This window comes from Myotis myotis, unplaced genomic scaffold, assembly GCF_014108235.1.
Source record: "Myotis myotis isolate mMyoMyo1 unplaced genomic scaffold, mMyoMyo1.p scaffold_m19_p_12, whole genome shotgun sequence".
NCBI lineage: Eukaryota > Metazoa > Chordata > Mammalia > Chiroptera > Vespertilionidae > Myotis > Myotis myotis.
In genome coordinates this window covers 31,778,246-31,884,384 of record NW_023416316.1, presented here as the reverse complement: position 1 = coordinate 31,884,384, position 106,139 = coordinate 31,778,246, and the positions used below count along the sequence as shown (strand labels likewise).

The following is a 106,139-nucleotide window of genomic DNA, read 5'->3' as shown; positions in this document are numbered from 1 at the left end:
TAGTGTAGATGGCCTAATAGAGTATTGTTTACAACTGTTGTAAACGTAGCTCCTTCTTAGATTACAGAACAATTGGAACAATTAGTCTACATCATAAAGAAGCAGCTTAGAAAAAAATAACCAACTTCACCAACATAAAACCAGTTATACTTGTCAAAACACTTGGACTTTCTATATATCCAGATAACTTTAAAGTTTTCATTTCTTCTGTATTTGATTTTGTGTGATAGATTCAAAAGTGTCAGATTTCTTTTTTCTGGTTTTACAATCAGTCTAAACAAAACATCCCTTTGCCCTAGCCCGTTTGGCTCTGGATAGAGTGCTGGCCTGCAGACTAAAGGGTCCCGGGCTCGATTCCGGTCAAAGGCACTGTGTTGGTTGCAGGCTCCTCCCCAGCCCAGGCCTGGTCAGGGCACGTGCAGGAGGCAACCAGTCGATGTGTTTCTCTCACATCGGTGTTTCTGTCTTTCCCTCTCTCTTCCACTCTGTAAAATCAATGGAAAAATATCCTTGGGTGAGGATTCAAAACAAAACAAAAAAAACAGCCCCTTTGGTTTGCATTCTGTTTTCTGAGAAACACTGGGAAGCAGGCTATCAGGCTGGTACTTTCTGTGATTTATGAAAATATTCCAAATTAAAGGAATTTGCATTTCCTTTAACATTGTTTTCTCTATAGCCACACCCTTTTTTAAAATTTTTTTTAATTAGATCTTTATTGTTCAGATTATTACATTTGTTCCTCTTTTTTCCCCCCCATAACTCCCCTGCTCCCAGTTCCCGCCTCACCCTCCACCCTCACTTCCCATCCACTGTCCTCATCCATAGGTGCACGATTTTTGTCCAGTCTCTTCCCGCATCTCCCACACCCCTTTCCCCACCAAGAATAGTCAGTCCATTCCCTTTCTATGTCCCTGATTCTATTATGATCACCAGATTATTTATTCACTTGATTCTTAGATTCTCTTGTTGATAGATGCATGTTTGTTGTTCATAATTTGTATCTTTACCTTTTTCTTCTTCTTCCTCTTCTTAAAGGATACCTTTCAGCATTTCATATAATACTGGTTTGGTGGTGATGAACTCCTTTAGCTTTTCCTTATCTGTGAGGCTCTTTATCTGACCTTCAGTTCTGAATGATAGCTTTGCTGGATAAAGTAATCTTGGTTGTAGGTTCTTGGTATTCATCACTTTGAATATTTCTTGCCACTCCCTTCTGGCCTGCAAAGTTTCTGTTGAGAAATCAGCTGACAGTCGTATGGGTATTCCCTTGTAGGTAACTGAGTTTCTTTCTCTTGCTGCTTTTAAGATTCTCTCTTTGTCTTTTGCTCTTGGCATTTTAATTATGATGTGTCTTGGTGTGGTCCTCTTTGGATTCCTTTTGTTTGGGGTTCTCTGTGCTTCCTGGACCTGTAAGTCTATTTCTTTCACCAGGTGGGGGAAGTTTTCTGTCATTATTTCTTCAAATAGGTTTTCAATATCTTGCTCTCTCTCATCTTCTGGCACCCCTATAATTCTGATGTTGGTACGCTTGAAGCTGTCCCAGAGGCTCCTTACACTATCTTCATATTTTCGGATTCTTTTTTCATTTTGCTTTTCCAGTTGGATGTTTTTTGCTTCTTGCATTTCAAATCTTTGCCTTGATTCTTGCGCTCCTCTGGTCTGCTGTTGGGAGTCTGTATAGTATTTGTTATTTCAGTCCGTGTATGCTTAATTTCTAGTTGGTTCTTTATCATAACATTGAGGGTCTCATTAGATTTCTTGAGGATCTCACTACATTTATCGGCGGCTTCTAGACAGTTCTTAAGAGACCTTAAAAGTGTGGTTCTGCCGAAACCGGTTTGGCTCAGTGGATGGAGCATCGGCTTGTGGACTGAAGGGTCCCGGGTTCGATTCCGGTCAAGGGCGTGTACCTGGGTTGCGGGCATATCCCCAGTGGGAGATGTGCGGGAGGCAGCTGATCGATGTTTCTCTCTCGTCAATGTTTCTGACTATCTCTCTCTCCCTTCCTCTCTGTAAAAAAATCAATAAAATATATTTAAAAAAAAAAATGTGGTTCTGAACTCAATATCCTCCATTGACAGTTTTGTCCTGTTTCTTTGTCTCCGCATTTTTTATGCTTTCTTGGTGCACCCCCTAGTGGTCTTTCTGCGCAGTCTTGTTGTAGTTAAGCCTTGATTGTTGTCAGCAATACCGGGGGTGATTTGACCTCCAGGCTAACTGCCTATGAGAGTCCGCTGTGTCTGCAGTGGGAGAGCTTCTGTGCTGGATCTCTAGGGCGGTGCTAATCTAGCGTTTGCCTGAGGCTATCCGGCAAATGGCTCTGCGCAGGGCTTGGGCGGGGCGGGTCTCCTGGGATCTACAGGGCGGGCCGGAGCGAGCAGTTATGGCTGCTCTCAGTTCCGTCCCTAGGGGCTCTGCCTCACAGAGTCCCAGCAACCGCTGCAAACCTCGGAGAGAAAGCTGCCTTCGAGTTCCGATCGAAGCCAGACAGTCCCGCTTCTCCCGTTTGAGTCTGGGTCCCTAGAGACTCGCCCAGATCTGGAGCTCAGAGTCTGAAACTCCCTCCAGATTGAAAACAACAACCGCGCCCTTTGCCGTCAGCCCGCTAGGCGTGCACTCCGCACCTGAGTATTTCACTTCAGCACTGCGCCTCCTCTGAGTCTGGGTATATTCTCTTTCCTCCTAGTTGTAGAATTTCCACTCAGCCAGCCTTCCTGTGGTTCTGGATGATGTCCGTTCCATCTTTTAGTTGTTTTTTGAAGTGGTTGTTCGAGGCAGCAATCTCCGGCGTTAACCTATGCCGCCATCTTGGCTTTTTTTTTTTTGTCTTTAACTTTCTACACAATGCCTACCTCTTTCTTCCCTTTCCTTCCCTTCCCTTCCTCTCAGTTTATTTGCTCAAATTGAGATCCAAACATGGTCCATATGTAATATTTGTTGGATATGCCCCTTAATTCTTCTTTTAAGCAATAACAGTTACCCTCCACCTTTATGAAAATTGTGGTAAAATACACATTACATAAAATTTACCATCTTAACCATTTTTAAAAATTCTTTATTATTTAAAGTATTACATGTCTCCTTTTTCCCCCATTGACCTCTCCCCAGCCCCTCCCCCCCACCCCCATTTTAACCATTTTTAATCATGCAGTTCAGTACTGTTAAGTGCATTCTCATTGTTATGCAACCGATCTCCAGAACTCTTTATCTTGAAAACCTGAAACTCTATACCCTTAAGTTAAACAATTCCCCATCCCCCCATCCCCCACCCCACCCCCCCGTCCCTGACAACCACCATTGTAGTTTTATCTCTAGGGATTTGATTACTCTAGGTATTTCATATAGGGAATGATACAGTATTTGTCCTTTTGTGACTGGCTTATTTCATTTAGCACAATGTCCTAAAGGTTCATCCATGTGGTGACTACAGCTTTCTGTTGTCTTTTAACTTGTTTCTCTATTCCCTACATCTTCTGTAAATTAGTTAGGTCAACTCTTGATTAGATTCGGATTCAATTTCTCTGCCAAGAATAATTCATAAATGGGGTTGTGTACTTCCTATTGCAACACACCAGCAGGCACAAAATGTCTGCATATCCCACTTTTGGTGATGTTTAGATTATTGGTGAGTTCAGGTACATTCAGCCTAATCCATCCATTAAAAAAGTTCCCATCAACATTTTACTTAATAGTTTTAACAGCCATTGGTCAATAAATCCGGTCATTTTCCAGATCTATTAATTCATTAGGCATTCCAAAATGGTTATTTTCTAATTCCAATATTCCTTTTTACATTTATTAGCTGAAATTATTCTATAGAAAAGAGCTTTCCCTCCATCAGATTATCCTGAAATACAGTTAGTATAGAAATAGCAGGATACATACTTGATTTTTCCCCCTTTTAGTTATTGATTTTGAGAATAATGAATTGATCAACCAATAGAGTTTCTTTTCTTGGAGATGAACTCATAGATTTTTGCTTTCCAAATACTACTATTTTCATTCCTCAAAGTAAGTATATCTAGACTTATTAAATACCATTTGACCTATTGTTTTTTTTCATTTTAACTCGGGCATCATCAAAGTTATTGAGCCTTAATAATTGAATTCCATTCCTGCAACCAACCCTGAGAATGTCAAAATAGGAATGGTAAAAGAAGAGAGAGAGTTACTACGTTTCCCCCCCCACAGAAAATTGATTAGTTCTTTCCTTAAATTGAATTAGTTCTTTCATTGGACAAACTCAGACTGTAGCCTTACGTTTTTCCTAGCTCTTCTTCAGCAGTTCCCACCTTGAAATGATCCCCACCTGCCAAAATATTCTGAACATACAAAGGTATAGAAGACAAGGTTGTTTGGGCTGCCGGTCATCCCTTCTTTTCTATGAGCAAATCTCCTCTATTTCTTCAAAAACTGCCCCTGCTCCACTTCATAGGCCAGCCAAGTATGTGGCCTTTGCCCCAGGCCATAGCAAAGGCCAGAGTGGCAGGTGCGGAGGTGCATGGGGCACCTGAGACTCAAGCCAGGCTCATCAGCAAAATCCGATTCTTGCTTGAGCTATTGGCAAAAAAAATTGCATTCTGTTGTCTGGATTCATTACCTATTAGTTACCTCTTCAAACAGAGCAAAAGAAATATAAGGTATGGTGTCTGGGCATGGCTAAGGCCAGCTCTTTCCCTGGAGTTACCCTTTTTTTTTTTTTTTTTATCATTACATGTCCTTTTTCAATAAGCTAATTTCATTCCAGTTTTTTTTTCCCACTAAAAACTAAAATATTCTCCCTGTTCCTACAACCAGAGTCTATAAAGAGAACCAACTACGTGCAAAAACAAAAACAAAAATATCCTAACCCAAAGAAATAAAAACAGAAAAGAAGGAATGTAGTGCATGAGAAGAGAAACTTAGATGAACGCCACAATAATATATTTCTTCAAATTTCCAATTGCTTTAGTCAGTAAATTTTATATCTGAAAGGAATCTTGCAAGTGATTTAGTTGCACCATACATTTATTATTTGTGTGTGTGTGTGTTTTTAAAATGTATTTTTTCATTGATTGCAGAGAGGGAGAGATAGAAATACCAATGACGAGAGAGAATCATTGATTGGCTGTCTCCTGCATGTCCCCTACTAGGGGGGCAGGGGCAAATCGAGCCTGCAACCCAGCATGTGCCCTTGACCGGAATGGAACCTGGGACCCTTTAGTCCGCAGGCCAGTGCTCTATCCACTGAGCCAAACCGGCTAGGGCCATTTATTAGTTTTTTATTTTATAGTCAATATCCCTGAGTTATTTTGCCATATTATTTATCTATACCTGTATTAGGGTTCTCCAGAGAAACAGAACCAATGGAATATGGAGAGAGATAATGATAGACATAGGTCTGTCTATCTATCTATCTATCTATCTATCTATCTATCTATCTATCCATTTAAAGAGAGTCAGAGAAACTTATTTTAAGGAATTAACTCACATGATTATGGGAGCTGGCAAGTCCAAAATCTGAAGGGCAGGCCAGCAAACTGGAAATTCAGATAAGAGTAGATGTTACAGTCTTCAGTCTAAACTCTGCAGGTCAGGCCGGCAAGTGGGAAACTCAAGCATGATTTCCATATTTGTAGTTATTATGACAAGTTTCCAGCAGATGGTAGGAAAGTGCTTGGGGAAAGAACACCTTTTTGAGTCACACAGTCACAGGGAGCTGGGAGGGTAGTTAATAACAAAAATCAAGATTAGAAAGAAGGTGGGGGTGAAAGTGGGGAGTAAGTGAGTGGCAGATAATGAGAGTTCTGAAATATAAAGCAAATAATCAAATTCATTGTAAACCTTTTAAAATTTATCTGGTCAATTCTATTTGAATGAAAGAATACATTTTGGGTTTAAGAAAAGTTTTTAAAATCTTTATTCAATTTCAATGTAGTTACATACTCTGAAAGAAAAATAAAACTGGACAGACAGATATCTTGAATTGAAATCATTATGTAAAAAATCCCACTGTCATTACCAATAAAAAGTTTAAAACAAGCTGTCAAGATTTTATAAGAGTAGCAGCAATTATATAGCAAAGACCTCACCCACCCCTGTCTCATATCTCATGATTAAGGTATACAGAAAATTATACATTGTGAAAAGATACCAACTAAATAGATGAAATACTGTCACTGAAGATTAATTATAAGACATGATTAATTTTAAGAAATCTGAGATTTAAAGCATTAAAGTTCCTTCACTATTTCTGTCATGTGTCCACAAAAAGGAAAAATAGTGTCAAACTAAATAAGCAGAAAAAGGATAACTTTGGGAATACAGAGTGATATGTCAGGAGAAAATTTTTAAAGTGAGACTGGGTAATCAGTGTTCTTGTTGCTGTAATCCTACCACTTTCTCTTAACATCAAAGTGAAATTGTATAAACAATTATGTGATATAAAAATGCAAGCAGTTTTCTTTGGGTCAATTTACGCTTTGGGTCAGTAATATATGCAACGTGTTCGATGAAATGGAATTCCTTTCATATCATCCCTGTGATCACGGGCATAGTCCCATAAGTAATAATCCAGAAGAATGGAATTGATCTCTTCACTCGTTTTTTCACCCTTTTTTTCAATAAGGTCCAGAAGACAATCCCGGATCAGCTCAACACACCAAAGTGAGCACCCTCTGATTTCTACTTCTTGCTTACTCCCATACGAGAGCATTTCTCCTGCAAGGGGAAAAACAGCAAGAAGCACCAACAGTCAATGATATGAAATCTACTCAGAACAGTACTATAGAACAAAACACAGTTTTAAAACTGTAAACCTCTGACTTTATTTATTTTTGGTAATTTAAACTATTTCTAAACTCAGGCATTAATTCAAAATTGCAAGTTAAGTTCCACAAGGATATGGATGATGTCTGGCTTGTTTGTCTCAATATTCCTAGGACCTAGCATGGCAACTTGCACATACTAGCCCCCAATAAACATATATATTTTTTAAATATATTTTATTGATTTTTACAGAGAGGAAGGGAGAGAGATAGAGAGTCAGAAACATCAATGAGAGAGAAACATCGATCAGCCGCCTCCTGCACATCCCCCACCGGGGATGTGCCCGCAACCTAGGTACATGCCCTTGACCGGAATCGAACCTGGGACCTTTCAGTCCGCAGGCTGACGCTCTATCCACTGAGCCAAACCGGTTTCGGCGCCCAATAAATATTTACTAAAAGAAATATTATAAGAGTCAGAGGTTTGATTTTCATATGAAATCTCCTGTCAAGTGTTGATAACTAATAAAAATTGCTTAAAACACTCTTCAGCCGAAACCGGTTTGGCTCAGTGGATAGAGCGTCGGCCTGCGGACTGAAGGGTCCCAGGTTCGATTCCGGTCAAGGGCATGTACCTGAGTTGCAGGCACATCCCCAGTAGGAGATGTGCAGCAGGCAGCTGATCGATGTTTCTCTCTCATCGATGTTTCTAACTATCTCTCTCCCTTCCTCTCTGTAAAAAATCAATAAAATATATTTTAAAAAAAACACACTCTTCAGGCTGAACACATCTATAGGCCTCTTACACAGATCTTCACAGTACCTGATGAGCACAATGATCCAATGAGACTTAGGAAAAATGCCCCAGCCCCACTAGGTTCCACTCTGTCACCTGGGATCTTAAGGAATGTTACTTATGTCCCATCTACCCATCTCTCCCAAGGGCTTAGGCACTGGTGACTGGGGAAGAACCAGTGGAAGAACAGACACTAGCTGAGCCCCTCCATTTCCTTATTTTGCTCCAGGTGCCAGCATACAAATCCACCCCTTCCTCTTCATTCTCTTGTTTATCAATTCTCCCAAACTTGACTATCAACTTGCCAGAATTCTCAAATCAACCACAACAGTGATTTTGGAGGCAGCTACCACCACCCAAGAAGAGTCATTCGATGAGTCCACTACCACAGCTGACAGCTTGACTGCCACCTTGACCCACAGACATCCAGTTAAGCAGCACCCAGACTCCTGACCCACAGAAACCGTAAGATGATAAGTGTCTTGTTTTAAGTCACTAAATTTTAGCATATTTTGTTATCCCCCAATAAGTAACTGTAGGTTGTACTGTGTTCTCCAAAAAGAGACCAGTCAAGTCAAACTCTTGGTACCTGTGAATGTGGTCTTATCTATAAATAGGCTCTTTGCAGATGTAATCATATTAAGATGAGGTTACACAGGATTAGGGTGGGTCTCATATGCCATGACTGGTGTCCTTGTAAGAAAAGGAGCAGATACAAAGAGAGGAGACACCCAGGGAAGGCCATACTTGAAGTGATGTAGCTACAAGCCAAAAAGTGCAAAGACTTATTGGGAGCCACCAAAAGCTAGAAAGAGGTAAGGAAGGATTCTTCCTGAGACCCTTCAGAGGGATTCAGACTTAACTTCCACAGCTGTGAGAGAATAAATTTCTGTGGTTTTAAGGCATCCAGTTTGTGGTAATTTTGCATGTCAGCCTTATGAGACTAATACAGTGGGAAAGGACATGGATTTTTGAAAGAGAAAAAAGTGAAACCATTTGAGAGGAATGACAAACATATAGAGTCAGGGAAGGCAACGTAGCCAACATATTAGGCCTAAAACTCAACCCTAGAATCACAGTGAAGAATCTAAATCTAGCCAAATTGCATTGTCAGTCTTTATAATTAGCTAAACATATATATATATATATATATATATATATATATATATATATATATATATATGCCTTTGGTGAAGAGATGGGTTAAAGATAAAATAAACAAAAATCTGGGTAGGCTTTCCAAGGACTGTCCTGGAGATATCCTGAAAAGAGGAGAGTAAAAGAAATTTAAAGTGCAGCACATCCTCAAGTTTGGAGGCAGACTCATTAGAGGTCAGTTAAGGAAATTTCTACCTCATCTAATCAAGCAACCTGATTTTAGATTTCACTTAAGATATTTTTTTTTCAGTACATATACCTTTACATTTATAGTTTCTGTTTCTCCTCTAGTTTGCTAATAAAGTACTTTTCAGGGGAAAAAATCCAACTTTGTTTAAACAAACTAGGGGCAAAGATATTTGTTCACCCTATACCAAACTGGTAAGGATAGCAGTCTTCTTTTAGGAGCTGGACAAAATGAAGGCAGTAACAGCTGCAGATGCACATCTGGAAAAGAGCATCTGGAGACGATGAGGATGACAGGGGAAAGTTCAGACAACTCTGTCCAACTATATTGGATGGATCCCTTCTAACCGGCGTTTTTTTCACAGTAGCAGAGACAATTGGATGCTATAAAAATTCAAGAGAAGGAGATGGACAAATCATGAAGAGTCAGGAAAAGCTATGTGGAAGAGGTAGCACTGGAGCTAAGCCTTTGTGGATGTGTAGGATTTTAACTGAAAAAAGAAAATTTGAATTTGGGTGAGGAAAACCAGGCAAGAAAATGTTTAGAGATAGGAATGAACGGCATATACATTGGCCAAAAAAAAGATCAGCTGACTATGTCTGTATGCAAAGGAAGCCCTGACTGCTAACAGTTGTCCCTTTTAAAGGTATCCAATAATGACCCGGGACATGAGCATTATGACATAAAATGGCTTGTTATTTTTCAAATGAGGAAACAGAGAGACAAAGTGGATTGCCCAAGGCAGCATTGAAGCCTGGAAGAAGCAACCACAGGAATAATGGTGCCTTTATATTCGGTATTATTCTTGAGTGATTAAAATCTACTTCACAAGAGAAAATTATGCAACATAAAAATGACTTTCTTTTAAAAATAAAGAAAAAAAGTAGCTGAAAATACAGCACCCAAAAGAGAAATTAACATTAAAATTTTACAATATAATTATTTTCCTTACACAAAGGAATGTTTAAGAAACAAAAAGCTAATTTTCTCACAAACACAATTATTTGTACTCTTATATTATAATAAGGCTTCCACTCTTGAGAATCAATAATCAAATCCAATAATGGTAAATAAACAAACCTAGAAAAGTGAGTGACTGGAGCATTTGAAATCTTGCTTCCTGGCATGTCACCAGTTTGGCTCAAGTGAACAAATAAATTCATACAAATAAAAATTTAAAAAGAAAGAAAACTGAGTGACTTGTGCAAGATAACCCAGTGGCAGACCCTGACGCCTCCAAACTAAAAATCCACTTCATATTACCTCTCATCCCCTATTTTATTTCACGTTGTAGTGTGCTCTCTGGCTTAATACTCTTCAAATACTACACTTGATGAACTGTCTTAGTGTTGCACACCTTCATGTAATAGAAATTTAGATTTCACTCTATTATGATGCTCTAAAATGGTATCTTGAATAGCGCAATTTCCCACAATATCCATATTCCATAGTATAACAACAAAAAGCAATTTTCTCCATATTTTAATTGCCCTTGCATTTTTTCTTTACGTATATTTTTAACAATAAGTATTTCTTTTTTCTAAGGAAAGGAGACCTTTTGTGAAAGAAACTAGAGACTCAATAATAATTCACAGTATAACAAAGAGTGTCTTAATTAAGCTGACAAACCTTTGAGAAGCTTCTCCAGTAGTCCTTCAGAGTATTTCAGGGCTCCCAGGTGAGCAAGTACCTGAGGTAGTCTATAGTCAGCAAACATGGTAATGCTGGAGATGTCCTTAAAGCAGCCGTCTCCTTCTCCTTCTAACACACTCCACGTATCTGCCACAAGGATTTGGGCCCGTTTGTAAAAAGAAATTCTTTTCCCCTGAGGAGTGAAGAGAATATAAATGTTACCTGAGTATCTCAAAGCTTTATGAAATGCTATTAAAAAAAAAAAAAAAAAAGACATGTTGAAAATATTTTTCAAGGGAAGAATAATCTTACTCTGTTGGTAATAGATCTTTTATATAAAAAAAAAAGGGTGGGGGGTAATAAATATTAAATTACCTCTATCACTCCAAATTAACTTCCTATATTTTTCAAGGCACATAAAATACAACTTATATAATCATGATACTATTTAGTGTTCTTTTTCAATAGCATTACTTCATGTACATATTTCTGTGTCACTATAATCGACCTACTTATTATTTTTAATAGCTAGATAGTAACTCTTTAGAGAGTTTATATATGTTTTTCTAATTGTAACATAATTCACATTAATTGTATAAATATAGAAAGGTATAAAGAAGAAAATAATCATCCCTAAACTCACCTTGGAAGAGAATCACAACGTTCATTTTTGCCTGTTTCCTTTCAGATACTATGATTAACTTATTCACAGATAAAGACATAATTGACCAACAGCTAGAATTTGTCTGTCACTTTTGGAAATGGTCAAAGTTAATATGTAACAAAAGTAAACTACCAATTATATTTATACATGGAAGAAAAAAATTAACTCAGCATTATAAGATAGTGGGTTATAATTTAACTCAAAAAAATTCTCTACAAATATAGGATGAGGCAAAAGTAGGTTTATAGTTGTTTGTTTGGAAAATAATACATTAATTAATAAGCAATAATACAAGAATAAACTCTGTGTTTCGTGTACTCACAACTATAAACCTACTTTTGCCCCCCTTTATATTCAAATGGACCCAGGAACTGGATCCATTTCTTGAAAAACAAGGCTGAAATGATGTACTTTGAAGACAAATCTCAAAGTAACCTCTGCATTAGCAAAATGGTTAGTTAAAACAGAATGAAGTTCAACAGTAAGCTAACCTATGGACTCTTTTCTAAGAACTGTCTCTGCCCATCCACACACCCTGAAAGCCACATCCAAACGGTCACAATCCCTGCCAGTTCAATCAGTCCTTGCACATAAGTTTTAGAACTGGAACTGATAAAGTCCCCCCCGTGCTGAAGCAATAAGATGCAAAGTTCATGGACCTCCATGGAAAAAGCTGGTCAACAGGAAGAGAAAAATGGAGTCAACAGAAGCTAAAAGGAGAAACTGAATCCTGTCGGCACTAAGCCCTTGATTGATCCCGGATGTGCCTTTCCGAAATACCTTCCAAAAATTCTTCTTTTTGATACATTTTTCAAGTTTTGTTTCTGTCATTTGCAAATAAAAGAATTTTTACATACACAATCAGGCCTCCTCTCACTTTATAGCTAACTATTATCTAAATAACCTAAGATAAACTAGTTAAACTTTCTTTTTCAACTGGTTCCTGCTGCAAAGGGGACAATATGCCCCATGTCCTTAGGCTCTAAAGAGCAATTTAATAAGCAATATTATTGGTAATTTTAGTTGCTGAAATGTGACTACAAAAGGGTAGCTTGAACATTTGACTTAAGTATTCATTAACTTAGGCAATAAATCAACAGATTTATATTATGTGAATCTGCTGAAGTTGCTTTCAATTCTTGTCAGTTAAAATATACAGTGATAAGATTCTAAATTTTTACATACCTGGAACGGTATACAAAATGCTCACCATTTTAAAAGTAAATCTCTTTAAATTATTTTGTACCATAAAGCAATAATACTGTCAAAGTATTCTGTCCATGTAAAGGAAAACACATTATATATATCAGAACTCTGCAAAAAATGCTTTTTAATAGAGAATTATTTAAAAAATATTAAATAACACAATTATTTAAATGTATTTAATTAAATAAGTAGAGAATTTAATAAAATAACTATTTAAATATACTTAAATAGAGAAAATTTAGTATACATTCTGATTTCCATCTAATGAAAGTAGATTTTTTGAAGTATTAAAAGGCCTCTTTACCCCTAACTGACAACATCATGTTCAAGGTTCAGTGTTGTATTTAGGTTTGAAACATTTTAAAAGGACAACCAAAAAATAAAAAGGACAACAAAAAAAAGGACAAAAGAATTATGGGAATATACTGATTAGAAATCACTAGAGAAGTAATGTCTTTGAAACACTACTTAATTTGTTATATTCCTTGTCTACAAGAACAAACTTCAAAATTTAAGTTTTTATTCTCAAAAAGGAGTTCCAGAAACTAACAGACTTGACAATGAAAAGATAATCAAGATTTCTAAAATCCCCAACGAAAGCAACTCACCTCAAACTCAGTCACATCTCTGTAAGAGGGAAAGTTTTCAACTACCAGATGCATTAACTTCTGTGCACTTTTTTCACTTTTTCGGACACAGTTAAGGAAGGAGCCTTCAAATTTCTCAAGCAAGATTTTCCCGGTTTCATTGAGAATCCGATGCCTCTCTTCGATCAAAGGCATGGGCACATCCGTGTCAGAACGGAGGATATGCCGAACCTGATCCAGGGACACTGTGGCATAGTACGAAGCACTAGTTATTGGTATCCCTTGGGGAGAAAAGGAAACGCATAGGAACCATGTCATATTTTTATATTTATCAGACCCCTTTCTTTTACAACATAGTTAATATGAAACTAAATGAGTGTTGCAGGAATGAACTAAAAGTGGATGAGTAATAGAAAACCAGACCAGGTGCCTCATTTTCTATGGATTCATCTGTACTGTTTCATCCACTTCTAACAACTGTAAAATTACATCAGGTGTATTTTGGCTGCGTAAAACGTGTTCTCTATCTGTCCCCTTTGTTCTTAAGATTGCATCAGACTGGCTTTTGTGCTTAGCTGCGACACTGATACCAGGATCAGCTCCCACTGAGTAAGGATGTATAACGCCGGCCTCTTAGCATACTTTTACTGTAAGCTGCGGGGCTGGCGATGAGGAACTGCAGGTTCGCCTTATTAGCACATGACTCCATCTCCCACCCCGCTCCTCGGGACCTCCCGGGAAGCTGACGCCTCAAAGGCTGCGGGTCTGACGGCCCGAAGGGCACCCACCTTCGTCCAGGGCTCTGTTGATGGCGGCGCACAGGGACCAGTACCCACTGTACGTCCTGCCCCGGTAGCCCACCAGACATTTGTGCTCCTCATGCTCCGACCAGAAGGAGAAGTTGAGTGTGTCTGCCACGAACACCCAGTTGACCGCGGCCTCGTCGGCCGCCTTGGGGTTCAGCTCATGAAGGGCCTTCCAGCCGCCCAGGCGCAGCTCGGGGCCCGCGGCCTTGGCGAGCAGCAGCTCCGCCACCCTCCGCACGCCTCCGCCGTCGATGGACACGTCTCGGCTGTTCTCAGCAATGAACTTGGCGGACTCCCGGGGAGGTAGGGGCTCGTCCATCCCGCCCCTCCCTTTGGGACTCGGGAACGACAGCCAAACTCTCTTTCCTCTGCGAGTCTCCCTCCCCACCCGCGGCGGGACCGCAGCCCTGCCTGAGGTCCCGCCCCTGCACACTCACACTCACACTCACACACTCAGCGGGACCCCTGCCCTGCCTGGGTCCCGCCCCTGCACACTCACACTCACACACTCAGCGGGACCCCTGCCCTGCCTGGGTGCCGCCCCCTGCACACTCACCCACACACTCACACTCACGCACACACACAGCGGGACCCCCTGCCCTGCCTGGGTCCCGCCCCTGCACACTCACACTCACACACTCAGCGGGACCCCTGCCCTGCCTGGGTGCCGCCCCCTGCACACTCACCCACACACTCACACTCACGCACACACACAGCGGGACCCCTGCCCTGCCTGGGTCCCGCCCCTGCACACTCACACTCACACACTCAGCGGGACCCCTGCCCTGCCTGGGTGCCGCCCCCTGCACACTCACCCACACACTCACACTCACGCACACACACAGCGGCACCGAGGACCGAGATCTCCGCAGGAGCCGGTTCTCCGCTCTACGCGCTCCCTCCGCGGCGCACCTACGGAGATGCAGGGCCGGGCTCCCTGCCACGCAGCCGCACTTCCGGGAAAGCGGCCCCGCCTACTCTCTCCGGGGCGCGCGCCCGGAGTCCGTTTCCGACTCTGCTGGTCCGGAAACACGCCCGGACGGCCCCTAGCGCGCGCCGGCCCGAGTCGCCCACCCTGCGCCGTGCGGCTGCGCCATTTTGTCCGAGGTCCCCCCTCCCGGCCTCCCTGCGGCCGGCGGGTCTGAGGTTGGCTTCCAGGGCCACAGCCGCGACTCCAGTGGATGGACTGCATTTCCGCCCCTTGGCTTCCGCCTCTCCTCCCCCCGAGGACGAGGTCTGGGCTGGACGCCCCGCATCCGGAGCCTGGGGCCGCACCGAGTACACGGCCTTCGCTCTTGGAGCGCAGGGCCGAGCCACGCCCAGGCTGCGACCCGGGTCGAGGGTTCCCCATCCCTATCCATGCCTCTTCTTTCTTTTCCTAAATTCCCGGCCCATTTGGAAGCCGAATAATCAGTTGGAACGTTTGGAGAAGTGAATGAAGAAGCAAGTGTATTAAATCATGAAGTTACCTGGAATTGTGCTTAAATACTGAATCTCATTTAGTGTTGGTCGTGGCAAAATGATCCATAATCCGCGTTTTGCAAGAAGCTGCGAGTTGAATCCTTGGTCACTGATCCCCAAGCCAAGGGCACTTTCTGCAAACCAAACTTATCAATCCATGTGAACTGGTACTGTCAAGTAATGACTTTATCAATGGGCCTACAGAGACAGAGGAAATCAGTATTACCTTACGGCCCCAAACTTTTTAAACAATACCTTTTAGGATGAGGAGAGAGGTATAAAAGTCAATTTCGTGATGATCCACATTTGTCTGGTGATGAAAAGTTAGTATAGAGGCATACTCTTTTTTCTCCTGAGATAAGCCACCATGGACAATATTCTGGTCAAGGGCATGTACCTTGGTTGCAGGCACATCCCCAGTGGGAGATGTGCAGGAGGCGGCTGATCAATGTTTCTCTCTCATCGGTGTTTCTAACTCTCTATCCCTCTCCCTTCCTCTCTGTAAAAAAATCAATAAAATATGTATATATATTAAAAAAAAAAAATCAGTAGTCATCTCTAGTTACTGACAGTAAAGAACCCCGGAATTTTTGGATGATTTGGAACTTGTAAGTTAGACAACTGCCTCTAGGGAAGCAGAACCTCATCTCCCCGGTTTCTTCATTTTGGCAAGAAAAAGGAACTTTAGTGACTTCACTGATTTACTGTTCCAGAAAAAGTCACTAGTACATCATTATAGTTGTTGAATAAATGTACATCTGTGGGCTTGGAATTTTTCCTGTGTACCCAAGCAGTTCTAAGTTTTGGGAGTCAAAGAAGTTGATTAGCAAGAAAATCTAGCAATGTGCAAAAAAATCTAGGAAGCTAAATAATTTAAGCCATTTTCTCTCACAGACTTACTGATTTTAAAAAATCAACAATTTGAATTCCTAATATGTTCAGGATTGAGTTAAAACTCTAGTATAAATAAGAGTAAAGCATACTTCACTCAAGAAACTTATTGTTGAGATAAAGCATAAACTGTGTGGGTGTTCTGTTTTGGCTTTTAAGCTTGTCTACAAGATGTTGGGAATACAAAAAGTGAGCTGTTTACATACTCAGCATCCTTTCCCTTCTCCCTTTCTAACAGAACCCTGCTGTTATTCGGGAATCCTTCCCTCCTACCCACAGTTGGTGTAGCTCAGCCTCCTGGTTTCCAGGGGTGGTCTGGACTGTTCTAAGGATAGTAGCACCCTCTTGCCAGGGACTGGATTAGGATCATGCATGTACCCCACTGCACCTCAATGAGTTTTAAGGATAGGTTTTCAGGATACTTTCAGGAAAACTTTTCCAGGGGAACTTCCAGAAGTGATCCACGCTCCCACTAGGCATGTTGAGCTGTGACATATGTCATGAAATTCCTACAGTGCTTATGATGGCAACCTGAATATATGAAGTCAATACACAGGGGAGGTAAAAAATATAGCAGAGAGCCCTAGCTGGTTTGGCTCAGTGGATAGAGTGTTGGCCTGTGGACTCAAGGGTCCCGGGTTCGATTCCGGTCAAGGGCACTTGCCCAGGTTACAGGCTCAATCCCAGTGGGGGTGTGTGCAGGAGGCAGCCAATCGAAGATTCTCTCTTTTCATTGATGTTTCTTTCTTTCCTTCTCCCTTCCTCTCTTAAATCAATAAAGATATATTAAAAAAAAAGAATAGCAGAGAAATGGAACTGGGATAATGGGATCACGTCAACTCTTAGTTCTGTCCTACTTTTGGATCTCCAGTTATGTGAGTTCATAAACTTCCATATAGCTTAAAGCAGTTTTGAGTTGAATTTTCTACCTTACACAGGTAGCGAATATAGACATGGTATTTGACATGATGTAGTGAGAAAGGCAGACAATCAAATATCTGGGTAGGATTGTACTTCACACAACAGAAGACCAGACTATCATGACTAAACAAAAGGGATTGTTTTTCTCATTTAGTAAATCTAGAGGTAGGCACTCCAGGGCTAGTGCAGTTATTTGAGAACTAGGTTCCTTGCTTTCAATAAGAAATATAAATAGGTATGGCCACTTTTTTAAAAAGAGAGATTTTATTTGTTTTTTTTATATATCTTTATTGATTTCAGAGTGGAAGGGAGAGGACGAGGGAAATAGAAACATCAATGATGAGAGAATCATTGACTGGCTGCCTCCTGCACGAACCCTACTAAGGATCCAGCCCCCTTCACTGGAATCGAACCTGGGACCCTTTAGTCCACAGGCACATGCTCTGTTCACTGAGCCAAACTGGCTAGGGCACCGCTTTTATCTCTTTATGAGAATAACAGTATAAAGAAAGCTCTCCGGTTGGCCCTTTAGTCTAGAACTCCTAAACACTCACCACCTGGTCAAGGTTAACCTGAATTAACCCCTGTGGAATCCAGGAGCCCCCACTACTGTCATTTTGGAAAGGATCAGCTATCTGGAGTTGCTGCTCTCACTAATCATCCCCCACTTGCCCTGCATCAGGCTGAACCCTAGGGTTTATGAGGGATCAAGCTGACACCTTTTACTCTATTGTTCCTGCCAATCTCTCTCCTTACTATCAAAATGACTTCTCCCTCTTTTGATCTGATAAGCAGCTGTCATATGCTTTCCCATCCCTACCCTAGAGACTTTTTTGTTCTAGATGGACTGGCTCTTCCCTTCCATGAAGCTTGTCCCTTAATGGTAGACTTCAGGAAGAAAAGGGGAAAGAGGGATAGAATGACCAAAAGGGGATAATATTTGATAGGATTTTGAAAGGTGTGATGTTTTGGTGACAATGCCTTTTGTTTCTCTCAAAAGAAATATAGGTCTGGGAGTTACAGGTCTGAGTGTGGGGAATCAGGGAGAAATGGGGTGGGACTGTTGAGAGGATAGGAAATCCTTATGAGTTCTGGACAAAGAATGAGGTGGAGGCTAGAAAGATTTCAGGTCATAGGATAAGAGAGCTGGTATTTCAATTTACCCCAACTCGGTTGCTAATGCCAGTTGGCAAACAGGGGAACCCAACCCCACACAACATTTGCATTTTGTACATTCAACCACCCAGTTCAGCAAATTAGCTTCCCGTTTTAAATATGGACAAATGTGTAGTATAACTACCTTGACTTTAATTTTCCAGGCAGTCCCTTCTCTCCTTTTCCTCAGGTCAGAAAAGAAAGTGCTAAAGCCTGCCTTGGGCAAATGATGTCCATCTGTGCATACAAACTCTGATGTCTTTTTCATCTGCTAAGAACAGAGGGCAGAATTTTGTATCAACACACTGGGACTTTACCAGTTTTAACACTGTACAAAGTTGTTTGAAGCAACATAACATGATTGTGAATGTACACATGTACACACATCTTACAGTCCTAAGCAGTTTCTTTTTCCTCATTATCAATTTGCTATAATTATTGGATTGTCTTTTCAAATAGACTATTTTTGCTAACCACTGCACTCTTAGGGCCTACTGTCCCTGTACACACTTCAGGAACTAAATACATTCGTATGAATTAATGAAAAGATATGGAAATATACTTATGGTTCTTACTACATATTACATAGTTGCAGACAAAGGCCCTTTCATCCCATTATCAAAATACTTAAGCCCTTTGCACCCAGACTTTGGAAGGTCTTGGAAAGGTGGAGGTGATAAAAAGACCTTTTTACAATTTAAACTTTAACCCCAGGCATTGTTAAATGTGCAGGTTCTTTTTATTTTTATTGTTGGCTCTATTACAGATGTCCCTCATTCCTGCTCCACTTTACCGTCCTACACCCTGTCCCCGGAGGCCTTCACCATATTATTGTCAGTGACCACAGATTATGCATATATGCATGTTTTTTGTTTTTTCATCTCATCCCATCTTTCTCACCCCCACGTCCCCTTTGAGATGTCAGTCTTTCATTTATCCATGCTTCTGGTCCTATTTTGTTCTTTATATTCCATATATAAGTGAGATCATGTGATATTTGTCGTTCTCTAACTGGCTTATTTCGCTTAGCATAATACTCTCCAGGCCCCTCCATACTTTCTTAAAGGATATGAGATCCTTCTTTTTTTTTTTTTCATCCTCACCCAAGGATAGTTTTTCATTGGTTTCTAAAGAAAATGGAAGAGGGAGAGAAACATCGACGTGACAGACACACAATTGGTTGCCTCCTGCACACGCCCTGACCAGGGCCCGGGCCTGGGAGGAGTCTGCAACTAAGGTGCATTCTCTTGACTGTAATTGAACCCAGGACCCTTTGGTCTGCAGACCAATGCCCTCTATTCACTGAGCCAAACCCGCCAGGGCAAGGAAACCCTTCTTTACTGCTGCATAGTATTCCATGGTGTAAATGTGTCAGTTTTTATCCATTCATCTATTGATGGGCACTTGCACTGTTTCCAGACCTTGGCTACTGTAAATAACACTGCTATGAATATTGGGGTGCATATGTTCTGATTAGTGTTTTGGGATTCTTAGGCTATATTCCTAGAAGTGGGATCAGTTCCATTTTTAACTCAAAAGGATATCTTTTATATTGATTTGAGAGAGGATGGGTCAAACATCAAATGATGGGAGAGAATCACTGATCAGCTGCCCAGTTGTGGGACTGAGCCCACAACTCAGGCATATGCCTTGACTGGGAATCAAACTGTGACCTCCTGGTCCATAGATCGGAGCTCAACTGGCCGGGTCATTTTCAATTTTTTGAGGAAACTCCATACTGTTTTCCAGTGGCTGCACCAATCTGCATTCTCATCAACGGTGTACTAGGATTCCCCTTTCTCCATATCCTCTCCAGAACTTGATTTGATAGTTGCCATTTTGACAAGTGTGGGGTGATATATTGTTTTTATTTGCATCTGATCATAGGTGACTTTGAGTATTTTTTCATGCCTATTGACCATCTGTATGTCAAATGCGCAGATTCTTGATGTCTCTTTATAGTGACTGATTTGCTAGAACTGAAGTGTGGGCCATTTTCATGTTTAACCAGCATTGTTGAAGATGGTCCTATTAACAGTTTGAGAAACACTGTGATATTGTTTTGTACAAGTTCAGTGTCACCATCAAGAAATTGGGTCAATTTCACTTCAAACTTGCCAGCAAGGGGCAAACATTGACAATAAACAGATGTAAACATAGTATTTAAGATTAGTTTACGCCGAAACCGGTTTGGCTCAGTGGATAGAGCGTCGGCCTGCGGACTGAAAGGTCCCAGGTTCGATTCCGGTCAAGGGCATGTACCTTGGTTGCGGGCACATTCCCAGTGGGAGATGTGCAGGAGGCAGCTGATCGATGTTTCTCTCTCATCGATGTTTCTGACTCTCTATCTCTCTCCCTTCCTCTCTGTAAAAAATCAATAAAATATATTAAAAAAAAAAAAAAAAAGATTAGTTTAATTTAGCCATCAAGATTAAATCCCTTTCCAAAATTTCAATGGCACTAAACATTTAAAAAACCAAACCAACCTTATGAACTTTTCATTGATCTGAAACTAAAATTTCAAGTATAGGCCTGGTTGAATTTCATCCATGCAACAAAAGGTTGTGGGTTCGATTTGGGAAGGGCACATACCTGGGTTATGGGTTTGATCCACCGATAGTTCTCTCCCTTCCTCTAAGCCTGTTCTCCAGTGAGGATTAAAAAAATAAAATATAGGCCGCTTCAGCAGTAGCAGCAGCAATCTTAAAGCAAATCAAAACCTGTCATGTTTGTGGAACCGTAATTCATTTTGAGTATTAACCTAAGACACTGGAAAACAAACCACTGAAATGATTGAGAAAAACTGTTATAGTTCACTTTTTCCTAAAAGATTCAGTCTCTGTGTATACCAGAGGTATCAGTGATTAAAGATTTAGGAATAACTGGATCATTCAACACAATGAAAATATTTTCCATTATGGTCTCATTGTAAAGGCAAACTATAATGTGAATAGGTAAAGGTTTCAAATTGTTTATTCCTATAAAATGAGTGGGAAATGTCCAGCCATGGCCTTATATGGCCTGTGAAATCATTTGGTCTGGCCCTGCCAAGGCATTAGGGGTGAATTAAGTAACTGTTTGACCAAATATAGCAAGCTAATTTTTAAGTTGATAATTTTGTATGGCCTCTGAATGATATTATATCCAAATGACCCTTGGCAGAAAAAAGGTTTTCCACCCCTGCTGTAAAACCTTGGTGCAACCCGATTTCTGTTGTTATTTTGGTAATTGTCAAAGCTAAGCTAAAAATGTTTTGAAACCTTCCATGTTTATATTTCATTATTTATAGTGAGGAAAAATACCAATTTGTTGTTCCTCTTATTTATGCATTTATTGGTTATGTGAACTGGGATTGAACCCACAATCTTGGGGTTATCAGTACAACACTATCTGATTGAGCTACCCCAACAAGGGCTGTTTACATTTTTAAAGTAGCAAATCAGTGTATGTACTTCTTATAAAATTTGTTTGATATTGTGTTCAATAATTCTAAACTTCAGAATTTTTTTCAATTTAACTCAAACCCCAGCCTAAGTTCAAACACCCTTTAACCAGTGCAAAAGGCCTCTCCCTCTCAGTTGTAAACTTATCAATGCCAGATAGTCTCTAATTCTTTTAGGTTCAAGTGTTCCAAGTCTGAATTGTTTGTGGAAGGCAAAAGTTACTCATATATTTACATAACTAATTTTTGAATGGCTAATGAAAGCTTTGAAAACCAGTGTTCACTCCAGGAATGCTTTCCACAGGCTGGAATAACTTGACTACATGTCATCCCCCCCACCCCCCTTTTTTTTTCTGGGGAGGACTCATTTCAACACCAGCAGGCTGTACTAGCCTAAACAATCCCAATGTGGCAACTCAGCCTGACTTCACCTCTGGGGAAACCTTACAAGTAGTATTCACTAGTTTTAAGCAATGTGACATCATGTACACTTCACTATCAAAAGACCACTCAATTCCTCTCTCCTAAAAGGGGTGTTACTGAAATACTAATAGCCTTAAATGGCATATTTGCATGTATCATTATGTATTCAAGAAAAACTGCCCACTTTTCTATTATACACAAATTTCTTTCCTAAATATAAGAAAGTGGAACTATCCCCATGAACCCTTTTCTATATAACTGAGTTCTCATGCCTTCTGGATAGTTGGAGGCCAATAGGCAAGTATTTTAGGAATTTATGAATCAGGAACCATATACTAGTTATTTTAATATCCTCAAACATCAAACTAGAACTAATTCTATAGATAGAAACAAAAGGTTCAAAAATTTATCATGTAATGGGAGAACAGGAGCTGTAAAATTGCACGAATCAGCTCCCATTATGCGATACTCCCTCTTTAAGATTAATAGCCCAACTGCCGAAATTCTGTCTTTACCACCCCTACCAGATTCCATTTATAAATGCTAGAAAAACACTTCACACAAAAAATATGTAATTTAAGATTACTATATTTCCTTACAAGAGGAACGGTTTAACAAATTTTAACAGGTGTCAATCAACCCTTGCTCAAATCGGGCACACGTCAAATCTAGCATTATGGGAATTTTATTCGGAAGTGAACTTAACTATTATTAATACAAACGTCAAGATACTACACAAAACATCCACAGGAACTTTTTTCCCTTTTTTTTTTTGACTTGTTCACAAACATTTCCTACATAATCCAACATACAACAAAGAAATGGTACATCTTTTTCTTTCATTTTGCATACAATGGAAAAACAAGAATATATATATATTTTACAAAGTTTAACTAATAGACACTAAGCAGGCTGACAGTTTAAATTTGTTAAGAAATTATCTAATAAAAAATAACCAGAATTTATTTAGCATCAGTCACTTCCATAACCAAATATTACTCCGATTAATAAAACTTGCTATCAGGCTTCTGGTATACATTTATACCTTACTTAATTTTTAGTACTGCTCCCCATCTTGGTTCTTTACAATTACTAACATAGGAAACTGTTGCAAAGTAGGGGCATTTACAAAAACAAAATCCCCAGCTTATTATAAGCATGAGTGGGGTATGATGGAATTTCTTCCCAAGCAATGGACATTCAAACCATCCAGAAATCACCAGAACTGAATTTGCAAAGATTATTATTTTTTGCCTAAGTCCAAGTCCAACAGAGGAGCTGAAAATCAAACTTAGTGTTTAGTTGGGGGTAGGTTGGGGAATTCAGCCATTTGAAAAATGACCATCTTAAAAAAAAAAATGACCACCAAAAATAGGTTCACTAAATTTATTTTAAAAATCATAAAACGTTTCTTACAAAAGAGCATTACATTCTGCACACTGCTCTGAATAGATGCCAGGGACATATGGACTATTATTACTTTTCTTCCCTGTCCCACCCCCCCCAAATGTTACAGTGACCACAAAGCAAAGTGTTCACAATAATTACATAGGGGGAATTTTCTAACCACCAACAATGAACAAAAATTAAAATTCACTCACTCTGCTGCTGTTTCAAAATTTCAATGTTAGTTTTTGCACACCCTCCCCCCCCACCCTGTTTGTAAGGAACTAAAACATTACATCTGGTGAACAGCAAAGATTTCACTACACCTCAAATGCAGAACACCTATGAAGCAGAGGAATGTTGGCTTTTTAAACAGAAGCAGATAAAAAAAAAAAGATGCAGGACTCCTTCAGTTCTTCACTAGTCTTAGAAAAACTTTCCAGAATACTGCTTCACACTATAAAAAAGAAAAAATATCTTGCATTAGAATCCTTCAACATCTGCATACTGCTTCACACTATAAAAGAAAAGAAAAAAAAGTACGAATTAGAATTTTTGTTCGTAACATCTTCATCAACATTAAGACAATTTCAATGCTAAATTAAAGCGATAAGCATGTCCATTAATAATTAGAAATAAGAATTAAAACAGCAATTACAAATTAGAGCAATGTAAAATTCAAGAAAAAAAAAGATTAATAGTGAACCAGACATTAGTAGAGCAGAATTAAGAAAATGAAACAAAAAGTTGTTAATATTTGGTAGAAAAAGACAAGAAATGCCAGTGAAGGTGTGAAATGCTGCATTTTACAGCACCAATCATTTGTCCTGTAGAGGCATGGCCTGTGCCATATGGCAGACTGTGATTTGTTGTCGATTTAGTTATCTAAAAACAACAAAATCACTAGTCTTCCACACAGAACTAGACCAACATCCACTGAATCTTCTATATTTTCTACAGGCTTTGTATAATTTATAACAAGTGGTTTTGGCAGCAGTTTTCACCAGAGAAATGAGAAGTTTGCTTGGTTAAGGCTTCTTCCAGCAAGATTAGTACTGAATGTCTCCGTTTTTAGTAAGAAAGCAGAAGAAAATTAAAGCAAAACTATTAGAATGTTTAGAAGTTAGGTCCCCAAAAGGTTGAGACACCATGGCTTCTAAAAGAAAAATCAATTGAGAAGAAAAGCTTTTTAAAGTTTTAGTATGTGTAGGCTAACATAAAGCTAAACTTAAACTGACCTGTTCTGCAGCAAATACTGTGCATTCTGTATCTGGTCCTGTGTTCCTGTAATGGTAATGATCCGATCTTCGGACCCTTCTAAAGGCTCATCAATTTTGATCGAAGCTCCTGACTCATGACGAATTTGTTTAATCCTCTGACCACCTTTGCCAATTATAGATCCAGCCAGCTGAAAAGATTTTAAAAAACAAGCGTTTATGATATACTTTAAAAAAAAATCACATTACCTACATTTTAAAAGACCTTCAAGTTTAACTTTGTAGTTATTTATTCTGACTTTTAATCCTCCCCCCCACCCCCCGCCAGAACTAGTCAAGATTTGGGTTACAATGCAATTACTTCAACATTTTCTTAATGAATCAAGGGCTCAAAACCATCTAACAGCTTTTGATAGTAGTGGGCACCTTACAAATCCCAAATTGGAGGACATCTCACTGAAGTCCTTAAAAAACACAACTTTAATCCTAAAATGGAATATTTGTTAAAATCTCTTATAAGTTAGAGGACTTAAAATAATTCATTAAATGTTTATTGTAATACAGTAAAGATACTTACATCTTTGGGAATAGTTACTTGTGTTGTAATAATAGGTCCACCAAGATCACCATATGAGCCACGACCCCCTGCATAGGAATAATCTGATTTAAATGATGAGCATTAAGTTCTTTTAGAAAACATGAAATAATATTTGATTTCACAAAGGAGAAAACTTACCATATCCAGAGCCACCCTAAAAATGGAAAGAAAAAATAGAATATTACTTTGCTTTCAAGACTATTTTTCAGATATCTTAGTATTCCTAAAACTCCTCAGTTTAGGAAACCAAAGTCCCATATGCTCCCTAGTAAGTATATTTCAGAAGACAACCCTTAGGGCAAGAAACTACTCAGGTACACAGCATTTAAAGAAAAATATTAAGGTGAAAAAAAGACACTTATTAGTGACTGGCAAACATCTTAATTATTCCTGATATGAGTGCAAACAGCCAGGATACTCAACCTGTGGTTCATAAGCCATCTGCCATTCTGAAGGGCTCCATGTATCTATTGCAGAGTCCCATGTTTCATCGGCACTGAAACCAACCTGTGTTGAGACAAAGAACTGTTAACATGAACCTGGCAGAGTACTTTTGCCATAGTTATTGCTTTTATATGCCCAATTTATATTTCTACATTACATACTTTGGGGAATAATGATGGCTCAATAAAGTCTTACTAGTCCGGCAAAGAAAAAAATGATGTAAGTGGCTATCTAAGGAGTGAATCTGTAAGACAAGCTTTTCCAGCAAGATTTTCGGGAACAAAAATGTTCACTATACCATACTTGTAGATGCCTTACGCACTAAAATATAATTGATGATAAATGAAAATTCTTACCATGCCATCATAACGATCTCCAGGTCTTCCTCTCCTGTCATAGGCCATTAGATCCCTGCAAACACAGTACTGGTTGTAATCTCAGTTTACTGACATCACACACATCAAATAAAGAAAGTCTAACCCCGATCACCCCCTAAACTGCAGCCTCTTGTATGTTAGTAATATGTAGATGAAAAGGAACTTACCCTCCTCTAGGTGGTGGTGGTGGAGGAAGAGGAAGATTGCGAGCTCTGCTACCACCCCGGCCACCTCGTCCAGGAGGAGGGGGAGGAGGTCCTCGCCGAGGGCTCATATCATCATAATCTCTTCTAGATGGAGGCATTGGGCGCCCACCCCGACCAGGAGGCATTCTGTCAAAACCACCTCTTCCCCGCATGGGAAATCCCACAGGACGGCCACGGCGGTCATCAAACATCATTGTAAAGCCACCATAATCATAAGTTTCATCATAAAAGTTGGGATCATAAGGCTGTGCACGTCCTTTGATGGGCGACTAAAACAAAAACAGCAATATTACACACCAAAGAAAAACAGACTTGATAACCACTCTTTTTACAAACAAAATATCTAAAGTCCTCTTATTTTTCCTGCGAGGTACTTCAGACGGGACAGGAATATAGGCAAAAACAGGAATATAGGAAATAACTGGAAAGAAAGGCATTATTTTTTGTGAATCCTAAAGAAAAAGTGAGCTTTACTGCTTGGGGGAAGAAGTAGCAGCTTGCTACTTTTACCAGACTATCTTAAGGGACTACAACCCCTTTTATGTTTCACAATGGAGTCTATGAAATGACCACTCAGAGGGATAAAAGGTTCAGTATGTTGGGTGAGCCTGTAACCCATACGAACACTACTGAACACTATCAGTTGGAAGCTCTGTGCAATGTAGTACTGTAGCAATTTCCTTTGAAGGACTAAAGGCTATAAAAATCCCACCAGCAATCAAGACAGTTCTCTAGTCTCTCAAATTATTTCTAAATTAAAGTAATAGCTAGCTAAAGATAGGGGGATTGAAAATTGCTAGGGAAAGGACAAAAGACATTTGTCTAAATATTCTGAAATATTTTGACATCTATGTTTCAAGAAGTTAAACATGAACATAAACATTCTTAAGGTACCTCTGATATAAGATCAAGGATGATCTTTATGCACTCTACAACCCTATCAGGTTTTCCTCCAATAAGAACGACTCTGTCAGTGGAATGAGGACAGCATTCCTGGAAAAGCTTGATTGTTGTCTGAGTGTTCTGTATTAAAAAAGAAAAAAAAAAAGCATTAACCAAAACAAACAAACAAAAACCACCCCAACAAAACAAAAACAAGGAAGTACACTAAAGAGGTTAGTAAACCTAGGAAGGTTCAGATAAACGTATCGATCTTAAGTAAACCCACTCCTCTCCACCCCAAATTTTGTTGGTAACCCTAGGACTTTTTTTTTTTTTTTTTTGGGGGGGGGGCGCGAAGCACGCCAAAACAATGTGGTCAGGCCTTATTGTGGTATTTCAACAGCAAATGTGATGAGGAATCTCAGGGAAGAAACTCAGAAGGGTAACAGAAGCAAGGCCACTACACCAAGTCTATATGAAAAACTATTTTCCAGTAAAAGCAAATAAAAGTGCCTTTACCTCTCGAAGTTCTTTGATTTTAGCACCTTTGACCCCAATAATCCCTCCTGCCAGACTCTGATGAATCAACAGTCTCAATTCGCAGTCAAAGTCGCTTCCTTTATAGTGTTGGTACTGCAGAGGGAGAGTTATAAAATTTTAGTTCCAAATTAAGGATTTCCCCAATACACACTTACTGCTATAAGCATAACATACTGTTGCAGTGAGCAACCTGAATTTATATTTCAATAACTTTACCAGTTATGTGCTTATTATCCTCAATAGCCAGGCCCAAAAAGGACATTCTGCACCACCTTAAAAAACTATTTTATTTTCAGGTCCTGCAACACCATACCCACACTGCAGCCATTTAGCATGTCGCTGTTACTACAATATTATTATTAACATTCAAATAACATCATAATATAAATGACTGCAAAGCACTTTGCAAATGTAGTTAATTCCCACTGCAGCATGGAGCAGGGTCAACAGTGAGTTGTAAGACCATTCATTTATCATGTTTTTAAGCCTTTTTCTATAGAGACCGGAAAAGCACACTATGTTAAAAATAAAATTAATCCCATGGGCCAGGCTCCATACTTCAGTGGGGTTCAATGGCACTATGACATACATTTAAGCATTCCACAGCATCAGATTCGAGCGGGAGCTGGCTGGTTGCAGTGGGTGATGGCAACTGCAGGCCCTGAAAGTAGAAAAATAAGAGTAATAGGTTAAGTGTCTAGTGTGATCAGGCTATTGTCGCATATATTGGTAAAGCTACTACAACATATTTCACATCTACATCATTAAATAGCGAGAAACTACACTAATCTACACTAAGAACGTACAATGGTTTTCTCTATACACTACACATTATTACAGAACTTAAAAATCCTCAAATTTAACGAAACAAAAACAAAACAAAAAATCTCCTCTAAAACTAAAAGCCCATAAAATATATGCTAAACCCATGAAAATGCATGACCACAGATATTTTTAGTTCAGATTTACTCCGTTGTGGTCGGACATTTTAAAAACAACGTGAATACAGCAACCCTGTATACTATAAAGCAGGTTGTACGATGCTGCTACTACCACAAAATGTTATACCCACTGTCTTTCCACCTCCCCCATTAGGTCCCAACAAAACATACTTTAACCCTCCCCAGTCAACAAATACATAAAAGAATGAGCCTACCTCTTCCAAGGTAGGGATGATTTTCTTCAGAATTTCTCCAATTGTTTCAATATCAGCACTGATACTCAATATGCTGTCAAACATCACAAATACCAGATAGTACAAAAAAAGTTGGAAAAGAAAAATGAGTTTTGTGTTTATCACTAGTTTCATACAAACTTTTCCAGAGAAGTAACATTTAATACTCCCCATTTAAAGTAGCCTATTTATAGGTTTACACATGCATTTTTGTTTTATGCCCAATACAGACATGATAACAATATTAGGAGACTTGGAGAGAGACAGAGAGAATGGGCTCTTGGAAGGGCTCAGATTAAGTGGGCAATAAATTGACCAGAACTGAAGCAGAGTTGAATATTTATGTTCCCCGCCACCACTAAGTTAATTAAGGATACCCTCGCTGTTACATTGGTAAAACTGGCACACCTTCTCTTAGGCAAAGTGGGGAATATGCAAGTGGTGAACATTATATTTGGAGTAAGGTTATGGATACCAGTTAGAAATTAGATCACTAATGGGCTCTGCAAGAAAACAAATACAAATGCAAGACAAAACAAAGACAATACAAATGAGAAGTGAAGGAAAGTGAACCAGAGTTAGCATTTCATCAGAAAAAATTATGAACAGGCAAATGTTGGGAAGCAAGGTGGGCCACAAAGACAGAGCGAGAGACTATTTTGGTAACAATTTGATTTACAATGCAGCAAATATGCAACACTTGAAGCTGTGCTCCTTCCATCGAAATAAAATTAGTGGATCGTTTGGGTGGGCAACTCACGGTAAAAGTTCAGTGACAAAAAGACTTAATGGGGAAAATAAGACAGAAACTTGAAAAACAATACACCGTCTAAAGGGGATACTATTTAATTATATAAAAGGCAGGTAATAAAATACATTTCTCTCTTTCTAATCAGGCAGTGAGGCATAAACTGTTGGGACATACCGCTCGGGGCCACTGCTGTCTGGGACTGAAACACTGGCATTGTACTGCATTGGTCATTGGCGTTCGTGGATGTTGGCATTGGGCATGGGCATTCAATCAGAAGTTGTCAAGTATGGTACCCGTTTGGCAACGAGCACATTTTTGGGCATAGCCAACCAGGGTTTTCACATGGGCGTTCAGGGGCGGATGGGCCAACGTCATGGTGGGCAACGCAGGGGTAAGTCGATCCAGTACATGGGCAACGGAGATATATGGCCAAAAAAACAAGGAGAGGGAAAAGGGGGAAAAGCAATAAATTTTAATTTAATACAAACTATACTCATACTCTCAATTAATGAAAACAAGTTTAAGTTGTTCTGAAGACTAACACAATAATGGACTTCTCTATATCTGACTGTGGCTTAACATTTAAGGACCTTAAATGACGGTACTATTTTTTTTTTCTTTTTAAGAAAACAAACGATGTTTCAGTAGCAGGCTGGCTCATGAGGGTAGACACAAAACCTGTCATGACTCAGTTTACTCAAGTTCTTGAGGAACGGGGAAATTAATAACCCAGATAATTATACAGAACTTCTGGATTAAGAGGAGAGAGGTTTATAAAAGACAAAACAAAAATTCCCACACCACCAAAAACCCTAACTCTTAAAAGACTAGTTGGTTTCCTGGAGGTTTAAAAGGCATTCCTAGATCCTAACAGGCAAGTTTGTAAAATTTTAAGCAAATTTTCAAGTTCAGTTTACAGTACTCAAGAGGAACATACAAAGATCTGCGACCAAGAGAGAAATGAAATACTGTAAGTATTCAACACAAAGTTATTATTTGCCTCCATTTCAGCAAGAAAACATTTAAGAGCGTGTTCACTATGAGAAAAAAAATTTTTTTAAAAGGAATTTAGGTGTAGCGAAGTCCTATAAATATGCTTACTTCTGGTGATACCAACATTTAATGTGTCTAATCACAAGAGTCAACCCACTATAAAATATTAAGACTAAAATCAATGGCACTGACATAAGGTTTCCCAATCTTAAAAGTGCCTTCTCTTCTTTACCCATATTTAAATCATGCAAGCTCAACATTAATTTGTTTGTGTTCCATGTGCAAGCTGTTAAAACAGATGGACGATTAAAAAAAGGGAATAAAAATTTCTGAGTTTAATCAGCCACCTGCAATGGCTTTCAGTAACACTGTAATTGATTCACACACATGGGAAATGATGCAATTAAGGGTCTTTACACTGTCGTTATTTCTAATTAAGATGTTATCCTGCCTGAAGTGAATAATTTGGTGCAAAGTTATTAGAAAGTGAAGAGGTTTAATATAGACCTCACCACCCAACCCAATCCAAACTTTGTTAAATAAGGAATGGCAAACCTTGAAATTATCTATGAAATTGATTATTATAAATGGCATGTATCTAAACTATTAAGTGATTTCTATGATGCAACTCTTTAAATTTCTACGAACATAAACTGAAGCTGGAGTAGTAGTTTTAAACTCTTTAATACTTACGTCTGTACGCAGAGCCTTAATATTCTTGCCTCCTTTTCCAATCACTGCCCCAGCATTCTGGAAAAAGTAAAAAGACAGATTAATTTTGCCCCTTCCTTCCTGTGTTCTCAAGCTTTAAGCAAGAAAAATATAAAAATAAATAAAAAATTTAGCCCTTCTCACTTTTTCTTGTTATAGGGCTAAAAATCTATTTGGGGCATTAAAAATAATACAGTAAAAAACAAACAAAAAACCCCCAAGGCAGAAATTTTAAATATTTAGAATGTCAGTATACACTGAACTTATTAAAACTTTAGCACTGATTAATTTCACAGTACCCATCTGTAAAACAAATATAAATATTATTTATAGTAGATACCTTTTCATTGTTACCTGATAGTATCAAGTGAACTGCCAAATTGCTTTCTAATAAATTTGCAATGCAATCAAGACCCATTAATGCTTTAAGGATTACCCACACCCTTCTCCTAGTTTAACCTGTTAAGTTGCTCAATATATTAAGGGATTTCATTTTAATTATTACACAAACAAACAAACAAACAAAAAAACAAAGCCACCACATGGCCTACAAGTCCTTGTGGAGCCACACAAATCTTTCATATTCTTCAACCTTTAAGGCTTTGAAGGCTTCCAAGAAGGCCAAACCAGAACTTAAAACCCATTTTCAATTTTCCAAGAATAAAATGAATACCTTGCTCTGAAGCAGAATGCGTAATTCAACCATCTCATCAGTGTTCCTAGATCTTTTAAAAGCTTGTTCCTCTTCCATATCTTCTGCAGGGCGTTTACCTAGAAATCAACAGTTGCAAATTTCAAAGAAAGCACATCTTCAAAAGGCATCTTTAATCATAAAGTTTTAATTTAACTAACTTAAGCTTAAATTAGAGAAAGCAACTATATCTTAAGAGATTTGTTGCTAATTGTAAGTTTGTTTTAAAAAGGCTGAAGGCACTCGGATTCTTTGACTTTTAAATATGAATCAAAGCATGCTCCCTTTCAAGTTTTCTAAACACAAAACATGGGAGTAAGGATTACTTTTAGTTCATAAATAAAAGCCAAGCTGTAATTCACAGGGATCTCAGACTAAACACAGATAAAAATATAAAATTGTTAAAATTAAAATGTCTTACCAAATTCACCGTTGGTTTCGGTGTTGGGGAAGGTTTCCTCTGGCTGTTCAGTTTCCATTTTCTTGGATTATATGGACACACCAATCTGTTAAAAAAATAAAGAAGCTAGTCCATTCGGCTTATTGAAAAGTAATCTGTAGCTAAATATTTTTAAAAAGCAAAGACAGGACTGTTTCTAGAACGTACCAATTATATATCCTTGCAGAGCAGAACTGAAGTGTTCTGGGCGGGACCACCTGACACCCTAGTGCTGCAGTAGCCTACAAAAACCAACACAAATCAGTTTTGCCTTTGGTTGCCGATTACTAGATACTAACAAACCCAGATCTGAACATAACAACCTAAAGAGCCATTTCTTCATTTTAGGGTCTTAAGCCCTCCAATAATTGCCTTAAAAATCCAAAACAATATTAGTTTTTTCTTTTACAAAGGAAAGAACACTAAAGCCACTGGACCTAGTCCCACTTCAGAAACTAGTTATTTTACGTAATACACACATATAAAAACAAAGGCACATGCATCAGCCCACGAACCTCAATTCTGTCCCCGAAAATGTAATTTATACAAAGATATATAACAAAGCTAGTTCTATAGAGCAGCGCCACACCGCCCGGACTACTCGATCATCTGCGTTAACCGAGTCCTTCAACACTACCTACCAAGGTGTTTTACGCGACGTTACAAAGGGCGCAACCTAACAATTACACATCTGCAACCAGACTGGCGACGGGACTGCAGCCTTTTATCGCCCCTCGCAGGAATGGCAGAAGGCGGCGACATGTGGCCCCGCTTAAAAAAAAAAAAAAAAGAGAGAAAAAGGCGGGGGGATACCTAGGCAGCCTAACGCTTAAAAAGGGCAGCACTTATGCCGTCCATAACGTTTGCCGACAAACCACTCTTCTAAGGACTCACTGAAACCCTCTTTCGGGCCCGTCAGTCAGTTCTATACGGAGGTATGGCGGCAGACTTGGATAAAGGAATTTAAAGATCATCTATAAAAAACACCACCACCACGCCGACGCGGGGTCTGGCTACAAAAAACAAAACCACGTTGATGCGGTCCTTCAATCACCATTCCTCCGGCCGCCACAATCGCTAAGTACGCGCGTGACGAGCCGAGGCCAACATGAACTCCCCTCCCGACTCCCGAGACCGGGATCGGCGGGAGCCGAGGAACAGGAGCCGAGAAAGCCGGAGGCGAGCGCAGAGGCGCCGCACGTCAACTCCCGGATCCGACAGGAAATGGCCGCCCTTGTAATGGCGACTACGTGCTACTAGGCGGAGCCGAGCGCCGACCCCCTCCCCCACCCACCACGCGGCCCCGAGATCTCGTCCCCGCACCCTCCCCCCACAGCGGGAGAGACAAAGCAACGGAGGCAGCCCCGACCCTCCGACCTCCCCGCTCCAGCCCCAAGCCCAGGCCCGCAGAACCGAAGCGCGGCGGGACCCACCAGAGACTGCGGCGATCTGTACCGCCCTCGGGTGCCGCCCGCCGGTCCCTTCTCCTTCCCTAACAAGAGGCCTAGTCCCCAAGACAACAAAACTAGAGCTCATCCTGCAGGCACATGCCTCGTAGCGCCCCGAAGCCTCCAGTACCCCAACGCGGACTGCGGATATACACTCAGGGAAATGGCGGAGGTGGGGGGAGGGGAACCGGGCAACGTTTCCTCGCCGAGAACCGGCCAACCACCAAGCAGCCCCCCAAACGCCTCCCTCAAGCGGCAAGATTGGCCTCCTACTTTCACCCTCACGCGCCGTCCGCCTAGCCCCGCTCCTCACCGCGCGAGGTCGTCGTCCCTATGCCGCCGCGCCGCCTCAACCGGTCACAGCTAGACAGAAAACGAGCGCAGGGCCCCACTCTCCCCCGCCTCCCGCGCTCTCCTACGCCGCCGCCGCGCCCGATTGGCTGCTTGGTGGAGCCTAGGCGAAGCGATTGGTCGAAGGCCGCGTCAATCAAAGCGCCAGAGGAAGGCGACACCCCCGCCTCCCACCGGTGCCTCCCTTCGGGCTGTGAGGCCGCTAAGGGCCCGAGGAAAACCGGACTTGGAGGAAGTCAACGCAGCCGTTAGGGAGGCCAATCCCCTGCCTGAGTCTGTAATACCCAAGTCCCAATAACCCCAATTACCTATAGGCTGTAAACAAGCGGGACGTAAGCAAGACGTAGAGGTTGGTGCAGCAGAGAAACAGAGGATAATGGCGTCTGCAGCGCTTTCGCCTGGAGCGCCCTCCTCCTTTCCCGTTCGCGCACTCACTAGCTGGGGGGGAGGGGAAGGATCTCTCGCGAGAACTCAAGCCGGTCCCGTTCACTAGTACAGGGAGGGGGCGGGAAAGGGGCGTTTTCGGCCCGAAGAAATCTTTTGGGTTTGGAGGAGGGGCGTGAGCTCGCGGCAAATCGGGCGGGAAGGGGCCAACTAGGATTAGCGCGCGCGCTGTTTCGGTTCCTGTTTTCTGAGTCGCGCGGCCAGGGAGCTGCTGTTGCACGTGGGGGATGGCGAGAGTCCCAGGTCGGTAGTAGGCTCAGACGAATGCCACCGTTTCCTCGGGCCACACTCGCGTTTCCCCCCTCTCTCCACACCCCCCTCCCGCCCGGGCCCCGGCTGCGGGGCGAGCTGCGGGTCGGTAAGTGCAGTCCGCCCGCCCGCCCGCCCACCCACCGGTCCGGCCCGGCCCGGCCCTTGCCGCGGACACCCGCTGTTGGTAATGGGCCGCAGCCCCGGTTGGGCGGGCGACGCGGGCGGGTCCGCGGGGTTGTGGCGGTGAGCCTCCGAGTCTTGGAGAACTTGTCCCTCTGGTTCCGACCTTGAGCCCGCATGTCCGGGGGATCCAGGCGTCTCTACAGGGCTACCGTTATGAAGAGATCTTTCATTCTATTCCTCTCTCTTTTTTTTTTTCTTTTTGTCAATGGGGCCTGCGATGCGAGTATTCTGTAGTGCCTTCGCTGCATTTTATCTGAAAATTTTCTGGAAGCAATATCGCGTTCATCCCAAGTGAATGCGAACATCAAAATACGCGTTCTGGTGGTTCACCTATTAAAGAGCTTACGGTGTGTCCAGGTATTCGGCGGTGATCAGAACATCAGAACCTCGCCGAGCGCCAGTGTTTCCGGTTTAGCTGTCCATCCAGTTTACACTCGCTTTGCGTTAGGTCACTTCTGGGGCCCCTGCGCTAAGCTTGGATGGTCTCCTTTCTGAAGGTCTCCCCGACTCCTGCCAAACCCGGGAAATCGCCCGGCGTGGTGGTGCCCAGTTCTCACATCACCGCTCCTCAACCCTCCTGGCTTCCTCTGCAACCCCAAACTCACACTTTAAAAGTGTTGTAATTTACACATAAAGCTAGATCCACCATTAGCAGAAGACACTCATCTCTGTGTATATTTGTAACGACAAATTTGCACTGATTCTTGATATTGTAACTTGATTTCCCTCTTGAGTAATTTACAAAATAGATGTAGCCAGCATCTATTTTAAACGGCTATGATTTCGTCTGTCCTTTATCTTTCTTTTACTTGCCTAATCAGGAAGAAAACTCAGAGGGAACTGAGGACTCCGTGAAGCAGCACTTACTGGCTGGGAGGACAGTTAGCTACTGCGAGAGCATAGTTTCTGGGATTGTGGAGTTTATAAAAGGTCTCTTTAAGTCAGCGGTTCTCAACCTGTGGGTCGCGACCCCTTTGAGGGTCGAATGACCCTTTCACAGGGGTCGCCTAAGACCATCGGAAAACACATATATAATTACATACTGTTTTTGTGATTAATCACTATGCTTTAATTATGTTCAATTTGTAACAATGAAATTGGGGGTCACCACAACATGAGGAACTGTATTAAAGGGTCGCGGCATTAGGAAGGTTGAGAACCACTGCTTTAAGTGGTAGTATAGTTTTTCTAATGGTCCCCACCAGGAAGAGTGTATCATAAGTCTTGTTGAGAGGTAAAACTTAACTCACATTTTGGTTCTATGATACATAGTTTAGATTTTCATTAAGTGTACAAGAATTGATGAGTATGTGTTGGCTGGGAATACTTGGGTTGTAGACATCTGTCCATTGGGATTAGGATTTGCAACATTTAATTGAATCTATCATTTAAAATCTGGGACATTTCACTAACACGAATGGGCACTTTTAGGGGCACTGTACTAATGATGCTTTCTTTCAAACTCGTATTTCTGTCGCAGCCATCATTTTCTGCCTCCGTAAGTAGAGATGAGGAATGAACAGGAATGCAAAGTGAGCAGCCCTATCCAGGAACTTCTTCCAATTTTACTGTCTTCTCATTGGACCCTAATTGGTGAAAGCTGTTACCTTTTCTAAATGCCATTGTTGCATGTTTTTGTTTTTTCCCTTTTCCACTTGTTTTCTTTCTTGTCTCTTATAATTTATTGTAAGTTTACCCTTTAAACTACAGGAAAATCTGTCTTTTCACTATCCTTTCATCCTCTCTGGTTTTCAGCCAAACTATATCATTACCTTTGCTCAGTCAAGGACTTGCCAAATTTATTGATACATTCAATGGCTCCTGTTTTGTGTAATGAACTATATGATCACTTTGGACTCCCAATGAAATCAGAGCTACTATTACTTAGGTGGGATTTACTTTTATTTATTTATTTTTAAATATGCTACCGATTTTGAGAGAGAGAAAGAAAGAAAGATGTGAGAGAAACATTGATCTGGCTCCAACAGGGATGAAACCCACAACCTGGGTATATGCTCTGACTAGGAATCGAGCTGGAGACCTTTTGGTGCACAGACTGCTGTTCAACCAACTGAACCACACTGTCCAGGGTGGGACTTACTTTAGATAAGCTAATATAATTGAGATTGTACATTGTCTGTCTGGGTGAGTATTTAAAATATCATAGCTAACATTTCCTGAATTCCCCACCATGTGCCAGATCTTGTGCTGGCAGTTTAATCATTATTTCAGTTCTGTGGGTAAGTTGTGGTTAACTTTGTTTTATGGATGAGGAAATTAAGACTAAGAGAAATTAAAGAACATGTCTGAGGCCACATAGCAGATTTGGGATTCAAACTCCTAAACCTATTCTCTTTCTGTTTTTTTTTCCTCTTACATTAGGTTATGGAAGATCCACAAATAGCTTCACTGATTACTTCTTTCTGATTTCAGTCATTACATGTAGTTGAGCCCTCTTCCTCTCCCCTCCCCCCCTCCTAATTTTCAGAAAGTATCTTGAAGTCATCCCAAATGAATTAAAGCACAGATTACCTTTACTTTTTAGATGAAGGTAGTGGAAACATTGAATGATTTAAGTCTCAGCCATTGGTTGAATGCTATATACAGTGCCCAAAAGGATAGCACTTCTGCCTCTTTTCCTATTTTTTAAAAAATTAAAAGCCTTAGCCAGTTTGGCTCAGTGGATAGTGTTGGCCCTCAGACTTAAGGATCCCGGGTTCGATTCCGGTCTAGGCTTTATCCTGGCCCTGGTTGGGGCTCATGCAGGAGGCAACCAACCGATGTGTCTGTCACATTGATGTCTCTCTCTGTCTTTCTCTCTTTCACTCTCTAAAAATCAATGGAAACATATCCTTGGGTGAGGATTAATAAAAAAAACCTTGAAATATCTTAAAATATGTGAGGCTCATTGAAAATTAATCTAGAAATCAAATATGCTTAAGTCTTAGTGATGAATGATAGAATTTTCCTACTCTTTCTGCTCAGTTCCTACAGTCAAGATCTCAAATGTAGATTATTGTGGTCAGCCAAGTTTAACATGCACAAAATATCAAAGTGTGTTTAAAAATTTTTTCATGATTACAGAATTAGTGGGGATTAAGATATGTGTAGTTTTATAATTGGCCTTTTCCCTAACAAAATAAAATATGAACATGTCATTAAACTGGCCTTAAAAATGTTTTTTTAAAGATGCTATTATCTTACATTTCATAGATTGTTGCTGTTTTTTCCCCCCACACTATAAAAACAATGACAAACACTCTGGCACCTAAGTCTGTAATTTCATTCCTGATTGTTTTCTTTTTTAAAAAAAATTAGTTTATTTTTTATATTTTTCTTATTTATTTAAAAAAAATCTTTATTGTTGAGATGATTACAGATGTCCCTCTTTTCCCCCCCATTATCCGCCTCCACCCAGTTCCCACCCCAGGCCTTCACCACCCTATTGTCAGTGTCCATATGTAATGCATACAAGCATATAAGATCTTTGGTTAATCTCTCTCCACCCCCACTCCTCCCTTCCCCCTGAATCTTTTTTTTTTAATTAAATCTTTATTGTTCAGATTATTACAGTTCTTCTTTTTTCCCCCCATAGCTCCCCTCCACCCAGTTCCCACCCCACCCTCTGCCCTTACCCCCCCTCCCCCACTGTCCTCATCCATAGCTGTATGATTTTTGTCCAGTCTCTTCCCGCACCCCCCACCCCTCCCAATAGTCAGTCCACTCCCTTTCTATGCCCCTGATTCTATTATATTCACCAGTTTATTCTGTTCATCAGATTATTTATTCACTTGATTTTTAGATTCACTTGTTGATAGATGTGTATTTGTTGTTCATAATTTGTATCTTTACCTTTTTCTTCTTCTTCCTATTCTTACCTTTTTCTTCTTCCTATATGAAACCTTTCAGCATTTCATATAATACTGGTTTAGTGGTGATGAACTCCTTTAGCTTTTTCTTATCTGTGAAGCTCTTTATCTGACCTTCAATTCTGAATGATAGTTTTGCGGGATAAAGTAATCCTGGTTGTAGGTTCTTGGCATTCATCACTTTGAATATTTCTTGCCATTCCCTTCTGGCCTGCAAAGTTTCTGTTGAGAAATCAGCTGACAGTCGTATGGGTACTCCCTTGTAGGTAACTGACTTTTTTTCTCTTGCTGCTTTTAAGATTCTCTCTTTGTCTTTTGCTCTTGGCATTTTAATTATGATGTGTCTTGGTATGGTCCTCTTTGAATTCCTTTTGTTTGGGGTTCTCTGTGCTTCCTGACTTGTAAGTCTATTTCACCAGGTAGGGGAAGTTTTCTGTCATTATTTCTTCAAATAGGTTTTCAATATTTTGCTCGCTCCCTTCTGGCACCCCCATAATTCTGATGTTGGTACGCTTGAAGTTGTCCCAGAGGCTCCTTACACTATCTTCATATTTTTGGATTCTTTTTTCTTTTTGTTTTTCCGGTTGGGTGTTTTTTGCTTCTTCGTATTTCAAATCTTTGACTTGATTCTTGCGATCCTCTAGTCTGCTGTTGGAACTCCGTATAATATCCTTCTTTTTTTTAAAATATATATTTTATTTATTTTTTAGAGAGAGGAAGGGAGAGGGATAGAGAGTCAGAAACATCAGTGAGAGAGAAGCATCGATCAGGTGCCTCTTGCACACCTCCCACTGGGGATGTGCCCGCAACCAAGGTACATGCCCTTGACTGGAACCGAACCCGGGATCCTTCACTCCACAGGCCGACGCTCTATCCACTGAGCCAAACCAGCCAGGGCTGTATAATATTTTTTATTTCAGTCAGTGAATGCTTAATTTCTAGTTGGTCCTTTTTCATATCCTCAAGAGTCTCACTAGATTTTTTGAGGGTCTCACTAAATTTATCGGCGGTTTCTAGAAAATTCTTGAAAAACCTTATAAGTTTGGTTTTGAACTCTATATCCAATAGTTTGCTTTCCTCCATTTCTGTCATTTGTGACCTGTTTCTTTGTCTCCGCATTTTTTAAAAAATATATTTTATTGATTTTTTACAGAGAGGAAGGGAGAGGGATAGAGAGTCAGAAACATCGATGAGAGAGAAACATCGCTCAGCTGTCTCCTGCACACCCCCTACTGGGGATGTGCCTGCAACCAAGGTGCATGCCCTTGACCACAATCGAACCTGGGACCCTTTAGTCCGCAGGCCGATGCTCTATCCACTGAGCCAAACCGGTTAGAGCTGTCTCCGCATTTTTTATGTTTCCCTGTGTTGGTAGAGTGGCTTTGTGTGCTAGGTATCCTATAGGGCCCAGTGGCTCAGCCTCCCCAGTTACTTGAGGTGGACACTCTTGGTGCTCCCCTTTGTGGGCTGTGTGCACAGTCTTGTTGTAGTTAAGCCTTGATTGTTGTAGGTATCACTGGGAGAAATTGACCTCTCGGCCAATTGGCTGTGAGAATCAGCTGTGTCTGCAGTGGGAGAACTTCTGTGCTGAAGACACCCTTCTGGGGCAAGACTTGCTTCAGTGGGGCTTTGGTGCTCACTGAGTCTGCCCCCTGAGTGTGTCTCTTATGGATCTGAGGAGTTGTAATCTGAATGGGCCCACTCTGACCACTGGGTACACTGGCTCTTGGATCTCTAAGGAGGTGCTAATTTAGCCTCTGCCTGAGGCTACCCAGCAGGAGCTATGGAGAGATCTGCAGATTCCTCTTCTTTGTTTGGGGTTTGGAGGTGCCCAGATGAGGCCCAGCTGTGAAGCAATGCAAGCTGCTGTGGGGCCTTGGGCCTTCTTTTGGAAGTTCTGGGTCTCTCTGACCCAGCTGCAGTTTGGTAATTTTCAGATTGCAAAGGGCCAGGCCTTTCATATGCAAAAGCCTCTGCTCACAGCTTGGGTGGGGTGGGGTCTCAGGGGATCAACAAGGCGGAGCAAGCAGCTATGGCTGCTCCCCAGTCCTACCCTAAGAGGCCCGGAGTCTCAGTTTCCCGGTAATCGCTGCAAGCACCTCTGAGAGAAAGCCGCCTGCGAGTTCTGACTGATGCCAGACAGTCCAGTTTCTCCCCATATGAGTCTGGGTTCCCAGAGACTCGCCCAGAACTGGAGTTCAGAACAGTCGGGATCTTGAGACTCCCTCCTGATTGAAAAAGACACCTGTGTCCTCAGTTGCTAGCCCTTTCCACGTGTGCCTCCGTACCTCTGCACTTTACTTCTGTACCTCCTCTGAGTCACAGTGTGCTTTTCTCTTTCCTTCTAGTTGTAGAATTTCCACTCAGCCAGCCTTCCTGTGGTTCTGGATGATGTCCATTTTGTCTTTTAGTTGTATTTTTGAAGTGGTTGTGCGAGGCAGCAATTTCCGGTGTTTACCTATCCCACCATCTTGGTTTCTCCTCCTGATTGTTTTCTTAAGATTAATTTTGTAAAGTAAAAGAAGTGCATTATATGGTACGAGCATTTCTTAATGTACAATTTAAAAATATATATATATATATACTTTTGAGGTAAAAGCTGTTTTTTGTATGTGTGCTGATGGGAAATTGTACTGCCTTCGCTAACATCTTCCCTCTGAGTTGCTTCTACCTGCAGTAACTATGGTTACTCAATTTCCTGAGAAAGGTAGAAATGAAAACCTTAGGAATTATCTGAAGGGGAAGATGAAAATAATAGGATTTACTAAATTATTAAAGGGCTCAGTTATTGAAATCTAGTCTAAATATAATACAGATCCCACATGTTAATACTTTTTTTCATTTGATTAAAAATTTTAATAAGCTTTTCTTTGTAACCTGTAGAAAAAACAATCCTAGTATACATAGAATTATTTATTTTTTTGTTAATCCTCACCCGAGGATATTTTTCCATTGATTTTTAGAATGAGTGGAAGGGAAGGGGAAAGATAGAGAGGAAGAAATGTCAATGGGAGAGAGATACATCGATTGATATGAATAGCCTACTTCTAGACCAATGATGGCGAACCTATGACACGCGTGTCAGAGGTGACACACGAACTCATTTTTTTGGTTAATTTTTCTTTGTTAAATGGCATTTAAATATATAAAATAAATATTGAAAATATGTCTTTGTTTTACTATGGTTGCAAATGTCAAAAAATTTCTATATGTGACACGGCACCAGAGTTAAGTTAGGGTTTTCAAAATGCTGACACGCCAAGGTCAAAAGGTTCACCATCACTGTTCTAGACCATACTATATGTACTATACATATTATGTAGGCCTCATTTCCATTCTCCATAGGCCATAGGTAGGTGGTGGTTGAAACATATTTTGGCCCAGTTTTAGCAAAGAGTCTTTTTCTAGTTCTACCCTATAATTGGCATGTTGAACCCTTGGAGCTTTGGAGCTGTAGCCTACACACTGCTTTTAGTCCTTTTTTCTTTAGGTTTTTAGTACCCACTCAATGTTTCTCTGTTTTTGGCCCACAAAGATCTTATTCTTTGTTATGGAGTGTAATCTATGTATTAAAAGTTTTATTCCAGTATATCTTTCTAGAGGTGATTTAGGCATATACAAGGAAATAGAAATATGCCTGTTTTCCTTTCATTTGTACACAAAAGTTAGCACACTGTTTTGCTTTCCTTAGCAATAAGTTAGGAAATACTTCCATTTAAATCTAAGAGCCAGTAATTATAATGATCTTAACTCCTTTAAAATATTATTCATGTAATTCTCACAACAACTATAACTACTTCTTTCAATTTTAACCATGTGTTAATAATATGACCACTTGTTTAGGGTGACAGAGTTTGTAAGTGAAAAATAATTGGCACCACCCTAACTGGTTTGGCTCAGTGGATAGAGTGTTAGCCTGCGGACTGAAGGGTCCCAGGTTTGATTCTGGTCAAGGGCATGTGCCTTGCTTGCGGGCACATCCCCAATAGGGAGTGTGCAGGAGGCAGCTGATCGATGTTTCTAACTCTCTATCCCTCTCCCTTCTCTGTAAAAAGTCAGTAAAATATACTTTAAAAAAAACTGGCACCATAGTTGTACTCTGAACCACTAGATTACTTACTAGTACTGGCTCTCCTAGCTCTTTTATTTAAAAAAATTGTTTGCATAATAAAGAAACTTTACTTTTTAACCAATAATATGAAACAAGTTCTTGAGTTGTCATCTAGTAATTTTGTGTAAGGGAAACTAAAAGCAGCCCAAATAATTATACTACTATTCATTGTTCTAACACTTAGAAAGTATTATTTTAGGCTGGGTGATGTTAATAAAGGTTACAAGTAACTATTTACTCCTTTTTTAAAAAACAAACAAACAAATAAACAAACATGTATGTTTTTATTGATTTTAGAGAGGAAGGGAGAAGGAGAGATAGAAACATCAACAATGAGAGAGAATCATTGATCTGCCGCCTCCTGCATGCCCCACACTGGGGATCCAGCCTGCAATCTGGGCATGTGCCCTGACTGGGAATCGAACCTTGACCTCTTGATTCATAGGTTGACGCCCACCCGCTGAGCCACCCAGGCTGGGCTATTTACTACTTTTTCATAGATAAAATCCCTGACCTCCAAGAGAGCTGTAGGCGGAAAAAATTTAACCCCTTTTTCTTTCTTCAAAAAATTGTATTTTTTTTTAACTACATCTAAGAAAGAAAAAGTCAATACTGATATGTTACTTGAGCTAAAAGACATAAGGAACCAGACAATGTATATATTGATTAAATTTCTAAGAAATACGAGGTAAAAATTGAAATCTTTGGATAAGTTTTAAGTTTCTACAAAGAAGTAGCATTTGCCATTCGACATAAAATGAAGACCTACCATATGTAATATACAGAAATAATACCTTTCACAAGAAATAGCTCGAACTTTGCTAATGGTCCATATCCCATTAAGGCATTTAAAATGCCAATCCATGGAGCAAGTACTTCTCTCTTCTTATCTATTTATGCAGTAGTTTTCATAGCTATCTGCCTGAAGTCCCAGGCAAGGCCAAAAGTTATCCAGGACTTCATCCCTGTTCTGCCAGACGTAGGTCTAGACCAGTGGTTCTCAACCTTCCTAATGCCGCGACCCTTTAATACAGTTCCTCATATTGTGGTGACCCCCCAACCATAAAATTATTTTCGTTGCTACTTCATAACTGTAATTTTGCTACTGTTATGAATTGTAATGTAAATATCTGATATGCTGGATGTATTTTCATTGTTACAAATTGAACATAATTAAAGCATAGTGATTAATCACAAAAACAATATGTAATTACATATGTGTTTTCCGATGGTCTTAGGTGACCCCTGTGAAAGGGTCGTTCAACCTCCCAAAGGGGTCGCGACCCACAGGTTAAGAACCGCTGGTCTAGACGGTTATCTTTTCCTGGTTATCCTCCTCCACCTCAGTGCTGCCACTGCCATGGGATCCCAGAGCCCCAGCTTCCTTGGCCTTGAACTCTTTCTCCTTCTGCAGGCAGTGCTGTTTAATTTCAGCCTCAGCTGCTTTGGCCTGCTTCAGCCTCCAGTCATTTGTGGGCCTTGGACACCTTCTGGGTGGTCCACTTCTCCGCCTACAGATGCCTTGTGACTGAGTGGCCACAGAGGTGGTAATTCTGAGGCCTACGTGAGCAGACTAACTGGGCCAGATTTGCCCTGGGTCAGCTGACCTAACTGCTTAATATCTGTACCTGGGCTGGTGCTCTGCCCTCTATCCTCTCCCATCTCCTTTAATTTTTAGTAGTAACCCATGAAGTAAGTACTATATAGACAAGGAAACAAGCTTAGAGGGTATAAATTTCTCATTGTCACTTGCTTTTGTTCATCTCACTCCAAACCTCATTTTTAAAATTCTGTATTACCTATACTCTACCCTGATTGATAACAGGGACCTGAAAAATCCTGCCTTCAAACTCTTACATTTAGGAAAATAGGCCAGTGATTCTGCAGCTTCCTCATAACCTTTACTGCTTCTTGTCTTAGCTCCTGGGGCTATTTCTGAGCAGTAGAAGTTACAAGTACCCCACTGAACAACCAGTTCCAAGTCCTATCATCAAATCCTATGTTCCTGCTCCAAATGGTAAGTTTTCTTATGGATGTATTAAAACTTTTATAAATTTTAACTCTTAGATTTTCTTAATATATATTTATTTCAGAGAGGAAGGGAGAGGGAAAGAGAGAAATATCAATGAGAGAGAATCATTGATCGGCTGCCTCCTGCACACTCCCTACTGGGGACAGAGCCTGCAACCCAGGCATGTGCCCTTGACTGAAATTGAACCCAGGACCCTTCAGTCCTCAGGCCGATGCTCTATCTACAGAGCCAAACTGGCTAGGGCTAACTCTTAGATATTTTTATCTGTAGAAGGAAAAAAATAATACTTTTGTGAATATAGGGTTGGTTAGTCTTTACTGTTTTGCTTCTGTTTTATCACACTGAGAAAATCAGAAGTATATTTACCTCATAGGACTATTGAAATTATTTAGCTAAACAAATAAGATGCTTTATGTCAGCTCAGAATTTATTGTTATTTGTTTTAACTTTATCCTTAGACTACATATTTAAGTGCTGTATGGTCATGCACAATGGTATGTTTTAATAGAGTATGAATTATAGCTATGAAAATAATCTTAGTGAATATTGTTTCTTTTTTTTCTATTGCCTGAATAGTTAGGAGGTTGCTTTTATTAGAATTTAGAATATTTCTGAAACCCAAACTCAGATATTGTTTTAAATTATTAAAATCTGATAATTATATTAACATAATAATTACTATTTACTGTGTGTCTTTCATAGATCTGACATTATGCTTTAAGTGTTATGTAATCCTCACAACAACCCTGTACGATAGATGGTGTTATTGTCGGATTACAGATGAAAAATCTGAGCTAGAAATGTTAAGAAATTTATAATAGGTCAGAGAAGTAATTTGGCTAAATTAGCTTTCAAAGCTTTTGCTTTTCTCATAATATACTTGTTGTATTTGAATTTTGGATATGTAGAAAGTGAAAGAATTTGAAGATGCTGAAAGTGAGAAAAATCAAAAGGGTATGGTTATGCCTGTTTGTGCATTGTGCATAACTAGGCAACATTTAAGTTGAACTATAATTCTAAACACTGAATTATAATTCTTTTGCTTTTGTTTTTTGTTTTTAGGTAACAGATGTATAATATTTCTTTTATTTAAAAGAAATGAGTGTAACTAGTGTTGCATTAAGAGTTGAAACCTGGCTTTTAGCTACATGGCATGTTAAAGTACCTGTAACGTGGTTGGAAGCTTGTATTAACTGGATCCAAGAAGAAAATGATAATATTAATTTGAGTCAAGCACAAATGAATAAACAAGTTTTTGAGCAATGGCTCCTTACCGATCTGAAAGATTTAGAGCATCCTCTTTTACCTGATGACATTTTAGAAGTCCCAAAAGGAGAGCTGAATGGATTTTTTGCTCTGCAGATTAATTCATTGGTTGATGTAAGTCAGCCTGCATATTCCCAGATGCAAAAGTTGAGAGGAAAGAATACTATGAATGAGTTAATTACAGCTGAAACACAAGTAACCCAAAAGCCTTGGGAAGCCAAGCCTTCACGAATGTTGATGCTACAGCTAACTGATGGAATTGTACAAGTGCAGGGAATGGAATATCAGCCTATTCCAGTTCTTCATAGTCATCTTCCTCCAGGTACAAAAATTTTGATATATGGAATCATTTCTTTTCGTCTTGGTGTTCTCTTATTGAAACCAGAAAATGTGAAGGTGTTGGGAGGAGAAGTAGATGCTCTTTTAGAGGAATATGCCCAAGAAAAAGTACTTGGAAGATTAATTGGGGAACCTGATCCTATAGTTTCAGTCATACCAAATAATTCTAACCAAAGCATCCCTAGAGATACAGATGATCTAGAGCTTGTATTAGAACCTTCTGATGAAGAACTCTTGGCAAGTCTTGATGAAAATAATGTGTTTGCAGCAAATAATGACACCTCCTTGGAAAGAAGATGTTTCAGCATAGGTAGTTCCTCAAATACTATTCCCACAGGACAGTCAAGTTTTGAACCAGGACTTGTTATTTCTCCAAGACCAAAGGAGAAACCACCAAATCAATCTGTGCATTTCACAGATGGGGAATTAGATGACTTTTCCTTAGCAGAGGCCTTGCTTTTAGAAGAAGCTGTCCAGAAAGAACAAATGGAGACTAAAGAATTGCAGCCATTGACTTTGAACAGAATACCAGCTGACAGTATAGCAAGATCTTCATATAAGCCTAATACTCCGAATAATTTTTCTTTAATTGGCAAAAATGGAAATGATAATTGGAATGAAAATAATTTATCTGAACAAATGATTGATGAAGACCACAACAATGGTGTTTTTTCAATTAATCATAATGTATCCATAACCCATGGTTTTTCAAATAAAGATAAGAACTCAGAGACAGATAATAAAGTGAAACAAACCATCCTCAGTTCAAATGTACATTCCTTAAATAATACAATATTAAATGGAGAACAGGTCAGAACTCCAAAAAGAAGTTCACAAATTTATAATGGAAATGATCAGCGTTTACAGAATTATTCTTTAAAATCATCAGAGAACAGCACTAAATTTTCTAACACCATGGATTTGTATTCTCCACCCTTTATCTATTTGTCTGTTCTAATGGCCAGCAAACCAAAGGAAGTTATAACAGTAAAAGTCAAAGCCTTTATCGTAACCTTAACTGGAAATCTCTCAAGTTCTGGTGGCATTTGGAGTATAACAGCAAAGATTTCTGATGGAACTGCATATCTAGATGTAGACTTTGTAGATGAAATACTTGCTGGTCTGATAGGGTTTTCAGTAGCAGAGATGAAAAAGTTAAAAAAGGACCCTCTTCAATATCAGAAGTTCCTGGAGGGTTTGCAGAAATGTCAGCGAGATTTAATAGATTTGTGCTGTCTAATGACTATTTCATTTAATCCCTCTTTGTCTAAAGCAATGGTACTGGCATTGGAAGATGTTAATGTGGAACACCTTGAGAACTTAAAGAAGCGATTGAATAAATAATTTACTAAAATAATATTAGAAAACAATGAAATATCTAGAATTATATTTGTCCTTTTATTTTTGAAACTTTCTGTTCGTAAAAGGGAAAAGGAAGTTTCACAACTTATTTCAATTTAAAAGTGTTTAATGTTTGTTTAGGTTTTTTAAATAAAATTTTTTATTAGATGAATTTGACTCCTGTTGTTGAGAAATTTGTTTTCCACTTATTTCATATAAGATGATTGCTAGAATATTGTATTAATGTTTACTGATGTGTCATATTGTTGAAAGTTAACAATTTTAAATAGATAGTTGTATTTCTGATATATTGAGTACTCAAAACTATTTGTTCAGGGGTTGGGAATATCTGGCCCACAGGTTGTATGAGGCCCACGAAATCAAAGCCAAACCATGTAGGGTGAGTTAATTAAATGTTTGACCAAATATGGCAGGCCAATTTTTAAGTTGATAATTTTGTATGGCCTGCAAATGATGTTATAAATATCCAAATGGCCCTTGGCGGAAAAAGGGTTCCCCACCCCTGGTTTATATTATATTTAGGAAAATATAAACCAGTAAATCAGAATGTCAGGCTTTCAGATGCAAATTGTCTTACTGGTTTTTATTTTGCTGATTTTAAATATTTGTCTGGTATATCTAAGTTAAATATTAGGTTTACAAGATGCCATTTCAGAGAATATATTGAAATGTTAAAAAAAAAACCCCTTACTTATAAGAATCATTTATTTTTAAATGACATGGAAAATTTCATTAAGGTCCAGTAAATATTTCCTTTTTTTTTTGGATTAAAATAAGGTATTATCCCCTTTCTGAATTAGCTCCACATATTTAAGCCTCTCTAGTTATTTTTGGAAGTGCCTACTTTTATTAAAAAATATATTTTATTGATTTTTTACAGAGAGGAAGGGAGAGGGATAGAGAGTTAGAAACATCGATGAGAGAGAAACATCGACCAGCTGCCTCCTGCACACCTCCCACTGGGGATGTGCCTGCAACCAAGGAACATGCCCTTGACTGGAATCGAACCTGGGACCCTTGAGTCCGCAGGCCTGACGCTCTATCCACTGAGCCAAACCGGTTAGGGCTAGGATATGTTTTTTTAATTGATTTTTAGAGAGAGAGGAAGGGAAAGAAAGAACTGTTGATTGGCTACATCCTGTGTGCGCCCCAACTGGGGATTGAACCTGCAACTTAGGTATGTGCCCTGACCGGGAATCGATCCTGTAACCTTTTGGTGTACAGGATGACACTCCAATCAACTGAGCCACCTAGCCAGGGCCTCTGTTTATTATAAACTCCAAGAATTGCTGGCTCTAAAAATATGCACATTTTAAGACTTTTAAAAAAAAATACATTTTATTAATTTTTTTACAGAGAGGAAGGGAGAGGGATAGAGAGTTAGAAACATCAATGAGAGAGAAACATCAATCAGCTGCCTCCTGCACACTCCCTACTGGGGATGTGCCCTCAACCAAGGTACATGCCCTTGACTGGAATCGAACCTGGGACCCTTGAGTCCGCGGGCCGACGCTCTATCCACTGAGCCAAACCGGTCAGGGCTAAAAAGACTTTTGATACTTGTTGCCAAATTGTCTTCTAGCTCTGTTATTATTTTTTGCACTAGTTCTGTAGTCCTTGGGCATATTGCTTAACTTTTTGAGCATTAGTTTTCTTATCCATAAAGTGGAGATAATGTGAAAATATTAAAAGCACTTAGTCCAGTGCCTTACACATGGTAAGTACTCAATGGTAGCTATTATTACTTTTTAAAAGTTCTTCCCATTCATGTTTCTATCTGGAGTTTTTTTAAGAGTGTGTCACTTCTCAACCCCTCAAATACTTATACAGGGTATTATAAAAAAGGTCTTTGTCGCCAGAACCAGTTTGGCTCAGTGGATAGAGCGTTGGCCTGCGGACTCAGGGGTCCCAGGTTCGATTCTGGTCAGGGGCATGTACCTTGGTTGCGGGCACATCCCCAGTGGGGGGAGTGCAGGAGGCAGCTGATCGATGTTTCTCTCTCATCGATGTTTCTGGCTCTCTATCCCTCTCCCTTCCTCTCTGTAGAAAATCAATAAAATATATTAAAAAACAAAAAAAAAGGTCTTTGTCAATCTGATCATTTATTAGTATTCTTTTGTGAATTATCTTCCTTGATGGTGGTCTTAAATATTTTTTTAAAATTGGGATGAACAATAAGACACCAAGTTTTCAGATCAGTCTCTAATAATTAGGAGTGGAAAATAGATGATTGTCCCATAAATAAATTCAATAAGTTTGGTATTTTTCGTTACATGTGAATTCATTTGGTTAGTATTCATTGTAGCTTTAAGATTTAGGGCAGTAGACCCATAGTACATTAAAAAGACTACTCAATATAAATCAACTTTAAATATGTATGTGACATTACTTTTCCATGATGGCCTGGTTCTTTATGTCACTTTTATGGGACCTCAATGCTAATTGAAACACAGCTAGCTACATAACCCCACATTAATTTTTACCTCCAAGAAATATAAATTGACAGATTGTTCCTGGTGATTTTACATGTGAACATTGTTAAATGTTATCAAACTATTTACTCAAGAACTTTAAAAAATTTTAACATTTAACTCTGAATGGAGGTAGAGGGTGGAAGGAGAATGGGAAAGAAGTGTATTGAGTATTTCTGTTCTGGCTTTATCTTTGGGGTTTGCAAACTTTCAGAAGGGAGGACAAATTCCTGACTCTGGTCTTTCTATGATGGAGTAAATGTAGCTAAGGGCATCAAGAAGTTACCTTCTGGCCAACTTCTCCCAAGCTGTTATGCATGTGCCAAAACAACAATCCTTCCCTCTCTTCTACCATTTCAGAGATTTAAGAAGTTAATCTATTAAAATGCTTTTATATCTCAATATGAATTATAGTAATTAGGCTCAATTTTTAATCCTTAATAAGGTTGTTCACTGATGGTGATCAAGTGCTAATAAATGGTGCATACAGTCATTTGGAAGAGGCCAAGTCTGTACCAGTGTCACAGGATGAACTTCGGGTTTTGAAGTGGTAGTGTTAGAGCATACATCCTTGACAATTGCCTAATTATTTTGAGCCAAAACTGATTTCTCACTAGTAAAGTAGGGGTGATGATTCATAACCTGTAGTTTTTGTGAGACTCAAATGAAACAGTCTGTAAATGTCTTGCACAATTAATCACTGTTATCATTCTGGTACCAAATTTTGCTGTGTTCTCACATGGAAGTAATAAATCAAAATTAGGATTGTAGGCCATTTACAATTTTCCTGTATATTTGTTTGGCTAGTTCAGAAGGTAGAGGATGGATTTTAACAGATCAAAGTTTAAACTTAAAATTCATAAAAGCTTATTTACTAGTAGATTTAAATAATGTTCATGCAGAGTCAAATAGCATATTGAGTTGTTTCCTTTTCTATGAGTTCTGTGTCCCAATACTTGAGCCATTCAAAAGAGAATGTTCCTGAAGCCAGGTTAAAATGGAATCGAACTCCCTTTTTAAAGCCTCAAACTGCCACTGGGCTCCGTATAGTGGTGTGCTAGTAAATGTTTTGGCCTGGCCTGTGGGATCGGACTGAAACCTGTTCTCCGACATCCCCCGAGGGGACCTGAATTGCTAGAGGGCACAGGCCAGGCTGAGGGACCCCCACCGGTGCACAATCAGGGCTGGGGAGGGACGTGGGAGGTTGGCCAGCTGGGGAGGACTTCAGGAGGGCTCCAGGGCATGTCCGGCCCATCTCGCTCAGTCCCGATCAACCGGACCCCAGCAGCAAACTAACCTACCAGTCGGAGCATCTGCCCCCTGGTGTTTAGTGCACATCATAGCGACTGGTCTACCAGTCGACTGCCCCCTGGGTGTCAGTACACATCATAGTGAGTGGTTGAGTGGCCTTAGCATATTAGCATATTAGGCTTTGGTTGAATGGTTGACCAGACATTTAGCATATTAGGCTTTTATTATATAGGATATATACACTGAGTGGCCAGATTATTATGACCACCTGATGTTTGTAGGCAAATTACCTATAATTTCGCACTGAAGTTGCTAGAGGGCCAGACCATTATAAATAGGGAAGCAGGTTTACCATGACAGTAGAAATGATTTTCCCCTGAAGATATGGGTAAACAACATGAATTAACAGCCTTTGAACGTGGGATATATGTAATCTACACTAATAAAAGAGAAAAATGGTAATTGGCGTACGGCGCTACCCTTTTCATTGGCTAATCAGGGCTATATGCAAATTAACTGCCAACTAAGATGGCAGTTAACTGCCAACAAAGATGGCGGCTAATTTGCATATGTAGGCACAATGCAGGGAGGCGAAAGGGAAAGCAGGAAGAAGCCCCCTGCCACTGACAGTGATCGGAAACCCACGGGGGAGCTAAGAGGTGGGGGGCAGGGCAAAGGCGGCCCTGGGGCATGATCCGAGAATCAGGTGCCTTTGCGCCCTGGCCAGTGATAGCAGGAAGTAGGGGTGGAGCCAGCAATGGGAGCTGGGCACGGTCGAAGCTGGCAGTCCCGGGAGCTAGGGGTCCCTTGCCTGGGCCTAAAGCGGAGTCCACGATCCCGGGGCCGCTACAGCTGCGGGTCCCCGCTGCCCGAGCCGGACGCCTCAGCCAGAGGCATCCTGCAGGGGCAGGGGCGGAGCCAGTGCGATTGCGGCACCCCCCGCTGCCACTACGGGTCCCCGCTGCCCGGGCCGGAGTCGTTAGGCCTGGGCAGGGGCGGAGCCTGCAACCGCGGGGAGCTGGGGGTCCCCTGCCCAGGCCTGACGCCTCTGCCGGAGGCCTCAGGCCTGGTCAAGGGGCTGATCTGGTGATTGGTGATCGGAGGGTGATGAGGGTCAACTCCTCTGGCCGAGGCATCAGGCCTGGGTGGGGGGTGGAGCCAGGGATTGGAGGGATATGATGGTCCCCTTGCCCAGGCCTGAAGCCTGGGTCAGAGGCGTCAGGCTTGGGCGGGGGGTGGAGCAAGTGATCAAAGGGAGATGGGGGTCCCCTGCCCAGGCATGATTCCTGGGCCAGAGGCCTCAGCCCTGGGCGGGGGTCAGAGCCAGTGATCGGGGGGAGATGGGGGCCCCCTGTCTAAGCCTGACACCTCTGGCGGAGGCGTCAGGCCTGGGCAAGGGACCGATCAGGCGATCAGAGGGTGATGGGGGTCTACGCCTCTGGCCGAGGCATCAGGCCTGGGCAAGGGGCAGAGCCAGCAATCGGAGTGGTCTGTGGGTCCCCTGCCCAGGCCTGACGCCTGGGCCAGAGGCATCAGGCCTGGGCTGGGGGCAGAACCAGTGATGGGGGGAAATGAGGGTCCCCTGCCCAGGCCTGACGCCTCTAACAGAGGCGTCAGGCCTGGGCAAGGGGCCGATCCTGAGATTGGAGGGTGATGGGGGTCAACGCCTGAGGGCTCCCAGTATGTGAGAGGGGGCAGGCTGGGCTGAGGGACACTCCCCCCCCCACACACCCAGTGCACGAATTTCATGCACCGGGCCCCTAGTAATCTCATAATAATCTGGCCACTCAGTGTGTGTGTGTGTATATACATATATATATATATATATATATATATATATATATATATATATATATATATTAGTATATTTTTTTGACAAAGGATGTGTAGCACACAATTTATAAATTATAATAAAATATAAAATAGTCTTATAAATTACATATAGCCAATTGATTCTCCCAGGATACTCATTTTTGTCAAATTCTTTTAAAAAATATATAGTTTATTGATTCTTTACAAAGAGGAAGGGACAGGGATAGAGAGTTAGAAACATCGGTGAGAGAGAAACATCGATCAGCTGCCTCCTGCACACCCCCTACTGGGGATGTGCCTGCAACCAAGGTACATGCCCTTGACTGGAATCAAACCCGGGACCCCTCAGTCCGTAGGCCGACGCTCTATCCACTGAGCCAAACCAGTCAGGGCTCATTTTTGTCAAATTCTTGTATTTGTAGCCAACCTAGGTTTGCAACCATGATTTGACAATATTTGTGCTATTAAATGTACTCTTTTCCTTCTTGTGTTAGGGGTGTTTTCACATGCTGTTCCCTCTGTTTGGAAAGCTTTCTCCTCTCCCATTCCTTTTTAAAATTTGGATAGTTTCTACTTATGCTTTAGATTTATATTTAAAAGTCACTTTCTTAGAGATATTTTTCTGCCTCATTGCAATAGGTAGGTCTTATAAGTACATGTTTTTGTGTTTTTTTTTTTACAATTTGGTTCACTTTTCTTTCTATAGCTGTCCCTTATGTATTTATCTGAATGGACATGGTCCTGAACTGCAACAGAACAAGGTATTCACCTGAGGGTGCACTTAAGGTGTGTAAATCATATAGGTACCCAGTTCTCTTACTCTTTACCATGGGAGATTCTGACTCACCAGATCCCTGGAATGGAGCCTGGCATCTGCAGGTTTAACAAGTCCAGATGGAGATTTGGAATCTCCTTGGAACTACCGCTGCGGGAATTATAGTTATGTCTGTGCAATGCCTGAAGCATTAGTTTTTTAATATTGCAGTTACTGGGTGTGTGTATGTGGAAAGGCCCAAGTAAAGCAAAACAAAATGCCATAGAAGAAGATAGTATCTTGCCTCTTATGTCACGTATAGCCTAGTTAATAAAACCACTGGAAGACAAAAAAGATTCTGACAAAGGGAGACCATTCTGGATTTGGGTTGGTTCAGGAGGGCTTCAGAAGGAGACCAGTCCCAAATGGAAGTCCGAAAGAAGTGTTTGGTATTTGGATAGTCTTTGGACAAGTAGAGGAAAGGAGGAGAGAATGTTTTGTAGCAGGGGAATAACATAAGAAAAGACAGACACATTTTGAACCTGACTTTTTCAGGAGATGTTAAGGAGACTTGGCTGCCTCATTGGAGAGGAGGATTCATCAGGAAATTGCTTAGAAGGGGGAAGTCCTGTGATGAAGATTGCTGGATGCCAGGTGAGATGTTAGCACTTGAAGTCAGACATCCCTGGACTTGAATCCTGCCTCCAATACTTGCTGTAACTGATTGTAGACAAACTTTAGATGTTTATCTTCCCTGAGTCTGTTTTATTATATAAAATGGAGTTAATACTTGCTACCCCTGAGGGGTATCGAGAGGCTGAATGAGACAGTAGTGCTTGGCACAGTGTAGCCCCCAGCATATGGAGTTATGGCCATTATTGGTCCAGCATGCTAAAGGTCACTGCTGAGGGTCCTGGAGCAGGGCAGTTGCAGACTAGCAGTGATAGGCTGTGAAGGTGAACACAGACGTAGAGAAGGATGGACATTCACTTTGGTGAGAAGGTAATTCAAACTGGATTTTTGGCGTCTTTAAGAGTAGTGTGACAATCTAGCCTTACCACTTCTGGGTGTTGTGTGTCACTGCCTGGGACCGCATAAAGCTGCTGAGTACCTGTCATGCTTGGCAAATCAGTGCTCTTGCTACTCTTGTTTCAGTTTTCTAAAACCCTCATAGGACAAGCAAGTGGTGAGTTGGAGGCCCATAAAAATAGATCCCTTATATTGAGTACAGGCCCGTTTTACTTGCATTCCACGTGATTATGAAAATAAAAAATGAAAACTAGGATTTTCAGACTGAGTAATATACCTATTGTTATATCTTTTCTGAAATTTGTTTCATTAAATAATGAATAGTTTAACTACATTTGTAAGTTTAAAGAATGATGGTACAGCCCTGGCAGGATAGCTCCATTGGCGCATTGTCTTGTACACCAAAAAGGCTGCAGTTTCGATTCCCAGTCAGGGCACATACCTATGTTGCAGGTTCAATTCCTGGTCGGGGTGCACACAGGAGGCAACTAATAGATGTTTCTCTCTCATATCGATATTTCCCCAACCCGCCCCTCTTTACCTCTCTCTGAAATCAACGAATATATCCTTGGGTGAAGATTAAAAAACATACAAAACAACAACTATGGTACAACAAATATTGGTGTCCCACTCAGAGCTTAAGAACTAAAATGTGCCCAGTACTTTATAATCCCCCAGAGTGTTCCTTCCCAATTCCACTTCCCTCCTTCAGAAGGAACCAATATTCTGAAGTGTGTATTTAACATTTTCTTGCTTTTCTCTTTAATTTTACCACTCTGTATGTAAATGATAAGTTGTTTAGTGTTGAATGTTTTATAACTTTATAAAGATGGAATCATGTGATATATACTGTTCTATTTTGTGCTACCCCCACTGCATCCCCAACATTGCATTCCTGAATTTCATCCATGTTAATGCACGTAGCTATAGTTTACTAATTTTGCTGCATAATATTTCATTGAGGGAAAAGACTACATTCTATGTATCCATGGACATTCAGGTTGTTTCCAGTGTTTTGCTTTTACAAATGTTACTGTGAACATCCTTCTACATGTCTTGGTGCACATGAACAATCTTTTTTTGGGGGGTGGGGGTGCTATATGCTATGTGTCAGTTAGGATTAGGTTGGGCTGTACCTTCTCTTTATTATAATAAATAAGTATGTACAACAAAGATAACTGTATTTTGAGCGTACTGACTTTGGATATCAGAAGGACAGGCAGATGTCCAACTGACAATTGGAAATATGGACTGCAATACTAGTCAGGACAAAAGATTGGTAGAAAAGATTGAGTAAAATTCCCAAAGGAGAGAACGTAGAGAGAAGAGAAATGGACTGTGGACATAACCAAAGCGAATACTTACATTTGGAGTCAGAAGGATAAAGAGGAATCAGAATGAGAGGTAGATCTGAGAGTGAATAGCATTATAAAAAAATCACGAGAGAAGATAATATGAAAACTTGTTGACAGTGACTTGCTGTAGAGTCTGAGGAGGATGAGAACTGAGAAAGAGCTGTTGGATTTAATCCTTTAGTGATTATCAAAAGAGATTGTTTTGCACATGATTAGATGGTGAGGAAATGGAGACCATGAGAAAGAAACTTGGTAGTGAAGGGAAGGAGGGAGGAACAGAAATATAGTTCAAACAGTAGTTTGGTGGGTGGAGGTGGTGTCTCTGTGTGTGATTTTAAGATGGGAAGCACTTTTAAACACTTATTACATTGGCAGGAAGAAGCCACAGAAGAAAGAATGAACATGTAATGAAATGTAGCCAGGTTGGGGGAATTACTGATGGAGTAAGGCCCTAGAGAATGGATGAGAATGAGGGCCACGGAGGGGGGTTTTGCCATGAAATAGAGAAGGGTCACTTATTAAAAACATTTTTTTATATCAATCACTTCTTTTTATTTCAGGACATAATATGCTGTTTAGACCCATGGATGATACAAAATTATAACCCTGTTTAAATATATGTAGGATATTTATTTTATTTCACAAAGATAGATTCTAAAAATCATAAAACTGGAGAAATTACTGGCTCTCATTCATTCCGTCCTACTGTTAAAGATTTTCCAAAGATACATATTTAGGATACCACCCAGCTATTCTCTCATGAGGCAATATTCAAATTGACAAGAAGTACCTTAACATTTATAGGCATAGCTGTTATCAAAAGGATCTGTGATTTTAGCTAAGAGATAGAGTCCAAATTTTATTCTTTACTAGAGGCCTGATGCATGAAATTTGTGCAAGAGTAGGCCTTCCTTCTCCTGCCTGCTGGCACCAGCTTCCCTCTGGCACCGGGGACCCGGGCTTCCATCTCAGCCTCAGCTTTATCAGGAAGGTCGTCTGGAAGGATGTCTGGTCTAATTAGCATATTATGCTTTTATTATTATAGATAGCTGCTAACATGATTTAATTAGATCACTGGCACGTGGTATTACTATTTCTCCAACATCAAGTTTACCTTTTTATAAGGTTTTTGCTCAACTTTTCTGGAAATAAAGCTTATCATATATTTTAAACATTTAAATTAAAATGTTACCCTCATTTTACATGTCCATATCCTTTCTAGTTTCAAGCTAAGCAAAGATAAACATTTAGAGCTGTATTCATGTATCAAAACAAAACATAACCCAACTTAATACTATGAGAAATTGTTACATTCTATTTAGTGTTTGATAGAGAAAAAACTTATTTTGACACATATTTTATTAAGATAGCAGTCTGTTCACACATGGTCCGAGAGCACTAAACTAATAAACCAAATATAATCAGATGTTAAAGATTGATTTCTAAACTGCCTTTAAAACACAGCCAATGATGTGGTGCTTGCCTTTGATCTAGCAATATAAAACCTTTATTCCTTTATTCCAGCCTGGCCTGCATGGGCCGGGCATCGACCTATGAACCAGGAGGTTACAGTTCAGTTCCTAGTCAGGGCACATGCCTGATATTCAGGCTCAATACCCACTGGGGGGTGTCAGCTGATTGATGGTTCTCTCTCATCATTGATGTTTCTCTCTCTCCCTCTCCCTTCCTCTCTGAAATCAATAATAATAATATAATAATAATAATAATAATAAATATATATATTTATTTAAAAAAAACACCCCCCCAAAACCACATCCACACTTCCAAACCATTCAGCACCAACTTTCTTAACTGAGCTGTTAGAAGCTGCTAGTTTGAGCACTAATTACAGCTTGGATAGTTTGTGGCGATCTCAGCAGGGATCAGAGGAACCAGCTCAATTCTGACAATATAGTGCCAAAATGGGGCCAATGAGGCTTCAAGTAAGTCACAGCAGTGTTCACCAGGGCTGGAGCTTCTGCGAGGTTATGGACAAATTGGGTCAATGTTCTAGGGTGGGAAAATCTGTCACCCAGAACCTCTTTCTCAGTGACAGTAGTGAAGAAAGGGAGGGTGAGGAAGAGGCAAAGAAGTGGTGTTGATGCAGAATCATCTCCACATTTTGATTAAAGGAATAAACAAGATTATCTGCAGAGAATAAGGAGATGGGAATAGAAGGGCATTTTACACATATAGAATAGTCTTGTCAATTTTGTAATTAGAATAAAACGCAGAAGGGTTTTTCTTCATTTAGTAGCAGGTGGTTTGTAGCAGCATGACTTAATGGAAAGAACCTTATAACTTTGGAGACAGAATGGCCTGAACTTGAGTCCTGGCTTTATTCCTTTTTATCAAGTTATCGAACTGATCTTTCTCAATTTCTTCAAAATAAAATGGGAACAACAGTAGTTATGCACATTCAATGATAGGACAGTTAATTTTAGTTCCAGCAAACATGTATTAATCTCCTATTGTGTGCCAGGTATTCCACTAGGTTTGTATTCTCAAGGAGTCTGAGGTCTAGGAGGGAATTCACTTTTCTTTTATTCTCTTTTGGGAGGAAAAATAAACTTTTGCAGAATTGTGAGAGGACTTACTAGCTACTTCCCCATCTCTGCTTTTAAATAGATCAGATCTGGCCACTCATGCTAGGTGAGTCACTTCTCCAAGGCAGCATGCGGATATTCTGATCCCTTCTCCTCTTGCCAAGGGGGTTGGAGAAGGGAGCCCTTTGCAGCTGCCAATCATGAGGCATGAGTGGTCTTGGACTACTGGCCCCTTCAATGGTAATTCAGCCTGTCTCATTCTTGTATCTGTAATAAAATTGACGTGCATTATTTTTTGTCTTTTGTGTGTGTATTGTTAGCAGCTAAATGAAGTTTAGCTTTCAAACAGCCTCCCAGAGGGAGATGGTCCCAGACAACTGACCACAATCATGAGCAGTAATGAAACCCATCCATTTGTAAGCTCTATGCTTTTTAGGGAGACTAATAAAGACATGCATCCTTGATTAGGGAGATTGGAATTAATTGTAATGATTGAACTTGGAGTGTGAAACTAAAGAAGTATTAAACTAAATTCTAAGAGAAGTGCTTTGGCAACAGGATTATAAATTAAGACATTAGTATGTGTACTCTAGCTGCTTAAGGGATTATAAACATCATTTAAACACTTAATGACAGTGAAATTGTTCCAATGTCATCTGTGATTTGTGATGGAGATCAGCATGTCCAGATCAGAACGGAACTTCATAACCAGGGAAAGGACAAAACGTTCTGACCAATACCTGGATTCTCCAGGGTGAGTTGAACAGAACTATATATGTAGCAACCCCAGCTCCTCTGTGCATGCAGCATTTAAATTCTGGCTATGAGGACACCATTTAAAGGAGTGTTGGGAAGTGGGGTTCAGGGATGCTCTTCACTCCTTACTGCCAGGGAAGAGTGTTGGCTCTGCATAGCAATTCCCTAGGGTAGGCTCATTCAGAACATGACCTCAATCTTTCAGGCAGCTGCCAGTTTGCAAGGCTGTGCTGACTCAGCAAAATTCCCTGGAATTTGGAGTAAGGCTTCCAGGGCTGCTGGCTGTGTCCTATCACCTTCATCATCAGGGCAGCCAGTTCTCAGAAAAGAGGATGAATATATACCCTTCATACCACTGAGGTTCAGAGTAAAAGATGCTCATGAGGACCAAAGTGAGAGGAGGAGGAAATAGGCGACATTCCCTCCAAATAATAAAAGTAATGGTAATAAGAGCACTGGTGTTTATTGAGCACTGGCCCAGTGCTGAGTGCCTTTAATGCTTTCACACATTATCTCACTCAAGCAAGTCAATTTCTGGTCTGCCTTGAATAAAATCACAAAGTGTCTAAAGAAAATGGTTGTTAATCACTGAAGGTACCTTTGCACGGGCCAATTTTTGTTTTGTTTTTGTTGTCCATCTTTTCTCAAAGGCCTAACAAAGGTCAGCTGGGATATTCTATTGATACCCATGACACTGCCACACTTCTCATGCAAGTCTGACAACCAGGACAAAAGAGCAACCTGTGCATAACGGATTCGCCTGCCTGGGAGAACTGAGAGGTCACATATTTGAAAAAGATGCATCTATGAACCTATCACCAACTCTGAAAGGTTGATATTCATATGGTCCTAGAAATTGGAGACAATTTAATTCTTACTGATCCAACATAAGATTTATTTTTTTAATTTTTAAGTTTAAATTCTTTTTTGTTGTTGAAAGTATTACATATCCAACATAAGATTATAAATGCTCTGTTGCATTGGAAAATGTCTATTACACAGGGTACATAGACGAGGAGAATTTGGAACTTTTAGTTTTGGACCTCCTTATTTCTATTAATGCCATCACCATTACTGTTACTGAGAGGTTGGATATGTAGTGGTTAAGAATGAGGGCTTGGGAGGCTGACTGCCTGGTTTCAAATCCCTGCTTTGCTACTTACTAGGTGTGTGGCCTTGGGCAAGTTATTTGACTGCTTGTTGCCCTAATTACCTCATCTGTATAATGGGGATAATAACACTCCCTCATCAAGTTGTTAAATTGCTTAGACCAGTGCCTGGCATGTAGTCAGTGTTCATATGAGTTTGGTTGTATTAGTCTGCAAGTAACAGGACGCCAGTTAACAGTAGGGTAGGCAATAAACACATGCAATTATCTTACATGACTAAAAGTTTGGAATGGGTAGTTCCGGGAGTTCAGTGGTGCCACCAAAAACCCCATCTCTTAGTGTCTTTCCCCTCTTCCATCTTTAGCATGTTGGCTTTTCATCTTCATGGTTATCACATTATGGTCACCAGGCTATGGCAGCCCCAGGCATCACATTCACATTCAAGGCAGGAAGAAGGGAGACGGGCAGGGCCAGCATCAACTGTCCCTTTTATCCAGAGCCTCTCAAAGGAATTCTCCCCTACGTCTGATCATCAGGACTAAGTCACATGTCCAATCTTGTGTGTGAAAGAGGCTGAGAAAGTGACTATCCAGTTTTCTAATGTCTGAGAGGGGAAACGAGCAAAAAAGAAGAGGGTTGGGCATGGTTGTTGAGGCAGCCAGGCCACAGTGATTATACATGTTAGCTGTTATTATTATTATTCCAGTTCCTTAAGTTAGAAATACTGAAGTTATTTTCACTCCCCGTCTTCTTCTTCCGTGGCAAACAGTCACCAAGTTTGGTGATTCCTCTTGCTCATTGTTTTCCATGCCCACCCCTTCCTTTCCCTTCATACTATTCTTTTTTTGTTTTGTTTTGTTTTCAGTTTTGCTCTTGTCATAGATAGTAATAGTCTTAAAAATATTTCTCTTCATCAGATGTTTGGTCCCCTTGCAAAACTTTTGGTTTCTGAGCTTGAATATGGAGTTTTACTCCATCAGTAATATGACTGTCATGTTGTAGTGCATTCTGAAGTTCTTCTTCTGAAGAAAAGTGAATCCAACCCATACTTTTGTGAAAGCCAATCTCTTTGTCAAAAGGTGCAGTGCACTTTCATATATGGCCAAACTGTGCAAAGTGTTCTCTCAGCTCACTCGAGGAGGCAGTCCAGGGAATTTTTCTGACAAAGGCAACGGGCCAACCAGTATTGGCCCGGAGAGCCATAGTGGACCTCGCTGCTAAAGCCGCCATCTTTAGCTTGAGGGACCTCGGCCCCTTCATACTATTCTTAATGGAAAAATGCAGCATCTTTTGTTCTATATCCCTCAGTCTCCTGTTTCTCCATATTCTGCTCTATCTTGTACTCTACTAGGTGAATCTTCATCAAACATCTCTATCATGGCACTTTCTTTCTCCCAATCCTTCCCTATTGTCTCCAGTAGTGATTCTTAAACTTCTTTGCACATCAGAATCACCTGAGAAACTTGTTATAAATCAGATGTCTTTTGAAAAGTAGATGCCATGGTTAAAAAATAATGTATGGCGAGATAAATGGGTAATAGATTTTCATCATGTCACCATGTTCACTAGGTCAGCATCAAAAGGATTTACATAAATGCTTAGAAGGCAGAACAACAGAATATGGGAGGGATAGCCCTCTTGGCAGATTTTTATGGAATAAGGTAAAAGGCAGATTTTTATGGAATAAGGTAAAAGGCAGATTTTTATGGAATAAGGTAAAAGGAAGACCTTGGTTTTTACATCACATAGTGAGTCTTCTTTTAGCTGTGTGATTTTATTCTTAGTTTAACATGTATTAGTCCCATGTTCAGAAAAAGACAGCTTTAACTCTTATGTTGGAGGATAATATATCATTTATTCCTCTTCAAGGTGAAATATGAGCTTTCAAAAAAAAAAATCCTGCCCTGTAGTTGTTACAGCATTTTAATGTGCTTTTATATTTAATAATTTTAATGCAGTACATTAATTTTGATTATAAATGTTCCCACACACATGCCTATTGGTGATAATATTTTATGTTTACCCTCTCATTTGTACATTTTTGGGGGGTAATGCATTCTGATAACTCATTAGGATACATGGCTGGGAAATTCTCATTTTAAAGTAGAATAGTTGTTAAGTAACATTAAATTTTAATTAGAACTCTTCACTGCATTTCATTATGAGGTTATTCTGTAATTTTCAGCAACTCCTGGTGTTTACTAATGCAGAAGTGACAGCACATAATACCGCTGCATTATTGCCACATCGCTGGAGAAGACAATTGGAAAATAAGGAACAGAGGCATTGTTTATAGAGCCACAAGGGAAAACACAACCTCAGAACATAATGCTTTTTTTTTCCTTTAAATACCCTTTTTCATGTCCATTTTGGCAACATATAGCATGTAGATCTTCCCTACCGTAGGTTGAGTAGCCTACGTATACTATCTCTAGTTGCAATTTTCACATTTGCATGAAACCTTTTCTTGTAAGAGCAGGTGTGAGGTGGGGCTTGGTAGATAATAGTTCTAAGATGCTCAGATATATTATTTGTGGAAAGAAAATAAATCTCCAAATAACTGCCACAAACTAAGATTTCTAAGAAGCTTTATGCTTTTTAAATAATCAGATTTTAATCCCTCTTTAATTAGGATGCAGATATTAAACTATGACCAATGAACAGAATGGTGTTAGGAAACTCCATCTATGTACCCTCCACAATATGGCAGGGATGTATGGGCTGCAATGTTCATATATGAGCACACTGAAATTATTTTTTCCATTTAAAATTTTCTTTATGCAGATCTCATAATCTTGCTATTAATTTGATATCTGCTCCCTTCCCTCATTATGCCCAAGAATGCTTCTGTACACTCAAATTGAATTGAGGCAACTATTTTAATAATTTGGATGAGAAATAGCTTTAACAAAGACATTTAGATAATAGGCGTAATTTGTGTTTGTGTGTGTGTGTTTAGTTGGTGTTGGAGTTGTTTTGATGAGGGGTAGTTAAGCGAGGGGATGAGATAATATATATGGAATAGATTACCTTTATAAATAACTGAATTCTTCTCTTAATATGCCTTTTCAAACTAGAGTTAGAAAGCAGACATTATTGTGTTGTTCCTGTTCTTAGAGTAGGGGTGGGGGAGCACTCAGTCTTTCAACCTTAAATATGATATTAGTTGTAGTACCACGTATTATCTTGTATTACTTTGGGAATCAAGCCTGCAACCCGTGCATGTGCCCTGACTGGGAATTTAACTGTGATCTCCTGGTTCATGGATCAACAGTCAACCACTGACACCCAACCACAGTGGCTGGGCTAAACTTTAGTTAGATTTTGTTGTCTGATGGTACTGTTCATTTCTTTTCTATTCTTGCTAATTTTATGTCTACTAATCTATTGATTACTGAGAGAATAGTATTGAAGTAGACAACTATAATTTTGGATTTGTCTATTTCTCCTTTCAATTCTTTTAGTTTTTGTTTCATGAAGCTTTGTTGTACATGCATATTCATTTAGCATTGCTATGTATTCTTTTTGAATTGATATTTTTATCATTATGTAATGTCTCTATTCCTGTAATTTTCTTTTCTCTGAAGTTTACTTTGTTATTAATATAGCAATGCCAGCTTTCTTTTGATTAATGCTTGCATGGTATATCCTTTCTATTCATTACTTTAATCTACTATCCTATATAACAGTGGTTCTCAACCTTCCTAATGCAGCGACCCTTTAATACAGTTCCTCATGTTGTGGTGACCCCCAACCATAAAATTATTTTCGTTGCTACTTCATAACTGTAATTTTGCTACTGTTATGAATTGTAATGTAAATATCTGATATGCAGGATGTATTTAGGCGAACCCTGAGAAAGGGTCATTCAACCGCCAAAGGGGTCGCAACCCACAGGTTGAGAACTGCTACTATATAATAAAGAGCTAATATACTAATTAGACCTGATGGCAGAACAACCAGTGGGCGAGGCACGGGGCCGCAGGGCAGCGAGGCAGCTGGGGCTGTGCATTGGGCCTCTAGTACCGTTATATTTGAGGTGAATTTCTTGTACATAGCACATAATCTCTTGTTTTTATTCTTCCTAAATCTATTTATGTCCATCTGACAATCTCTGATTTTTGATTGGTGTATTTAGAAAATTTACATTTAATGTAATTATTGATATATTTGGATTTGGGCTTATCATTTTATTGTGCTCTATTTCTCCCCTTCTGACTTTTATTCTTTGTTTCCATTTCCTCCTTTCTTTTGGCTTATTGAACATAGTTTAGTATTCTATTTAATTTATACCTTGTATCTTTGACTATATTTTTTATATTTATTTTTAGTGACTGGCCTAGAGGGCAAAAAGCAAAAACATACTACTTAGAATCAATATTTTACCACTTCAAGCACAGGCAGTAAGGATGAATTCAGCAGGCTTGGGATATTCAAGCCCTGTACATTTCAAAGGATTGGCTCTTGACAAATTCATGAGAAATAATCTCTAAATCCTTGGAATATCCTGCCTAATAAGAATGTTTTTGTATACCAAGAGTCTTGGGTCTTGCCAGATAATTTATGCTAACAATATGATTATTGGGGGTCCTTGGACCACACTGTATCAGTTTGGCATCTTGAATGGGCTGAGGACTAAGTAACAGATCAGTCATGTGAGTGTTTTGTGATTATGTGACCAACCCTCAATAAAAATCCTAGACACAAATTCTTGGTTGGGTTTCTCTGGTTGGTTATATTACCAATGTGTTTTTATACACCACTGCGGGAGAATTAAGTGCTGTTGGTACAATTCTATTGAGAGAGGATAGCTGGAAGCTTGTGCCTGGTCTCTCCTGGACTCTCCCTATGCACCTTTTACTTTTACTGATTTTAATCTGTATTCTTTTGTTGTAATAAACTTTAACCAAGAGCATAATAACCCTTCTGAGTTCTAGGATTCTTTTTAGAAAACCATTGAACATGAGTGTGGTCTTGGGGACCCTGACACAAAGTGGAATGTAGAATCTTACCACTGTGTGGGTCTCTTTTACTCTTCTCACTTTATCTTGTGATTATTTTATGTAATACAACTACATACACTGAAAACCCCATCAGGCATTATAATTTTTGCTTGTGGCTGTCACACATATTTTAAAGAACTCAAGAGGAGAAGAATTATCTAGATTTATCCAAATATTTAGCATTTCTTTTGTTCTTTATTCATTCTTGATATTCCAAGTTTCCTTCTGGTATCATTTTCCTTCTGTTTGAAAAACTTCTTTTTTTTTTCTTTTTTCCAACTTCAAAAAGTTATTTTTATTTGTAAAATACCAAATGATCCAATGTAGGAAAAAACCCCTACATTTTCTTAAATGAAAGTAAAAATTATGAGTATACTAGTATTACAATTGTTTGCTAGTTTTATTTTTTTTACAGCTCTATTGATGTTAATTGGCAAATAATTTTGTGTATATTTAAGATGTAAAACAGGATAGTTGATACACCTGTACATTGCAAAATGATTACCACAATGAAGCTAATTAGCACATTCATCACCTTACATAGTTATCCATATATTATGTATGTGGCAAAACACTTAAGATCTACTCTCTTAGCAAAATTTAAGCATACAATGTTACTAACTGTAGTGACCCTGCTGTACATTCATTCTCATGGATACCTAAAGCTTTGTTTTTATTTGTATTAAGTAAATGAGTGAATGAATGAACTGACTGACTTACTATGCAACTCAGCTTCCTCACTTGAAAATTCATTCATTGAGTTGGTTTTTTATTTTTATTTATTTATTTATTTTAAATATATTTTATTGATTTTTCACAGAGAGGAAGGGAGAGGGACAGAGAGCTAGAATCATCGATGAGAGAGAAACATCAATCAGCTGCCTCCTGCACACCCCCTACTGGGGATATGCCCACAACCAAGGTACATGCCCTTGACCGGAATCGAACCTGGGACCCCTCAGTCCGCAGGCCGACGCTCTATCCACTGAGCCAAACCGGTGAGGGCAAGTTGGTTTTTTAATATCTATGCATCTATCTTGTGAGCACCAGAGAAATAATGAAGCATAAGAAATATTCACAGTCCCAAACAAAAGTGTTGAACTAGATGATATCAGAGGTCGAAAAACTTCTTTTAGCAATTCTTTTGAGTGAGTCTGCTGGCAATGCATTGCAGTTTTTCTTATCTGAGATGTTCTTTTTCTTTAAAATATATTTTTATTGATTTTAGAGGGGAAGGGAGAAGGAGAGAGAGGTAGAAATATCAATAATGCAAGATAATCATTGATCAGCTGTCTCCTGCACGCCCCCTATTGGGGATAGAACCCGCAACCCCAGGCATGTGCCCTGGGAATTGAACTGTGACCTTCTGGTTCACAGGTTGATACTCAACCACTGAGCCACACTGGCCAGGCTGAGATGTTCTTTTTTAATAATTATTTATTTATTTATTTTGAATCTTTATTGTTGAAAGTATTACATAGGTCCTCCTTTCTCCCCCATTAACCTCTTCCAGCCCATCCCCTACCCCCCAAGTGCTCATCACCCCATTGTCTGTGTCTATGGGTTATGCATATACTCATACAAGTTCATTTGTTGATCTCTTCCCCCTCACTCTCCCTTGCCTTCCTTCTGAGGCTCAACAGTCTGTTCATGCTTCTATGTCTCTGGATCTATTTTTGTTCATCAGTTTATTAACAAAAATAAAACCAGCTCTAGCCAGTTTAGCTCAGTGGATAGAGCATCAGCCCCTGGACTGAAGGGGTCCCAGGTTCAATTCTGGTCAAAGGTGCATACCTTAGTTGCAGGATTGATCACCAGTCCTGGTCAGAGAGTGTGAGGGAGGCAGCCAATTGATGTGTTTCTCTCACATAGATGTTTCTCTCTCTCTGTCTCTTCCTGTCCCTTCCACTCTCTCTAAAAATCAATGGAAAAAATATCCTAAGGTGAGGATTAAAAAAACAAAACAAAAAGAAATGATCATTCCTGAATATTTTCACTGGATATGTAATTCTTTCTTGATTTTTTTTTTTTCCTTTCAACACTACCAATTAGAAGAGCTGATGGACAGGCTCAAAGGGCAGAGTAGGCTCAAAGCACTGACTAGCCAATTGTGCCAGCTATTAGGCAGAATTGCTTAGCATTGTCAGTGCCTGCTTTTTAAAAAACTTCTTCCAAAAAATTACTCCATTGACTAAGACCCAGGGGTTGCAAGTGCAGTCTAAGGAGTCTTGGCTTTCACATCACAGGCAAGGGAAGAGCTTAACTGACCCGGATATATGTAAGCCATCATAGATGAGTGTTTATAATGATAGCTCTGGAATAACACACACTTAGCTTTGAATCCTGGATTTACGACTTATTGTGGAACAGTGTAAGTGCTACTTCTCAGAGCCCTGGTTTCCTTATCTGTTAAAAATAGGTTAATGGCCGAAACCGGTTTGGCTCAGTGGATAGAGCGTCGGCTTGCGGACTGAAAGGTCCCAGGTTTGATTCCGGTCAAGGGCATGTACCTGGGTTGCGGGCACATCCCCCAGTGGGAGATGTACAGGAGGCAGCTGATCGATGTTCCTCTCTCATCGATGTTTCTAACTCTCTATCTCTCTCCCTTCCTCTCTGTGAAAAATCAATAAAATATATATATATAAAAAAATAGGATAATGATGTTTACTTACTTCCCTCTCTTGGTGATTGTGGCGACCAATTTATGTAATCTGAAGAACAAAATGTACTCAGCGAATGTTAGCTTTTTATTCTTCGATTGTGTTGTGGGTGTCAACAGTCACTGTTCACTTGGTCCTTCTAAAAGGGCGCAAGCAAGGGCAAAATCATGGGCATGACCTTTCTTGCATGAGCAAAGGAGTCATCACATTTTCCATGCTGAAACTATATCAGTTCCTTAAGTCAAATGTTATCAGAGCTAACAATGATTTACTTAAAACAATTTTTAAATCTTTATTGTTGAAAGTATTACAGATCCCTCCCCCCACCCCCCCATTGATCCCTTCCAGCCTGCTCCCATCATTTCCCCAGGCCTTTCCCACACTATTGTCTGTCCATATGCATATTTGCATATAAGTTCATTGATTAATCTCTTCCAGCCTTTCTCTGAAATACATCAGCCTGTTGCATGTTTCAATGTCTCTGGATCTTTTTTGTTTACCAGTTTATTGTATTCATTAGATTCCATATATAAATGAGATCATGTGATACTTGTCTTTCTCTGACTGGCTTATTTCACTTAGCATAATACTCTCCAGGTTCCTCCATGCTGTCTCAAAGGGTAAGAGATCCTTCTTTTTTAAAACTGCATAGTATTCCATTGTGTAAATGTATCACAGGTTTTTAATTCATTTATCTACTTAGCTATTGTACATAATACTGCTATGAACATAGGGGTGCATATAGTAGTATTCTTTCTTATTAGTGTTTCTGGCTTCTTGGGATATACTCCTAGAAGTGGGATCACTGGGTCAAATGGCAGTTCCATTTTTTAAAAGCTGCCATGAAATTTAGAACAATTTCTAATGGAGAGTCTCTTTCTTTAAAACAAAAAATTCATATAAGGAAATGCTAATATTTCAAGAAAGTTATTGGAAGGATCTTAATTGACATGTGTAAGTGCTATAGTGCAATTTGAATTCAAATAGGAATTCTTTATTTGTTATCCTTTGGAGGATATGTTTATTTATTTTAGAGGGAGAGGAAGGGAGAGAAAAATAGAGAGAGAGAGAGAGAGAGAGAGAGAGAGAGAGAGAGAGAGAGAAACAACAGTTCAGCCACCCCCATTTGATCCCCTGGGGGACTGAACCTGCCACCTTCTGGTATATGGGTCCATGCTCCAACCAACTGAGCCACCTGGCCAGGGCTAAATAGGCATTCTTAATATTTCCTTTTAAGTGGGCTTTATTTCTCTCTTGTAAAACTAAAAATTGATTTCTCTTTTTTAGCAAAATGGGTGCCTACTAGGGTTCACGGTTAAGAGATGTGGTACAGCTGTTCTTTTATGGCTTCCACTCAGTGTGGAAGCAGCCTTACCAGAGCAAGGCAGAAGCGAACAATAGGAATAAAAAAAAAGTGCTTCTGCAAAGGATTGATCGGTGGTTTAACAAAGATTGACACCAGCATGACATTCTCTCCGTAAATGCACAAGGTTGCACAGAAAAATCTCCCCTATTTACAAATAGTCAACCTTCCATCTCATTTCTCCTTGGTATTCTCTTAAAGTGCACTGCAGGAATGGGATTTCTTTGCCTTTTCTCCCTCTATACTGGGATGGGAAAGTTTCCTGAAAAAGCCCCCCGTAATGGAATCTTGTGAGATAGAATTCTCATCTGGAATTTATTACCAAAGTAACTCTCCAACAGGTGTTTGGCACATGTTCCCAGTCTCCTGAGAAGGGGATTCACAGTACGGAGCTTGGAATTTATTGAGGTCTCTTATTCAAGTCTTTTTCTAGGTCTGCTAATAGTCTGTGGCAGGAAATACTAGGGACTCATCCAAATCCATATTCTTCTCTTCATTCTGGGTACACAGCTGGACCACATTTCCCTGCCTCCCTTGTGGCTAAGTATGGTCATGTACTTGAGTTTTATCTGAAGCTGATATGTCCTTCTTTCAGGTTTGGTCTATGTAAACCTCCCATAAATTCCTTTTTCTTTTCTCCTTCTTGCTGGTTAGAAGGAGGCGACGCCCAGGGCAACCTCAGAACCCAGGTGTTGAAGATGGCAGTGGCTCCGTGAATGACTGCTCTGCCAACCTGTTCACTTGCCAACAGTATTGCCAGTACTGTTCTGTAAGCAATAAATAAACTTGTATTAACTTTGAGCCATTATACATTTATTTGCTATAGCAGTTATCCTCACTATAGCTTACTTTTTTCTACGCTTTCAGTCACAGTATACATCAGGGCTATGAGTTCTGCTGACACAGGACCAGTACTCCTTGAAGCTTCTGTTATAACTTTAATCCTCACACATCCCCTTCTCGGGGAATCTGTGGTCCAGGTTATTGTGCAATGATGCTAAAGTCGTTCTTTCTCTTTTTGAAAACAGTTACTATTTTTATTCAGTCACTCATTCATTTCACCATCTGGTGAATAAATCATTTATTCATTTGATTATCTGTTCTCAAAAATGTTCCAGACATTTATAAGATGAATAAATACAACAAAATTTCCTATGAGAAGCAGGAGTGAAAAAAAGAATGGAAAACAAGGGTAGAATCAACAAATGGAGCCAGAAATGTTAGCCAATACACATAGGAGCTCATCTCATTAGCTCCTGCCTTCTCTAACATCTTCCTCCTGAAGCTGCCACTGGTTGCGTCCCCATATCTCCTTTTTCACAAACCCTAATTTCTTGCAAGACCATTCCTTTAACAATTTCCTGATGGCCCCATCTCCTCCTATGGGATCTTTGGTGGCTTCTCATTCCCTTAAACTTCATCTAGGCAGTTGCACAGTGATGAGGGAAGCATTAACTGGGGAAGTCATTGTTCTTATCATGAGGCTGAGTATTTTTCCATAATATTGCAGTTATTTTTCTTTTCTGTTTCTCTTGTGAGTTTTTATTCTAATCTATTACTGATCTTTCTATTGGATTTCTTTTTTTTAATTGACATATAGGTGTTCTTTACCTTTGAACAATATTAATCACATTTTATTTTTATTTTTTTCTAGATTTCTGCTTTATTTTTTTATTTTTTTAAATTTTGTTTTATTGCTTAAAGTATTACAAAGAGTATTACATATAAATATTTATGTTACAGATATTTTCCCCAATTTGCCTTTCATCTTTTGAAATATATGTATGCAACTTATATAATTTTTTGAATGTGTTCCTTTTTTTCTTTAAACCTTTTATTTTGAGCAGTTTTAGGCTGGCAGCAAAATTGAGGGGGAGGTACAGAGATTTCTCATAAACTCCCTGCCTTCAGACATGCATAGCCTTCCTCCTTATCAAAGTGGCACATTTGTTACAACTGATAAACATACACTGACACATTATTATAACCCAACGTTCATAGTTTACATTAGGGTTCACTCTTTGAGTTGTATATTCTATGGGTTTGGACAAATGTTTAATGCAATGTATCCACCATTATAATATCAGACTGAGTAATTTCACTGCCCTAAAAATCCTCCGCGCTCCACCTATTCATCTCCCTCTGCCCAACTCCTGCCAGCCACTGATGTTTTCACTCTCTCTCTAGTTTTGCCTTTTCCAGAATTCCATATAGTTGGAATCATATAGTACATAGCCTTTTCAGATTGGCTTCTTTAACTTAATTTAATTTTCCTCCATTTCTTTTCATGGCTTGATAGTAGCTTATTTATTTTAGTTCTAAATAATGTTACATTGTCTGGTGAACCACAGTTTATCCTTTCACCTACTGAAGGACATCTTGGTTGCTTCCAACTTTTGGCAATTATAAAAAAAACTGCCATAAACATCTTGTGAAGGTTTTCGTGTGGACATAAGTTTTCACATTCTTCGTGTAAATACCCAGAAGAGTATTGCTGGGTCATATGATAAAAGTATGTTTAGTTTTGTAAGAAACCACCAAACTGTCTTCCAAAGTGGCTGTACCATTTTGCATTCCCACTAGTAATGAAAGAAAGTTCCTATTGCTTCACAAACTCACCAGCTTTTGGTGTTGTCACTGTTCTGGATTTTGGCCATTTTAATAACTATGTAGTAGTAGTATCTCATTGTTTTTAAAAAATATATTTTTATTGATTTTCAGAGAGGAAGGGATAGGAAGAGAGAGATAGAAACATCAATGATGAGAGAGAATCATTGATCGTCTGCCTCCTGCATGCCCCCCACTGGGGATCGAGCCTGCAACCTGGGCATGTGCCCTTGACCAGAATTGAACCGCAGCCTTTTGATGTACAGGACCCTTCAGTCCACAGGCCGACACTTTATCCACTGAGCCAAACTGGTTAGGGCTGGTTAACAGTTCTTTATCAGATGCCTCTTTTGCAAATATATTCTTTTTTTTTTTGTTGATTTTTAGAGAGAGAGGAAGGAAGAGAGAAACATTGATGTGAGAAACATCAAGTGGTTGCATTTGGTAAGCGCCCTGACTGGGGATGGAACTCACCACCTACGTATGCACTCTGACCAGAATTGAACCGCAGCTTTTTGGTGTACAGGATGATGCTCTAATCACCTGAGGCACCGGGCCAGGGCACGTTTGCCAATCTTTTATTTTTTCATTTTTGGCTTGAGAAAATCTTCCTTACCACAGCTCACAAATATATCCTCCTAGTTTTCTTCTGCATAGAAATGTATAGATGAGGCAGAAACAGGTTAGCTGCTTAGCAAACTCTTTTCCTTTTTCTCCCAAGTACAGAGCCAGACTTCATATCTCAACCTTCCTGGCAGTTGGGTGTGGCCATGGTATTGAGATCTGGCTAATGGAATGTGGACAGAGTCGAATTGCCATCTTCTGGGACTTGCCTGTCTGATCTTTTATCCTCTTTTCCCTTTGGGTTGGCTGTAATGGATACAACGTCCAGGGAGAAATGGGGAGCTATGTATTGAAGATGGTGGAACAATAATTTGGAAGGCGCTTGGGTCTGAATCATTCCTTGGAGAAGAGCTACTTAATCAGAAACAATTGTTTTGACTTTTACATGAGTTTTAAGCCTCTGAGATTTGGGGACTTATCTGTTCCAGCCACTAATGACCTTAACTAATATATATATATTTACACTAATGATCTTAACTAATTATATATAACTAATATATATTTAACTAATAGATGTAAATATTATGTGTAATAATGATTGCTAAAATAGTAATGTGTAATAATGATTGCTAAAATAACTTATTTTTGTGGTTGGTACGAGAGAAGGATCTAACTGAAATTTCTTGCCCCCAAATGGATAACCAATTTTGAGAGATCATTCGTCTTTTGTCTACCTTTATAGCATGCTACCCTTATCATATATTTGACTGTGCTATACACAATCACCAATTTTCGGCCATTTTGATCTCTAAAGATAACAGTTTCAGTAGATTTAATATTAAATTCCTCTTATATATATTAGAATGTTTATAGACTTTCTATCTTTGTCCACCAATCTATGTTTCTTTACCAGTAGCTTACTGTTTTAATTACTGTAGCTTTATAGTATATTTGATATCAGGCAGGGCAAGATGAACTTTAAAATCAGTCAGTCAAATTCTATAAAAAAATCCTGTCGGGATTTTGAGTGGATTATATTTTGCATTATATTTATACTGTATAGATTAATTTTTAGAGAATCAACATTTCTATAAAATGAAGTTTTCTCAATTGGGAGTGTGAACATAAAGAAGCAATATGAAATTTGTCCACAAATAATTAAAAATGTGTAAGTCTCAGCTCTAGGGAAGGGGTTTAATGGCCACCGCTCAGGTTGTTCTAAAGTATGGGTAGGATGTGTAATTTACCCACTGGGGCATTTTGAATTAAGCTGTACCTGCTCTCCACGGTTACTGTAAGGGAAAAAGGGATGCTGTTATTTATTAATTAATTAATTTTCTGCATCTCTCCACTAGGGTGTAAGTACTGTAGAATTAAGACTTTGCCTCCTGCACTCTTCAGTTTTTCCATTGCTTAGAGCAGAGCCTGACCCATCACAGACCTTAATGTTTATCAAAAGAAAGAATGAATATGAGGTCTCAAGTCCTTAATGAGGATGATGGTTTGCATCTGTAGATAATATATAAGATGAACATCACAGCAAAAGAGTGCTTATTTCTTCTGGCTCTTATGAGTACCCACAGCTGCATCTATTGAGCCATGCTGAATTGTTATAGAGAAATGGTGTATAAAATGGCAGTGACAAGTAAAGCATTCACAAGCATGATGTTAGCATAAATATTGCAATGAATCAACTAGGTTACTCATCTCAGCATTGTTTTCAGGAGAGAAAGATAGGGAAATGGTTTAAAAAAAACTATGGCATATTCATGCAATAGAATACAAACAAAAGAAGAATTGATATGGAAAGATTTCCAGGATAAATTGCATTGTTAAGTTAAAAAAAAAAAAGCAGAATAGGCTATATGATATGCAACATTTTGTGGGGAAAAAGGGAAGGAAATAAAAGTACATATTCATGTTTGCCTCTAGATTCATAAAGAATCCCTAAAAGCGTTAAAAGAAATTAACAAAAGTGATTTCCTGTTGGAGTAGTGATGGAAAACTGGGGTGAGTGTGACACTTTTCACTGTATACTTTTATATATTGTTTGATTCTGGAACTATGTGGATATATTGCCATTTAAAAATTAAATAAAATATAAAAATTATTAGAATAACAATCATATTTCATCTAAGAAATAGTCTCTATCCATTAGTTGGTACAAGAAAGAAATGTAAATTATTTCAGATTAGTACACAGAGGAATTTGTGTCTTTGAAAAGGCTGTGAAGTGTTTGTAGAAATAACATGTAAGTCAGTGGCAACAGCATAGGGGAATCAGACACATTCCCTACTTGGTTTCATTTCATTCAGGGCACTTTTCTCACCCAGGCAGTTAGGGTTAAAGTGCTTTTGTTCTTTTCAGTGAAATTTCTGTTTTAATGCAAAGAATTTCAGCCTTGTCCTCTCAGTTCAAGATAAATCAATTAAATATCCTATATAATAAAACCCTAATATGCAAATTGACCGAATGGCAGAATGACCAGTAGAATGACTGGTCACTATGACACGCATTGACCACTGGTGGGCAGACACGCACTGACCAGTCAGGAGCAGCTCCTGTGTTGAGCGTCTGCCCCCCGAGAGGGAGTCAACTGGCAATGGCAATTGTGGGGTGGGGCTGGCCAGTGGGCAGCGCCAGGCTGCCAGCCAAGGCGGGTGCCAGCAGGAGCCCCTGATTGCCCTGCCCACCATTCGCCCTGCAGATGGCCCTGATCACCAGCCAGGCCTATGGACCCTACCCTATATATTGGGAACAGTCTCTTAGATTTAAAAATTAAAACCTGGCAAGGCTACTCTAACACTGAAAAACAGGATGATGCAGTGATGACATGCATGGGCTCTGTCTTGCACATTTTGTGGTCAGTCCTGATTCTGACACAACTGTGTGACAAAGCCAATTACTTAACTTCTCTCTGCTTCAGTTTTCCACCCATCAGATGGGAAAATGGTACTACTGCCTCAGAAGGATCATGTTATGTACTACTTTTTATAATCAGGGCAAAAAAAAATGTAGCTGCCCATACAACAGCAAGATGCCTTTCACCTGTATGAGAAGTATGGTCATTGGTGCATGCAGCATCCTGGATTGTGAGAGGATGCAGGCTGGGCTGAGAGACCCCCCTCCCCGTGAACAAATTTCATGCACTGAGCCTCTATTTTTAATAATTTCAAGGTATATTAGTTCCAGATAGGTGACTTACCCACAGATCACTTATTCACTAAAATAAATTTGTTAATGAATGTATACAATTGCAAATATTGAACATTCTTAGCTGCCAGGGCCTGGTTCATTCATCTTCCTCATTAATATTAACCATCCTTTCCTATCTACACTAATAAAAGACAAAGATGCTAATTGACCGTACCTTCGCTACACCCACCAGCCAATCAGAGCGACTATATGCAAATTAACCCAACCAAGATGGCGGTTAATTTGCATATACCAGCTGGGAGCGAAGACTGAAGACAACATGGAAGCGAAGTGCTGCAGAAGGGAGCAAAGTAGAGGCAGCGGAGACAGGAACAGAGCCAAGGTGGTGGAGGTGGGAGGGAAACCAGCCGGGCAGCAGAGCGGGAGCGAAGCCCACCTCAGCGGGTTTTGCTCCCTTCTCTGCTTTGCTCCAGCCGCAGGAAGCCCTATTCTTTTTTTTTTTTAATATATTTTTTATTGATTAAGATATTACATATGTGTCCTTGTCCCCACGTTACCCTCTACCCCCCCACCCCCGCTCATGCCCTCACCCCCCCGTTGTCCGTGTCCATTGGTTAGTCCTATATGCTTGCATATAAGTCCTTTGGTTGATCTTTCCCCCTTACCGCTACCCTCCCCTACCTTCCCTCCAAGGCCTGACAGTCCAATCAATGCCTCTCCGTATCTGGATTAGTCCTTGTTCATCAGTTTATGTTGTTCATTATATTCCACAAATGAGTGAGATCCTGTGGTATTTATCCGCTCTCCAGTTCCATCCATGCTGTGGCAAATGGTAAGAGTTCCTTTTTCTTCTTCCTCTTTTTAAAGAATACCTTTCAGCATTTCATATAATGCTGGTTTGGTGGTGATGAACTCCTTTAGCCTTTTCTTATCCGTGAAGCTCTTTATCTGACCTTCTATTCTGAATGATAGCTTTGCTGGATAAAGTAATCTTGGTTGCAGGTTCTTGCTATTCATCACTTTGAATATTTCTTGCCACTCTCTTCTGGCCTGCATGGTTTCTGTTGAGAAATCAGCTGACAGTCGTATGGGTACTCCCTTGTAGGTAACTGACTGTCTTTCTCTTGCTGCTTTTAAGATTCTCTCTTTATCTTTTGCTCTTGGCATTTTAATTATGATGTGTCTTGGTGTGGTCCTCTTTGGATTCCTTTTGTTTGGGGTTCTCTGCGCTTCCTGGACTTGTAAGTCCATTTCTTTCACCAGGTAGGGGAAGTTTTCTGTCATTATTTCTTCAAAAAGGTTTTCAATATCTTGCCCTCTCTCTCCTTCTGGTACCCCTATAATTCTGATGTTGGTACGCTTGAAGTTGTCCCAGAGGTTCCTTACACTATCTTCATATTTTTGGAATTTCTTTTCTTTTTTCTTTTTCGGTTGGGTATTTTTTGTTTCTTCGTATTTCAAATCTTTGACTTGATTCTTGGGATCCTCTTGTCTGCTGCTGGATCTCTGTAAATTATTCTTTATTTCAGTCAGTGTATGCTTAATTTCTAGTTGGTCCTTTTTCATGTCCTCCATGGTCTCACTATACTTATTATTTTTTTTAAAATATATTTTATTGATTTTTTACAGAGAGGAAGGGAGAGAGATAGAGAGTTAGAAACATCGATGAGAGAGAAACATTGACCAGCTGCCTCCTGCACATCCCCCACTGGGGAAGTGCCTGCAACCCAGGTACATGTCCTTGACCGGAATCGAACCTGGGACCTTTCAGTCCGCAGGCCGACGCTCTATCCGCTGAGCCAAACCGGCTTTGGCATGGTCTCACTATACTTATTGAGGGATTCATTAAATTTATCGGCGGTTTCCATAAAATTCTTGAAAAACCTTATAAACGTGGCCTTGAACTCTATATCCAGTCGTTTGCTTTCCTCCATTTCTGCCATTTGTGACCTGTTTCTTTGTCTCCGCATTTTGGCTGCTTCCCTGTGTTGATAGAGTGGCCCTGCGCTCCAGGTGTCCTGTAGGGCCCAGTGGCTCAGCCTCCCCAGTTACCTGAGGTGGACACTCTTGGTGCACTCTTGGTGCCTTGGTTGTTGTAGGATCACTGGGAGGAATTGACCTCCAGGCCAATTGGCTGTGAGAATTAGCTGTGTCTGAAGTGGGAGAACTTCTGTGCTGAAGACACCCTTCTGGGGCAAGACTTGCTTCAGTGGGGCTTTGGTGCTCACTGAGTCTGCTCCCTGAGTGTGTCCCTTATGGATCTGAGGAGTTGCAATCTGGATGGTCCCCCTCTGACCACTGGGTACAATGGCCTCTGGATCTAAGGAGGTGCTAATTCAGCCTCTGCCTGAGGCCACACAGCAGGAGCCACGAAGAGGCTCAGCTGTGAAGCAATGCAAGCCGCTGCGGGGCCTTGGGCCTTCTCTTGGAAGTTCTGGGTCTTCCTGGCTCAGCTGCAGTTAGGTACATTCACATGTAAAAGCCTCTGCGCAGCCTGGGTGGGGCGGGGTCTCAGGGAGTCAAAGGGCGGAGAAAGCAGCTATGGCTGATTCTCCTAAGGAGTCGCGCTTCTCAGTGACCTGACAATTGCTGCAAGCACCTCTGAGGGAAAGCCGCACTCAAGCTCGCCCGCTGCCCGACAGTCCAGCCTCTCCCCGCATGAGTCCTGGGTCCCCAGAGACTTCCTGGAACCGGAGTTCAGAGCAGTCGGGAGCTTGTGATTCAAAAAAAACAGCCGCGTCCTCAGGTGCCACCCCCTTTCCGCGCGCGCAGGAGCCGCCGTACCTCTGCACTTCACCTCTGCAGCTCCTCTGGCTCTCAGCGTGCTTTTCTTTCCTTCTAGTTGTAGAATTTACACTCAGCCAGGCAGGAAGCCCTATTCTTGCAGGAATCTTCCTGCAATGGGCCTCTAGTGTGATTATAAGAGTCATTGTCTTTTAAATTTATATTGTGAACAAGAGTTGAGAAGGCTTTACTTATGTTACATTTGTAAAAACATTATCTTAAACAAATGTACCATTATCAGAAAATATTGTTGATTAGGAACTGTATCAAGAGAAGTTATATAAATTCAGCCATGATCTTCTAGGAATTTACAATGAAAGTTTTATTTTAAAATTGAAGTTCCATAAGGTAGATTCAATAATAATTGTGAAAGTTCTCTGTGAAGCGCAGCATGCAAATATGTGGTGTTATTTTGGGGGGCATGCATTGTCATATAAAAATAATATGAAGGTAGAAGTGACATAAAGGATGAATGGGCAATTCAGGCTGGGGAAGATGGATGAAAGTGCTTCTAATAAACATAATCAGCTTTCAGCTAGGTAAAAAGGCCCCACAAATATTCAGGTTATTAACTGAAACTCACCAACCCCTTAGTAATCATGCATCTAATGAAAGTGAGTGCTAATGGCTCAAGGAACTAAGAGTCAAATAATGAAGTTTTATTAAAATGTTTTCTCCACCTGTCTTCAATTATTTAGATCCAATCTAATTTTTCTTCAAAATTAAAGTCTGGGGCTGAAGCTAATTTATGTGACGGACATTTAAAAATAGATGTCCTCTGTACCTGTATGTAAATCTCTGAGACAGAGTATGGTATGTTTCCACAGTGCTGTTGTTGAAACACATTTTCTAAACTTATTAAAATAACTAGTAGCCCTGCGCACGAATCCGTGTGCCAGTAGCTTGCTGCCTCCCTCCTGTAGCTCTCCGCCTGCTGTCCCGCCCTCCTGTAGCTCCCCCCACCCCTCCCTCTTAGCTTGCTGCCCTGCTCCCTCCTGTAGCTCTCCCCCACCCACTTATAGCTCGTTGGCCCACCATCCTGCTGATCTGTGATCTGGTCATTACACAGTCGGTCATTATGTAATGGCCATTTGCATATTACATCTTTATTATATAGGATGTGCAATGGAAAGAGCATAATGGAAGCTTTGTCTCTGAGCACTGAAATTTAGAGGGCCTCCAAATTACGTTTTCCTCGCTTATATCTTACCTACTACCAACTATTTCTTTTTTTTCTTTATTTTTATTTTTATATATTTTTATTGATTTCAGAGAGGAAGGGAGAGGGAGAGATAGAAACATCAATGATGAGAGAGTATCATTGATCAGCTGCCTCCTGTACACCCCCTACTGGGGATCAAGCCCGCAACCAGAGCATGTGCTCTTGACCAGAATCAAACCCGGGACCTTACAGTCCACAGTCCAGTGCTCTATCCACTGAGCCAAACCAGGTAGGGCCTACCACCTGTTTCTTCAGTAGCTGTGTCAAGCACCCTTCACTTTTACTTAAACCCCTTGACATACATAGAGAAAACCAAGAATCTAGGTCAAAGACTAAGAGAATGAAGCATTCATGGTCTGGAGTAACAGTATGTATTTAGCTTCTTGGAAAATTATTGCAGAACTGTTCCTAAACCTGGAGTCTCAGGGGCCATTCAAGAAATAGCCCCTTTCTGGGATCTGGGTATCTGGGACTTATTTTATTTTGATGTGTAGCCCCTGGATATTATTCATCATTGTTGAGGAGCCAGGTACCTGTAAAAGGATTCACGGTGAATGGCTGGCTGCCTTTCCTGGCTGGAGTACCTGGGACTTACAGCCACCCTCAGGCCTGACCACTGTTCAGCCTTCTCCCCGTCTCCATCTTCTATTGTTTCTTTTCTCTCTGGCTCTGATCTTCTTTTCCCATATGTCTTTAGTAGTGTTTTCCTATACAAAATTTGCCTCTCTTTTAAGGCCCCATTTGTCTATCATCTGACTGTGAGAAAAAACTTCCACATTTTGATAGAACCAGCACTAATGAATTAATAACTTATCAGTGGGAATGACTCAGGGTAGAGTAGTTACGAGTATACCAGGTAGAGGGACTTTTTCCTCAAGGGGTAGGTATTGTCCCATTTGAATGGACAATATACACATTTTAATTCCTGAATGTATGCACTGCTACAGCATGCAGTTATTTCTTTTTTTTTTTTTTTTTTTATTTCAACGTTTATTAAACCAAATCCAAGAACTTTTCAATGCCTTACTAGAGTGTTGCCTCACAACTGAACCATCAATTCTGCAGGGGAAGAAACTATAGCTTCAGGCACATAACTGTAGTTTGGCCATGTCCCGTCATAAATGTTCCATCACCACCAGGAACAGAAAGCTCAGCATGAGGATTCCAGCCCAAGCCTCCTACGGAAGGCACTTCTTCAGCTTCTCCACGACTTCTTGCGGCTCAGGGAACTTGAGTTTGCGTGGGGGCCCCTTCTTAATCCCAGTCCAGAGCTCCGCACTGCTGCCTTCCGGGCGCAGTAGCGTCACCTCGAAGCTGCCCCTCCGGGGCTTGGCAGGGTTCACCTTCACCGGGAGCTCCGGGGCCTCCAGGCGCAGCGCCTGGTTCAGGGCCGTGGCGTTGCGCCCGTACACGCGTCAACTCGTGCACTGCTCGATAACGACCGTGGCCTCCTCCACCTCCTTCTGGCTGCCAGCCAGCTTCTCCTGCTTCTCAGCTGCCGCGACCACCGCCGCCTCGGCCTTCCGCTTCCTCCCGCGGGAAGCCATGGTGCCTGGAAGCCGGCCCGGGAACAGGGTGGAGACGCGGCCACGGAGCAGCGGAGGACCCCTCTGCGAGCTCCCTATTTCTTAATCCTATCTAATAAAAGCCTAATATGCAAATCGACCAAATGGCAGAAGGACCGGTGGAACGACAGTTGCTATGACATGCACTGACCACCAAGGGGCAGACGCTCAATGCAGGAGTTGCCGCCAGCCCTCAGGCCCCAGGCCAGCCAAGGTGGGTGCCAGTGGGCACCCTCTCCCCCATTGCCCCGCTAGTTGCCCCACAGATTGGCCCTGATTGCCAGCCAGGCCTAGGGACCCTACCCCTGCATGAATTTCATGCATTGGGCCTCTAGTTATCTCATAAGAGGCATTGACCAAATGAATAATTCGAAAATATTTGGCACTGAAATACACAGTACATCCCCCTGCCCCCGAAACTTATTTGACTAATTACATTTGGCTTGAACTTGTATTAAAATAACTATTTCTCTAGAGTACACACCAAACTGCTTCCAAGGAGAGACAATCTAGAAATAGTTGGGACATGGGCGAGGGCCAAAGAAAAATGAAAAATGCTCACAATCAGAAGATTCAACATTTTAGTCAATTATTCATTTATATCTTGCTATATTCCAAAAATGATTTTGAGGGGGAACAGTAGCTGCATCTCACACTGGGAGCATTATGCCTTTCGAGGCCCACATGTAAGATTCCAGCTCTGTCCAGTGTAGCATTATGCTGTCTGATGATAACAACAACCGTAATCATTCTTGGATGGCCCAGAGTGTCAAGTACTCTGCTGAATACTTAACATGGCTTATCTCATTTAATCCTCACATTACTTGTCTCATTTTACAGATGAGGCTCAGAGAGATTAATTGCCTTGCCCAAAGTTACAAGGTAGTACAAGGCAGAAGCGTCATTTGGAACCCAGTTTGTGTGGCTCTGGTTGATACCTGTGTTCCTACTACCTTTGCCTTGTTGCCCCTGCTTTTGTTGAAGATAAGCTATGCATCTCTGGCTGAAGCACTGTCTACACCAGTGGTTCTCAACCTTCCTAATGCCGTGACCCTTTAATACAGTTCCTCATGTTGTGGTGACCCCCAATTTCATTGTTACAAATTGAACATAATTAAAGCATAGTGATTAATCACAAAACAGTATGTAATTATATATGTGTTTTCCGATGGTCTTAGGCGACCCCTGTAAAAGGGTCATTTGACCCCCAAAGGGGTCGTGACCCACAGGTTGAGAACCGCTGATCTACACTGAATGTGAGGAACCAGCCTTTGTATATGTCAAAGTACGCCATCTGAGAAAGGGGTTGTATTCATTTACCAGGACAGTTTTGAGAAAACTAGTGGAACCAAAACTTTTTTTTAAAAGATATTTTATTGATTTTTTTACAGAGAGGAAGGGAGAGAGATAGAGAGTTAGCAACATCGATGAGAGAGAAACATCATCAGCCGCCTCCTGCACATCTCCTACTGGGGATGTGCCCGCAACCAAGGTACATGCCCTTGACCGGAATCGAACCTGGGACCTTTCAGTACTCAGGCCGACGCTCTATCCACTGAGCCAAACTGGTTTTGGCGGAACCAAAACTTTTGATGATTGCCCAGACACATTGGTTCCAGATAACTGTCAAGTCTTGAGATACCTTTATATGTCTACATGGTCTTGGCTTGACCAAAGGACCTGGCTGTAGAACACCTTACCCAGCACTGAACCTTCCTATTTGCCATTGCATTCCTTGCCTTATTCCTTGTATTATCCCCTGCCAAGTGTTCTCCCTCAAGCACAAGTCTTCATTCAGCCAGGAGCTGTGGGATGAGAAGTACCAGTCGATGGACCTTACAACCCATTGCATTGAGTAGGCTCAGCTGTCCAGGGGTGAGCCATCTTGCCATTATCCTTCCAGTTCAACATCCTGCACTTAGCTGCTACTCAGCTCCCCAGTTACAGCTACTGAGAACTCAGTGGTGTTTGACCCCCATGTGCGACTGTTGGTGCAATCTCAACCCAAGTGTACCCTCTCAGAAGAAAGTTCCTCAGTACGAGCCCTTTACCTGCACCTCTTTTTCCATCCTGCTGCCTACATCCTCCACCCTCCTGTATTTTAATAGGTCAAAGTCAAAGATCAATAAATATTAAGTTTCAGCTCTTAGCAATTAATGCCAATGCTTCCTACAGTGGTGAAGCTTTTGGTAGTTACTCAAAACCGTTAGAATCAATTATATGCAGTTTTGTTTTTTAATGAGAAAGAAAAAAAAAATCAAATCGAGCATGAATCTTCCTAAGCACACGCTCTCCCACCTTGTGGAAATTACTTTGCAGAAACAGAGCACAATATCTAAGTCATGTCAGTGCAAATCAAAGTAAGGACTTAATGCTTGTGTTATTTTAAAATTGTTTTCAGCCTGAGATTGACATACCTAATTGCTTTTTAAATATACCTGTTAAAGCATCAAGCGTGTTGTTGACGGTATTCAAGCATCTTTGGGTGGGCTGCTGTCCTTAAGAAGCAAGGTTGGCATTTTCCTCTCTAACCTCAAACTTGATGGTTTTAATATCGAGGCTATTTAATTTACAGCAGGAAGAACTCTGGCGGATAATTTTTTTTTTTACCAAAGCAATTTAAGTAAACAACAAAAAATAAAGAAAAGGGTAAAGCATTTAGCTTTCAGATAACACATCCTCCAAGGACTGTCCTCTGTTTTAGTGGCACTGCACAGATTTGTTTGAAGCTGAAGATGCTATATTTAAGGTTGACTTTTTAAGGAATCAGTTTCTGAATTCAACCCTGAAGCAAATGCTTTGACTTCAAGTTTAGTGTTGATGAATTACTGAACAGATTTCAATCAGAAGTAAAAATCCTAAATTTTCTTTTATTATTTCTTTGTTGGAGGTCAAGAGTAACCCCTTGGGGGAAAAAAGCAGAAAAAAATAAAATTCACTTAGTTTGTTTCCTTGAAATATATTGCTTTGGTCTTCTCCCCATCATCAAAGTTCATCCTTCATTCAGCAAATACCAATGAGCCATCTACTACATTTGAGGTACTGTTCTCTGCACTAGGAAGTGTAGTGACCATAGCCCAGAAAGACGCATCACTGGGAGCATCTCTGTACCAGTATGATGAGGATTTACCTGGGGAAACCCTGGCTGAAATGAAAATGTCTTAGGAGAGTTGTGAAAAGTAAAGGCACAGAATTTCTTCTTCTTCTTTGATATACATTTCAATCTGGATTTTACTTGAAAATGCTTTCTCATTTCTTTTTGGTGAAATATAAGACAAAGGAGCCCAGGCTGTTTTTGGAGAACCTGCCTGCTTTTTGTTGTGGAAAGCAAGTTTTACGTGAAGTAAAAGCTCTATTCAAGGCTGGGACTATTGGTGACAAACACAGTGCTGTTTGTGCTAGAGGAGATATGCAATTTTCCCCCTCTGGTACAATGTGCGTTTATGAGAGCATTTATCAAATAATTTGGTCTTCCACTACATTATCAGGAATTAGCGAGTTTGGTTATGGACTTAATTATGCTTTTGTAAAAAATGTTTTTAGTCCGCTCTCAAAAATTTTGAAGTGGACCTTTATTATAGTTACCAAATTGTATGAAAGTGCATTGCCCTGGTCACATGAGGGTCACAGGTGGAACGTAGCCGGGCTGAAATGAAGGGTAATGGAGAAATCCAGTACTTGTGTTTGCTACTTAAATGTCAGGGCTGGGTAAATGGATTTCTCTACTTCCTAGGACTCGGCTCTTACTACATTAGTCTGACAGCAATTAGAGAGAAGAGGTTGCTCTGCAAATTGGCTTGGCGAATCACACAGTTCATCTTTTTATTGTGCAAACCAGAAAAAATGGCTTCTAATCAACCCACTTCGACTTTTAGTCAAAAAATTATTTACCATCCCATCAGCTGAAAGCACCTATGAAATGTCCTATTTGAATTAATTAAAGGGGAGAGACATTTGTACCAATAAGCTAATCACGATTGTGGGGGCACAGTCTTACTATGGAAACAATAAAGAGATGGAATTCTTATTGAGATGTCCTTGCCAAATTGATTCATGCTTTTAGGAGAATTAATCTACATTTCAAATATAACTGGACTCTTATCAACTAAATCAGAAATGTACCACTTCATGACTATGATGCTCAGAAGAAAGAGGTTTTCCTCTCAAATAGAACATGATTGATTTTGAACTTTTTGTAATCTTTGCATTTGATTCTCATGATTGTCAGTCCCTTTGCTTTGTAACTGCTCTAGGATGTAACGTTTGGGGGTGTTAGGTAAAAGTTTATTATTCGTACTTTTTTAAAAAGCATAAATTAACAGAGAACCAATGTGAGGCACAGGGAAATTTCCACTTTGCCCATTAGCACACTCAATGATTTAAAAAAAGTGAATGAATGAATGACACTTCTAAGTGAAGTGTAATAATGAATTTAAGGTAGTGCAAATGATAAGAGTAGGCGCTTTTAAGCTGTGCCTTAACCTAGCTATCTTCATTGGGGAAACACTGAGATTCAGGCGGCCTGTCACGGGAACTGGGGGGTGGTAGGCTGAAAACCTTGGCCTATTTGAGGAGAAACTTCACTTTGGTGTCTCAGAAGACAAAGATGTCTTATGCAATATGAGTCCAAATTTCTGAACAACAATATCTTAACAGAGAAGAACAATAAGTCTCTTGAAACCAATTTTTTTTGATAGGCCCTAATTCTTCTCATTAACTAAACCAAAATCATAAAATTAAACAAGGGTTGGTTCTTTAAAGAGAAAACGCCCCTCTTTTAGATGAATGTTACACAATGGAGGGTTAGGGGATATCTGCAGATAATGTCATGTCTTATTTGGGGTAGTGGTTCCAATCCTAGGCTTCCATTTCAAAAGAAGCCCTTTAATCTTTCAAAAAATAAATAGAACTCCATCGGGGAAGCGTCCCTTCTTGTGTTTCCCCCTGACTTCCCCTCCTGCCTCCAAACAGCTGGTTTATGCCTGCAGCGAGAGAAGGAGGGGCAGCTGGCTTTTGCTTTGATTTGAGCTCCATTGCCCTCACTCAGTTCGCTTCTCATTACCGGGGCCACGTATGTTATTAATACGCAAATAAAGCTTGCTACCTCTTGCAAGCTAAAAGGGTTTAGCTGAAGTAGACATTGTGCATTTGGTACATATGGGACTGCCTGAGCGACAGCATCCTATTGCTTTAGTCCTCCATTCCTACCCAGACGGGGCCTCATTAGAAAACTGAAGGGCCAGTATGCAGGACAAGGGAAAAAGAAAGGAGGAGGGAAGGATTCCCAAATGTAGTGTTGTGGAGACTTAGGGCTCTTGGGTCACCTGGTCCCTGGTGGGAGGAGGGCTGCCTGGGTGATTTTCATGTGGCAGGCCTGCTACTTGCTGGTTAGACCTGAGTGTTGGCTTCCAGGCTTTCCTTTATCTTCAAGGGTTGTTTATATCTTTTGAATTTAGTTCCAAGCAACAACCTCTCAGGGTCTCTATTCCCTGATGGCAAAGATGAGAAGGTTGACTCAATGGATGACCTTCTTGGGTCCCTTTCAGTGCTAACATTTAATCTTGCAAAAGTCCCCCACCAATGGATCAAACATATCCCAAAAAACACAAGGTGCGGATAATTAGGGATGAACAGAAGGTCCCAAATCCATGTGGAACAGAATAGTACATTTTTTTCTTTAACATTCTCTTTTTAAGAGAATACACAAGAGGTTGAAATTTTACTTGCATCCAATTCAGGCCTGCCCAAAGACTGGGTTAGCTCTCATGAGGCAATTCAGAGGTAAGAATCCCCCAGGGCCAGGATTTACTGAGCATGTTCATAAACACAACTGGTTTCCCACATTAAAGAAATGAGCACTCATTCTCATGTCCTTGCTCAGATGTTTTGTTTGCTGAGAAGTGGGGGTGGCAGGCTGGGGGTTGTGGTGCTATAGGAAGTTTCATGGGAAAATGTGCAAAAATATAAAACAAAGATTTCTGTGCTATTCATTTTTTAAGAGAGACTATAACTAAATTCTATTTCTTTTATAGATTCCTTTCTTCCTTTTTTTTCCAGAAAAAGCAAAACAAAACAACCCTCTGGCAGCAAATGCTTAGGTACTTGTAAAGGTCAGGACCTTGGTGCAGATTATTAAAAAGAACGCTGTAAGTTTGCCTTGAGAATTAACTTCCCTCAGGTTTCTATTATTTTGTGTTTCTCCTGGGTTAATTAAAAACTTAAAGTGGTTACTAAAATTATTGTCTAGCCCTGGCTGGTGTGGCTTTGTTGGTTGGAGTTTCCTCCCACACACCAAAAGGTGGCAGGTTGTTTCTAGGTCAGTGCACCCAGGTGGCGGTTGGATCCTTGTGGGGTGTAGGTCAGGGTGCATATGGGAGGCGACAGATGGATGTTTCTCTCTCTCTCTCTCTCTCTCTCTCTCTCTCTCTCTCTCTCTCTCTCTCAAATCAATAAAAAGCATATCATCCAATGAGGATTAAAAAAAAATTTTTGTCCAACACTTCCTCTCACACACACCGCATCAGGAGGGGAGCTAGCTAGCGGTGAGGGCCCTGATTCAACATTACAGATGGCTACAAAGCACAGAAACTTCATGGGCACATTGAAAAGGCCTCTTGGCTGGCGCGATTTGTAAACCTTTACCTAGACAGGAAGCATTGGGAACTGGGAAACTGACACTCAGCTGGGATCTTGCTGCTCCCAGCAGACAGGGACCCTGTAAAATGTTCTGTGAGCTTGGAAACCCACGCCGCCCCCCCCCCCCGCCCCGCCCCCGCCCCCTGGAAATCACTGGGATTGTGCAGTAGTTCTTGAGAGCAAAATACCTCCTTAAGTCGTCCAGTTAGAGCGTTTCCATTTTCCTGCCCTTTTCCAGCCTTCAGTGTGCCTGCCCTGCCTGGTACGGGGCAGGTTATTCTGGGCAGACCTGGCGGGGGCGGGGGCGGGGGGTGGGGGGTGGGCGGGACTGGCACTATCCACCGTGATATTCACCTACCGTGGCCCAGAAAGAGAAGTGCCCAGGGATCGCATTCCAGATGGGGACCTTTGTGCCATTTTTTTTTAATTTTAATTTTTTATTCTGGTGTTACAGACAGTGGGGATGGGAAAGGGTGGAGAGGAGGGAGAAGGGTTCTGTACCCCCTGAGTGCGCCTAGCGCGCAAGGGGGCCGCCCCCCGCCGCCCCGCCCCCAGTCAGGCAGAGCGCCCTGACATTTACCCAGCCCCTTTCATAGGTTAAAGAGGAAAACCGCTTTCACATACCGAATGAAGAAGGAGGAGGGGTTAGGTTTGCTAATCCAAGAGGAAGAGGAGAGAGGGCTTGTGATGAGATTTATGGGTAAACGGTCTTTGCGTGCCTTTTAGGAGAGGGCATTCATAGCCCTCCTCCCCTTTTTGTTCCGTTGTCACTTTCAATTTTAGATTTTTGTGTGTGATTTTAGAAGAGGGACATTTCCTTTATAAAAAACAAAACAAAAAGATCTACATGTAAAATATAGGTAAATAAACTACATGGCATATTACATTTAATTAAACATTGGATAACATTTTTCAAGTTTCACGGTGTTAGCACTTGGAGAATTTTAACCTAATATTTAACCTAACAAAATACCGTGATACTTTCTGATAGGATGGTTTTAATTTTGAAAAAAATCCCTTTGTTTCATTTGGTAGGAAATTTCTTAGTGTTTATGAATAAACGTATGGTAAGGATGGAGAATTCTGGTGCGTTTTAGACAGTATGACACCATTCTATCGTATGCTTGGAACCAATTAAAATTTCTATTATAATACGTGTTTGTATATATATGTGTGTGGGTATGTGTGCATTCATCTATCTATATTTATAAATAAAATCTTAGAATTCTAGAATATCAGGGCGAACAGCGCCCTTTGCACCCAGTGAGCAGCCTGACTCATTTGACAGAGACTGATTCCACAAAGCAGTTCTTTGTGTTGTTTTGAAGAGTGGTGCGCTTCTATTCTCTCTGCGGTGAAGTGTTGTCTAAGAATTGTTTCATGCCAAATCACCTTTTTCCCTCCCAAATCACTTTGATGACATGTCAGCAGCATAGAGTATTTAGGCAATGTCAACATATGTTTTATAAATGTTTAGAACTAATTTTAACCTCTACATTTCTATTTTCCAAAGAAACACACACATGCACACGGCACACACAATCCTGGGTTCAGAATTTGCTTATGGGCTGTGTGAGTCAAACAGGAGCATGAGTTCCCTTGCTTAAGGGTGCTTTTGTTCCTATTCTTTCCATGTATCCAACAGGAGACACTGTAGTTGGTGGGCTGCAGGCTCTTTCCAGAGGTCTGTGAGGCCTTTTAGACTGCATGGGTTTACGATGATGGTCTTGGGAAGAGGCTGGTTAATGAGGACAAATTCACAAGTGGAAAGACTTTCTGAGAAGGTTTCTCATTTCACTGCAATTGCTGAGCAAGCACCAGTGTTCATTTCTGCCTCATCCTCTGGGGACGTGAAGAGCTCTTATGGCAGGGAAATTTTAGTGCACACACTCATCACATTTTCCCAGGTATTGTGAAGATATGGTGAGGCTGCGATTTACACACTTATGTCAGGGCTAATGGTGAGCACTCAAAATTCCTAAATATGATTACATTTAAAGATACCATTACACTCCCGTTCTTTATTATTTTATGGCAGTGGATAAAGCTGTGGGGTTGTCAAATACCCTACCCCCTTTTCCTGTACAACTTCTATAACTGATTGTCAACATTAGTAGGAATAACAATACCACCATCCATTGAGTATGTTCTGCTCCAGACACAGTGCTAAATACTTACATGCATTATTTTATTTAGTATTTACAACAATCCTATGAGGTAGGTAGGTAATGAGCAAATTGAGGTTCAGAGTGGTGAAATAAGTTGCTTAAAATGACACTATTTTAAGGACCAGATTTGGGTATCAAATGTAAGTGTTTCTGACTCCAAAAACAGAGTTCTCAGTCTTTGTTAAATCCCTTGATTCCAGAGAAAGTTTAGTGTTCATTTACCTGGTCAAATTAGAGCAGTAGCTCTTAGTTCTCAACTGTTTTCTAAAAGTTTCTTCTTATCTTGATATAGTTCTAACATTTGAAGAAAAACAACTTCTTTCCATAGTAACAAAAGAGATTTATTTAGTAGTTAATTTTTAAATTCCAGTCCTTCACTTGTTCTCACTAATTCTAATGTCCATCCTGCAAGGAGATATGTGGAAAAGATGATGCCTACACTACCAGTATCAGATTTAGAATTCCCTGGGGAGCTAGTTTAAAATGCAGATTTCTGGATCCCCCTGGGACTGGAATAAGAATCTGGGCAGTCAGATGGGACTGAGGAAATTGCCTTTTAATAAATTCTCAAATACATGAATGTCTAGAAGGAGAAACATGAATTTTGGAATCAAAATTTATTTATATCCCAGTTTTAGCTCTTTTTACTGTTTTTTTTTTTTTTTTTTTTTTTTTTTTTTTTTAAAGAGAGAGAGACAGGGATAGGAGGGAGACAGAAAGAAACATTGGTGTGAGAGAGAAACATCGATCAGTTGTTTCCTCCATGCACTCTAACTGGGGATTGAACCTGCAACCTGGATGTATGCCCTGACTGGAAATCGAACTGCTGACGTTTCAGTGCATGGGATGATGCTCCAACCAACTGAGTCACACTGGCCAGGGCTTTAGCTCTTTTTAATTATTTGACTTCAGGCAAACTGTTTTTTTTTTTTTTATTAGTTAAGGTATTACAAATGTGTCCTCATCCCCCCCATTAACCCCAACCTTCCCCCCGCCCCGCACACTCATGCTCCCATCCCCCTGTTGTCCATGTCCATTGGTTTGGCTTATATACATGTATACAAGTCCTTTGGTTGATCTCTTCCCCTTACTAGGCAAACTGTTTATAGAGCTGTAGTGAAGATTAAATTAGCTAGTGTGTGTGTGAAAACAGTAATGTTTAAGAGTACTAATAGTGATGAAAGCTAATACTTTGATCTCTAAGTTACCTCGTCAAACACTGTGCATGTATTAACTCATCCAAGCTTCACAGAAACCACCTAAGGGAGGACTACGATTATTTCTAATTTACAGAAGAGGGGGCTGAAGCACGGAGTTTAAATCAAGCCAGGTTTGGTATCAGGGAGTCTGGCTCAGGTTTGTGCTCTTCAACTCTGTACCCAGCTGTTCCTCATAGTAGGTATTTACTGACTGTTAGTTCCCTTTGGACCATCTTATAAAAACAACAGCAACAAAAACTAGGTGCTAGGTGCTAAACAATAGAGCTTTTTCCTTATGACCCAGACAGGTATGCACTTTATGGTACATTTCTTTTTAAGATTATTCATTCAGTCCAGGATCAGATACGTGTTTTCAATAAGATCTGTTTGGGTTATCCGATGGCTTGCTTTGTACAGGGCTACTCAAAATTTGGCTTGTGGACTTGCAGCATTAGCACAGATGGATGCTAGTTAGGCAAATTCTTAGGTTGCACTGCAGATGAATATACCAGAATCTCTGGGCATGGCCCAGTGATCTGTTTTGACAAACTCTGCAGGTGACACTGATGCATCCTAAGGCTGAGAACCAATGGTTTAGAGGAGAGAGAAGAGAGAGAGAGAGAGAGAGAGAGAGAGAGAGAGAGAGAGAGAGAGAGAGAGAGAAATTTTTTTTATGGTTTATAAAAACAGTAAAAAAAGTTGACATGTCTTTACTCCCTGGTGATTTAGTTAGAATTATGGTTGTTCTTCTTTGGAAATAGGGTATTCACTCAGGGAACAGAGGGTGCCTGCTAATGATGGACATACAAGTAGAAATCAGACACCGTTCTGGTGCCAATGAGGTTGCAGCCTAGTGATAAGGAAAGACGAGTACATCAGACCAGAACACGGTGCAGGCAGGGCTGTGATGCAGCTTGCACAAAACACTCTGGCTGGAGCTAAGGTTGGGCAGGGGAGGCTGTCATCAAGGTGAAATCTGAGTGGTGACTTGAAGGATAAAGAGACTTGCTCTAGACAGCGATGGTTATCTGAAGCTTACTGAAAAATTGAGACTAACTTCATTTAAGAGTAGAATAACAACAGTTATGAAGACTTTGCCCTCCAAATAAGATCTAGTCAGGGAACTACTTACTAGTGGCTACATATAACACTATCCAGTGTACACACAATCTAGGTGCAGGGGGTGTTTTTAGACTTTAGAGAAGTATCTAACCTATTCCAAATGGTGGGTTAGATCAGTTCCGGGAAGACTTCCTGGAGAAGGAAGTCACATAACCAGAGCAGAATCTGAAAAGATGGGAATAAATTACACACCTAGAAGTTTTTCCAGACAGAAAGGGCAGCTGAGTCCAGGAACACTGTTAAGGGCAGTGCTTCCCAACTTTTAGCAACTGATACATTGAGAAAAAGGTAGCATTTGCAAGGCACCCTGGGCAATGCAGTGCACTGGTGGCACACAGGTTGGTGCTTTCTGGTTTAGGGAGTGCGAGTTGTTCAATAATCAGAGTGTACAGAAAGAGGCTGAGAAGGCGGTTTGGAGAGCAGAGAGTGGGAGAGGTGGCAGATGTCATCTCCTAGGAATTATTTTATATATAAAATGAGATAACCACCACTTCAAAGGAAATTAAATTATTATTATATGTTTAGCCCATATTTCTTACAAAGCATTGGGAGACAGCTGGCCTCTCTTCTAGAAGGTAAGGTGCCAGAAGAATTTTAATGTTGCCCCTTTGGGTGTCTCAGGGAATGAGGTTTTCCCTCTCCTTGGGTCCAGAGGGGAGGCTGTGTGTTGTTGCAATCAGAAGATCAAAATCCAACGGAGTGAGAACTGAAATCATTGTTTCCATGAATGAAGATGGCTCCACTATTCATTTTCCTCTGTGTGGGATGAGACATGTCAAACCCTCCTCCATTGAAAACAGCTTTGCTCGAACTAATTTGGGCTTTAATCTTAAGAGCCACACTTTCTGGAAAGTAGAATTGGTACAGTTTAAATATAAATCTCATCTAAAAGCTGTTTCACAAGACCAGTGGATCTTAAGTATTTCTGTTCATTTCCCTATATGTGTCTCTTTTATTAGAATCAGAACTTCCCACCCAGTTTTTTAGGGACATTCCATCTGCCCCCAAGAAGAAAACCAAGGCCTTGGCCACTGAACAATGTCCTCTGCCTCCTTTCCCCACTGGGCCTTCTTTTATAAATCTGAACAGGGAGAGCAGAAGCAGCAGGAGAGGCTATAAGATTTATGTTAGAAAAGCTTAAAAGAAAAACGTTTTTGTTTGGGATTTGAGACGGACATTCATGGGGAGAATATGACAGCAATGGGGAGAACATATTTTAAAGATGTTCTGCCAGGCACAAGAAGTTACCGTCCTCCACTCCTGGCACCGTGTTCCTGAGAAGGTGCACCGTGAAGCACTGAACTCAAGGTGTCCTTGAGCTGCACAAGCATAATTTTACTTGAGCTTCAGAGAAGGCTCCACTTATCAGTCTTTTAGAATTCAGTATGTCTTCTGGCTTTTCACTGCAAGGTCACTGGTGAGGTTTACAAGAATTGGTTGGGCTGAAAAGAAGGGGGAAAGGACATAACCCAGGAGCTGGTAGTAAACAAGGTTCTATGGGTGCATCATTTCCTGAGACTGGCAAAATAAATGAGGGGGAGCTTCTAGAGTGATTAATTTCTTGCCATTTAATTTATAAAATGGTAAAGGATGATTTTATGTGTTCTGTTTCTTCCTATTTTAAATAGAAGTTGGTATCGGAGATACCAAGAGAGTTGAGATTTCTTTTAAGGAATGCAGGACAAAATCTTCGTGTTGTGAGATGAAGTTTGGCTGAGAAGAGATGAGAAGCTGAATAGAGAGTAGGGGATTTATATCATAAGCTTTAAAAAACTATGGTAAAATAGACATAATATAAAAATTGCTATCTTAACCATTTGTTAGCAATTTTTAAATGCACAGTTCAGTAGTGTTAAGTACATTGTTGTGCAGCTAACCTGCAGAACTCTTGCAGTCTTGAAAAACTGAAACTCTATACCCATTAACCAATTTTTTAAAATATATTTTATTGATTTTTTTTTTTTTTTACAGAGAGGAAGAGAGAGTGATAGAGAGTTAGGAACATCAATGAGAGAGAAACAACTGTCAGCTGCCTCCTGCACACCCCCTACTGGGGATGTGCCTGCAACCAAGGTACATACCCTTGACCAGAATCGAACCTGGGACCCTTCAGTCCGCAGGCCAATGCTCTATCCACTGAGCCAAATGAGTTAGGGTGCATTAACCAATTTTCTATTGCTTCCTTTCTTCAGTCCCTAGCAACCTACATTCTACTTTCTGTCCATGAATTTAATTCTTCTAGGTATCTCATATAAGTAGAATCATAAATATTTTAAATATTTATTTATTTACGTTAATTCTCACCTGAGGATTTCCCCCTCCCCCCATTGATTTTTATTATTTATTTATTTATTTATTTATTTATTTTTTGAGAAAAACTGGCTAGGGCTAAAATAACTTTTAGTTTTGGAATAATTTTATATTTACAGTAAAGTTACAAAGGTAGTACAGAAAGTTCTTAGATATCTTTTACCTAGTCTCAGCTAATGTTAACATGTCACATTATCATTGTACATTATGTCAAAACTAAGAAACCAACATTGGCACATTACTATAACTAAACTCCAGACTTTATTTGAATTTCACCAATTTTTCCTTTGATATTCTTTACCTGTTCCAGGATACAATTTAGGAAGTTACATTTCATTTAGATAACTATACTTAAAAAGAAACCACTTTATTTTTTTATAGCACTTGTAGGTTCACAGTAAAATTGAGGTGGAGGTACAGAGATTTCCCATGTACCTCTGGACCCACATATGCACAGCCTTGCTCATTATCAACATCCATCACCAGAGTGATACATCCTGTATAATAAAAGGCTAATATGCAAATTGTCCCCTCAACTGAGAGTTCAACCTGGAGTTTGATCAGGGGGTGGGACTGGCCAGCAGGCCAACTGTCCTCGGCCCCTCCCCCGGCTGGCCCTCCCCTGATCAGCACCCCCCACCTCGATTGGGGGGCAGGACTTGCCAGCCACCCGATCAGCCCCAATCGGGGCAGGCTAGCCAGACCCAGCCTGTGCATGAATTTGTGCATCAGGCCTCTAGTTTATAATAATCATGATCCTACATTGGCACAACATAATCACCCACAGTCCATAGTTTACCTTAGGGTTCATCTTGGTGTACATTCTCTAGGTTTGCACAAATGTATAACGGCATGTATCTACCATTATAGTATCATACAGAATAGTTTCACTGCCTTAAATGTCTTCTGTGTTCCACCTATTCATCCTTCCCTCAGACTCTCCACCCCGTGGCACACAGAGATCATCTTACTAGCTCCACAGTTCTGCTTTTTCCAGTTGGAAACATGCAGTAGGCACCCTTTTCAGATTGTCTTCTTTCACTGAGCAATCTGCATTTAAATTCCCTCCATTTCTTTTCATGGTTTGATAGCTCATTTCTTTTTAGTGCTGAATAATGTTCCATTGTCTGGATGTACCACAGTTTATTTATCATCCACCTACTGAAGGATGTCTTTGTTGCTTCCAAGTTTTGGCAATTATGAATAAAGTTGCTATAAACATTCATGTGCAGGTTTTTATGTGGATATAATTTTTCAACTGCTTTTGGTAAATACCAAGGAGAGCAATTGCTGGATCATATGGTAAGAGTATGTTTAATAAGAAACCACCAAACTGTCTTCCAAAGTAGCTGATTATTTTGCATTCCCACTAGCAATGAGTGAGAGTTCCTGTTGCTCCACATCCTCAGGAGCATTTGGTGTTGTCAGTGCTCCAGATTTTGTTCATTCTCATAGTATGTGATGACTCTCATTATTGCTTTAATTTGCATTTCACCAGGGACATAGGATGTGGAGCCCCTTTTCATATGCTTATTTGCCATTTGTATGTCTTCTTTGGTGAGGTGTCTGTTAAGGACTTGGGTCCATTTCTTCAATGGGGTTGTTTGTGTTCTTATTGATGAGTTTTAAGATTTCTTTGTATTTTTTAGCATTCATTTGTCAGGTGTGTCTTTTGCCGCTATCCCACATCCCCCCAACCAGCCTGTGGTTTGTCTTCTTGTTCTCTTGACTGTCTTTCACAGACTGTTAAAAATTCTCAAACTGAGTAGTCGCACCAAGATGGAACTGTTCTTTTCTTAATTGTTAATGATTTATTTTAGCAAACAAAATGGACATATGCTTTGGTTTATTCATAATACTAAGGAACATGCTCGTTAGTCCTGCACTGAGTTAGGGGGATCCCAGCTTTCAAGGAGTGTGCTTTCTGGAAGGCACATGCGTAACATCTGAGCATCAGAGGGAAGAGCATGTCTGCTGAGATATGGAAAAACCTCCTGGAGGAGGTAGCACTGCAGCCAACCTTGAAGCTTAAGTTGGATTTTATATGTAACATTTGTCACTTTAAGAAATTTTTCTATTATGGTTTACTTTCAATATAATTTTTTATTAGTTTTAGATGTACAGCATAGTGGTTAGACAATCATATAAGTTACAGTGGTCTCCCTCATGTTTCAAGAACCCACCTGGCACTGTACATAATGATTACCGTATATTGACTATATTCCCTATGTTGTGTGACTTTCATAGCTACCAATTTGTACTTCTTAATCCCTACACCTTTTTCACTCAGTCTCCAACCTCCCTCCCCGCTGGCAACCATCAGTCTGATCTCTGTGTCTATGAATCTGATGACAAAACTGTTCTTGATGAAAGATGCTTTGGTTGTTCTGTGGGAAGTCCTCCAATCGAAGTGGTTCATTGTCTCAGATCTTAGCTAACTCTGGCCACATTTTACATTAGTTGATTTAGTCAGGCTCAGTCTGTTGCCTCTGAATGTGTTGTGGCAGGAAGGAGTTTCTTTCCTCCTTTCCAAGCTTCAGAAATCCCCCCTCTTTGCTGAGCTTCCCTTTTTCAGGGGCCCTCAGGCTGTGTTCTCACATCTGGTGGGTGCTTTCCAAGCCTCTCTTAAATCATAGAATTAAGCATATATGACTGTTGGAGTCATACTCCACTGGGTGGACATGACCATTATGAAAAGTTGACTGCTGCTTGGGTATAGCTGTGAGTCTCATGGTGGGGAGGGGGTAAGTGAGAGGGGCTGCCAGGGTGGGGACTGCGGCTCTTTCACACTCTCCTTGTCTTCCCTGCTGACCTTAGAACCACCGTTATTCATGTGAATATTATCTACCTTTTATTAAATCCAAAACCAAAGCAAACAAATAAATAACCAAGCAAAAACACTGGTTATGGGGGGAGTTGGTTAAATAGTTATTCTTTTTGTCTGATTACAAATATATAAACCTGTTCTTCTAGAGACAGAATCAGGTTTATGTTTGTATCCCTGGTTTGTCCCATTTTTTTTTTCTGCAGGTCAATCAAAGTCCTTCCCCACTATCTGACTTCAGGGCCTTCTCCAGAGTCATAAGTTAGTCCAGGCCTGTGCTGTGCGTGCCAGACATGAGCCACGGGGAATGGAACCGATGGAGCGCTGGTCCCAGAGGCCCCAGAGCTTGTTTTCCTGACCAGTCCCTGATGTCAGCTGGCCGGCTGGCCATTTGCTGCCTCCTCAGAAGGTAGAGTGAGGCACGTACAGCTGCCTTGCTGAGCAGGATAATGTGCCTGCCTTTCTAGCAAACTAATTAGAAAGACTAAGGCAGAAGCAGTTTCTTCCCCCCAAGTGATTTCTTCTTCCAGAAAGTTATTATCTTCCTGGCTGTACTCAGTGACTCACCTCATGACTTGTCAGCACCATTCAAAACATTATTTCTGTCCACATGACACCATGCCTGTGCTCCCACTTAGGGTTCATATTTTCATTGCATGCACACCTGTAAACACCCAGCCCATCCTACCCCCTACACACGTTCTCATGTGTGCAAGCTGGTAAGGCCTCTCTGGATTTATGTATTTCTGTAATAAGCAAATACAGGGTTCTTTGGGGTCACAAGATCTTAAATGAAAGCAGATTATAAATCTCAAAACACAATAGAGATTTACAAAGCAACTGAAAGAAATCTATAGAACTCACTATGGAGATCACTCGGAAGTTAACTCAAGTGTGAATAACAGAGTAAGCATGCCAATCCGTTTTTTCCCCCCACCACATTGGTAAAGGTTTCAAGTCTGGAGAGTTAGGTATATCCCAGTCCATTTTTTTCTTTTAGTCTGGATTGATTTTCTTCCTAAATATTTCACATTGTCCTCTGTATTCTGCAAGCCCAGCTGTCTACTCTCTCTGTGTTAATTTGTGCCGTTAAACAATTTGCAAGGACCTTTTTTCCAAGTACCTCAATGTCAAGCTACTTCTATTACTCCTAGGACTTGCTGCCCTTGCTCCCATATCTTAGGAGCTCACTTTCTTTTCTGTTTGTTTTTCTCAGTTTCCCATGGCTTATGCAACTCAGGCTGGCTAGTACCCTGCACAGAGGCACATAACAGGCTGCTAACATTTTTTGCTGAGTAAATGCATTGAATTAATGCCCTTAAGGCTGCATCTTTCTGCTTGGTCTACACCGGGACTTTCTATGGTTTATTTATTCTTTCACTGGGAGTCAGGTTGCTAGATTGTTTAAACAAAATTATCAGATCCTCTTGATAAAAATTGCCTCCCAAATTTAAGGTATTAGAAGTTTATAGATAACGATTCATATCATATTTTCATATCACAGCAGGTTATGCAAGTTTCTGTTACTTTTGTTTTTTAAACATTTGCCTTATGCTTTCTAACATTCGGGCGGCCTGTTGTTTAAAACACACACAGTCCAGTGCCACAGGGTGCGCACACCCACAGGGCTTTGATGTTTCAGAGTAAATGCCAATCAGTGAGGGATTAGAGATCTTATTAGAATTGAGCTCATCCCCCTGGGAGAGATCAGATGCAGTTGACCTCAGTACAGCCTCCCTTGGTCCCCAGAATCCCTAATAGGAAGGGGTGCTTGAGGGAAGCACCTGGAATCAAACATTGGTTTCCTGTGAGGGGGGCCTTACCAAGCCTGAAAAGCTCTATTCTCGTTTTGCCACTGCCCTCTTATCCTCACTCCCAATCTCTTAATTGTTGTCTTCTCTTTATCCTACCATCCAAACCCATGCACTTCTATTTCATTACATTTACAAACGTCAGGTTTTCTCAGCTCTGACTCTTACTTTTGCTCTCTCTGTCCCATCTTTGCGTCAGCATAATGGGGTTCATAAAAGTAGCTAGCTCATCGGATCCTTCTGAAGATGAAATGAGTTACACCATGTAAAAAGCTTATTATGGTTGATGGCATTGAAGAGTTGCTCCATGAATTATCATTTAGAGAGTTATCTCCCCCCTCCCCCAAGAAATGTTGCTTCGCATTATGGACCGAATTGTGTTCCATCAAAATTCCTATGTTGAAGCCCTAACCATCAGTACCTTAGAAACAGTATTTGGAGATAGGGCTTTTAAAGAGGTGACTAAGTAAGAATGAGTCTGTAAGGGTGTACCCTAATCAACTATGATTGGGGTACTTATAAGAAGAGGAAGAGACACCAGGGGCACACATGCACAGGGGGACAATCGTGGTAAGAGGCAGCAAGAAGGCACCCCTATGGAGGCAAAAGAGAGAGAGGCCTCAGAGTAACTCAACCCTTCCAGACCTGACCTTGGACTTCCAGTCTCCAGAATTGTGAGAAAATAAGTTTCTGGGGTTCTTTTTTTCCTTTTAAGGGTAAAAATTTTATTGAGGAAACTTGTGCTATACATTTTCATAGAGAGTCACATAAGAAAGCAAAAATATTATTCTCCCCTCATCCTAGAAATAAATAAGAAGGGCACACAATTTGTTTTTAAATCACAACACTTGGAGGTTTAGCAATAGCATCCAAAACAAACAGAAAGGAGGTGGGGGAAGCATTTACTATAAACCTCAGATTTCTTTGCTTGGGGTTCTCCCCATGTGGTATTAATATTTCTTCTTTCAATTTATGTGACCAAAACAGTAAAATCCAGGACAAAAAATATACAGCTAGTGGTTGCTGAAACTGGGGAGGTTGCTCTCTTGTCTTCTATGCAGGCAAAATTTCGGTTGTTAATGCCACCCAATCTGGTATTCTGTATGGCAGCCCAAGCAGACTAGCACACTCCCTGAAAAGAACAAGGCCAGCAATGTCCAAACTATTTCCTCCTAATGTGAGAGGATTAGGGGAGTGCTCTTTCTGCTATGATGACGACATCTAGATTAGAGTCACCCCATCAAAAGGAGTGATTTCACGTACACTCTGAAGCATTGTGCATTTCGAAAAGGGAATCTTTTTCTGTTACTGAGGATATTTCCATCGTACATTGTGCTCTTATGACAAGTGTGTTCCATTACCTTCCTGGCAATCCTTCTAAGATGCAAATATAACTTTGTAATGCACACTTATCAAATATTCTCATGACTTTTCAGAACTAGACTTTAAAAGATTTTTTAATTTAATTTTTATTTATTTATTTATAACCTTCACAACATTTTATTCTATTTAAAAAAAAATATTTATTGTTGAAAGTATCACATATGTCCCTTTTCTCCCCCATTGACCCTTTCTAGTCCACCCCCACCCCCACTCCAGGCCTTCACCACCCTATTGTCTGTGTCCACCATATATGCATATAAGTTCTTTGGTTGATCATTTCCCACCCATCACTTCTCCTGCCTTCCCTCTCAGATTCTGCTTCTATGTCTCTGGATCTATTTTGTTCATCAGTTTATTTTGCTCATCAGATTCCACATATGAGTGAGATCATATGATAACGGTCTTTCTCTGACTGGCCCACTTCACTTAGCATAATACGCTCCAGCCCCTTCATGGTGCCTCAAAGGGTAAGAGAAGATTTTTTCTTTTTTCTTTTAAAGGGCTCATTAAAGTTTTTCTTTTTTGCTAAATATTCTTTATCTTTAGAAGAGGGCTTCTAGTTGGAGAAAGATTGAGGCCGGCAAAAGACATCGCCTGGAATAGCACAGCCCTGCGGTTCGTGCTGCTGGGCAGGTCAGCAGGGACAGCACAGCAGTGACTGAATCAGGCTCATGTTCTTAAAGTGGCCTCCTGGCACTGTCTGCAGTGCGAGTGAGGATATGTGGACACACGTCCTGCCATTTCACGCTAATGAATCTTACTTGTGGAGCATTTATGTCTAATAGTCTTTCTGTTTCTTGCACATGCCAAAGACTGAACTTCTAACAGACAACTCTAAGTGAGAGGCGTGTTTACTTCACAGAAAGCTCTATTGTGGGGAGGAGGAAATATTGCCTCTGGCAATGTAACCGGGAGACAGACTCCTCCACTCAAAGAATAAAATAAGCCTTTCCTTGATGATGCTCCCTTTTTTGGTTCCATTGAATTAAATGTTGCAAACTGGTAGCCAAATTTGGTTAACATATAGGTTTTGTCTGACATGCATGTTATTTACGCAGGTTTTCAGCCTGAACATGTTTAGACAGAGCATGACTTTCTATTGGACACAGTTGCCATCACTCCCTGTTGTCTTACACACAACACATTGGTTCCCACTCATTGATGGCACTTACTTGGCTCCTCTATGCATTTAGCTTGCAGTCCTTGTTAAATTGTTCCTTGGCTACAGTCAGAGATTTTGCCTAAATGCAGAAAAAGGATTGTTAAAAAGCTCTTGTTTACTACTGTGGGTCAGAGAATGCTTTCATCTGCATTGAATGCATTCCAGATACCTGAGGGATTTAGAACACTGCCTCCAATACAACTTTTTCTGTAGCCAGCAAGACATGGACTTTCAACTCGCAATTTCTTCTAAAACCTGAGAAGTGAGCTTTAGTATGATACCTCACACACTAGTTATTCTTAATTTTGAGGCTAGACCTGAGCTATCCAATGTGGTAGGTGCTGGCCACATGTGGATATTGAGCACTTGAAATGTGGTTAGTCTGAATTCAGATGCACTGTGAATGTAAAAAAGAGTCTCAAATACTTAGTACAAAAATAATGTAAGATAAGCACCTCAGTTTTTTTTAAATGAACACCTTTTATGTCAATATCTTTAAAAGTCCTTTTATATTAATACCTTTTAAATGATAACTTTTTGAGATATTGGGTTAAATAAAATATATTATTAGTTAATTTGACCTGTTTCTCTTTAGTGTTTTTAAAATGTGACCACTAGAGCCCTGGCTGATATGGTTCAGTGGTGATGGGTTTGATTCCTGGTCAAGGGCATGTGCCTGGTTGCAGGAGGCAACCAGTCGATGTGTCTCTCTCACATCTCTCTCTCTCTCTCTCTCTCTCTCTCTCTCTCTCTCTCTCTCTCTCTCATCTCCTCCTCCCTCTCTCCCCTCCCTCCCTTCCACTCTCTCTGAAAAGCAATGAAAAAAATATCCTCAGGTGAGGATTAACAAAAGAATGTGATTCCTACAGGATTTAAAATGCATATGTGGCTCACATTGTATTTCTATGGGACAGCATTGGCTAGAAGTTAACCAAATGACTTCTTAACTACATTAAGTTTATTAAGTTCTCAACACCATATGCTGAGTTTATTTCTAACCCTTCTACAAAATAACGAATGACTATTTTTGGTTTCCAGAAAGAGGCCCCTTTCTGGGATGTGGTGTTAAAGGTGAGTGGCTGAGCTGACAGGAGGAAGTGTGCCAGGAAGATTTTGCATTCAGCAGCAGGTGAGCACACAGTCCAGGAGGGTTTGGGTGAGAAGTTAGTGGAGGCTTGGAGGTGTGTGACATGATTTATCACCTTTGTCACTTGTATTTCTCTAGTGCACGCACACACATAGACACACACACACACACACACACACACACACACACACACACACACACACACACAGCTGTGGCCAGGAGCCTCTCTTAGGGGTTCTCTTGGCATCTAACGAGAATTCCTTTCCAGTGAGAAGTGACCTTTGTGTTCTTTTAATATCCGACTGGCTGTTAGAAATCACTCTTGGACACTTTCCTTCTTGGTACAGATATTTAAGAGACAAGCCATTTCAGCATGAATTTCATTAGAGTTCAATATTTCTAAATAGTTTTTTTTCCTTCTGATATAAAACTTATATACAATGTGATGTGTACAAATCTTAGTTGTACATTCACTGAGATTTGACACATGCATACACCTCTGTAACCCAAATCCCTATCACAATAACTATTGAACATTTCCATCACTCCACACAGTTCCCTCCTGTTCCTTCCCAGTCATTTCCTGTTCCAATCCCACCTCTCAGAGGAAGCCACTGCTCTATCTCCTGTCATATGTTGGTTTGGCCTGTCCTAGGACTTCATATAAATGGGATCACATAATATGCACTCTCTTCCATAAAACTTCTTTTTTTCAGTATGTTTTTGAGATTTATCTGAAAAGTTAAATGAGCAATTTCTAAGGAAAAATGTTATACAATTTAAAATTCTCATCAAATATTTACCATAAAAAAGCATGGGGGTCTATAGGTTTTATGTGTAATGGATTTCAAACTATCAACAGATAATTTCTATACATTTTATATTATTTCATGGCAAAGATATAGATAGAAAACTGTTCAGATAGAAAACTGTTCAGATTGTCTTGCTAAGCTACCAGAATTCCAATTCCAGAGCCAATCAATATAACACTCAAAAAAGAAAATAAACATGAATTCCACTTATGGATGCAAAAATCCTGAATATAATATTAAACTGAATCCATATACCTTATAAAATAATATATAGCAATCAAATAGAAGTTATTCCAGGATTATAGATAGCTTAATATTAAATAAACTATCAATATATTTTATTATCTCAATAGGTAACAAAACAAACACCCAAACACACACTTGATTATCTTGATAGCTGTGGCATTTATCTTGATAGATGGGCATTTAAGGATTTCTAGTTAAACATGAAAATGGAGCATATGCATTAGCTCAAAGACTCCCAAAATCCACTAAAATAACAGTAAGGGAATGCAAAAAGGTAGAAACTTTTAAATTTTTTTATTGATTTCAGGAAGGAAGGGAGAGAGAGATAGAAACATCAATGATGAGAGAGAATCATCCAGTGGCTGCCTCCCGCACCCCACTCCCCTTCACTGGGGATCGAGCCTGCAACCTGGGCATGTGCCCTGACCGGGAACCGAACCATGACCTCCTGGTTCATAGCTTGACGCTGAGCCATGCTGACCAGGCAAAGGTAGAAACTTTAAAGGAGAAGGAAAACTTGAGAGGAGACTGTTGCTGACTAGAGAAGTCAATACAATTCTAGAAGGAAGAAAACAGATGGAAGAACAGGGGGATGCCAACCAGGAACAAGTTATTCTGCATCACCTAAGCTCAGAACAGCTCAGGAATAAGGGTGACAGGTACCCTTCAAAGTAAGGATATGAGTGGGCTGGAAACAAGATATTCTGCTGGAAGTTTATATAAAAAACAGTTAGACCCTCAGATTCCCTCTTCACCTCCCATAGCCAAACAAATCTCCCTCTCTGACCATCAAAGAAGACTGGAGCTTTATTCTCTGGAGACGTTTAGCCAGAGAGATGTGGACTAGGCCACCAGTGGTAGTTAAAGGCATTGGTGCCATATTGAAAACAGGGTAATTAACTCAAGATTGATGAGACGCCAGATCCTCTCTCCAGCTCAGTGCCCAGGCAGGACACTGGTAACCAGGCTTATGCCTCACCTCTCAGGAGAGTAGAGAATTATTTTCTGAGGAAAATGGCTAGGCCAAGAGAAAGACCTATAGAAAGAGATATTTGTGTTTCCCAATGGCATGGTTGGGTCCATGCCAATTACTGTGTAATGAGGGCCATCATTCTGTAAGCCTTATGCACAGACATAAACACATAGCTTTTTAAGAGTAAAAAAAAGAGTAACTGAGAATTATTATATATTTAAGGAAATATCTTAATGTGAAAATATTTAATATCAAAGA

General features: G+C 40.4%; 3 protein-coding genes and 2 pseudogenes across 18 annotated transcripts; 1 reads left to right on the top strand and 4 right to left on the bottom strand.

Annotated features, from left to right (window-relative positions):
- Positions 1–5,875: 5,875 nt before the first annotated feature.
- Positions 5,876–18,484, bottom strand: CUNH9orf64 (chromosome unknown C9orf64 homolog). 4 transcript variants are annotated; one of them, XM_036330701.1, is made up of 5 exons: positions 18,356–18,484; positions 15,252–15,441; positions 12,998–13,257; positions 10,517–10,712; positions 5,876–6,699 (listed from the first exon to the last, which is right to left on the bottom strand). In XM_036330701.1, the coding sequence occupies exons 3-5, from the start codon at positions 13,169–13,171 to the stop codon at positions 6,467–6,469; spliced, it is 603 nt and encodes a 200-aa protein (XP_036186594.1). In that variant the 5' UTR covers positions 13,172–13,257; positions 15,252–15,441; positions 18,356–18,484; the 3' UTR covers positions 5,876–6,466. The 4 variants fall into 4 exon arrangements, with proteins under 4 accessions (XP_036186594.1, XP_036186592.1, XP_036186591.1 ...); XM_036330699.1 differs by lacking the exons at positions 15,252–15,441; positions 18,356–18,484 and adding an exon at positions 13,765–14,319 and having other exon boundaries at positions 12,998–13,221; XM_036330698.1 differs by lacking the exons at positions 15,252–15,441; positions 18,356–18,484 and adding an exon at positions 13,765–14,317.
- Positions 18,485–22,645: 4,161 nt separating this feature from the next.
- On the bottom strand, positions 22,646–34,729 carry HNRNPK (heterogeneous nuclear ribonucleoprotein K). 12 transcript variants are annotated; one of them, XM_036330691.1, is made up of 17 exons: positions 34,592–34,727; positions 32,653–32,726; positions 32,467–32,571; positions 32,028–32,125; positions 31,337–31,393; positions 29,825–29,868; positions 28,882–28,954; positions 28,315–28,386; positions 27,705–27,818; positions 27,198–27,326; positions 26,265–26,572; positions 26,077–26,131; positions 25,700–25,783; positions 25,415–25,430; positions 25,256–25,338; positions 24,700–24,869; positions 22,646–23,978 (listed from the first exon to the last, which is right to left on the bottom strand). In XM_036330691.1, the coding sequence occupies exons 3-17, from the start codon at positions 32,522–32,524 to the stop codon at positions 23,945–23,947; spliced, it is 1,395 nt and encodes a 464-aa protein (XP_036186584.1). In that variant the 5' UTR covers positions 32,525–32,571; positions 32,653–32,726; positions 34,592–34,727; the 3' UTR covers positions 22,646–23,944. The 12 variants fall into 12 exon arrangements, with proteins under 12 accessions (XP_036186584.1, XP_036186579.1, XP_036186585.1 ...); XM_036330686.1 differs by having other exon boundaries at positions 32,467–32,551; XM_036330692.1 differs by lacking the exon at positions 34,592–34,727 and adding an exon at positions 34,246–34,378.
- A 35-nt stretch (positions 34,730–34,764) lies between these two features.
- On the top strand, positions 34,765–88,289 carry RMI1 (RecQ mediated genome instability 1). Of its 2 annotated transcripts, XR_004971251.1 has the most exons (6): positions 34,765–34,970; positions 45,063–45,159; positions 54,382–54,461; positions 54,985–55,083; positions 75,354–75,431; positions 88,206–88,289. XR_004971251.1 is itself a non-coding variant. In XM_036330683.1 (3 exons), the coding sequence occupies exon 3, from the start codon at positions 46,273–46,275 to the stop codon at positions 48,121–48,123; it is 1,851 nt and encodes a 616-aa protein (XP_036186576.1). In that variant the 5' UTR covers positions 34,806–34,970; positions 45,063–45,159; positions 46,237–46,272; the 3' UTR covers positions 48,124–48,213. The 2 variants fall into 2 exon arrangements, 1 of the variants encoding a protein (XP_036186576.1); XM_036330683.1 differs by lacking the exons at positions 54,382–54,461; positions 54,985–55,083; positions 75,354–75,431; positions 88,206–88,289 and adding an exon at positions 46,237–48,213 and having other exon boundaries at positions 34,806–34,970.
- LOC118667421 lies at positions 62,119–62,454 on the bottom strand (annotated as a pseudogene).
- LOC118667420 lies at positions 81,565–82,198 on the bottom strand (annotated as a pseudogene).
- Positions 88,290–106,139: the final 17,850 nt, after the last annotated feature.

Coding starts and splice junctions, on each gene's coding strand:
- CUNH9orf64 (XM_036330698.1), bottom strand. CDS start 14,101: ATGGACGAGCCCCTACCTCCCCGGGAGTCCGCCAAGTTCATTGCTGAG. Junction 13,258..13,764: donor CAACAGAGCCCTGGACGAAG/GTGGGTGCCCTT, acceptor TTTCTCCCCAAG/GGATACCAATAACTAGTGCT. Junction 10,713..12,997: donor GAGATGTGACTGAGTTTGAG/GTGAGTTGCTTT, acceptor TTCACTCCTCAG/GGGAAAAGAATTTCTTTTTA.
- RMI1 (XM_036330683.1), top strand. CDS start 46,273: ATGAGTGTAACTAGTGTTGCATTAAGAGTTGAAACCTGGCTTTTAGCT.
- HNRNPK (XM_036330689.1), bottom strand. CDS start 32,524: ATGGAAACTGAACAGCCAGAGGAAACCTTCCCCAACACCGAAACCAAC. Junction 27,819..28,314: donor ATGCTGTGGAATGCTTAAAT/GTATGTCATAGT, acceptor CTCCCTCTGCAG/TACCAACACTATAAAGGAAG. Junction 26,573..27,197: donor TCCTTGATCTTATATCAGAG/GTACCTTAAGAA, acceptor TTTTTGTTTTAG/TCGCCCATCAAAGGACGTGC.